Below are 143,081 nucleotides of genomic sequence, written 5' to 3' on the forward strand. Positions count from 1 at the left end.
AAGAACCAGCTCCACACTGGACTAGGCCCAGACCGAAACTCAGATAATTCAGTAAGCCAAATGGGGGGGAAGGGAAGGGGGGGCGCACTACTTCTTCCCTCCTCCCCAGCAAACAAAGGCAGGAGGTACAAAGAGATCTTAACTTACCCCATACCAGAAGAGGCACGTTGGAGGGATGCCCAGTAATAACTTGTACCCTGCATGACCCAGCTAAACCCCAAGATAGAAGGCCCATCTTCAATCTCTATATTCCATTCCACCCAGAATGATTAGGACAGTCTTCAGGTTAATGATTCCTTCATTTTTGGCTGCTTTTTCACACCCTCCATGAACAGTTTCCAAATTGGTGAGGGACTTAGGGTGCCTCTCTGTCCCTCGAGACACCCTGGGGATTGGGAGTTTCAGACATGCTGAGCCCCCTCCCGGTTAACGTTGATGGGAGATTCAGGCACTCAGCACCTTGGAAGAGACAGACACAGAGGAGCTGAAGCTGGAAATGCACCAAATGGAAGCATTCAAACCCTTGGCTGCTCTAGTGCTCAACCTTTTCTTTTAAATCCAAGATATCCCAGTTTTATTATTTGAGTAAACTGCTGTAAGAAGTTTTGTTTAGTGTTAACTTTAGAACACTGCTTCCTAAAAACAAGTTCACTTGTGAGCTTAGGCGGACTGGGTTTGTAATCTGCTAAACAGAGAAGTTTCACTCAAGGGTTTAGACTTATTCAGAAAAACATGGATACACTCTAGCTGTATTTTTATTGCATCAGAGAGAACAGGCTGCATAAAGGCCTAAACGGTTACAGTACACGATGGCAGATGGTTTTGCCTACAAGGGTGAAGATCAGACTTGGAAGCACACAGAAGTTTACAACCATAGCACAGAAATGTCAATCCTTGACCAGATGCACGAGAGAGAAAGTAGCAAAGGCTTTGGGGCAGGTAGCATCAGTAACTCCCAGGAGGACATGTACATCACCACTGCAATTAAAGTGCAATCAACTTCTCTTTACTTGAGACAGGTTAGAATCCTCCTTTATGCCTTTTTCTCCTGGGCATAGAGGTAGCTGCTTAGGATTGACCAGGATATTCTCAGATGTTCACTGAAAGAAACTACAGAAGTGACAGCTACATAGCAACAGAAAGCCCATAGGGACTAAATTAGGAAAATCCCCATGTACAGTTTAGAGCAATGGAGCCACTTAGTCTCGGAGCAAGTGGGAAGCAAACCCCCCCCCCCCCCCCCAAAAAAACCCCCCAGAGATGAGGGATCAGAGCTGGCAACAGCAACTTGTATGTATCTACCTCATGTATGTTCACATTCATGCCTCTGCTTTCAGCAACTGAACTCCATGCCACCTTACAGCACAGAAACACTTTATTGTTGGTTACAACAGATCAGCAGGCCTTAATGCAAACTATTTCCATTCAAAGTGTTCCAATTAGTTTAAGAAGTAGATTGGAGTTTTAGCTAAGTAACTCCTACTCATATCAATGGGAAGCCATGGGCTTTAAACATCACTCAAGACATTTAAATGCAAGGCTGAAAATGTACCCTGAAACTGGGTTTGGGGGACAGAACTATGTCAACACAGCTCACTCGCTGTAAAATGACACACACTGTGGAAGATATAAAGGGGAAGGGGCTCATACAAGTCAGCTTCAGCTGATCAATACTGCAAAGCCAGAATTGATCAGTATGGGTTCAAGTTGCATACAAGAGGTTCTATTTAGGGTCCACTTCCACTCTAAGGAGTGACTATGGAAGAACAGACATCAGGGGATTTCCTTAATTATCGATCAGTTGCCAAGAAACAGCTCTTGGTTTACAAGGAGAGAGTTTTTTTTTTTTTTAAATGAGCACCCCTTCACACTGGGATCTTTCCCTCCTACAAATGATCATTAATGCTGATAGTTCTAGTTAAGTATACTCTCTTGGCACAACCCCCTTGGAAGTTATGCATATCTAACAAAATTTCAAACCCAGGGCCAATTAGGTCTGTGGACGCATAAGGAAATCAAACCAGCACACTCTCGGCTCTCGAGAGAAAGCAGAAATTTAACATATCTAACAGCTCAAGTTGGTCGTCATGTATACACTACAACCAAGTTAGGCAAAAAGGGGGCCACTTCTCAGAGTAGTATCTTAGAGCAGGAAGAAGTACTTTGCTTTCCAAGGGAGAAAGAGAGAAAATTAAGCAAGCCATGTTTCCCAACAAGATTGAAGTGAAGAATGACATCCCCAGGAGGCACTTATCTGACTTACAGGCCCTAACACAGCAACACTTGTTTCTCTAACAGAAGTGAGATTCATGATTAGGAAGGCCAGAAATTGCACAGGCTTTGATATCAGGAATTCCCTAAAGCTTTTCAGTTTTATTTGTTCACAATCAAATTCAGACCCTCTGTAGCCTTTCTGCAATTGGTCACTGAAAAGTGCTCCCTCCCTGCTTTTATGGCTGTAAAAGGTGGTAGAAACATGAAAGGAGAGAACACCTGGTACTATCTGTAGCACTCTAAAGAGGGAGCAATTTTAAAATAAATTAGTGATCCAAGCTGACAGGCAAAGGGTTAATTATTTGGGATTTCAAGCAAGTTTTAAAAATCATTAGAGCAAAAGCTGTGCGCCACATTCACTCCTGGAATCCACCAATCTGGAGGAGCACAGAAACCTTCAATTATGTACAAACGTTTCATCTTAAGAGGCCTTCTGCAAATGATTGGATTAAAGCAAGTGAAGAATCTGTACTAGACAGTAGGGCTGTACATGAATGTAGTGATGCTTTACTTGATCTTTGGGGTGGAAGCTAGGGCCTTGATCCTGTTTTAGTTCAGTTACTGTTTCTAAATGAGCTATATTATGAAGCCTTCTCCCCTCCCAAGTAAGGGATGGGCACAGACTTCGCTCAGCATTCTATCATTCTAGATGCAGGAGTTCTGCCAAGATGTTTAAAGCCTGAAGGGTGTCTGTATAGGGAAGAGGGTGGGTAACAAAGTTATTTCTGAAGAAAGCAGCAGGAACCAGTGACATCCCTGTCAGAAGGCAGGTGGCTTTGGCTAGGATATGCTGATGCTTCTAGCTGGGCTGGTACACGAGATACATTACATGACAGTCAAGTGCTGTGGTTGACAGTAAACATTCTGCTTGCCCCAATGCCCAAATGCAATCTCCCGTTCATCCTCTTGCGTCAAAGTTCAAAGACCGTTGAAGGAAAGGCCATCTGCTCCACTGTGTTTACTTGCTGACTTGATGTATTGCACCAGCTAGATAATTCACATTACCAGATGTGACCCCTGCCATGGAGATCCGGCCATCTTTTGTCATGTATATGGAGAATTCCTTGGTTAGTTGCTCCACCTAAGGTGGGGGGAAAAAATATAAAGTACTTAGTTCTAGAGAGTCCATACATCATCCTAACTGACGGACAGCTTTGGCAGCTTGCCAGGGCCTCAAGTCACAGCCAGTTTGCCTAAAATAGTGTAGACTATGGACAGGGGTGATGTGCAGGGGGAGGGGTGCCATTAGGGGTCATTGCCTCTCCACAGATGCTGTGGATGGGAGGGGGAAAAGCAAGGGGCCATCCTACACTCACTTACTGGCAGGGAAAGCAGAGCAGGGCAGGTATACTGCTTTGCTCTCCTAGCCACACCACTTCAGGGGAGGGATCATCCCTGCACTACCCAGTCGGAAGCAGAGTCACAGGGCAGCTGGGGGAGCAAAAAAGCAGGGCCACCTTGCTCTGTTTCTGCTTCCAGTGAGTGCAGGTGGGGTACAGAACCCTGCTGCCAGCAGCATCCTAGCTAGTCCCTCGAGCTGCCTTGGTTGGGGAAGAGGCAGGGTGGAGGTTCCCAGCCCTTCTCTGGGCTTCAGGGGGGTGTGGGGGGGGTGAGGTCACATGGCCAGTGGCCCCCCAGATTCCCCTTGACCTCTGACCATGGGAGACTGCATCCCATCATGAAATACTCTTCCTGATGCTAGCAGTAAATAGGTAGAAATGAGGGATATTTAATTTAGGTAAATGTGTAATGCTGAAATTTTACAGCTGCGTGTAACCATGAAGATTAACCAATGGCTTCAGGCACACACACACACCCTTAGTAGAGATTCAGCACTACATGCTGGGAAGTACAGTTTATATGAAAGAAGGTAGCATTCCCAGGTCACAGCACAGATCTCTAGGTTGCACTTGGCTTGCAGACTGCTCTTTGACCAGCCCTACAACTCACACTAATGCCAAAGTGCACAAAAATGGTCAGCCAAGAGGGAGATGTAGTAATTAAAATCTAAACTAATTGAAGGTTCTCATGTGAGCACTAAAACATTAAACTGAAAATAGCCACTTCTGGGAGGAGGCAGGCAAGACAGTCCTCTTCATGAGTAACTGGCATGTTAGTAAGCTATGGTTTAGCCCATTCAAGACTTCCATATGCCAAAGAAAATGGCAAACCTTGTTAAAAATAAACAAAGATCAAGGCACAGCAAGGACTTTGGGAGACATTAGTAGGTGAACAGTGCCTGAAAGACTTCGGCGGATCAATCAGGTCAAGAGAAGCTAGTTTCTCAGAGCATATCTACACTTAAAATTCTGCACTGGTGCAGGTGTGCTGCTTTAAAGACACTATGCTGATGGGGGGGGGCGCACTGGGAGAGCTCACCAATCAACATGGTTAATCCACCTCCCTGAGATGCAGTAGCTATGTCAGAAGGTGTCAAGTATCAGCGGGGTAGCCGTGTTAGTCTGGTTCTGCAAAAACGACAAGGAATCCTGTAGCACCTTAAAGACCAACAGATATATTGGAGCATAAGCTTTCGTGGGCAAAGACCCACTTTGTCAGATGCATCTGACGAAGTGGGTCTTTGCCCATGAAAGCTTATGCTCCAATGCATCTGTTGGTCTATAAGGTGCTACAGGACTCCTTGTCGCTATGTCAGAAGGAGCTCTCCTGCCAACAAAGTCCTATCCAGATGGGACAGGAAAGGGAAAGGAAGCAGGCTTGTACCACTAGAGCTCTGAGTGGATACAAAATCTGTGTCGCATCTGATCCACAAATATGTTCCACAGATATCCAGAGTTGCAGGGCTCTACATGTAACTGTTGCTCAGCAGTGTGGGATTTTTCACACTGAGTGATACAGTTATACTGATATACGTCTGTACTGCAGACTGGGGATGCAAGCAACTAGTCAACTATCCAATAAGCATAAGCTTATCGGATAGTTGACTAATCCCTTGACTAGTCACTTCCCCCTGCTTGCTGCCTCTGACAGAGGCAGCAGGAGGGGCAGGGGGAAGCAAGAGCTGGTGCTGCGGGGAGCCAGCTTAAAAGCCAGTCCCCACCTCAGCACCATCTCTGCAGGTGGAAGGGAAGGCAAGGAGGTAGTGGGGACCAGACGCAATCCAAGAATGAGCTGATTCCTTGCTTGTGCCTAGTCCTAGGAAACGTGTGCCTTTGCTTTTTAAATGGTCCCCTGCATTGCGCACCAGACTGTTAAGAGCCAGTCTCAGGAGCTAACCCTGCCGCAGCTCCCTTGCTTATCGACTAGTCGATGGAAATTCTGTCCATTAGTTGATTCAACTAAATTTAACATCCCTATTGTAAACAAGATCTGAGTCCAAGATACTTGCTCACACCCCCTTTGCAGCAGGGTTGTAAATATTTTCCGAATTTCTAACAGGAAGCCAAACCTTTGACTTAAGGTCTGGTAGACAGCTTAATGGAAGACAGTTTGTAGACTATTTAAATTATCAATCCTCTAGTATTCTGGATCACATGTCTCTATAAAGCAGGCATAAACAGATGTATTCATCTCCTCCATGGGCACTTGTATACCAGTAGGATTGAGTTTCATTTTTAATCATCACTGCAATTGGTTTTTAGATAGTCGCAACAGACAACACAGCCCTGCTCTGAGAACATGGCAAGAGGGAGCTTCCAAGTCCCTTCCCAGCCAGACATTTCGAGGATTCTATGATTTTTCTCAGACATCTGTGAAATCTCGAGTTACTGGAAAATGTGACCTGTCATGGTACCTTTATAATAGTCTAGCCTGAAGGGATAGAAGATTGCTGCAAAAGGGACATCCATGTGCTTCCTGCTCCTCTTAGTACAGGAGAACTGTTTTTACAGGTAGATTCGGAAGAATCACACAAACCTGCTCCGGTTTCAGCCCTGTGTAACAGAACATTCCAATTTGGTCGGTGATGTGTTGCCAGTTGTGGGACGAGCCTTCTTTCTTGAGGTTGGCCACCAGTTGTTTGCGCATGCCAATGATCCTATCCGCCATCCCTTTCACCTCTTCCAGCCTGCAGGAGCAGCAACAGAAAGGAAATGCACAGACACCAGATTCAGACAAAGGTAAGTGCAGTCTACTACCCAAGAACACACCTCTAAAGCTTCCCTCTTCATAGGTCACATTGGGCATCAACCTGACAGAGAAGTGAAGTTATACACTGCTGTTTTAAACAGGTTGCACATATATTCAATTGAGAGTGCTACAGGCAAAAGGTCGCTTTGGTGGCTTCAGCAAGAGGCAAAGCAAGACTAGGGCTTTAGTTCAGCACTACTTCAGGAGCTACCTCTCTCCTGTAATCAGGAGACGGAAGTTCTTCCATTACCCTGATTATGTGCAGTGGTTGTGATGTGGACTTCAGTTCTGAGCGGACCAGGTTGAGATCCATCATACTCACAATTTCCCATTGTAGAGGGTTGATTGTTAAGCACACTCAAGCCATAGGCTTTAAATATGAAGGGGCTCATCATGAACAGAAATGTTTGACGCCATTCAGGCCAACATTCAACTCCCTAGATCTTACTGTGGGGAAAGAGGGTGGGGAAGTCTTTTCCAGTTATCGGAATTCCATTTATTCAAGAATCCTATTTATTCAAATCAACAGTGTCATGTCCATGCAGCCCTATGTCAATTAAATTGCCCATGGATTTAACAAATATTAAGAAGGCAGGAACCCTGATTTGAAAGGATTTCCAGATAAATGGAAGCATAGGTATATGGCCAGCTACTTCCCCAGGTCGAAGAAGCAGTGAATCTAGTCTCCAAGGCTGGAAGAGGGGGGGAATAAAAGGAAGGAATGCAGGTAGGGAGCGAGAGTAGATATAGCCTCAGGGGGTCTGGAATCTCCTTGGTGCGCTGTAGTGCTTCCTGGCTATGACAGACATCCAGCTATGCCCCTCACTATTTGTACTACACCTGTGGAGCCTGGGGCTGTTGCTTAGGCACTAAAAAGGCTCCAGTCTCCTGTAGCTGCTCTCATTTTCCTTCCCCCCTCCATCTCTGGGAGGAACTAAATGCAATTCTACTGTATTTGGAAGATGACAATCACTACTCCCCAAAAATCGACCCATCCCGCATATGGGCTATGTCTGTTCCAGTTATAAGCACCATGCTAAAGAAATGTCTGCCAAATGGAGACAGCTATCAAAATTCCCAGTGGGGTGAGGGCTAGAGGACACAGCCTTCCCCTTTTGTTCTGCCAAGTCAGCTGCCTCCAAGGACCATGAACTCTAGCAACAGATCAATAGGATTAGAAAAACACTGCAGTTACATCAGAAGGTTACTTTCCTCAGCTGTACTCAGAGGGGAGCAGAGCTTAAAACAAACACCATTTCATTTCCTCATAGAAGAGGTGTTAAAAAACGAGAGGAAGCTGTATTTAAAGGGGACTCCCATCCTGGAAGAACTGAACTATACATTGGGACCTTCCCTGCAGCAACGTAGCGCAAGTGGCTTTTCTGTCTCTGTGCTTGCTAGCAGCTTGGTGCTAGAGCACCCAGGCACTGTTACTGCACACAGGAGACCCATGCAAAGAAGCACCTTGATCAGCATATTTGAGCTAGGAGCCCTGAAGTGTAGTGTTCAGTCTAAGTTATATTTCTCTTTGATGACCATCACTGAGCAGGCATGGTGGGAAGACTGTGCCCTGTTTAAAAGCTTCCTTCTAAGATAAAGCCTTTTGTATTTCCCCCTTCTTTGGCTGAAGATGCCCCATTGTGGCTGACAGGACAGGTCCACCTAAGGTTCATTCCTTTGTGCTCCATCTACAATAGAGAACCTTATTTAGTCTGACTTATTCAGTAGTTTGACCGGCATCATTCTTACACAGCACCTTTGCTTCTAGCATGCTTAGGATGGGAAACAGGCTTCTGTAGGAGAGTTGCCTTACCATTCCTTCCGCAGGTCAGGAGCGGTCAGGATGGTGGCAGCTATGCGAGCTCCATTGATTGGTGGGTTTGAATACATAGGGCGGATCAGGATCTTCAGCTGGGATTCCACTCTCTTGGCTTCATCTGCATCCTTGCAGATCACGGAGAAGGCACCCACACGCTCCCCTGAAACACAATCCAGGTCAGATCACACCCATTTACCTCAACACGCAATGTATGTTGCAGACCTCCAGCATTCGGATTACACTTCCCTTGGGACACCACAGGAGTCCCCATTTGCAGAGGGAACATCATAGGTAGAGTAACATGAGCTTCCCCAGTACCCCAGACCTGTCCAGATATCCCTTCTGTGAGAGTGCCTCTAGGAGACAAAAGGACATGGATCTGATGGACAGAAACCAGAAGGAAGGGATTTTTGGTCACCAATACTTCAGCTGACTTTCACATCAGCAACCTGGAAGTGAAAGACTCATAGCTCATCATTAATCCTCTGAGCCATCTTCCTCTCCCAATACTTACCATAGAGACCCATGTTCTTGGCATAGGACTGAGACAGAACAACATTAATGCCTTGCTCAATAAAATGCCGCACAGCCCAGGAATCCCGGTTTATGTCCCCACTGGCAAAGCCCTGGTACGCCATGTCAAAGAATGCAAAGAGATTCCTTTTCTGCAAGGGAAAATAAAGATGCAATCACTCACCCTTCTAACTGTTGTACATCCAGGGTCACCCACAAGCCATAAGAATTGAGTCATCAGCATTAATAGATATTTATGCAGGGCCTCCCCCATGGGTTACTGCATCAGTGGTGGGCTCCTGGCTACTAAAAGGCAGCATGAAGTGGCACGCAGAGTCACACACTATGTAGCTGTGTTCCAGGTGTGTAAACACTAATCTTTTAACACAATATCTTGAGAACTGTGTATTGAATGTGAAATTCATTATGTTAACCCAGCCCAGAGTATGCAACAGCTTGTTAGGTTGGCTAGCATCCTACTAACATCCTCATCACTTCCTCTATCCAATGGCCAAGATCCCACAAACATTTAGCTGGATTCATTTTTTGGTCTTCCGAGTCCCTCTTACAACCCTGCCCACTTACATGACAAACATATCAACACCTTACTGCTTTAACACAACTTGACAATAAGTCAGCATCTCTGGGTTCCCTTTTCCAATTCAGGAACCAATCACTTAGTAGCAGAACAGTGACACCCTAAGCAAATCTTTATTGAAATATCCTGCAAAAAGTATTTGGCCCTGGTTTACTAGGAACAATTTCTAGTGCCACCAAGCCACAGACATGTATCAAAGGCTTTAATATAAAACATTTAGGGTGGAAAGAAGCATAGAAAGACATTCGTCCTTGGCAGATGGCATCTGACATCTGGGATCTCCAGCTCTCAGCAACAAAAGTTTTGCCACCTAATTTCAACCCCAAGGCAACACTTGAGTTTCAGCCTTCATTCTGCTAACCAATGAGTTGGATAAGATAACCTTCAGAAATAGGAAAATCTTCAACAGCTAGAGTGACTGCCATTTAAGTCATTCGACTGAGAATAACTGTCAGAGTTGAACTCTGCTGTCTGTATTCATACTAATTTCTGCATGTCGTAGTGATTGTTAGATTCTATGGCTTTATACTCCTTTTAAGTTTACAGGATGCAGTAAAACTAAGGGCTAAGCTGGATCTGATCCCTTCCTAGTCATCAGCAGAAAGCCCCGCACAGCACTGGCACACAAAAGCCTCTATGCACCCCAGCTAAACTCTGCAGGTGGAGAGTGTGGATGGCAAGTAATTCCAGCCTGTTCCTGTCCCAAACCTGCAGGCTTCACAGCAACCCTCTGGGCAGAAGCTTAGCACCCTCTTCACCCACCCCTCCAGCCATCCTGGGTCACGCCCAGAGAACACAGGGTTGGTCAGCCCCCAAGCAACATCCTCTACTGAGCTACCCCTCCTTCTGACAGCGAAAGCTCCTGTAGGTGGGTTTCCTCAGCTTTTAGTGCTTAACCACTTCCTGCTCATGCTGTAACTGGAGGCAGCTGAGTTGTTGGTGACCAGCCTGGAAGTATTAGCTGCTTTTTGACATTGTTTGGACAGGAAGGAATAAACAGCCTCCAGTCATGGCAGTGGATGGGTGGAACAAAAAGAGAGGAGTCCTGCAAACCAAGGGCCAAGTCATTCCTTCCCTCCTTCCCCTCCTGGAAGCAGCTCCTATCCCTTCCCTCCCACACAGTGCTGAAAGGATGCTGCTGGTCATGTTCTGGTGTGAACCCTGGCAGAGATTAGGTGGGGACAGGATGCAGATATTCACCACCCCAGCAATATATTTCCTAAGGTAGACAAAACACCAGTTGGGGCCAAGCCCCACTCAGAGCAGAGAGCACCAGGGAAAATCAAGTAGGCAGTAGGGCAACCCCTGCCCCTTGCTGCTTCTGTATCAGAGGCAGTGGGGGAGGAGAGGACAGGAGCCAGTACCCATGGAGAGTTGGCTTTTAAGCCAGCTCCCCACACATGCCAGTTTCCATGAGCCACCTTTCCCTGTGCCCCCACCCTTGCCTCCCACAGTGCTTGCAATCCAGTGCTTGAGAGAGACAGCTTAAAAGGTGGTTCCCCATGGAGCACCAGATTCCACAGAGCCACCTGCTCCCCGCCCCCATGCTACCTCTGTATCAGAAGCAGCAGTGTGGGAGGGAAAGGAGGGGGCCCAGGCTGGATGCCAGAGCAGCCTCTGTCTGCAGGAAGCTCAGGCCCCCATGGAAAGGGACTGCTGCCCCTGTATCGGAGGCAGCAGCACAGGGTAGCAGGTGGGAGCTGGCAGCATAGGGAGCCAATTTTTAAGCCAGCTCCCTTTGTGGACCAGCTCCACCTGCCACCCTACACTGCTGTCTCCAATACAGAGACAGCAGTGTGGGATAGCAGGGGGCCTTCCCAAGAATGGGAGTGGGACTGCACTGGTAGCTGGTGCCACACCCGGGGAGCATTTTAATAACTGTGTAACCACTATATTTTAAAAGCTTCAGAGAGAGAGAGTTAATCATGTAAGCTGCAACAATTTACACAATATTTAACATCCCTGGTAGGCAGGTCAACTTCCCTGTGAAGGAGAAGGCATACAAGAATGTGTGTCACCTTTCCTGTGTGGAGGGGAATGGGGGCATAGGGTTCACACAGGGACACACCACTAATGCCTTAAAAATATGATAAAAAGAAATACTGCATAGTTGGATTCTTCATATTAACAGGGGCTGTCAACGTGATAATTTGAATTTTGTACTGCATAGCTCTGATTACTGCTGAATTCGCTCGAATGCAAGTAATTTTACCGTATGTTCTGTATAAGGAAATATGGTCATCCTAACATATTGCAATATTGTAATTTCCTGTGGGATCAAAATTCTAAATTTTGCCAATCTTTCCTTAAAATCATGATTGGTGTGGGAAAAGTGAATAAGGAAAAGTTATTTACTTATTCCCATAATATAAAAAGTAGGGGTCACTAAATGAAATTAATAGGCAGCAGGTTTAAAAACAAACAAGTTTTTCTTCACTCAGAGCACAGCCAACCTGTGGAACTCCTTGCCAGAGGATGTGGTGAAGTCTAGAACTTTTAACAGGGTTCAAAGAAGAGCTAGATAGATTCATGGAGGTTAGGTCCATCAATGGCTATTAGCCAGGATAGTTAGGAATGGTGTCCCTAGCCCAGGGTCTTTGATTCGGCCCACGAGGCCATTTCAGACCCCGCCCCTCAGCACAGAGGTTAGCAACCTACAGCAAGCCGATTTTCAGCAGCACACACGAAGGAGCTCAGTCCTGCCCCTCTTCCTCCATGCAGCCACTGGAAAGCACTCCCTCCTCCCTGCAGCAGGCTAGGCAAGGGGGCACAAAGCCAGATAAGGTCCTCCCTCATGTCCAGACCCTTCTCCAAACCCCTCACTTCCCTCCCCCCTGCCCCAAGACCAGGCATCCCCAGCTTGCTCTGACAACTTCCCTTGTTCCTGCACCCTCTCCTGACCACATACTGCACCCTCCCTTGCTCCTGCTCCATCCACCTGGCCAGACACCCTACTCCCAGCTTGCTTCTGCACTCCACCTCCCTCCCAGATCCTGCACCCCATCCCTATCTTACTTGCTGGCATCCCTGTCTCGCGCACTGTACCCCCTCATTTTTGTCCCTCCCCCAAAGCCTAAGGAGGCCCATAAAAATCCACTAACTCCAGAAAAGTAAATCTGGTCTATGGGATGCCCTGAGCCTCAGTCCCCCTTCTGCTCTTCCCCTCACCTCACTCTGTGAGGCTTGGGCACCAGAGGAGTGAAGCATCTCAGTTGGGGCCACAAGTGAATGTTGGGGGTTCTTGCTGGAGTTTTTTTAAACTTCACTTGCATGGTCCCCAACTGATTTTTCTGTGGATCAGTGACCCCGACGCAAAAGCAGTTCCCTGTCCCTGCCATTAAGAAAGAAAAGATTGATAGTTTGTGTTGGACATATTTAAATTTAAAATGAAGTTTGATAAATTTCTCATGTTAGTTTAACACACTTAATCTGTTTCCATAATCTAAATTAAACCATTCTCACTAACTGCAGCTGGTTCAGAAAATAAGGTGTCCATAACCAGCCTGCCCTCCCCTCGGCACACAGATCCGTGAATAAGCTAAGTCTCAGTACACCAATTCTAAAAAGTTGCCGACCCCTGCGTTAAAAAGTAAGATCTGCATCTTTATTTATGAAGCTGCTGTAAGTAGGACTATCATTGACTTTAAAAAATATCACCAGCACCCAGACCCATACATAGAGGCAAATAAGTCAAATATCTTGATTAGAGCTACAGGAGGTGGCGGCCAGGTTGAGGAGCACCCGAATCCATGAGCAATTCCTGGACCGTATTCATGAGGAGACAGCCGAGGTAGCTGTCCCAGAACAGAGGAGTGTGGACACACCACTGGGGGAGGAGACAACAGCTCAGGGTGGACACTAGCAGCTGGTTACCTCTGGCACCACCACTGCTCCGAACCCTCCCGCCATGGTACTAGGAAACCGTTAGGCTCTTCTTTACACAGGAGATGAGGAATCACCCCCTACAGCAGAGGAGGAGAAGCCCAGTATCCTCAAGGCTGGTAGGTTTGCTGCCACCACTGCGAACAGGAGACTCTTCTGAGGGGGATGGAGGTGCCCATCTGTTGCCCTGACATTTCTTCTCGGCAAGCATGCTGTCTGCCGGGGGCTTGTATCAGAGATGTTACGGAGGCATTGTCGAGGATTATCCGCCCTCTGACTACTACTCCATGCTACTCATCCATGTGGGCACAAATGATGCTGCAAGGTGTAACACTGAGAGGATCAAGAGTGACTACAGGGCTCTGGGAGTACGAGTGAAGGATTTTGGAGATCAAAGAATACCACCTGCGCCTTCCTGTCAAAGGTAGGGCCCCAGGCAAAGACAGGTGCATTCTGGAGGTGAACGCCTGGTGTGAAGATTGTGTCGCCAGGAGGGCTTTGGCTTCCTCGACCATGGGATGCTATTCCAGGAAGGACTGCTGGGCAGAGATGGCGTTCACCTTTCGAGGAGGGGGAAGACCCTATTTGGATACAGACTGGCTAACCTAGTGAGGAGGGCTTTAAACTAGGTTCGATGAGGACAGGTGAGCAAAGCCCACGGGTAAGTGGAGAACATGGAGACCTGGAAGATGGGTCGGAAATGGGAGGGAGCATGGGCTATAATGGCAGAGAGAAAGGACGGTCAGGGCAAAACTGGAAGGCAAGGTCAAATCAGTATCTTAGATGCCTATATACAAATGCGAGAAGTATGGGAAACAAGCAGGAAGAACTGGAAGTGCTAATAAATAAGTACAATTATGACACTGTTGGCATCACAAACTTGGTGGGATAATACACACGATTGGAATGTTTGTATAGAAGGGTACAGCTTGCTCAGGAAGGACGGACAGGGAAAAAAGGGAGGAGATGTTGCCTTATATATTAAAAATGAACACACCTGGAGTGAGGTGTAGATGGCCATAGGAGACAGAAGTGTTGAGAGTCTCTGGGTTAGGCTAAAAGGGGGTAAAAACAAGGGTGATGTCATGCTAGGAGTCTACTACAGGCCACCTACCCAGGTGGAAGAAGTGGAAGAGGCTTTTTTTAAACAACTAACAAAATCACCACCAAAACTTGGGCTTTGGATGATGGGGGACTTCAACTATCCAGATATATGTTGGGAAAATAATGCTGTGGGCACAGACTATCCAATAAGTTCTTGGACTGCATTGGAGACAACTTTTTATTTCAGAAGGTTGAAAAAGCTACCAGGGGGAAGCTGTTCTAGATTTGATCCTAACAAATAGGGAGGAACTGGTTGAGAATTTGAAAGTGGAAGGCAGCTTGGGTGAAAGTGATCATGAAATCGTTGAGTTCACGATTCTAAGGAATGGCAGAAATAGGAACAGCAAAATAGAGACAATGGATTTCAGGAAGGCAGATTTTGGTAAGCTCAGAAAGCTGATAGGTAAGGTCCCATGGGAATCAAGACTGAGGGGAAAAACAACTGAGGAGAGTTGGCAGTTTTTCAGAGGGACATTGTTAAGGGCCCAAAAGCAAGCTATTCCGCTGTGTCGGAAAGATAGAAAATATGGCAAAAGACCACCTTGACTTAACCACGAGATCTTGCATGATCTAAAAATAAAAAAAAGGAGTCCTATAAAAATGGAAAGTAGGAAAAATTATAAAGGATGAATATAGGCAAACTGCACAGGAATGCAGGGGCAAGATTAGAGAGGCAAAGGCACAAAATGAGCTCCAACTAGCTACGGGAATAAAGGGAAACAAGATGACTTTTTATAAAATACATTAGAAGCAAGGGGAAGACCAAGAACAGAATAGGCCCACTGGTCAGTGAGGAGGGAGAAACAACAACAGGAAATTTGGAAATAGAGATGCTTAATGACTTCTTTGTTTCGGTCTTAACTGAGAAGTCAAGGAATACCTAACATAGTGAATGCTAGTGGGAAGGGGATAGGTTTAGAAGATAAAATTAAAAAAAAAAAGAACACGTTAAAAATCACCTAGAAAAGTTAAGATGCCTGCAAGTCACCAGGGCCTGATGAAATGCATCCTAGAATACTCAAGGAGCTGATAGAGGTGGTAGCTGAGCCTCTAGCTATCATCTCTGGAAAATCATGGGAGACAGAAGCGATTCCAGAAGACTGGAAAATGGCAAATACAGTGCCCATTTATAAAAAGGGAAATAAGAACAGGAAACTACAGACCAGTTAGTTTAACTTCTGTGCCAGGGAAGATAACGGCGCAAGTAATGAAGGAAATCATCTGTAAACGCTTGGAAGATGGCAAGGAGATAGGGAACAGCCAGCATGGATTTGTAAAGAACAAATCATGTCAAACCAATCTGATAGCTTTCTTTGATAGGATAACGAGTCTTGTGGATAAGGGAGACGCGGTGGATGTGGTATACCTAGACTTTAGTAAAGGCATTTGATACGGTCTCGCATGATATTCTTATCAATAAACTAGGCAAATACTACTTAGATGGAGCTACTATAAGGTGAGTGCATAACTGGCTGGATAACCACACTCACAGTAGTTATTAATGGTTCACAATCCTGCGGGAAAGGTATAACAAGTGGGGTTCCGCAGGGGTCTGTTTTGGGACCGGCTCTGTTCAATATCTTCACCAACCATTTAGATATTGGCATAGAAAGTACACTTATTAAGTTTGCAGATGATACCAAGCTGGGAGGGGTTGCGACTAATCTTGAGGATAGGGTCATAATTCAAAATCATCTGGACAAATTGGAGAAATGGTCTGAGGTAAACAGGATGAAGTTTAATAAAGACAATGCAAATGCACTTAGGAAGGAACAAATCAGTTTCACACATACAGAATGGGAAGCAACTGTCTAGGAAGGAGTATGGCAGAAAGGGATCTAGGGGTTATAGTGGACCACAAGCTGAATAAGAGTCAGCAGTTTGATGCTGTTGCAAAGAAAGCAAACATGATTCTGGGATGCATTAACAGGTGTGTTGTGAGCAAGACACGAGAAGTCATTCTTCCACTCTACTCTGCGCTAGTTAGGCCTCAGTTGGAGGATTGTGTCCAGTTCCGGGCACCACATTTCAAGAAGGATGTGGAGAAATTGGAGGGGGTCCAGAGAAGAGCAACAAGAATGATTAAAGGTCTAGAGAACATGACTTGAGGGAAGGCTGAAGGAGTTAGGTTTGTTTAGTTTAGAAAAGAGAAGATTGAGGGGGGACGTGATAGCGGTTTTCAGGTATCTAAAAGGGTATCATAAGGGGGAGGGAGAAAACGTGTTCATCTTGGCCTCTAGGGATAGAACAAGAAGCAATGGGCTTAAACTGCAGCAAGGGAGGTTTAGGTTAGACATTAGGAAAAAGTTCCTAACTGTCAGGGTAGTCAAACACTGGAATAAATTGCCCAGGGAGGTTGTGGAATCTCCATCTTTGGAGATATTTAAGAGTAGGTTAGATAAATGTCTATCAGAGATGGTCTAGACAGTATTTGGTCCTGCCAAGGGGGCAGGGGACTGGACTCGATGACCTCCCAAGGTCCCTTCCAGTCCTAGTATTCTATGATTCTATATTGGCACTCCACCTCTGAAAGGTTGCTGACCCCTGCCCTCACATGTTGCCTGGGAGCCAGAGATGCACAAGCCTTTTCAACTGCTTCTATTTGAAGGGCTTGGGCTTGCCGGGCAGCTGTGTTGCCTGGCAGCCACCCAGCAGGTGCAAGCCCTTTAAACAGAAGTGATTAAAAGGGCTCTCAACTCTCAGTCCCACTGCTCTGTTGCCTGGGAGCTGCATGGGAGGACTGAGCCCTTTCAACTCCTTCTATTCAAAGGGCTTATGCCTGCTGGGCAGCTGCCAGGCAACAGGTCAGTAGTGGGACCAGGAGCTGCCAGCCATGTTATGTGAATTCTAAGCCTCCATCCCAGACAACTCTGGGGTAAGGTTAGCCCCCAGCAACCCATCCCATCTGATCCAGGTCCCTTCCACTGGCCAGAAGTCAGAGGGCAGGGACACTAAACCAAGCAAATCTCCCGGCAGGGTAGTTTTCAACCCCGCCCCTTCTGCTTGAGGCCACTTCTGAAATTTGTGAAGTTGCCCCGCTAAAAACATTATTGCCCACCGCTGCCCTAGCCTCTGTTTGTCTGGAAATGGGCGACAAGAGTGTGATCACGTGAGGATTACCTTATGTGTTCCCTCCCTCTGGGGCATCTGGTATTGACCACTGTCGGGAGACAGAATAATGGGCTAGATGGACTCGGTCTGACCCAGTGTGGCCGTTCTTATGTTTTCTCAGATTGCAGAGTCAATTAGCTGAGTTAGTTGTAAAAGAAAGGCATTTGAATGAGCCCGTCCGCTACAGAATTCTCTAGCTGGACACTGACCCGGCCCTTAATCCCACCCAGTCTAGCAGCACTAGCAGCCCTTGTGTCCCCCACAAGAAGTTAGCAGTGTTAAATGCTCTTAAATAACCATGTCGCCACTGAACATTTCTGTCATTACACGCACAGAGAAGGGCAGGCGTCTCCTTGGGAGCCAGTGTGAGTGGAGAGCGGTTTTTAAGCCAGCTCCCCATATGTACCAGGAGCCTGTTTTTAACCATGACAGTTAACCAATGAGCCCAGGCTCATCAGTTAACTGTGTACATGGTTACACTTGCACATCCCTATGGGCAATAGAATCAAGTATCTGCAATATTCCCAGAAATGTATTTCTATCCATCACTGGGTTGAGAAGGAAGGTAGTGTTAGCATGACAATGTTTGTTGCTGCAGCTCTTACAACAGAATAATTTACCAGGGTTTTAGGTAACAGATTTCCATAGAATGCCAAGCATTTGACCTGTGAGTTTGAGATAGAAATTCTGCTTCTGAACCAGTCCAATACACTCAGGCTCCCCTCTACTTTAGACAGGTAAGGCTGCATCCAAGTTGACAAGGGACAAATGGGGTAATGGTCAGAGGCCAAAGACTATATAGCAAGACTTTGCTCTAACAAAATCTAGGAACACAGCACCACTTCATAAATTTTAACACCACACGACACATCAGCCCATCCCATAACTCACCTTTACTACAGCACCCAGCTCTTTCCATTGCTCTGGTCGGGGGTCCACGCCAGTGGGGTTGTGAGCGCAGGCATGGAAAAGAATGACACTCTGCTCAGGAATTTTCTAAAAGAGATGTTACAGAGTGACATGAGACTAGCAATGTTTAAAGTGATGTTTCTTCTTCAGCCACCTAAGTACTGCTCTAGAACATATGACGCCATAGGGCAAGCAATGAATTAAAAAGCATACAATCTCATAAATGAGTAAGAAGAGAGCAACAGTAAATCAGTTTGCTCTCAACAGTTTCAGAGTCTTTAGAGCTGTGGCTCTCAATGAGGGATACATCTATCTCTGGGGGTATAGGGCCTTCCAGGGTACATCAACTAATATAGCCATCCAGTGTTACAGCACGCTACATAAAAAGTGCTCATTAAGTCAATACACACTAAAATGTCATACAATGACATTTTTTCTGTGCTCTATACTATACACTGAAATGCAAGTACAATATTTATACTGCAATTTATCATATGATAAAGAGAAAGCAAGTAACTGTGACACCTTTTTGTATGTTTATGTCTGATTGTGAAGCAAGTAGTTTAAGTGAGGTGAAACTTGGGGTACACAAGACAAAACAGGCTTCTAAAAGGGGTACAGGTTGAGAACTGTTGGTTTAAAGCAGGGTTAGTCAACATGTGGCCCGTGGGTGGGATCCTGTGAACATGGCCTCTACTGGGAACACATTCCCCAAGGGCGAGGCATCTCCCAAGCGGGGTGAGCAATTGAAGACGCAAGCGGACGGGCTGGCTGGAACAGATGGGTGTTGGCATTTCTATCCCTCAAAGAGGAGGTGCCGGGAGCGCCGAGGCATTGTGGGAAGTGCTGGTTGCTTAACCTTGTGGTCAGAGCCTGAAAGGTGCTGACTGGCTCACACTGGCCACATTTGGGTCTGGTGCTACAGCTTAATCTTTGTATTCATGCCCATCCTTTTTGAAATAAGCTATTTGCATATATATTTACATGTACATGCAACCACACTTAAGTTGTGGCCCTTGGCATGTGCTGAGAGTGTCATTGTGGCCCACAGGGCTTCCAAAGTTGAGTAACCCTGGTTTAGAGGCCCTATAATTTAGACACAGCAACTACAGAGTGAGGGAGCTGCTCAGTGATCTGAGATTCAGGCTCAGTCAAGAAGCTAAGTACATAGGGCCGCGAGACTACAAACACCACCTTCTCACTCGACAGTCAACTCACAGAAATGTCATCCAAGGCTCCAGCGAAGTCAAAACCACAAGTTTTGGGATCATAATAGCGATAGGCATGCAGCTGCATGCCAGCATCCCTGAAAATGGGGGTGTGATTGCCCCAGGATGGTTTAGGCAGGTACACATCACGGCTGTACTTGAAGAATCGTTGCTACAACAAAAAGAGAACAAGTTCAAATGGTGTATTCCACTACACACTGAGAAAGTCAGTCACACAGCAATAAGGAGTTTAATAAATGCATGAATTTCATCCAGACATGTCCTCCCCTCCCATCATCTTGTCCAGGGACTCACCAAGAAACTGGCTCCAACTCTTAGAGATCCAGTCCCAGAAATGGTCTGCACAGTGACATACTGTAAGAAAAGGGATGCAAATATGTAAGAAGTTGCACACAAAAATTATATTAGAGACCCTAACATCTGTTTTAGTGTACATGAGCCACACAGAAAACCTCTAGTTACAACTCTGGGGATGTACTAGTGTAGTTGATTAAATGAAAAGCAAAAGCTTATCAATTAATGCTATAGACTACACACATCTCCCCCACCCTTGTCAATTTTTTTTAGCAGGCTGGCCAGCAGGCCAGCTTAGTCCTGGCTTGTGCCAAGTCCGGGACCTACCCCTGCTGTGGCTCGGCATTTACAGTGTATTAGGAGCCAGACTGGCAGGCAGCTGAGCTCAGTTCTGACTTGTGCCAGGTCCAGGAGCTCAGATATCTCCCCCCCTCCTCCCCCCACCGCCGCCGCCAGGGACTACTGCCACCCCGTACTATTATCTCTGTATCAGAGGCAGCAGTGTGGGGCGACAAGCAGCAGGTCCATGAAGGGAGCTGGTTTTTAAACTGGCTCCCCTTATGGACCAGCTCTCACCTAGCACCTCATGCTGCTGCTCTGATACAGAGACAGTAGTCTCTGTCGGGTGGTGGTGGGGGGGCAGTTATACAGAGGCAGCAGCGCTGAGTGGCAGGGGGCTCCTTGGGAGTGGAGCTAGAGTGCACTGGCTGCCAGCCTCACCCTCCAACGACTGTAGAACAGTCAAGTAACCGATAAGAATTCATGAGGTTAAATCGACTATTCAGGTAACCAATATTTAACATCCCTATATAGCTCTATTAACTCATCAATACCTAAATCCTATATAAGGCAGCAAGCTAATTCATCAGGCCTGAGAAATTCAAACAATGTCTCATGGATCTTTTACTCAATTTCAAATGGTAATTTACAACGAGATTAAAAAGGAATTAGCTGAACAGCAAGACACGGCTCTACACCAGAAGAAATATTATCTCATCACAGGACTGGGAGCCAAGAATTGCTAAGCTCCATGTCCAGTTCTAACATGGACTTCTTTGTGGCCTTGGAATAGGTTGCTTCCACTCTTAAGTGTTCACAGCAGTTTTCAAATGGCAGCACAGCCAAGCCAATGCCACACTATGCCAGAACACTTGGTTCTATTGCCTGCTGGATGAAAGCGGACAAGTCATTTAGGCTCTATCCTCTCAATTCCCCCCTTCTAACCTGAGAACAATGATATTGACCTCCTTTGTAAAGCACTACCGAGCTGGAGTTACTATCCCTGCCTCTTTAAATACTTTCCAAGAGACAGGTCTGTATGTGGCTCTGGAATCCTTCTGACGACAAATACAAAGCTTACAGAGTTCCCTGTTACAACCACCCTACTTGTTCAATATTTTATTCCAGTCTTCCACCTAGCTCTTTACCCGGCCATTCTTGATAACCTCATTGGTGTCACCCAGTGCCAGCTCAGCTGATGCCTTATTGAACTCCGCCAGTCCTGCAATGGGTAAGTACTCCTTGTCCATCTTCTTAGCAGCTATTTGGGCCTCTGCCTAAAGAAGAAAACACACATGTTCAGTTTCTGAAAACTTTCTGCAGGCTCACCAAGGCTCCAGCAGAGGTGATCTAGACATTAGTTTTTCACTTAGTACTCATTATGATGGTACGATATCATCCAGGAATAAATGGAAATAATCTGGACATCAACAAGTTTAGGCTTGAAGTCAGTGAAGGTTTCTAGCCATCAGACAAGTGAAATTCTGGAACAGTCTGCCAAGATGAGCAGTGGATCCAAAAACCTGTCTTCAAGACTGTTTAATAAGTTTATGGAGAGGGATGGTATAATGAGACTGCCTTCAATTGCAATCTGTGACTGTAACTAGCAAACATCCCCAACAGCAAGTGATGGGACATCGGATAGGGAGGGCACAGAATTACTACAAAGAGTTCTTTCCCAGGTGTTTGCCTAGTGAATCTTCCCCATATGTTCCAGGTCTCGCAGATGGCCATATTTGGGAGCAGGAAGGAATTGTCCGTTGGGTCAAATTGGCAGAAGGCCGGGGGGGGGGGGGGGGGGGGGGGGAAATGGTTCTGAAATGTGGGGCATGAGTCACTTGCAGGTTTAAAAAAAAAAAAAAAAAAAAAAGAGTAAATGGTGGATTATCCATAACTTGAAGCCTTTAAACCAGGGGTGGGCAATAATTTTTGCCCAGGGGCCACTTCAAAAATTTTGGTCTGGGGCTAGGGAAGCCCCTTCTCCCCCCCTTCCCCACTAGGCACCCATGCCCTGGAAGAGGCTTGGCGCACTCCTCCACCCCCAGGCCAATCAGCCCTTCCACCTCTGAAATGTAGCAGGTGCCCTTATTGACTATTGAATAGACAAAGCAAACTGCATCGACTATTTGATTAATCTAAATTTAACATCCTTACTTCAAATCTGGTGCTACAGCATAGACAAGGCTCTGACAAATGATGTTAACCTATCTAAAAGCAAGCTAAACTAAGCAGGTTAAAAAAAATGGTTTTGGCTCCAAGAGCTTTGATTGCACAAAGGCTCCCACTAGCTTTAAAATTCATTTAGCTAAACTGGTTTACATATATAGGTGTGGTTCCCCAGCACAGATTAGCCTCAGGACTTCAGTTAGAAAACTAAATGTTCACACACTACATAGGTCAGATAGCAGCATCAAGAACACTGTACTTAAACCACATTCTCCATAGCACAATTGGCCATCTCCACAGCTTATTAACAATAGACACGGGGAACATCGCAGCATATCCAGAACAGATGGACAGTCATTGCAAAGGCTCAGTTGCCTGCAGGAAGTTTCCATCTCAGAGAAGTAGATTTCAATAAGTTCAACAATATAGTCTGTATCCCTTCTCCGTGTCCAGAATTTCAAACTGGATAAGAGTGAAGCCAGTCAACTCATCACAATCTCTCAGACCCCCCCTTAATCAGATTAGCATCAACTCTCTCACTGAGATGGCATGGTTCAGTGAAGTGTTCTTGCATCAGTTTTGGTTTCTAAAAATAAAGTCTTAGGTATAAAAGATCCAGGCAACATGATCTCCAAGAGCTGTTCTGTTTTTTTGCTTGACAAATTTTTCCCTCCATCCTTTGCACTATCCCCCCAACTATCGTGGCTCTTTGCCTTTAACGGGTTGGCCATCCCTGATCTAGATCATCCCTGACAGAGGTCTAACCTGCTCTTAAATATCTCAAGTGATGAAGATTCCACAACCTCCCCAGGCAATTTATTCCAGTACTTAACCACCCTGACAGGAGCTTTTTCCTAATGTCCAATCTAAACCTCCCTTGCAGCAATTTAAACCCACTGCTTCTTGTCTTATCAGAAGCCAGCGAGAACAATTTTTCCTCCCTCCTCAATACCCTTTTAGATACTTGAAAACTACTATCATGTCCCCTATCAGTCTTCTCTTGTCTAAATTCAACAAGCCCAATTTTTTCAGTCTTCCCTCATAGGACACGTTTTCTAAACCTTTACTCATTTTGGTTATTCTTCTCTGGATCTTCTCCAATTTCTCCACATATTTCTTGAAATGTGATGCCCAGAACTGGACACAATACTCCAGTTGAGGCCTCATCAGTGCAGAGTAGAGTGGAAGAATGACTTCTCGTGTCTTGCTCATTCCTGTTAATGCATCTCAGAACCATATTAGGGTTTTTTGCAACCGTGTCACTCTGTTTACTCCTGTTTATTTTGTGGTCCACTATGACCCCTTTCAGCAGTACTCCTTTCTAGTATGCATGAAATGACTTCCCATTCTGTAGGCATGAAACTGATTGCTCCTTCCTAAGTGGAGTCCTTTGCTTTTGTCCTTCTTAAACTTCATCCTGTTGATGTCAGACCATTTCTCTTGTTTGTCCAGATCATTTTGAATTGTGACCCTATCCTCCAAAGCACTTGCAACCCCTCCCAGCATGGTATCATCTGCAGTCCAGGTATCATAGAAGTCAGAGGCAAGATTAGTTTTTATTTTAAACATGAGCATGATTTGGTCAGAAAAGTACTTAATTTCTCCCTTGATATGTCAAGGTGATCCAATGGAGTCATCTTCCAGACCATTTTAGTGCTGGCAGTAGGAACCCACACTAACTCCATCTGCCATCTTTTTTATTGGAAGCAAAGTCTTTCCTGCAGTTGTCACAGACTCTCTTCACCTTATAATCTTCTAGCTACAATACTTTATATTGCATGATACTTGGACTTTACTTCCACAGTATCTGGTGCTAGGCTTACTTTGCGGACACTGTTCAGGACATATGGCTTTCCGTTATCGTCCCGGTATGCCCCAACACCCAGGTTCATCTTCTTAGCATTGGTGTCTCGTTTAAAGGCTTCAGTGACCCCCAAAATAGGATCAGGGGGTCCCATCTCCACATGAGACCACCAGGAGCTGCAACAAGAAATACAAGAGGAAGGATTACATTTTTGAACAAAATAAAATGGTCCATGGTCTTATGCTGTTTGTTACGTCTTGGCCCACGAGCTCAACTGTAGCAGGATCTCTTTAGCACTGGTATTGCCTTACAATACTTCAGTGTACCTACAGAATCAATAAGCTATAGCTTCCCTCACTCTCCTAGACTGACCCTATTCTGACTGACATGTTTAAGGGAGACTAAACATGCCACCTTCTCAGTTAAGCCAATATCAAGTACAGGCAGTCCCCGACTTACGCGGATCCGACTTATGTCGGATCCGCAGATACGAACGGAGCTGCCACAGAGTACACGGACTGCGGGACCTCGCAGTCCTGCCGCCCGTGTACTCTGGGGCTTTCTCTGCGTCTCCCTGGTCTGCAGGCCAGGAAGACGCAGAGCAAAGTCGCGGAGGGGCTTGGGCAGCGGGGCAGTTCTGCTGCCCGAGTCCCCCCCCCCTCCCCCCCCGTGGCTTTGCAAAGCCGCGGGGAAGCCGGCGGCGGAGCAGTCCAGGCACGCCTGGGCTGCCTTTGCAAAGCCGCGGGGGAGCGGGGGGGGCTCGGGCAGCAAGGCAGCCCAGGCGCGCCTGGACTGCTCCGCCGCCGGCTTCCCCGCCGCTTTGCAAAGCCGCGGGGGGGGAGGGCTCGGGCAGCAAGGCAGCCCAGGCGCGCCTGGACTGCTCCGCTGCCGGCTTCCCGGCCGCTTTGCAAAGCCGCGGGGGAAGCCGGCAGTGGGACAGCCCAGACGCCCCGCGGCTGTCCCGCTGCCTGTGTCCTCAGAGGCTTTGCTCCCCATCTCCCTGGTCTGCTAGTCTCCAGCAGACGAGGGAGACTGGGAGCAAAGCCGCAGAGGACCCAGGCGGCGGGACCGCGGTGCGTCTCGGTCCGCCGCCCGTGTCTTCCTGGTCTGCTGGGGTGGGGGAGGCGCAGCTAGTATCCCCCCCCCCCCCCCCAGCAGACTAGGCTTTTCTCCGGACGCCTGTAGCAGAGCAGCTGGGGTGCTGCCCGTTGGTCCTGCAGCGCCGCTCTGGAAGCTACTGGTCCAACCCAGCAGCACCCCAGCTGCTCTAGTCCTGATTCAGCCGCTGCTGGTTAGTTTCAGCAGCGGCTGAATCAGGACGCCTGGGGCAGAGCAGATGGGGTGCTGCTGGGTTGGTCCAGTAGTGCTGAGGAGCAGCGCTACTGGAGCAACCCAGCAGCACCCCAGCTGCTCTGTCCCAGGCGTCCTGATTCAGCCGCTGCTGAAACTGACCAGCGCTGACTACAGGAAGCCCGAGGCAGAGTTGCTCTGCCCCGGGCTTCCTGCAATCAGCCGCTGATCAGTTTCAGCAGCAGCTGACTTGGGGACGCTTGGGGTTCTTAAGTTGATTCTGTATGTAAGTCGGAAGTGGCGGTCAGTTTCAGCAGCGGCTGAATCTGGACGCCAGTTCCGACTTGCATACAGATTCAACTTAAGAACAAACCTACAGTCCCTATCTTGTACGTAACCCGGGGACTGCCTGTAATAGTCCCCATAGCTCAAACCTATTATGTGCTTTACTTTAAAAGGTCTTATCCTCATTCAATGCTAGAAGGGTGAAGGATATTATCGTGACAGCAAAGTACCAGTTCCATCCACATACTGGAAAAATTAGGGTGGGATATCCAAGGGGATCTAAGGGATTGCAGCTGCAGTCAAAGTCATTGGGGAGCATCTTGGTAGCTACAGCAGCAGTATGAGGCTTTTCCCTGGCAGCTAACAATGGATTATTTCATTCCAGTACCAGGACACTACAGCAATCTTTAGAACCAATTGGATATGAGTCAGTGTGCCCTTGTAGCCAAGAAGGCTAATGGCATATTAGGTTGCATTAAGAGGAGCATTGCCAGCAGATCCAGATATGTCATTATTCCCCTTTATTCGGCTCTGGTGAGGCCACATCTGGAGTATTGTGTCCAGTTCTGGGCCTCCCACTACAAAAAGGATGTGGAGAGGGTCCAGCGGAGGGCAACCAAAATGATTAGGGGGCTGGAGCATATGACCTATGAGGAGTGGCTGAAGGAGTTGGGTCTGTTTATTCTGCAGAAGCGAAGATTGGGGGGGGGGGGGATTTGATAGCCTTCAACTTCCTGAAGGGAGGTTCCAAAGAGGATGGAGAGATGCTATTCTCAGTAGGGACTGATGGCAGAACAAGGAGCAAAGGTCTCAAGTTGTGGTGGGAGAGGTCCAGGTTGGATATTAGGAAAAACTATTTCACTAGGAAGGTGGTGAAGCACTGGGATGGGTTCCCTAGGGAAGTAGTGGAGTCTCCATCCCTAGAGGTGTTTAAGTCTCGGCTTGACAAAGCCCTGGCTGGGTTGACTTAGTTGGGATTGGTCCTGCCTAGAGCAGGGGGCTGGACTTGATGACCTTCTGAGGTCTCTTCCAGCTCTATGGTTCTATGATTTCTGTATTCTTCGAAGGCTTGGAAAATTTTGTGTGTTGTGTTGCCACATGGATTTATTTAATGCAACTTTCTCAAGTTCATCTTTTTTGTAGCACCAAATTGTATGCTGTGCTTGACACCGTCCTAGCAACACTTTCTGGAGCAGCTTTAATTCTCATGTCTTTGTGCCTATTCTCCATAGAAAGTCTCTCAGGAGTTGATGTTCAGGCATCCTAATGATGTGTCCTACCCAGTGTATTCAGACTTGGATCAGCATTGCCTCAGTGGTTGTGGCATTTGACTTTTGGAGGACCTCCAAGTTGGTGTTCTCAGCTGCTGAAGCTTAGCCCAACAGCACAAAGTTGGTTACAACTTAAAGCTTCTTTAGCTGCAGTGAATAGCCATGATTCGCTTGGGAGGGCAATCCTTAAATCACCACTAGTTTCCATACTTCTGTTTAGCCCAGCTGCCCAGGCAGTTTGCCAGGGTATGGCCAGCATTGCACACTTACTGCAAGTTGGAACCACAGGTGAGAGCTGGGTGTTACAGTGAGAACCAGAGAGGAAAAGAACCACTCAAGGAATGCAGCAGTTCAAATCACTCACAACTAATACCTCTCAGCACCAATCTCATTGTACATCTCTCAGCATGTGCACGAAAGGGGGGGGGGGGCGGTGACGTTCACGGCCAGGGGGCAGGGCCTGGAGCCGCTGTCGTGCCTCATGTCACCATCCCGCTCTCCTTCGCCTCCCGCCGTGGCACTCAGCTGACTTCTGTGCCACTCAGCTGGGCTGCCGGGGGGAGGCCAAATGGCCGCTTGCTGCGCTTGCTCCCCCACGGCGGTCCGGCTGAGTGACGCAGAAGTCAGCCGAACGCCACGGCGGGAGGCGAAGGGGGGCGGGGTGGTGACATACACATCCAGGCCCCGCCCCCTGGACCTGTACGTCACCGCCCCACCCGCCTTCCCTTCCCGCCGTGGCGCTCGGCTGACTTCTGCACCGCTCAGCAAGGCCGCTGCGAGGGAGCAAGTGGCCGTTTGGGCCCCGCACTCCCCACGCAGCTCGAGGCCGCCCAGAGGGAACAGCCAGCATTTCAGCATTACAGACTCTCAGACACCGGGCTACTATATATGATGATTCCTAACATTCTATTTGCCTTTTTGACAGCCGCAGCACACTGTGTGGACGTTTTCAGACATCTATCCACGGTAACTCCAAGATCTCTTTCCTGATTTGTCGTAGCCAAATTAGCCCCCGGCATATTATATGTATAGTTGGGGTTATTTTTTCCAACGTGCATTACTTTACACTTATCCACATTAAACTTCATTTGCCATTTTGTTACCCAATCACTCAGTTTTGTGAGATCTTTTTGAAGTTCTTCACAGTCTGCTTCTGTCTTGACTATCTTAAACACTTTAGTATCATCCGCAAACTTTACTATCTCACTGCTTGCCCCTTTCTCTAGATCATTTATGAATAAGTTGAATAGGATTGGTCCTAGGACTCACCCCTGAGGGACACCACTAGTTACCCCTCCCCATTCTGAAAATGTATAATTTATTCCTACCCTGTGTTTCCTGTTTAACCAGCTCTCAAACCATGAAAGGATCTTCCCTCTTATCCCAGGACAACCTAATTTACACAAGAGCCTTTGGTGAGGGACTTTGTCAAAGGCTTTCTGAAAATCTAAGTATACTATATCTACTGGATCCCCTTGTCCACATGTTTGATAAGCCCTTCAAAGAACTCTAAGGGTACAGCTACACTAGTCCCCAGATCGATCTAGGGAGGCTAATGAGAGCGACCGGAATTGCAAATCAAGCCCGGGATTTAAATATCCCGCACTTGATTTGCATGTTCCCAGCCGGTCGCCATTTTAGAAATTGACTAACCCGAAGTAACTGCCCATGTCTACATGCAGCAGTGAAACGGGATTCCGGAATAAAGCCCCTAAATCGAATTAGGTGGTGAACCTCATTCTACAAAGAATACCCCCTAATTCGATTTAGGGCTTTATTCCGGAATCCCGTTTCACTGCCACATGTAGATGCGGGCAGTTACTTCAGGCTAGTCAATTTCTAAATGGCGCCCGGCCGGGAACATGCAATTCAAGCCCGGGATATTTACATCCTGGGCTTGATTTGCAATTCCGGTCGCCCTCATTAGCCTCCCTAGAACGATCTAGGGGGCTAATGTAGACATACCCATATAGATTAGTAAGACATGATTTCCCTTTACAGAAACCAAGGTATAGCTAAGCAGGACTCAGGTTTCATTATATAAACTGGGGTCCAAGGAGACCAGAAAGAAGAACGGAAGTAACAGAAGCAGAAGGAAAAAACCAAAAGGCTGGAAGAAGACCAAAGGGAGATAAAGAACATCAAGAAGAAGCGGGAAGACCTGGAAGAAGTCACCTCCGAGAGACAGCCTAAGGAAAGAGCTGCCAGGACTCTCCTGCACAACTGTGATGTACAGCAGCTAAGATCCAGAGAGACTGATATTGCCTGGCCAACAGGGGAAGTCTGCCTGTACCAGGCTTGGTGAGCATGACAGCCTGTGCTTAGCATGTGTATTCTGCTTGTTTGGGAATTGTCAATAAATAGAGGATAAGGATATTACTGTGTAAGACACTTTCAGTGGCTAAAGATCCTGCCAACCTGCAGGAAGATGCACCCTGAGCCCCAAGAATTGGGTAAGGGTGGGTGTGTAAATTAACAGGGTTGCACCTTTAGCCCTAGGAACTGGGTAAAGGTGTGTCTCCCTACAGTGTGGAAGGGATAGAGAAAATGGATACTGTAACAGGAGGAGGAGACGGTGCTGGTGTAAGCAGGCTTTAACACCAGTTCCCACCAGCTCTATGAGAGGGGCAGGGGTGCAGCGGCTGCGTTCCACATTTGAAATGTACAAGAATCCCTCCTGAGTCTCTTGTACATTTCAAATTTTGGGTAAGAGCTTATATGTAACTAGTTTCTTTAGTGTATTATGATTAGCTTGCATCTGTTCAGTTGGCTCAGCTATCTACTTGTTATCTATTTGTTCTGTCTGCCACCTCTTATGACCACTTAAATCCTGTTTTTAAACTCAATAAAAACTGTTTCGTAATAAACCCAGCGTAAATAATTAATACCTGGTGGAGAAAAGAGCCTGTGCATCTCTCTGCCTTCACACTGTATAGCTCTCTGTGCAGTGTAAAACAGATTTGTGTAAGGTTCAGCTCACAGAGGGGCTGGGCTGTCTACTAGAGTGCTGAGAAAAGATCTGACTGTGTTGCTTTCAGTCTGTCTGCAGCCTTAGGAGTGAGCCTCCTGTGTCTGATGAGCTGGGCTCGCAAAACAGGGTTACAGTGTCTCCAACCTGTCAGGAGAAGGCAGCTCAATGGGGTTTCGGCACACCAGGTGACAGTCACAAAGGAGCCCAATCCATCATACTTGCAGTTACATCTGAGGTGATGACAGCAGTTAGTATTTTACAGTGTTGTTCATTTAAGCAGCTTAAACACGATTTATACAAGATCTCCCAACTTGGAAACATGTAAATAGGTCAGTTAACTCAATGGGACTACTTATGTAGCTAAGAATTGGAAGATCAGGCTCTAAGTAGCTAAAGCTTCAATTAACCTTTGCTACATCTAGACTGGCATGATTTTCCGGAAATGTTTTTAATGGAAAAGTTTCCCGTTAAAAGCATTTTTGGAACAGAGCGTCTAGATTGGCAGGATGCTTTTCCGCAAAAGCACTTTTTGCAGAAAAGCGTCCGTGGCCAATCTAGACACACTTTTGCGCAAAAAAGCCCTGATCGCCATTTTCGCAATCGGGGCTTTTTTTTGCAGAAAACAAATCTCAGCTGCCTACACTGGCCCTTTTGTGCAAAAGTTTTGTGCAAAAGGGACTTTTGCCCGAACGGGAGTAGCATACTATTTCCGCAAAAAGCACTGATTTCTTACAGTAGGAAGTCAGTGCTTTTGTGGAAATTCAAGCGGCTCATGTAGACAGCTGGCAAGTTTTCCCAGAAAAGCAGCTGATTTTCTGGAAAAACTGGCCAGTCTAGACACAGCCCTTGAGTTTTCATTCCAAGGCTGTTCTCACTGGCTCCATATTAGCTGTAGGGCAATTGATTTTCCAAGTTCATTCTCAGCCAAGTAAAGGCTGAAGAAAGTTTCTTCTACTGTTAATCATTTAATTTGGAAAAGGAAGGATATGATTCAGCTATTTAAAAGTGAACTGGGTTATTTAAATGCAAAAAAAAAAAAAAAAAAAAAAAAAAGACTTCCTAAAACAAACCCCACTACCCACTAAATGGTAGTTTCTCCTTGATACAAGTAAATTCAAACTACCAAGTAAAGAAAGTTTTCTTCAGCCACCAGTTTTCTAACATAAGCCTCTTGTCTGAGCCACAGCAGCCTCAGTTTGCTGACAGTCAGCAAAGTCTGAGTTGAGAAAGTGCATTTACATTTTGTTAATAGAGCAACACAAATCTCTAAGGTGGCCATTCCCCCTCTATGGAAAGTCCTGCAAATATACGAGAAACATGAACATATAATCTACACCCAATTGCTTAATCCCTGTCAATAAAACCCCCACACAGGGTAGACCAAACCAAGGTCACCATACTTCAGCAACCAACTGCTGTTATAATCTACACCTTGTTCAGCTGCTAGTGACCCACAGTAGCTACCAGCCTTTCAGTTACTGAACTTGAGGAATTAATTCCTTCCATCAGCTGCAACAAGTGCCTCATCTGTCAGTGATAACTTTTTCTGTCTTCCACACCAGCACTGGTGGGTCCTGCTGTTGGCCAGCCAGATCCCTCCTCACTAGCTGCCTAGCCATCAGCTATGAGTGCTGGCATCCAGCAGCCAACAACAGAGCCCATGTGCAAGGCTGCTGGTAAGTAGGGATGTTAGCATGTACTTGTTTACATAATTAAGTCAGCTCCCCTGCATGCCAGCTCTTCCAGAGCTGCCTGCCCCCATCCACACACTGCTGCCTTGGATAGAGAAGCAGCAGTTTATGGGCTGGTGGGGGAGAGGCAGGAGCCAGTACAGCAGGAAACCTGCTTTCAAGCCAGCTCCTTGCACATACCAGCTCCCACAAATCATGTGCCACTCCTCCCCCACGCATGCTGCTATCTCTATCAGAGGCCGGGAGGAGAAGGGAGAAGAGTTGTTTGCAGGGTTTTTAAGCAGGCTCAGTGGCCTAGCAAGGGTGTTATGCGCCTGAGTGGGGAGGGGGGGGGGGTGCAAAGGCAACACTGTGCCAAACTGCCCAGCGGGTGTGACAGTGGCTCCCCAAGCCAGGAGTGCTGAACTCCCAGGCAGCCTTTTAAGTACTCGGTCCTGCTGCCCAGCCCTGGCTTGGCAGCTTATCTGCAGGGAGCAAGTGGCTTGGCAGCTAAATTGGTGCCCACCTATCATGGTGCCTGGGGGCAACTGCCCTCCCCCCCCTTGCTATTCCACTGAGCAGGCTCCCCACAGGCACTGGCTCCCATCTGCCCCATTGCGAGTAAATGTGTAACTGCTAAACATTTCAGCAGTTACACAAGTGCACAATTTTTAACATCCCTAGTGGTAAGATGAAGATGCTGTGCAAGGAGCTGCTACTCCTGCTCGTCTGTCTACACAGCTTCCACTGTATGCCAGCTCTTGGCCAACAAGGATCTGCCCCCGTCCCATTTCCGACTGGCAATTGGCTGTGCACTGAACTATGGTAGGCTGGTGAGCATATGCAGACACCAGTAGATTATGTACCACCTCTGCTGCCCATCCACTGGTCCTTCACATGCTCTCCCTCTCTTTGTCCTCTGACTTTACCCCAGCCTCACTATTCTGCCCCTTCTTAATTTCTTCCCCTATACCTGAAGACAGGGCCCACCCCACTCACAAAGCCATGCAGAGAACCCACCCCTGGGTGGAATGCTGTGCTCACCAACAGCCGCAAACAGGTTTTTTACTTCCCCCACTGCCTCTGGCTGAGCCAGCACTCTGGGAAAAACCAAGACCTTCTGGCTTTTGAAGTTGTTTAGCAGAAACCAAGTCCTGCACATCCCCAGTATGAGAAGCCTTTCAGCCCCTCTGTTCAGCTCCAGAATTGGACTGCAGGGAAGTAATAAATATCCTGTTCATGCCCTGAACCTGCAGGCTCCAACAGCAGCTCTCTGCACTAGGGGCTTAGCACACTCTTCACCCACATTTCCCCCCACCGGGGTCCTACCTGCAAGGAGCACATGGCTATTCTGTGCCCTATATGGCTATAGAGCCTCCCTACCCAGGTACAGCGCCCCTAACCCCTGGTGCACAACACAGCTCTCGGGCTTAACTCTTCCAGCCCTACTGCAGCTGACTGCGCAGAACACGCGGGGATGAGATCTGCAAGGACAAGGCTCGGGCCGGGCCATCCCCGCCCCCATCAGCCCAAGGGGACCACAGGCCAGAGCTCGGCAGCGCTAGGAAGAGGCACCCCGAGGCCCAGCCTGCCCCGGGGGCCGGCTCGGGTCCCCTCCGTCCTCTAAGCCTGGCCTCAAGGGCACGCGCGCAAGCACCGGCGTCCAATCACTGCGGCGCGCTAGCGCCACGCCGGCTACCTCCGCCAATCAGAGGCCTTTCCCGACAGCCCCCCCCCCCATTCCCGCTCCAGGGCCCGGCCCGGGTCTCCCCCCCCCCCATTCCCCCTGCAGGGCCCGACCCGGGTCCCCCCCCCCCATTCCCGCTGCAGGGCCCGGCCCGGGTCCCCCCCCATTCCCGCTGCAGGGCCCGGCCCGGGTCCCCCCCCATTCCCGCTGCAGGGCCGGGCCCGGGTCCCCCCCCCATTCCCGCTGCAGGGCCCGGCCCGGGTCCCCCCCCCATTCCCGCTGCAGGGCCCGGCCCGGGTCCCCCCCCCATTCCCGCTGCAGGGCCCGGCCCGGGTCCCCCCCCATTCCCGCTGCAGGGCCCGCCCGGGTCCCCCCCCCATTCCCGCTGCAGGGCCCGGCCCGGGTCCCCCCCCATTCCCGCTGCAGGGCCGGGCCCGGCCCGGGTCCCCCCCCATTCCCGCTGCAGGGCCGGGCCCGGCCCGGGTCCCCCCCCATTCCCGCTGCAGGGCCGGGCCCGGCCCGGGTCCCCCCCCATTCCCGCTGCAGGGCCGGGCCCGGCCCGGGTCCCCCCCCATTCCCGCTGCAGGGCCCGGCCCGTTACCTGGCCCTGGCCGCGGAGGGGAGCAGGAGCCGGCCGCGCTGCAGCAGAGCCATGGCCACCGCGGGAGCGCGCGCGCTGACTGGCGGCTGCGGGCCACGTCCGGCCGAGCTGGCTCCGCGCGGCTGCCGAGGAGAGGCTGCCGCAGGGCCCCAGGAGAGGCGCAGGGCGAGCTCCCGCGCGCGGGGGCGCCCTCCGCTGGGCAGGCGGACTGTTTGCAGCGCGGCCGCGGGGCGCTGGGTACACTGTGCTGGCGCGGAGCTCTGCCCCGGCTTCTGCCCTTAGGTGCTAATGTCCAAAGAGAAATAAGATGGCTGAATACTTTCGAGGTCCCTGCCTGCTTCAGATTCCTCATATGTAAAATGAGGATAGGAATATTTACTTGCCGTTGGAAAGCATTGGAATGTCTACTGCTGAAAAGTGCTATTCAAGAGCCAGGTAGCAGTAGTACAACAGATGAGGAAAGTGAAAACAAGCAAGAAAGTGATATTTCCAAGGTTAGGCTGCTGAAGCATTCAATAGCAAAACATAATTTCCTATCAAAAAGTAAAACAGATTATTAAAACCAATAGCATTTGCACTGATCCTGTTTCTTGTGTACAATTTGTGTAAGTTGTTCATTTTTTGCTCTTCGTTGGCCTTGAACACCAAAATGAGACTACTAGATGGTTTAGTTTTGTATACCGTGAGCTCCTGATTCAATTGCCTGCTTCTTCCATACTGCAAAATGCATGCCTAGGTTGAAAATTCTGCAGGGTGATGTTTGAATCCATACACCTTTCTTCTCTTGTTCATTGGAATGTGATGTCTGTTGTCTGTAGTGCACGGAATTTTTGGCCTCTATCTGTTGTATATTTGTTTTATTTAAGTTGTAAGCTTTTACACAAAGTAATCTGACTTATCCTTGGAACTAGTCCTTCAAAACCTAACTTGTGAGAAATCTTTACTCATGCAAGTAATTAATGTAAATTATGGAACTACTTGCATGCATTAGTCCTTTCATGTAAAAAAACAGCAAGCAAATGGTCTGGTAGCACTTAAAAGACTAACAAAACATGTAGATAGTATCATGAGCTTTCATGGGCACAGGTCATCTGAAGAAGTGGGTTGTGCCCACGAAAGCTCATGACACCATCTACATGTTTTGTTAGTCTATAAAGTGCTACCAGACCATCTTCTCACTGTTTTTTTCTGTAACAGACTAACTCGGCTACCCCCTGAAGCTCCTTTCATATAAATATGGACCTTTACTGTAGATTCTGGTGTTTTACTCTTGAGCCACTAGGTGGGGCTACATTTCTATCAGTATTTCACCCAAAGCAATCAGAATTCACAGGAGATGGGAAAGTAAAAATAATCATTCTGGAGAGTCAGAGCAGGTCTAGGGTGCAGCATCATGGGAACATGTTTAAAAGTGGGGGTGCTTAGTCCCCTTACTCCTGTCCACCTCCCCCCCCCCAGCTGAGGTCTGGAGCAAAAGTCCTAGCATGTGGGGCCAACATCAGAGCCCCCTCCCCGCACTGTGTCGAGTGGCAGCAGCAGCTGGGACCCTGAGGGTATGTCTAGACTACATGGCTCTGCCGCCAGAGTCATGTAGATTAGTTTACTAGACATACCCAAATGAAGCGGCGATTTAAATAATCGCCGCTTCATTTAAATTAAAATGGCTGCTGTGCTGTGCTGAGCCAATCGGCTGTTTGTCGGCTCAGCGCACTAGTTGGTACGCTCCGTGGTCGACATCAAAGGCATTTGTCAATTGCCCCGTTATGCCGCGTGGGATGAGGTTTACCGGGGCGGTTGACAAATGCCTTTGATGTCGACCGCAGAGCGTCCAGACTAGCGGGCTGAGCTGACAAACAGCTGATCAGCTCAGCACGGCAACCATTTTAATTTAAATGAAGCAGTGATTATTTAAATCACCGCTTCATTTGGGTATGTTAGTAAACTAACCTACATGGCTCTGGCGACAGAGCCATGTAGTCTAGACATACCCTTTGTGTAGGGCTGGCAGCAGAGCCCGCAGCACACCAGTGGTGAGGGGAAGCAGCCAGGACCCTAGGCATAGGGCTAGCAGCAAAGGCCCCTAGCATGCCTGACTAGCAGCCAGGACCCCAGGCACTAGACTGGAAGGCCAGGATTGCTGCAGCTCCCCACACACCTTTAGTTCCTGACCCTATGTCTAGAGAATCATGAACAGTAAAAAAGTCCCCGTGAGTGGAAAATGTGAACAAAATTTCTCTATATAATTCACTATCCAAATTCATGAGGAAAGCAACACTGAGAAGTTATGAGCCAACCTTTTTGTTCCTGCCTGTCTTACCTGAGACAGCAAAACAGTATGACAATAGCACATTTACACCATCCCATAAATATGGTACATCATCCCTAAGCATGGATTCCTAGGATCTCTCTCACCTCAGTACAACCATCAACCAATAAATACTCCAATTACAACAGTCATGAGTTTGGAACACAATTCTCCATATTTGAACCATTGTTTAGGAAACTGGTCCTGGCCACAACTCTATCATGGTTTACCCATAGAATATACTCTGTTGATTCCACAAGATGAAACAATTATTTAAGCTGTTGCCCTGTGGCCCCATTAGGGCTGGTTCCCAGTGTAGCTAGACCCTTTAAAGAAGGGAGGATAGAGTGTCAGCAGGAGATTGAAAACCTATAAACTTCTAGCCTCTGTCCACACTGCCAATCTACCCACATAGCTATGACTCTATCTTACCTGATTTTAACAATCATGGAGAAATTGTATCTACTCAGCAGCTTGTTTGCCTCCCAGTCATGGCTGAGCTGCACTTGTGCCGTCTCAGATAACTGTCTGTATCAGTTGTCTGGATTCTCCCACAATGCATTGTCTCATAGTGCTTCAGCAGGAGATACAGCATTTAGTAAACATGAACAGAAAGCAGCACGGCAGCCCAAGGACAACAAACATGGGAGGGGCATCCTGCTCAGAAAGTTGGGAGGACAAAAGTGTGGCTTGGAGGGAGGGGTTGCATCTGAACCAGTTTCAGAAACACAACTCCAGTTTCCCAGGCAAGTCAGATGCCTCATGAAATGCAATAGAGCACAGATTTGGATAAATACGCCAATTTTAAAGAGAAACCCAGTAATTTGGTGGACACCCAAGAACATTTTCATGGACCCCCATTGGGGTTGGCAACCCTTATTTAAGAACTTTGCCTAGCCCATGAAGACACGCAACAAGACATAAGTTGGGACCCCTGGAAATGGAACAGTTAGCTTGTTCCAGCTGTTTGGAACAGCTGCTCTCAAGCCCTCTTAATTGTAGGCATTTTCTAGACTAGGATAATTGAGGGGGGTGTTGTTTTTTTGTTTGGACTGGCTAAAAATGATTATGAAAATGATGGTGCCAAGCCATGGTGTGACAGGGTGGCGGGGTTTGAGGGAAGAAACTCCACTCCCCGCACTAAACATGCACTTGGCTCCAGCACGGCAGGGAGCAAGCGGCTATCCCAGGCTTGCTCGGAAGCCACAGTGTCCTCATGCACAGGAAGCCCCAGCCCCGCCGCTCCAGGTAGGGGCGGAGAGCACAGGTGCCAGATTTCTGAAGAAAGGGCGCTGGCTTTGAAAAGGCAGGACCCTGATCCAGGAGTGGAAAAAGAGAGGGGACAGAGAGTGGGAGGGAGGAGTCAATGGGTGGAGGAGAAGAGGTGGCACACTGAGCCAGAAGAGGCAGCAGGACTAAGGACGAGTGTGGCAGCAGAGCCATGGAAGCCGACAAGAGGGAAGGAAGCAGTCCAGGACGGGGCAGGAGATAGCCCACGGGTCGGTGAGTTTTTGTACAGACCCCACTGAGCAAACAGGTAACAATTGAACCTGTTCTTAGGGTCTTGGGCTGAGACCTGGAGTGAGGGAGGGCCCAGGTCTCCCTTCCCCCTCAGCGCACCGGTCTTTCGGGACTAGCACCAAAGGCGTGAGGAGGACTCTTTCCCAAACTAGGGATCAGGGTGGCAACGAACTATAACACATGGTTAGAGCTATGCAATGTGGTAGACCAGTATTCTTGCCTTTTCTCAAGATGATATGAATCATCCTAAAAATCAGATAAGGTTTAATCCTGGATTGAATCCTATATCTAGAGGGGTTCTCAGCTTTGCTGCCTTTCTTGCTGGGAGTGGCTACAGAGAAGCGTGAGCTCAGCCTCAATTCTCAGTATCAGGAACAGTCTGGCTAATGTAACTGTCTTCCAGTTTGGCTTCAGAATAGTGGGTAAGAGTACTCACTACATGATGGGAGAGCAAATACAGGATCCAGAGACGTGATGCTTCAATTACACAGTAAATCGGGTATATTTTATATTTCCGTTTGCATCTCTCAAGTCAAGCAGACAATCCAGGTGAATTTGCTCTGACATTCATCAACATTGGTGTGATTCATCTCCAGAGAAAGATTAAGGAATGAAATCCTTCTGAATATTTTATTCATTTATTTTTATTTTATTTTTGCTCCTAAACTATACCTGAGTAAGTGTGGATGGACAGCTTCAGCATTTTAGCACCAAACTAACACTCTAATTCTCAGATCTGGACTGTTCTCTGTTTCGTTGGTGCTTAGAGGGAGAAGCCTCAAGGTATTTTAAGCCATCTGTTGTTGTTTCCTACCTCCTAAGATGCATGGTAGAGACAGAATTTATCAATCAAACTGTCACACAATGAATGAAAGCCAGGGCAACAGAGGCTTGGCTGACTGCTGTAGTACAGTGAAATAGGACAGACAAAAGGCACGTAACTGATTGTCTTCTCACAACGCAGGACATCTCTGCTGTCTGTATATTCTGGTTCCTATAATGTGCCCTTCACTGTAGTATCTGTGTATCCTCTACTGGGTCACCTGTCACCTATGCTCACCAGTATCAACAACCCCGAACATTCCAGAGTCATAAGCCAAGCCCCACAAAAAAATCAGGAGGGTTTTGTTTGTCTTTTAGAATTGGGCTTAATTTCTTTATCTTCTAGTTTCTGAGTCTTTAGGTCTTACTTGAGTCACATTGTCAAACTTTTCTCTGCAACCAAACAGAGGGTACGTCTACTCCTTGTGGAATGAGGAGTAACGGAAGTTCGAATTAGGATCTTTAATTCGAACTACCTACTCCGTGCCGCGTGTAGTCACGGGCACGGAGTTCGGACTAAGGGGGATTTAAAAATGGCGGCACCCGGGATCATGCAAATGAAGCCCGGGATATTTAAATCCCGGGCTTCATTTGCAACTCCGCTTGCCCTAATTATCCTACGTAGCTTGAACTAACGAGCTAGTGTAGACGTACCCTAAGTGATTTGTTTCTCACCATACTAAATGATTTTGATCAAACTAAGTGATTGGGAAACAAAATGGCAAATAAAATTTAATGTTGATAAATGTAAAGTAACGCACACTGGAAAACAATCACAACTACACATACAATATGATTGGGGCTAATTTAACTACAACTATTCAAGAGAGAGAAAGAGATCTTGGAGTCATTGTGGATAGTTCTTTGAAAACATCCACTCAGTGTGCAGCAGCAGGCAAAAAATCAAACAGAATGTTAGGAATCATTAAAAAAGGGAGAGAGAATAAGACAGAAAATATCTTATTGCCTCTATATAAAGCCATAGTATGCCCACATCTTGAATACTGCGTACAGACGTGGTCGTCTCATTTCAAGAAAGATATATTGGCATTGGAAAGGGTTAAGAAAAGGGCAACAAAAATGATTAGGGGTTTGGAACGGGTCCCATATAAAAAGAGCTTAAAAAAACTTGGAAATTTTAGCTTAGAAAAGAGGAGAGTAAGGGGGGTGTAGTGGGGTACCCCCCCCTTTGTTATGGGGTACTCCCCCTTCCCATCACCCATGGGGTCGTTAGTTCAAACCCCTCCTCGTGGTCGCCTATGTGCGTCCCAACTAATCAGGTCATTAACTTGCCGGGTCTCCCCGAGACGTCGGCTGAGCGGTTTCCTCCTAGTGGGGAGAGGGGGGTCCAGGCCCGCCCCCTCTCACGGACCCCAGCCCAGGGCCCTAAGGACTCAGACGGAACCTTCGTCCGGTCCGGCTGACGGAGCCGTAGCCGCAACTCGTCAGCCCGCAGGCTCCCTTCGCCCGCCTTGGGCTGCTTCCTCTCCCCACTCCGGTTCACCCTGCTGAGCAAGGCTTACCCCTTCGGCTTCGGGCCCCTCCACCTAACGGCCCCAGGGAGGGAGGCCATTCACGGCCTGCTTCCCCCTCCTTCCCTGTCGGCAGCGTTTAAATCCCCCGGATCTGCTCCGCCGCCGTGGCCCCACCCAGCGTGGTGTGGTGACATCTCCCGTCGGCGGCCGGAGTAGCGCGATGGCGTCATCCGCCTGGCCGCCTCCCTGGGATCCTCCGGCATTTCTAGCCGGAAGGTCGCCGCCACTGAACAGCTGACACAGCAGTTGGCGGGGCGTGCAGGGGCCGCACGGGCGGCTCCCGGCCTGACCCTCGAGAACCGCTGCGTATGCGGTCGGGCGGGTCATCTCAGTGCGGGGCGCCTCGGCCCCGTTACAGGGGGGTATCATAGAGGTCTATAAAATCATGACTGATGTGGAAAAAGTGAATAAGGAAAAGTTATTTATTTATTCCTACAATATAAGAAGTAGGGGGTCACCAAATGAAATTAATAGGCAGCAGGTTTAAAACAAGAAAAAGGAAGTTTTTCTTCACTCAGCGCACAGTCAACCTGTGGAACTCCTTGCCAGAGGATGCGGTGAAGGCTAGGACTTTAACAGGGTTCAAAAAAGAGCTAGATTGATTCATGGAGGTTAAGTCCATCAATGGCTATTAGCCAGGATGGGTAGGAATGGTGTCCCTAGCCTCTGTTTGTCTGGAAATGAGTGACAGGGGAGGGATTACCTGTGTGTTCCCTCCCTCTGGGGCATCTAATATTGGCCACTGTTCGCAGATAGCATACTGGGCTGGATGGACCATTGGTCTGACCCAATGGCCGTTCTTGTGTTAACCATCAAGGCTAGAAACCTACTTTTTTTAAAAATGAAAGCTGCAACTCTCATGTATAGTATGACTCCAGTAGCTGGGAATTTAAGAAAAAAAAATCAGGACTCATGAGAAAAGTCACTGGAGTGGACTAGAGTAGCAACAGAACACAGTGTGTGAACACTTCTCCTTTTAATGGTGGCAATGTATAGGGCAGTGGGCCCCAGCGCGGTGCCCGTGGGCGTCATGGCGCCCGCCGAGTGATCAGGGCTGGCCCAAGCTATTTTTGTGCCCGGGGGCCCAGCGCATGCGTGGCCCCACCCCCAGGCTCCTGGCAGCCCCAAAAGGTTGGGGACCACTGGTATAGGGGAGTGTACCTTCCTATACCAGTCTGCCAAACAGAACATTTCATTGGTTGCTGGCTTCATAATAGACTTCTTAACTTGCATAGTGTTTTTAATCCAAGGGCCCCACTGATCTGCTAAGAACTGGTAGCAAAGGTGTAACCTCTCTGTCTTATAGATTTAGACTTTCTTGTCAAGGTTGAAATATATATGAGAGTTAGCAAAGATCAGGCCAGCACCTTTCTTTCTAGCTGAAAGCTGTCAGTCTCTTGCCAGAAAACCATCACAGCAGGCACTCTTTGAATGAAGAATAGGCAGCGTATACAGATTAGAGGAAATCTAACCGGTTTCCTAGGCATACACTAAGACAGGGCTGGGCAAATCATGGCCCGGGGGCCAGATCCGGCCTGCAGACCTCCCTGCGGAGACCCTCATTCACATGGAGCTGCCGCAGTTTAAAATATAGTTCTTGCGGCTCTCTGCTCTGCATGGACGGTGAGGCTTCCAGCAATCTCCCCGCCCCCAGCTCAAGCCTCAGCTCCTATTGGCCAGCAACAACTGGTCAATAAGAACTGACCTCAGCCAATCTCTCAGCTGCTATTGGCTGGAAAACACCAGCCAATTGGAGCTGAGAGAGTGGCCTGAGAGGCTGGGTCAGTGCAAGCCTCCTCTCCCCCATGGAGTGGAGAGCCATGTGTTGTGAGCAGCCCAGGCGGCCAGGTGTCCGGGTCTGAACTGGACAGTCCAGTATTCGAGCTTTCTGTTCGGGGAACAAACGGAGAAAATACCAATGTCCGGTATTTTCTAACTCAGATCTATGTAGATTGTGATGTCATGTCAGATCCATAGCTGGGGCTGCAACAGCCTGCCGGCCAGGAGACACTTTGGTAAACTCCTCCCAGCCAACACCTGCCTCTGGCGCCCCAACCCCTCCTGCACTGCAACTCCTTCCCCCAGATCACCATCCAAGCACTCTTCACCGCCTGCCCCAGGTGACCACTCTCTCCCAGACACGCTACCCCCTCCCACACCTGTCCCCCAGGCCAGAATCCTCTCCTGAATCCACACTCCCTCCCTGACCCTACATCCCAATTCCCTGACCCAGGTCACAACCCCTTCCTCCACCCAAACACCCTCTCAGACCCCACACCATCTCCTGCACCCATGTCCCTTACCCCGTGTGCCCTTCTGCACCCAACCTCGATCCTGCATCCCCTCTACAGAAAAGTGCGGCCCTTGATCACTTTCCAAAATCTTAGAGTGGGTCCCCACCAAAAATTATTGCCCACCTCTACACTAAGAACTAGTTGTATTTGTTAGCATAAGGCAATTCAACCCATTCAAGTGTAAGGGGACTGTTAGCCCCTTACTTAAACTCTGGGGGAGTTTTTTGGTTTGCCAGCTCCCAGTGTCAACAGGGGAAGGGTTCATGAGACTGACAGACCCCGGAGACAATGGAAAGCAGCCAACACTCCAGCTCAGCCTGATTGACAGGTTGGACAGGCCAGTGAGGAAGGGGAGAGGCCAGGCCCCGTCCTCCCTGTGAGCTGGGATTGTTCTGGCTCTCTCTGAGCAAACAGAGAGCTGAGACACAGGCCAAGGGGGGGGCAAGCTGTGTGCAGAAGAAGTCCTGCAAAAGGAACAGAGAGCTGAGACACAGCCCAGGGAGTGCAAGCTGTGTGCTGAGGGGCAGTTTTTGCAGCAGCTGAGCCAGACACACAGCTCAAGGAGCGCAGACCCTGTGTTGAGCAGCAGACTGGCAGTGCTCAGAGAGCCAAAAGGAACAGAGAAGCAACGCTAGAAGCTAGAGACTGGCCAAGCAGCACAGCCTGCAGCTGGATGTGGTGAGCAGCTGGGAACTGCAAAGTGTGGGGAGAGGCTCTGGACTGGGAGAGGGGTCTGGCCACTTAGCGCTTGAGGCTGTGTGGTCACTGCCAGAGCAAGCGTGTCCAGCCTGCAGCCCCCCCCCTCACCTGCAGCACATCCAAGGCCTCTAAGGGGCCTCTAAGGAAGAGACTGTGGACTGTCCTTACACTCTGCAGGCTGCTGTGTTGATGTCCCTGTGCTACAGAGCAGGGCTGTGTGTTCTCATTTAACCATTCTCATTTTTTCTTATTCTTTTCTCTTTAATCAGTTGATGTTTAATAAATTGTATTTGCTTTGAACCTTATGAAGTGATCACTGGGCCAAGAAGGCCTGCAGTGTGAAGAGAGCACCTCGGAGTGGGGACACCCTAACTCCTGCCCCTAGTGACTGCAAGGTCGGGGATTAAGCCCCAGGAAACCTGGGCCCAACCTTGTTGGGGTTTCAAGGGCTCTGCTACTCAGGAGAGTGGAGGGGGAGCCCTCAGGAACAGGGAGGCCGTGGGGTAAAGGAAGTGGGAGCGGGGACTCAGATCCTTTCGCTGGTCCATTTCACCGGGGTGTATAGAAGCCAGGAAAGTTCCCCACAATAGCGGGACCATTCCCCCGCTTACACAAGAACTTCACGGGTAATCTATTACAAATTTCAAAGATAAATGAAGTCAATAATATTATTGCAACACAAGAGCCATCTAAATGTTAATATCCCTTTTTGATATCTGAATCAATAGAACAGAGTAATGACACACTGTAGACTAGAATAGAAGTTTTGCATCTATAAGCTAGTTAGATCAGTCTGTTAAACTTCAAACAAGACACTGTGAAACACAAACAAATACAATTAATATCTATCTATTCCTTGATTCTCTAATGATATGGGCCTGCATTTTGAGGGCTTTCATCTATTTAACATGGCTTTGCTAACTATCTAGGAGGAATGGATCTGTTTATCATTTCAGTACTATTCAGTCTATCCATAAGGGTTATATTCAGATTGGTTGCTGAACATGGCTGGCTCAGCGTCACAGTAACATTCTCTAAGTTTGCATTTTAAGAATACCTCTTACCTGTGGAATTTGTTTGGCAGAAATTGGGGAAGGAGGACATGTGACCCTGTGTAACTTTCCCCCACCACCTGTTGCCTCCGGAAGACATAGCACAAGATACCAGGAGAGGTGGGTCTGTCTTGGGTCCCAGCCAGGCATGCAGGGTGGAAAGCACTGGGCAGTGAGAGTCAGGTAGGTTGGTCATCTCTTCTATGGGAGAGAGGTGTATGAGACTGTGTGTGTCACCTGTCCCACACCCCTCCTGTGTGTGGGAGGGTAGAGGTATATATAATATAAACAGACTCCAACTCCACCGTATTTCTTTTTAATCAGGGTTCAGTCAATTTGATGTTAATTTGAATATTTGTACTGAATAACTCTGACTGATTTTTGTTGAACTCACTTGAATATGGGTAATTTTATCAGGTGTCCCATATTCAGCATAGGGAAATATGGTCACCCTACAGACAAGCCAATGTTAGGTTGTCCTTCCCCCTTGAGAGAATGACCAAGCACAGGCCTATCCAACCAGACTTCTCTCCCGACGTGGGAAACATACCATAACTGAACAATCTCTTTTCTTCTCTTCTTTTCCTTACAGGTTTGATACCGATACAGATTTACTGGGCAGGCAGGCTTTATTGTGCTTTTGCCATTTGCTAATCTTTTTCTGCCCATGTGTGGTTTGTATCTTATGCCCTGTCACAATACAGTATCCCCTCCATGAATTCAGAGATCTTATTTAATGAGGAAAATTCATTTTAACTCACTCCTTAGGAGTGTTCCAGAAATGTGCAAACTAAAATGTACCAGGAACAGTGAACAGTTTGAGATGCTCCCTGCTGCTACAGACATTCAATTTCTTTCAAACAATATAAGTCACCTCCACTGCAATCAGTCAGAAGAGCTTACAGACCTTCCGTGGCTATCAAACAGAGTATGACTTTGAAGATCCGTTTGATAACCTCTCAAGCTAGGAATTAGAAAGCAAATGACTTGTCCTGGGGGCTGCAGTTTCTTTGGAAGAATCCTTTCAGAAACCATTTTATTTCAAAAAGCTAGTGATTAATCAGTCTAGCACATTCCTTCACATGTGGATGATCCTGCTAAGAACAGGAAGTTCCCAGCTACATCCATCATCAGAGTTCCCACCATAGGGCAGTTTGGGGCAACTGCCCTCAGCCCTATACTTGCGGGGAGGAGGGCATGCTTCAAGGGGACATGGAACCACAGGGTGACGTGGAGTATTAGTAGGGGGCCTGGTGTGGAGGATTAGTAGGGGTCCAGCAGGGGTTGGGCCTACCTCTTCACTCATTGGCAGTGGTGGGAAGCTGACCCACTCAGCCCCAGCCTACTCCCAGCGTTGCTCCGAGGTGGAAGCTTGGGGTAAGAGATGGAACGGGGATGGAAAGAGGGAAGAGCAGGGGTTGAGAAAGGGTGTGGAGATTGGGAAAAGGGATAGAGTAGGGGGCAGAGCAGAGCAGGGACTGGAAGAGGCAGGATTGGGGCCTGGGTGGAGGAGAGATGGGTCTCAGGCCCCATATTGCCCCACGGACAGCCTTGTCCATTATTCCAGCCTTCAATGGCTTTATCACAGAGACATTTTGGGCAAAATTCTACCCTGGTATATCTCTACTAAAGCCAAAGAATTACATTATAAATGAATCTGCCTCATTCTACTTTTTGGGATTTTGACACATTGCTACATTTGTTCCCAGAATTCCGAAGGATTTAATTAGTCTCAGCATAGATTGCTCACATTCTACCATTAGCAGAACCTCACCAGATGTTCTCCATCGCATTACTTCCTAATCACTTGTCTCATATCTGACATCAGAGAACTCCCATGAGCAGCCATACCTCCAGCTATCTGGGGCGTATATACAAACCGATTCTGTGTCTTGTATTCAAACGTAGTGAGATGAAAAAGGATAGCTGCTCTGAAAAATTATTAGATGTTATTACTTATGTCAGAGGGAAAATAGGAAACTATTTGTCTTAAAGCAGGATCATATATATTTCTCTTGTGCTTTAAAGGGTCTAAGTAAAATGACATTTTGGGTCGAATATAGAGGTGTGTGTTTTGCTTTAAAGGATTGTAGAAACCTAGTGATTTCAGCTTTTTGTCAGTTTCTCTGTGCTCTCAGCTCTTGGCCCACCACCTAGGCTGGCCAAAAGATTCCAGCTTCCACTGGAATAATATTCTGAAATAATAAGTTTAAATCTATTCCTAGAACAGCAGGGAAGAGAGACAGGTTGAACCAGTCTTACAGCTCACATGTAGCTGTCTGATTCAAACCACCGCTGCCTCCTCCTCTTCTCCCATCCACCCACTCAGTCCACTTGAATCTGGAAGGGGGAGGCTTGTCCATCCTAGACTCTTTGCAATTACAGTGTCTCTCCTGAAAGCACTGGTGGTCATATTTTACATATTCCTATGTTTAGGGTTAACATGGTTTGTGACTCCACAACAGCCAAATGAGTTACAATACATCACATTACATTCCAACAATTGACCATCCATCAGGCCTATAGCACTGGCTGAACTAGATTTATATAACCACACCCCGGATTCCTGTTCCATTCCAGCATGAGCTGTATTTACATATCAACAGTTGATTATCTAGCAGGGCTAAACAACTGAATGAGCATAACCACACCTAGGATTGCTCTCCCCTTTCAGTTGGCTGCATTGGAAGCAGTGGTTCAGACCCTGCTTACACACATATAGCCTACGTTTACACTGCAGGCTTCTTGCTCAAGAACTGTTTTGCACAAGAGTTCTTGTGCAAAAGGTCTTCCACAAGAGCATGTCCACACGGCCATGTGCTTTTGCACAAGAGATGTGCTTTTGCACAACAGCATCCATGTCAGTGTGGACGCTCTCTTGCACAAGCCTGTTCTTGCGCAAGAAAGTTTACAGTAGATCGTCAGAAAAGGGCTTTTGCCCAAGAGTTATTCCTCTCCACATGAGGAATAAGCCTTTTTGTGCAAGAGCTCTTGCACAAGAAGGCAGTGTAGACAGGAACAGGTGTTTCTTGCACAAGAAAGACCTATGGCTAAAATGGCCATCAGAGCTTTCTTGCCCAAGAGAGCGTCCACAATGACATGGACGCTTTTGCACAAAAGCACATGGCAATGTGGACACACTCTTGTGCAAAAAGTTCTTGCGCAAGAAGACTGCAGTGTAGACATAGCCCAAGATTTTGGCACATGATCAAGGACTACACTTCTGTGGAGAGGGATCCGGGACAGAAGTTGGGTGCAGAAGAGAGGTTGGAGAAGGGGACTGGGGTGCAGGTGGAGTGGGGGATCTGAGAGGGATTTTGCGTAAAGGAGAGGGTTATGATCTGAGTCAGGGGTTTGGGAGGCAGGATTCTGGACAGAGTATAGTTGCAGGAGAATATTCTGGCCTGAGGGAGGGGTGTAGGAGTGGGGTGCAGGGTCTGGGAGGGAGTTGTGACCTGGAGGAAGTAGGGAGAGGGGGTAGAGTGTGTGAGTGGTGGCTTGGGGCAGGAAGGGGTAGTGGCCTGGGGCAGGTTGTCTCGGGGAGAGAGGAATTGGGGTACCAGAGGCAGGCTGTCTAGGAGGCACTTACCTATGCGGCTCACAGCCAGCATCCCTGAGGCAGGCTCTCTACAGATATGTCAGCTGGTGGGGTTCCAATCTCATGAAACTAGTGTTGATAGTAATAATCATCTTTTATCCAGGAGGCTTTCAATGTACTTGTGGCCACATTCTCTCCTGGTATAAATGGGTAAAACTCCATTGATGTCAATTGAGCTCTGTACTTATACACACACACACAGAGAGAACTCATTTAAAAGATATAATTATTTATCCCAACCACTGAAATGCAGCCACCTCTGGGGTGGATTAGCGCAGTATTTGACTAGAAGTATTTGACCAGCTTTAGAATATAATACATGACTACTGGGGCAGTTAAGGTAGATGACATGTCACAGATCCACTGGAATTCAGGCAGTAACTTAGGGCTAACAGCTTGGAAATATAGGGACCCAATAAGAAAGTGACATTGTCAAAATTAACATAACTAGGTACACAGAGTTACTGTATCTCACCACAGACATCCCAATCGGCAATCCTGGAATGCAAGAACCTAGCTTCACAATTTAGGTGCACCTTACCTAACAGCTCACAGGGCTTTGGCTGTGACATGCCTCTGGAGGAGAAGTTTCTACCTTCTTCCTGGAATGGCATCATTGATTAATCCCATGCAGCAACCTGATCCATGCCTGTTATTAATGTTGATCCTTTTTTAAGATTTTGTGTTTGAGGCATGTGATGGGCCTCAATATGAGACAGAGCAGGTTAAATTAGACTAATTAGCCTAAAAGGCTGCACCTGAGGGAAAGCCAGGATTTGAGAGAGGCTGATGATGGAGCCCAGACGAGAAGGAACAGGAGGAGCAGACATAAAGCCAAGAAGTTTGCAGTAAAATGCAATTGGGAGCAAGGAGGCTGTGGGGGAAATCATCAGCTATTGCTCTGTGGAAAAAGGAAGTTTGGGGCTAGTAAACGCAGGGATGGTGTCAAAGGCATGGGATCTAGGGAAAGAACAGTGGGATCTAGGAAGGGATCTAGGGAAAGAACAGTGGGGTTTGAAGAAAGGTGGCTCACAGTTGCTAGATACAGGCAGTCCCCGACTTTCGCGGATCCGACTTATGTGGGATCCGCAGTTACGAACACGGACTGCGGGACCATGTGGTCCCGCCGCCCGTGTACTCCCCGGCAAGAAAAGCTGCTCCGCGTCTCCCTGGTCTGCAGACCAGGAAGACGCGGAGCAGCTTTTCTTGCCGGGGTGTACACGGGCGGCGAGACCACGGCTGCTCCCTGCCGGCTTCCCCCGCGGCTTTGCTCCCTGTCTCCCTGGTCTGCTGGTCTCCAGCAGACGAGGGAGACTGTGAGCAAAGCCGCAGAGGACCCGGGCGGCGGGACCGCGGTGTGTCTCGGTCCGCCGCCCGCGTCTTCCTGGTCTGCTGGGGGGGTGCGCAGCTAGTACGCCCCCCCCAGCAGACTAGGCTTTTCTCCGTCGCCTGTGGCAGAGCAGCTGGGGCGCTGCCGGTTGGTCCCACAGCGCCGCTCTGGGCGCTACTGGACCATCCCAGCAGCACCTCAGCTGCTCTGCCCCAGGCGTCCTGATTCAGCCGCTGCTGGTCAGTTTCAGCAGCGGCTGAATCAGGACGCCTGTGGCAGAGCAGCTGGGGTGCTGCTGGGTTGGTCCAGTAGCGCCGGATCGGCGCTACTGGAGCAACCCAGCAGCACCCAGCTGCTCTGCCCCAGGCGTCCCCAAGTCAGCTGCTGCTGAAACTGACCAGTGCTGACTACAGGAAGCCCGAGGCAGAGTTGCTCCGCCCCGGGCTTCCTGGAATCAGCCGCTGATCAGTTTCAGCAGCAGCTGACTTGGGGACGCTTGGGGTTCTTAAGTTGATTCTGTATGTAAGTCGAAACTGGCGGTCAGTTTCAGCAGCGGCTGAATCTGGACGCCAGTTCCGACTTACATACAGATTCAACTTAAGAACAAACCTACAGACCCTATCTTGTACGTAACCCGGGGACTGCCTGTACAGGATCTGTGGACAGGGACCCAGAGGAGAGAATGGGCCAGATTCCACTGCCACAGGCCAAGCAGTGAAACAAAAGACTGCCTGGGACTATTGTCTAATAGGATTTTGCTACCTTGACAGGGAGGACATTAATGGTGTAGTCAAAGGATCAAGCCATGAAGAGAGGGTGTCCTTAGTTACAGAGAAGAAGAGGCAGCAGGGTGTGCAAACAAATAGCAAAAAGACACCAGGAGGAAGAGAGCACTTCCTGACCAGGCCATCTTTAATTCCTAACTATTTTGGCATAGACTGGAAAACAAATGCACATTGTTGGAAGAAAAATTTCCTTCCCATCAATATTTGGTCAAGTTAGATCCCCCCCCCCTTCCTGGCTATGTCTACACTGGCAGGTTAGTGCACAAGAACATCTTGCGCAAGAGTTCTTGTGCAAGAACTCGTGCACAAGAACACGTCCACACTGCCATGTGCGAGATGTGCTTTTGTGCAAGAAAGCTGATGGCCATTTTAGCCAGAGGGCTTTCTTGCACAAGAAACCCCTGCCGCGTGTCCATACTGCCCTGTGTCCACACTACCCTCTTGCACAAGAGAGCTTACACCTGTTAGAAAAGAGCATAGCTCTTGCGCACAAAGCCCTCTTTTATCACGCCATACTGTAAATCTTCTTGTGCAAGAGCGGGTGGGCAGTGTGACGCTCTGTGGAAGAACGGCCATCTTGCACAATAACCCACCAGTGTGGACATAGCCCATAGGAAAATGGCAAAGATTTGTCATTTCCCTTGAATTTCACCCCAATTTTGGAATATCACTGGAATATATACATAAAATGTGTTCTATACAACATATAAAATATGAATTTTGTTGAAATATAGTGGGCCAAAGCTGGTGCATTGTTCTGTCCCTGAGTACCTGGTACATCCTTGGTGAAATGCAATAGAAGCTATTCACACATATAACCTGCCATTCTGGAATAGACCAGAGGTCAATGTTCTATCTATACTGATAACCTATTCCTGAAACTGATCACTGATGGAAGCCTTTATAAGGTAACATGGAATGAACTTATTTTGTAACTTGATTTTTGTCATTTTAAATGGGAATTTTTGTGTTGCATTGACTTAGGTTTTTGGTTTTTGGGTTTTTTTTTTTGCATTAATCTATGGCAATATCACTGTTAGAATTGCACTGTTATTTATTTCAATAACAAGTTCTGTCCTACAGTAACAAGTTCTATAAGTCACTATATTGTATATAAAATATTTCCTCTTGTGGGTTTTCAAGGGGATCTCTCTTCTGCTCTGAAGGCAATTTTGTATTATGGCATTGTGAGATTCCATACTAACACCTTGTTTACACTAGAAAAGGTTTGATGATATAACTATATTAGCAAACCCTTCTAGCATAAATGTGGCTGCTAATAGCAAAAGAGTTCCTTTGCTAGGACAACTTATATCAGCTCCCTGAATGAAATAAGCTACATCTGTTGAAGTCTTTTTCTTTTCCTGACATAATTGCATCTACAAGAGGGCTTTTATTGGTGTAGAAAGATTATTAAAAACCCCACGCTCCTATGTAACATTACTATTCCAGTAAAGTTTCGAATGTAGACCATCCTGTAGTTTCTCAGGGACGTCATGGCAATTACACTTGAGTTACAAATTAAAGGGTATTATTTCTAGGCTATAGCTATACTAGAGTTTTCAGTGGCGGAGCTGCAGGCTGCTGTAAATTAATGTAACCGCTCTAAGCCAGTGAGAGAGAGATGTTCCGTCAGCTTCACAATTTCAGCCTCACCAGCAGTGGTAGCTATGTCGGCAGAAGCTCTCCACCAATTTAGTGCTGTCTACCCTGGTGCTTAATTTGGTGTAACTCATGTCACTCAGAGGGTGACTTTTTCATAGACTCATAGGGCTGAAAGAGACTGAAGGAGATCATTCAGTCCAACTCCCCTGCCCAAAGCAGGACCAACCCCAACTAAATCATCCCAGCCAGGGCTCTGTCAAGCCAGGACTTAATGTCTAATGATGGAGATTCCACCCCCTCCCTAGGTAACCCATTCCAGTGCATCCCCACCCTCCTATGGAAATAATTTTTCCTAAAATCCAACTTAGATCTCCCCACACTTCAACTTGAGACCATTGCTCCTTGTTGTCAGTCACTTGCACCACTGAGAACAGCCTCTCTCCATCCTCTTTGGAACCCCCCTTCAGGTAGTTAAAGGCTGCTATCAAATCCCCCCTCACTCTTCTCTTCGGGACTAAACAAGCCCAAATTCTTCAGCCTTTCCTCATAGGTCATGTGCTCTAGCCCCCTAATAATTTTTGTTGCCCTCCACTGGACTTTCTCCAGTGCATCTCATCCTTTCTATAATGGGGGCCCAGAATTGGATGCAATATTCCAGATCTGGCCTCACTACTGCTGGAAATGCTCCTTCTAATGCATCCTAATGTGTCATTAGCCGTCTCAACTACAGGGGCACATTCCTGACTCATATCCAGCTTCTCATCCACTGTAGTCCCCAGGTCCTTTTCTGATGATCTGATGCTTAGCCAGTTAGTCCCCAGCCTGTAACAGTGGTTGGGATTCTTCCATCCCCAGTGCAGGACTCGGCACTTGTCTTCGTTGAACCTCATTAGCTTTCTTTTGGCCCAATCCTCCAATTTGCCTAGGTCACTCTGGACCCTCTCCCTGCCCTCCAACATATCTACCTTTCCCCCTAGCTTAGTGTCATCAGCAAACTTGCTGAGGGTGCAATCCAGCCCCTCATCCAGGTTGTTAATAAAGATGTTGAACAGAACCAACTCTAGAGCCCACCCTTGGGGCACTCCACTCAATTTCAACCTCCAACCAGACATTGAGCCATTGATCGCTACCCATTGAGCCCAACAATCTAGCCAAGTTTCTATCCACCTTACAGTCCATTTCTTCAGTCCATACTTCCTTAACTTGCTGGCAAGAATACTGTGGGAGACCTTATAAAAGCTTTGCTAAAGATAAGGTACATCACATCCATCACCTTCCCCATGTCCACAGAGCCAGTTACCTCATCATAGAAGCTAGTCAGATTGGTCAGGCACGACTTGCCCTTGGTGAGTCCATGTTGACTATTCCTGATCACCTTCCTCTTTTCCAAGTGCTTCAAATGGATTATTTGAGGATCCCCTCCATGATTTTTCATTCCTGAGTGCTAAGTTACACAGCAGTAAGTGCTAGCATAGACATAGCCTTGCTCTCAGCTCACTAAGAGCAAAGAGAAGCAAGGTGGGAATCTTTCTTTGTCATGCATCTTTGTCAGTAAAAACATTCCTAAGGCCAAATTAAATCCCCTCATACCTGTGCAACCTTGTTGTCTTCAAATAAGCTCACTGTTAAATTTGTGCAACCCACTGTGCCTGGGTTTACTTTGCACGGGCATCAGTGATTAGCACTTAGAACAGTTCTGTTTATGGTGTGCACTGAAGAATAAGCTATGCAGCTCACTCTCTGCACTGTGCTGATATGGTAGGGCTAGCAGCAGAAACAAAAAGAGAACTTATTTGTATCTGCTAACTCAAGTAGATGTAGTGGAGAGAAAACCACTGAGCCCCCAGTTCTCCCTTGCGTTTGCTCATACAATACCTGTGCTAATTGAGTATCAGATGCTACCAAATCATAGTTGTAGGGTTAAATTCTCTCAGGGCATATTAACTGATCTCAGTGGGACTATCTGTAGAAAATTTGGCCCCTGGTGTTATGTCCCCCTCAGACAGGTATATGACGACAAACATGCAAGGCCCAGGGCGAAAATGTGATGAATAAAAAGGTATCATTCTTATATAACTTCTTTTCAGACTAGACCCAGAGTTTTACGATATTATCAGTGCGACATGCCAACCCCCTAGCTGCTGCAGGACCATAGAAATACTGACCAGTATTCAAACCTGGTCACAAATATGAAAATTTTGGATGGTTAAACAACAACAAAATATTCCCCTTTGGAATCAGATTTTTAAAAGAACTCAGGGCTGGAATTTTAAGGACTCAACACTGTGACCAATGAAATGTTTTACACTGAAACTGTCTTGAAGAAAGATTTAGGCATCTGACTTACTTTTCAGAAAAATAAATAAATGAAATCTGCATTTGCAGGATAATTCTAATTTTCAGTTTTCACCCCTCCAGTTTATAAACGGAATACCCCTTCATTTCAGAATTGAGGCCATGGTGCCTCATGGGAGTTGTAGTTTCAGGGCCTCATCTTCACATTCTGTTCCATAGGCTGGTCTCTGTAGTCAGATTACACTTCCCATCATGCACCAAGTCAATCGACTGCCATGATATACCACCGATCCTTTCCAAGAGAAGACAGTGATGCACCATGGGAGGGGTAGTAATAGCAGGGAGTACAAGCCTATAAATGAGAATCAGATCATGAGGCATCTGAATTACAACTTCCACAATGCACAACAACTTTTTTTTTGAAAACATACCCACCTCTTTCCCCCTCCCCATCCCAAATTCCCTCCATTTTCTGTGGCGCCCCTCCACCACTTTCCAAACAGTTCTACTAAGTACCCAGCACCTTCTATTGCTGTGACCCTTGTGGAGAGACTTCGAAGGGAGCACTTAGCACCCACTGGTGGTGCTAATTTTTCCAGATTGCCGAGATGGCCTTCCTTGTCCCGGGAAAAAGAGATACAAGTGCACCTGTCAGCAGTACTTACGTTTATTTGTAAACTGTTCTTTGGTAAACAGTAAGACATAACTTGAAAAGAACAAAAAACAAACAAAAAGGCAAGAAAGTTATTCACTCCAGATTCAGGAATGTACAGGAAACAAACTATGCCAACTCGAGACAAAGGCTGTACCCAGGTAGGGAACTGGACTATTACCCTATGGAACACTTAGCCTAAATCACAGAGCCACTGGGGGGATAAGATCATGCATCACTGCCCCTCTCCCTACTGTGGGCAAAGACTCCGTGACCTAGGTTACAAGCAGATCAGCACGTCTATCTGTGGGGGACTGGAGTTGACTAGTCCGGGACCCATCCAGGTGCTCTCCCTCCTCATCCACTCACACGTCTCCTCTCTAGTCATCTTTGTGGAAGGCAGCAGGGTGGGGAAGGTCTTGGAGGAAGTTGTGGTGCCTCTTTACATGGGGGGCTCATTGCAGAGTACAATTTCCAGTTCCTTGCGGTATAGCTTCCCCCCATCAGAGAGGTTCATGATGCTTTTTCTGTAGTTGGTGAGGTGCTGGATGTTCATTTCCTGGCAATGGTAACCAAAAAGAACATCATATGCAGGATTAGATTTCAAAGTGTGTCATGGGATGAATAGGGTTCAGAGACCTCCCAGGTAGGGTTGCCAACTTGATAATATTTAAACCCCATTAGAAATGTTAAACTCTTCCCAGCCCTCCCTTTCCTCTCCCAAGGCCCCACCTCTGCCTCATTTATTCCCCTGCCCTCCTCTTCCCCCCTCCTCACTGCTTTTCCTCTCCCACTCCAGCCACCCGGGTCAGGAAGGACTCACCTGCTGAACCGGGGCTGGGAGCTGCAGCTGCCCAATGTAGTTAGGAGCTGTCCCTGGTTGAGTAGGGGATGGAGCAGGTGAAGAGACAGTACCCCCCTGCCTTATTCCTCTGCAGCAACCAGACTTCGGATGTCCGATCAGTAGATCAGATTGAACACAATCTGGTGCCCTTTTTGAAGACTAGGCACCTGGCTACTCTTCCCAGAACAGAAGGATTTGGGGGATTAAAAACCACAGGGAGCATGGGAGCTGTAGGTGGGTAGCATGTTGGGAAGAGAGGGAGTTTAAAGGTTGCTTGTGGCACATCTCCCAAGTGAGGAAAAAAAAGGGAAAGAGTTGGAATTCCCCGTGGGAGGAAGCTTGGAAGTGGGGAGACCTGGAGAAGAAGGGAGCGGACTCTGGGTGGAGGGCTAATGCGACTCAGCTAGCAAGGGGAAATAGACAGTGGCTGTGCCTCAAACCAGATGTGAGCTGCTTCCTTCCTGGCCTAGAGATTCTAAAGTCAGGCTGTGTCTTGACTGCCACTATTTTTTCAGAAAAAGGTATGCAAATGTCACTCGCAATTTGCGTACCTTTTTCCGATTGTTTTTTGGGGAGAGACTTTACCAAAATTTGGCCAGTCTACACTGGGCCAAATTTCAGGAAAAATCTCTTTCGGAAGAGCCCTTCTTCCTCGTGAAAAGAGGAAGACAGGACTTCCGAAAGAGCGTGCCTGCTCTTCCGCAAAAAAATGTTGGAAGAGCAGATGCGTTCCCTGGACACGGCAGAGTTTTTCTGGGATACCACTGCATAGTCTAGACATAGCCTCAGCATGGTATGCTGCTGCAACACCTCTGAGATCAATGTAGTTTCTCCAGGTTAAGCTGGAGCAAGATGGGGAAATCAGGCCAATCTCTGACGTTGGCCTACAAACACACTGCACTTTCCACTCTTTCCCAAAGTGCCTCTTGGAGTTGCTCAACAGCGGGTGTGGCTGATTGTACTCTGGCAATAACTGCTCGGCTAGAATGGCCCTTGTCCCAGCACAGAGCCAGAAGCACGGAGCTCTTCAGAACAGAGCAAATATGGGACTTCACAGGCCTGTACATGAGGGATGGGGGTTGCAAAGAGTGCAAACGCACCCCCCATGTTCTCCCAAGTAAGCATTCTCTGGCTGGCCAGAGGAAGGCAGGAGCGGTGCGCTGCCTGGCCCTCCCTCTGACCAGCCGGGGGAAGGCTGGGGCTTATTTCCCCACTTACCTGGTGGACCATGAGTGGTGCATCCACATCTTTGTGGTCCACATTTACAACAACACCCCCTCACAGAAATTCCTGAGTACAGGCCTGCTTCAGGCCTCTGCACAGGGGCAAAGTTTGTCCACTGAATAGCCTGCAGGTAAGCACCCCGGTTCTGACTTGCCAATAGGTCAGCTGCATCACTGCCCAGTACAATGGCTCCATGGCTGGGTCACCATCAGGCACCACATCTGGGTCCTTAAAAACATGTGCCCCAGCTTTCTGAGTGGCGTAATAAACCTGCTTGCTGGCAGAAAGAAACAGCTTCCTTCAGTCTACTGTACTTTAGCAGCAGCTTGCACGGTAACAGGGATACAAGGGCCTGGCCTCCATTGTCCCTACATGCCTCAGGGCAGACATTGCAGACCACTGGGCAGCTCACAGCCCCCTTTGATCAAGTGCTCCAGCACCCTGCAGGACTTGACTCTGTGTCAGGACTAGTTGGGACTCCAGCATGGCAACTTTTGGACCAGTTTCTCCAGGGCAGCCTTTGTGTACTACATGGGCTGTAGCCAACTGGCCCCAAGAGGATTCCCCCATGCTGGCTGCTAGCAAACAAAGGATGTCCCTGGGATACCTGCATAAAACAAAGACGAGTCACAAAGGACACAAGAGCCCCTATGGCAGACTGAGGGAGCAAACCTGCTCTAGTGGATTTGCCCATTGACTTTAACAGGAGCAGCTCATAGGTTTGTTCCCCCCTGTTCCTTGTGAGCTCACCTTCTTGTTCTTCTCATATAGGTCTTTCAAAAGTGCATCCAGCTCATTCTCATCAATGAAGCCATTACCATCCTGGTTAACAGAAGCAGGAAAACAGATACACTTCAGGACATGCTTCGTACAACCCAAAGGCCCTACAGTTATCCCCTGCCTCAGGACACCCTGCCCAGCAGGGAACAGCACTCCCTTTAGTCCAGAAGCCAGCAGTAGGGAATTGGTTTCACTGCCACTCCTACTGGGGTAAGGGTCTGAGTCAGCCCACCGCAGGTACCGTAAAGGCTCTGAGTAGGTGGCCTGTCCCAATTCCATTGACATGACTCCATTGAAATCAAGGGTGCTCCACTGGTGTAAGTGAAAGGAGATTCCTGCCTTAAACACAGGCTGAAGGCCAGCAGCAAGAATGCTCCAGAAAAGTAGGATTTAATTCCTCTTTCCTATTCTGTCTCTAAATCCACATATCCCTTGGTCAGGTGGCTAGCAGATCCCTGCATTCACAGACTCTTTGAGTGTGCTGGGCTGCCCTTTACAGGACAAGGCCCCTGTTCACAATGAAACAGAGGCTCTTCACACCCCCTCCATGAGCAGAGTGGTTGGCTACATGCTGAGGGCCAGAGCCCCAGCTAGTATTAATTAGCACAATGACACTGCAACTCAATGGAGCCCAGTAGATTTAAACTAGCAGAGGCTCTGGCTAGAGGGTCTTTAATTCTGTGTTGGTGATTATAGAGGATATAGATTTGAGGGTGAATGAGAAAGAATGCCAAAGTGCCTTTGCCAATCACTGCAGGCTCAAGAGACTAGGGGAAATAAAATGCTAGCAAGACTCAGAGACGTTAAGGTCAGAAGGGACCATTCTGATCATCTAGTCTGACCCCCTGCACAATGCAGGCCACAGAATCTCACCCACCCCTCCTAGAATAATCCTCTCAAGAGTTCTTTCTGGCTCAAGCTCATGGGATTTCAAATTCCCTTGTGCTTCCCCTACTCCACCACCCTATCCACACAAGCCTCTTACCTTGTCATAAAATGCAAAAATAGCATTGAATTCATCAGTGGCTAGTTTCATTCCCTGAGCAATGACAGGAAAAAGAAAGAAATGAGCCATGCACAAAGGAAGGGATGAGGGGCATATAATCAAATGGAAAAAGAAAGCACAATCTTTTATACCTGAAATTTAAGTAGGAAGTTCTCCTGCACAGGCAAGAGTCTGCAAAGAGATTGTACAAGGGTAAATAGGGAGCTGAGAGGAGACACGAACCCACCACACATTGCCATAGGGATGTATCATCTTCAGAGCTCTGCACAGATGCTGTGCCGGGAGAGGCTGACTTTGCTTGTTCTTCTGTGGACATACTGCATTCAAGCTAATTAGTGAAACTGTAAAGATGTGTCTACAGACTGCACCCACCAACTTCTGAAATGGAAGCCACCATGTTTTGCCACTCAGTTCTTTCCCACAGGGCATAGTCTTCTATTCAGAGATAAAAGGTGTTGCAATTGAAATGTTGGTCACAGCCGAGACTCCAGTGGCTGCCTGCAACCTGATTTGGTCTGATTAGAGAGTTTGGCCAGGTATGGGACAGCAATGAGTGCTACAGGTTGGGATTGAGGTGTATTGGCAGGATTGGGAATGAAGCAGTTTGTGCTACAGTCTGCCAGCCTAGAGCAAGAATCCTCACTGCCCATGACTGGAGGGCTACGTCTAGCCTACATCCCTTTTTCGTAAAAGGGATGTAAATTAGACGTATCACAATTGCTAATGAAGCGGGGATTTAAATCTCCCCCGCTTTATTAGCATAAAAATGGCTGCCGCTTTTTTCCCGCACGGAGCTTTGTCGGAAAAAAGCGCCAGTCTAGACGGTGATCTTGCGGAAAATAAAGCCTTATTTCATAGAGGGATGAGGGATCTTTCGGAAAAGGCTTTATTTTCTGCAAGATCAGCGTCTAGACTGGCGCTTTTTTCCGACAAAGCTCCGTGCGGGAAAAAAGCAGCAGCCATGTTTATGCTAGTGAAGTGGGGGAGATTTAAATCCCCGCTTCATTAGCAATTGCGATACGTCTAATTTACGAAAAAGGGATGTAGTCTAGACGTAGCCCAGGTGTTTCTTTACAGAGGCCATAAGGGCAAAGGTACTAGGCCTCATGGAAAGCTTTTTTCTGAAGCTGGGCATAGCATTTTCTAGTGTACCTGCTTCTTCTCATGCACTGGTGCGAATGAGAGGTAATTCCATGGTGTTCCAGTGGTGCAAATGGGATGGATGACAGGCTCCTGGACTCTAAGAGCAGTAGGGCCTGCCCTGAAGCCCTTTTTTTTTAATGGCTTTGGGGCAGGACTTGGGTGTTTTGTAGAACAAGTGCAGAGGATACCTGGCTGCATGCAGATGAAACTGAAATTCATCAGGGAGGAATAGGGCTTTGATTGGAGGGAGATCCATAGTTTTCTTTGTGGGGCTAAGATGAGGAAGCCCAAGTGACAAGCGGGGGAAGAGGACCCTTACCGGGACATCTCCGACAGGCCCAGCTTCCCGTCCCCATTCAGATCAAACATCCGCAGCTGATGGGACACAAACCAGCAGACTGTTAGTGAACATCTCATCCCTCCACCAGCATCCCCAATCAGGACTGCACCTTGGTCTTGGGCAAAGCAGGGGGTCAGCTAACACAATGTCAGCTATCTGCTGGGGATTGGGAAATGCAGCCTGTTTAATTCAGTCAGAGAGGAGGAAGGGTTGCCAGGTGTCTGACTTTTTACTGGAAAGTTTGTTCAAAGAGGGAACCTGGATGTGTCCAGTAAGCAGCAGTCACAGAGCTCTGCCATCACTGGGTACGAAGTGCAGAAGCTGCTGCTGGACCCTGGAGGAGCTGCTCTCAGCTCAGCTGCTCCTGGGGAGAAGTGGCTGACTTCAGCCTCTCTGGGTGGGTGTGGGGGGGAAATCCACTCAGCCCCCACCCACCCTGTAGTGGCCTGATTTCCCCACCCTGGACCCTTGTCCAAAGACTGACACCAGCTCCTTCCAGCCCCTCCATGCTCCAGCTGGGCGGGCACGCAGGCAAGCAGGCTCCATATCAGATGTAGGAGGGGGTAGGGGTTGCTGGTTCTGGAAGGGGGCTCAGGGCAGGGGTGTGGGGTGCAGTAGAGCATATGTGGGGCTGCATCTGGGAGGCTACAGGCTGGTGGTCCAGCCTGCTATACTTGTGGCTATTTCCGGTCTTAGTGCTGCAGAGCCATTCAGAACCTGCCCATTGAGGGGGCAGCACCTATCTCAGGTGGCCCCAGCCCCACACCGCTTACAGAATGGGGCCCTTGGAGAAGCATGTGGCTCTACGCGTTGCCCCTCTCTACAGACACTCCCCCGCAGCACCCACTGGTCACAGTTCTCTGTTCCCGGCCAATGGGGGGTGCTTGCAGATAGGAGCAGTGTGTGGAGACCCCTGTCCTCCTTGAGTCCATAGCAGGCATGCTGGCTATTCCAGGAGCAGCATGGGGCTGGGGAAGCAGAGCTGCCCTGCTACGCTGCTGCGTCAGGTAGAGCAGCACTTCTGATAGGCTCTGGAAATCACAGGCCTAGAAGGGACCTTGAGAAGTCATCTGGCCTGGCCCCCTGCACTCCTGGCAAGACTAACCATCTAACCTGCTCTTAACCATCTCTAATGGTGGAGATCCTACAGCCTCCTTAAGCAACTTATTCCAGTGCCTAATACCCTGACAGAAATGGGTGGGGATGGGACAAGAGGCAGGGGAAGCCCTGTCTTACCAGTCCTCCTTGTGTCTGGGGCTGGGGAGGCTGGGCATATGGGGGTGTGTGCAGAAGACAGGGGCCGTGGGCCATGTTTGCTCCAGGGGGGTGGGCACTTGATAGCAAGTGCTCCAGGGGGCTGGACCATGGGCTGCCTGTGCTAGGAGGTGGAGGGTCTACAGATCACCCATGCTCCATGAGGCCTGGGGAAGGCTGCAGGCCACCCATGCTTGGGCTGGGAGGGCTGCCCCTCTGGGGGGGGCTTGGCTGCCATGGGTGGCAGGGGCAGGGTCACAGGCAGAAAGGGCGAGGCTGAGGGCTTGCCTCCCCCAACCCTAGATTCATCCACCACCCAGGGTCCAACCTAAAGCTCCTTGGGTGCAATTTAAGCCCACTGCTTCTTGTCTTTTCCTCAGGGGTTAAGAAAAATCATTTTCATCCCTCCTCCTTATAACAACCTTTTACGCACTTGAAAGCTGTTCTGTCCTCTCTGTCATCTTTTTTGCAGGCTAAATAAACCCAGTTCTTTTAATCTTATCTCACAGGCCATGCTTTCTAGACCTTAAATCACTTCTGTAGCTCTTTTCTGGACCATCTCCAATTTGTCCACATCTTTCCTGAAATGTGTCACTCAGAACTGGGCACAGTACTCCAGCTGAGGCCCAATCAGCACAGAATAGTGCCGAAGAATTACTTCCTACGCCTTGCTTACAACACTCCCGTTAATGCATCCCAGAATCATGTTTGCTTTTTTTGCAAGTGTCATACTGTTGACTCATGTTTAGCTTGTCATCCATTATGACCCTCATATTCCTTTCTACAGTATCCTTCCTAGACAGTCACTTCCCATTCTGCATGTGTGAAACTGATTGTTCGTCCCTATGTGGAGGACTTTGCATTTGTCCTTATTGAACTTCATCCTCTTTACCTTAGTCCATTTGTCCAATTTGTCCAGATCATTTTGAATTTATAACCCTAGCCTCCAAAGCACTTGCAACCCCTCCCACCTTGGCATCTTCTGCAAGCTTTACAAGTGTATCCAAATCCAGACTTTTGGCTGAAGATGGTAGTAGTGACTAGGGGTTGTGACATTTGGGAGTAAAGGGTAGGTGTCCTTAGAGGAACAGAATTGCCCAAGCAGACGATAGCATCCATCTCAGTGCTACAGGAGCCAGCCTTCTCTGCTATGTTCATCATAAGCTCTTTGGGCTAGGAATGGTCTTTCTGTGGCATGTGTCCCCAGCGTAGTTCAAGGAGAGCCTGAACAGGCCTCTTGGTGCTACTACAACTAGTCAAGCTAGGAGTCGCACTGTAGCACATGGACTCAGTCACTGGGGTGGGAGAGAGGAGAGTGTGAGAGAGACATTCCCCACCCTGGCTAAAGAAGCAGAGGCTACAGGAGCTCTCTCTACACCAGCTGAAGAGGGGGAGGGGTGTGTGGGGAGGAGCTGTTTACCCAAAGCAAGGGAATGAGGGAGCATTTCCTCTGATTTTAGCAGTGGAGGGGGGAGCTGTGTTCCCTCCACTCTACGCCCCGGGCTTTTCAGCCTTTCGCTGGTCCCCCTCTTCAGGCAGCTGGTCTCCTGCAGACTGTCTCCTCGTCCCCACACCCTCTGCTGCAATTGCTTCCCCAGGAAGCAGAAAGAGCCCTGGATGGATGGAGCGGGATTAGTTTCCATCCAGGAGGCAACAGCAGAACTCCCTCCCCCCCGGGACTGGTCTCACTTACGATGGTCTGTGTATATTCTTGCAGCTTGGGCTCATCATAGGGCCTGTTCGCTTTCTTTAAGAGGTCTGAAAGGAACCCCTGCAACAGAAGAGGAGCACGTAAGATTCGTCACAGTGACAAGGCCTTGCTTACGAGGACACAACTCTACCTGCACTGCTGTAGTAAAACCGAGCCCCCTGTTTTTCTTCATGGGGGGGGGGGGGGAAAAGGCACATCTGCTGCTGTGAAGTCTAGCCATAGCGTACAAGGGTTGCAAAGAGACACATCACACCTGTCCAGCCAAGAGCTATAGCCGCAATGCAAGAAAATATTACCGTGGGCTATACCAGGGGATGCAGTGGCAGGGATCCTTGGCATCCCCACCACTGGGCCAGGCTTAAAGAAGCACCATGCATAGCACAAATTCCTCTACGAGTACCTAGTCCTTAAATACGCCACCGGCATCTCCTCCTGATTGCTTATTGAGGACAAACTTAGCCCCAATGTACACTGACATCAATGGTGCTGAACCTACTTCCTCTGGGGTTGAATTTGTCTCTATAATCAACAGGGAACAGTTCTCTCACAGCATCACCCAGGAGATTAAGGCATTTCTCACTCTGAATCACCTGCAAAGGAGCCTTCTTGGAAGAGCTCTAAATGCCATTCCAGAGTGGGAATTGCTTGATCCCTGCTTTGCTCTATGCACCTTGAGAAATACCTGGCCCACAGGTAGTGTAAATTGCAACACAGCTCTGACTTCACTGCAGCCATGCTGATTTGCACCACCTGAGGTCAGGGGCTTGCTCAAAGCCTGCTGGCATAACCCGGTTCAGGCCCTTTTCCTCCTGAAAGACACAAGGTTTTTGAGATCAGGAGCACTTCATCAACCCACTAAGTAAGGCAAACCTGGGAGGAAGGGGGAGCTTCCACTGTTGTACACATATAATACCCTAAGATGCCCTGAGTGACTTTGTCATTTCTGCATCACAGCTGGGCTGCATCTAGACTAGCCAGTTTTTCCGGAAAATCAGCTGCTTTTCCGGAAAAACTTGCCAGCTGTCTACACTGGCCGCTTGAATTTCCGCAAGAACACTGACGATCTCATGTAAGAAATCAGTGCTTCATGCGGAAATACTATGCTGCTCCCATTCTGGCAAAAGTCCTTTTGCACAAAAGGGCCAGTGTAGACAGCTCAGATTTGTTTTGCGCAAAAAAGCCCCGATCACAAAAATGGCCATCGGGGCTTTTTTGCGCAAAACTGCGTCTAGATTGGCATGGATGCTTTTCCGCAAAAAAGTGCTTTTGCGGAAAAGCGTCCATGCCAATCTAGATGCTCTTTTCCACAAATGCTTTTAACGGAAAACTTTTCCGTTAAAAGCATTTGTGGAAAGTCATGCCAGTCTAGACGTAGCTCTGGTGTTGGGAGGCTCAGTTTTGTATGGTACAGAGAGCCCTCAATGCTCCTGAAGCTGCTGAGCACTTCCCATGGGTCAGAAGGGAACAAAGCTTTCTGGAAATGAAGCCGCTGGTGCTCCAGAAGTCAGTAGATTCTAGGAAGTGGAATTTTAACACATGTAGCCTGCAAACAGTCTTATAATGTACAGTAACATAGACACTTTACAGTGAAATGTGCCTTCGGCCACCACCCACAGGGCAAGACAGAAACAGTTGCCTACTCAGCAACAGTGACATTTCTGAAGACTTCACCAAACCGCCATGGAAACTTTGAGGGTCCTTTGCAGTGGTCACTTAAGACAATACAATGCCATAAAGGAGTGGTCCTTGGAGCAAATTCTACTGTTCTATTGCATTTGTGCAACCTCACTTGAATTCAGTGGAGTTGCAGAGAAGTAATTGGGCAGGATTTGACCTTGGGTGTGTCTGGTGAGTTTTATTTCTAGCTGTTTCTGAATAGCTGCAGACATCTGACCTTTATCAGCTCATTTTCCCAAGCTATTTGAATGTACCGTAGCTTCGGTAAGAGCTTCCCAAATGCTTGAATGCTACACAGCCCCCAGACCTAGCTATCCAGAGCCCAGCTCTGTGTCTGCCAGTGTCCATGACACTTTTCCATTTGGCTTCAATAGCAGGAAGAGGAGGAGCTGCATACCCTGAAACACAATGCAGGCTGAAGTGATCAAGAGCTGCAAAGGGACAGCGGAAGGGATCAAAGCTTAGCTTCTCATAGACCGAGTAATCATAAGCCATTCAAGAGATGTCGACATGCACACACAATGCTTTTCTTAGAGAATGATTCTCAAGAGAGTTATGAGATGGCAAAGAACAGCCCCCACCAACAGCATGGCCCTTTAAAGTCATATCTCCAAGACACTCCATTTATCTCCCACCTTGAGTTCATTGGCTTCTATATACCCACTGCGATCAGTGTCATATTTCCGCCAGGCCTGCAATGGAAATGCCACACATTAGTACAAATGATCCTCCACTGAAAATGCACTCGATTTTGGATAGAGAACGAGGGTTCTTTGATCTAGCAGAGCTGTCCCGTCCATAAGATGGTTTGGGATGACCATCCCAGGCCCTGTGCTTTGGGGGCCCCTGCAGCAGATGCTTCAACTATCCTATGGACAGGCTGGGGTTGGGGCAGCAGCTCACCTCCCACATTTATGCTGGTGGTGGGAGACAGAGCAGCTGCCACAACCTGCTTTCCTCCATCCCACCCTGGCCTCAGGGCACTGCTTCCCACTACCATGGAAAAGTGAGTCAGAGTAGGTGGGGAGGGCAGTGGGGGACTAGAGCAGGCTGCTAGGCTTCCAGCCAATGGGAGCTGTGAGGATTGTGCTGGAGGTGCTGTGCAGAGACCCACACACTGGCCCCAGCAGCTGGCTGCTTTGAGTGGCATGTGGGGGCACAGCAGCCAGGGAGCCTGCCCGAGGGTCCTGCTGGGCCACAGGACATTGGCAGCCCAGAGTATCATGGTGGGTGAAATCCAAAGGTTTGTTGGGCCAGATCCAGCCTGTGGGCCATATTTTGCCTGCTCCTATAAACTGCATCCTTTCCCGTGATAACTGAGCCCCCAGCTGAAGTCAAGCCCTTTAGATCAGAAGCCTGTTTACAGGCTCCCTTCTTCTCAGACATTTGTGTGGACCTAACAAGTCAAAGGCCATTTATCTCTTCAGACCTTCCCATTAATCCTGAGTTGATTGAGCAAAGTATTTTCCTGCTTCCTGGGAAGATGCTACATTTTCTCCCGCACACGGTGTTTCAGTTAAAGATGTCTCCCTCAGTGCTATTCTACTGCCTGTCATGGATTTCCATTACCATCTGGCATGGGGAGAGTTGGTCTCTTGAGTTTTCTGAAGCCTTATCTCTCAGGGGACTGGTTTTATCATCAGAGGAACTAGGTTACCAGAACTGGGTGCAATCAGGGGAAAGAATGGCTAGATTTCATGCTCATTAGTAAACTTGCTATTGGCAGAGTGGGCTGAGTTTAATATTTAATAGTGTCTGCTTACTAAACAATAACTCCACTTGTCTATGAAATGGCAGCAGGGAGGCTCCTATTTCATGGAACCGCATCACATTTGCATGTTGTCCTTGTGATGCTCTGTAGCTTGAGAGAGTGTCCTGTAACCCTCACTGATATATAGCTGTGACATTGCATGTAAAGCAGAGCATGTGAGATATTAGGGGAAAGCCTAGATCTGCTGAAACCTGTTCTATCTAAATATGTGTCTCTTTAGTGCATTTGGAGTTATGATAGTCTGTTGCAGGGTTGTCACTAAAACAGGCTGTAAAATGGAGAATCAGCCAGATATTAGCTCCCCAGAGACAATAGCATGGAGGGATGTCAAACAACCACCAACAGGCAGTGTCCAGCAAAGGAGCTGCAATGCAATGACTCGCCTTCATGAGGTCACACCAGGGGACTTGCTCAGTCTGTCGTAGGAGCTCAGCAAAACCCCCAGACGTGCCTGGATTTGTGTTCTCCAAGCACATGGGAAGAAGGGTTTAAAACAGAACACAGGGACATATGCTTTGCCTATCCTTCCCCTACCTATGCTACAAGCAACCAGGACAACGAGAAGACTGAAAACTCCAACAGAGGAAACTAGCCCATATGTCTAGCTTGATACCTGTGTAATATCCCGTGAGGTTAGAAAAACTGCTTAATCTCATTGTTACCCAATCTAATAGGGTTGAGAATTTAAACTGTGCACTGACATTTTCTTTTCCTTTGGTAACTAACTTTGACTTTTTGTCTATCACTTATAATCACTTAAAATCTATCTTTTGCAATCAATAAACTTGTTTATCTATTTCTCTTTGACAATGAGTTAGCCTGAAGCATCTGGCAATTTGCTTAGGTTTATAAAGGCTAATGTATGTCCATATTCCATTGAGGAAGAGGTGAACCAACTAATAAATTTGCACTGATCCTCCTGAGCAGTGCAAGACAGTATATTCCTGAGGGACAGTGCGAGGTGCTGGGGAGATTTGGCTGGTGCCTTTGTGTAATTCATGAGTGACTTTGGAGGCATCCATGCAATCTAGCTTGGTGTGAGGCTCCTCATGTGTCTGTGCTGAGTGACCACAGTGCCTGGAGGGGTTTGCTGCTTGTCAGTAACAAGGCATTATGAGAGACAGCCCAAGCTGAGAGTTAAGGGGGCGGCACACTCTCTCAGTCCCAGACTGCATCGGGGGATTCCCATCACAACACTTGTTTTCCAGTCATTGTTTTATTTTCTCGCATAGTGTTCAGCTGCTACGCTTCACTAGCTGCTGAAACCTTTCATGTACATATAATATTTATGAAGAACTTTGGAATCTTTCTGCATCAGAGATGCCATGTCACTTTATACTTCGAGAAGGTCTTTTATCCTATTGTCTCAAAGAGCTTTTTAAATTTTAAATTCCTAATCCTAAATATGTTCCTCTGAAGTAGATAAAGGAGATAGGGTCATTTTACCCTCCTCTAAAATGCTGTCACGTCTAGGGTTGCCAGGTGTCTGGTATTGACCTGGACACTCTGTTATTTTCGGCTTCTGTCCGGTAAAAAAAAATTCAGAAAATACTGGACACCTAAAATGTCCAGTATTTTCTGATTTTTTCCCAGCCAGGAGGCGAAAATACTGGGTGCTTACCTGGTTCTGCAGGGAAGCTGAGTGGCCCGGAACAGAAAGAAAAGATGGCTGCTGGCAGCCTGTTAGGTCCAAAGAGCCTCAAAGACATTTCTTAAAAGGGCTATGCTGGTGGTTTTTTTTTTTTTAAGCTTAATAACTCTTGGGGGGGTTTTTTTTGGTTAACAACTTTGGTCTCCCCTTTTTTTTTCTCATCAGATTTTTTCCCCTAGTATTTTTCTTTTTTTTGGGGGGGTGGGGTGTTCGGTATTTTTGGTTAAATCATCTGGCAACCCTAGTCATTTGATGGCACAAAACAGCACTGCACAGTTTAGGAAAGAAAGTACTCCTTGCCCCCAAAAAGACCATCCAAATAATACTGGGAGTGAAATGTAGAAAAACAGAATACAAGTATCTAAGCTCCAATTTAGGCAACACACTGGGGCTCACTTCTTTACTCTTCTGAGGCTACATCTTCACTCAACAGAAGACTGACGCTGCTGCAATCAATCTTCCAGTGTTCTATTTGGCAGGTCTATTTAAGACCTCCTAAATCAAACTTGAAGGGTGCACCATTGAGGGCCGATACTCCTGCTCTTGCAAAGACTAAGAGAAGCTGATGGGAGCATTTGCTCCCTTTGGCCTTTCACTGTGGGGATGTCAGGGAAACTGAAATCAAGGTATGTCAACTCCAGCTATGTAATTAATGAAGCTAGAGTTGCATATCTTGCTTTGCTCTTCCCCTTTAGAATAGACCTGAGAAATACCATAAGATCTTTAACGAGGATTAGGCTTCTTCACCTCATTTGCATACTTGGTCCAAAGGCCAGGTCTACACTAAAGAGGAAGGTTGAATCAAGATATGCCACTCCAGCTAGCGAGTCGATGTACCTCGATTCAAATTTCCTCACCGTCACCACAGTGGGAGGCTAACAGGAGCAAAGGGGAGTTTGAGAGGGAGTGCAAGAGATCCCGCTGCTCAACAGGCTGCCAGGAGCGTGTACACCTTTGGCACTTAGTGAGTTTACTTGACTGTTTGTTTGCATTTTGTTTCTGTTTCTGGTGCTTTGAAATGCTGTGTGCAGCTTGGAGACACCCCAGCTGACCCCAGGCTGCACACAGTGTTTCAAAGCGGCAGTGCTGCTTGAAGTCCAGGGTCTATCCTCAGGCTCCGGCCACAGGCTCCACATGGCACTGCTGCTTTGAAGTACCCGCTCCTCTTTCTGATAGAGGCAGCAAGGGTTGGGGGAAGCAAATAGTCAACTAGTCGTTTACATCTCTAGTCTGGGCAATCATATGCAAATAGCCTTTTGTCCTTAAGTCTTAGCAGTGGTTGGTAGGGACTGGCCAGGTGACTTCCTATGCAAATAGGGGATCTTTAAAAACAAAAGGAAAGGAGTGTTTTGTCTTTGGCTGGGACACCTGAGGGAAGAAATCAAAGACCCCGGGGTGTGGAACAGCCCTGGTTTGGAAAGCTTAACTGGAAAAGAATCAGTTTTAGGGTGAAGTTGTAATAAGACTGAATACTAAGGTTGCAGTGTTAGTTAGCTAAGCGTTTTCTGTTTTAATCTACTTTGCTCTGCCTAGTCTCACTTATCACTTCAATCCTACTGCTTGTACTTAATAAGATCACTTTTGTTTTCTATCAAACCCAGTGTAAATAATTGTTATCTGGGGGGGAGGGGCAATCAGTGTGTACATTCCTCCTTTCATTGCTAACGGGGACTTATACAAATACTTATTTGGGGGTACTGATTCCATTTGGGGAGTGGTATCCTAGGAAGCTGGGCCCTAAACTGCACTTTCCTTAAATATGAAGAGATTTGGTGTCTGTACTATTTCTTGGGGAGGGGGAACATTGCTCTCAGCTTGGTACATTGGCTAAGGAAGAACAGCGGAGATGGCTCAGCAGGACCAGGTGGTAAGAAGCCCCAGGGAGTAGGAAGGTGAGTGGCAGTAGCTTTGTCAGGACTCTGGAAACCACCCTGAAGGGTCTTCTGTGACCTCACCCCATCACAGTTGGTATCACAGGGTATGTCTACACTACCACCCTAGTTTGAACTAGGTTGGTAATGTAGGCAACCGGAGTTGCAAATGAAGCCCGGGATTTGAATTTCCCGGGCTTCATTTGCATATTGCCGGGCGTCGCCATTTTTAAATGTCCGCTAGTGCGGACTCCATGCCCTGCGGCTACACGCGGCACAGACTAGGTAGTTCGGATTAGGCTTCCTATTTCACTAGGAGTAACCGTAGTTCTGGTAAAAGGGGTAAAAAACAAGAGTGATGTCATGCTAAGGATCTACTACAGGCCACTTACCCAGGCAAAAGAGGTGGATGAGGCTTTTTTTTTTAAACTAACAAAATCATCCAAAGCACAGGATTTGGGGGTGATGGGGGACTTCAACTATCCAGATGTAAATTGGGAAACTAACACAGCAGGGCACAGATTAACCAATAAGTTCTTGGACTGCATTGGAGATCATTTTTTTAATTTCAGAAGTTTGAGAGACCTACTGGGGGAAGCTTTTCCATATTGGATTTTAACAAATAGGGAGGAACCGGCTGAGAATTTGAAAGTGGAAGGCAGCTTGGGTGAAAGTGATCATGAAATCATAGAGTTCACGATTCAAACGAACGGCAGAAATAGGAACAGCAAAATAGAGACAATGGATTTCAGGAAGGGAGATTTTAGTTAACTCAGAGCTGGTAGATAATGTCTGATGGGAAGCAAGACTAAGAGGAAAAACAACTGAAGAGAGTTGGCAAGCCCTGACTAGAACCATTAATCACCTTCCATGGCTCAAAGCCCTCTCGCTGTTCTTCCTCTTCAAATTCTTGAAAGAGGTAAATTAACTGATTTTAAGTGCCCAGGAATTTAGAACATTCTATTGCAAAGTGAATTTCAGCAGCACAATGCAAGAGGAGACCTCCTCCCCTTCCACAATGAAGCACATCCCACTCATGATAGCATTGGAGTATTGAGTCCAGATTCCTGGCTAGGACTCGGGAGTTTAAAAAAAAGGGGGGGAGGAGGGGAGAGAGAACTCCAAAAGGGCAACAAAAATGATTAGGGGTTTGAAATAGCTGCCATATGACGAAAGATTAAAAAAGACTGGGGCTTTTCATCTTAGAAAAGAGGAGTCTACGGGGGGATTGGATAGAGGTCTATAAAATCATGACTGGTGTGGAGAAAGTGAATAAGGAAAAGTTATTTACTTGTTCCCATAACATAAGAACTAGAGGTCACCAAATGAAATGAGTAGATAGCAGGTTTAAAACAAACAAAAGGAAGTACTTCATGCAACACACAATCAACCTGTGGAACTTCTTGCCAGAGGATGTTGTGAAGACCAGAACTTTCACAGGGTTCAAAAAAGAACTAGATAAATGCATGGAGCTTAGGCCCATCAGTGGCTATTAGCCGGGCTGGGCAGGAATGGTGTCCCTGGCCTCTGTTTGCCAGAAGCTGGGAATGGGCGACAGGGGAGGGATCACTTGATGGTTCCCTGTTCTTTTCATTCCCTCTGAGGGCACCTGGCATTGGCCACTGTAGGAAGACTGTACACTGGGCTCGATGGACCTTTGATCAGCTCCAGTGTGGCCATTCTTAGGTTTAAAAATGCCATCCCAGGGTTTACAGTGTGACTTGGGCCATGCCTTTGGAGATTAGACAGTGCTTGAGCTCCATGGACACCAGTGTTGTGCAGGTGTGATCAGTTAAGCTTCTAGATTGCAAGTATACCAGAGTTTCTAGGTCTTTGGGGTTAGTAACCAGCCAGCACTGATCTGAGAGAGCAGGGGTGTTCCCACAGTCCACTTTGTGCTCATCATAAATTATGTATCTAGTTCAGGTACTTGTCCCCTTAATAAAGTGCAATAGGAGACAAAGCCTATGCCGTAGGCTTTCTGTGGCAGGCCCTGTCTCTCTCTGTATTCACTCATTATAGCTCCACTTGTGAACTGCTTACCACAGGCGACAAAAAGGACAAACAAAACTACTATGTTGAGGTGTAGGGCCAATACGGCTCCTATTTAAATCTATGGCAAAACTGCCATGGACTTTAATGGCATCAAGATTTGGCATGTTGAGTCCATAGCTGTACAATGTGCTCACTGAGTGGGAGAGCAGAACTGCAGCTGACATAAAGCTCTGTCTCTTCCAGGTAAAACATTCAGAGGAAGCTAACATGGCTGCTGGACAGAGAGCCTGGACAAAGATTTCACTAGGCAGCATTCTTTAGGAACAACCACTGCCTTCTCCCTGATAACAGTTCAAGTATATTCCTTCTACCCTGCTTGACTGCCCCATTCTTCACCCACCCCAAGCTCCTAAAATGCAGGAGAAACATTCTACGTAATTGATTGGGATTTAAGAAGTTGCAGGCCAAATTCCTTATTCAGCTTAGGGTTGCCAGATACTTTCAGAAAAAATACCGAACGTGGCAGGGAAAAAAAATTGTTTGAGGAAAAAAGAAAAACAAACGGAACCAAAGTTGTTGAGCTAGTGCAACCCCCCCTCCCTCCCAAAACCCTCACCGAAAAAAAGGGGCACTGCGCCTTTAAATCCTATCGCTTGCCGCTGCCTCCACCCCTACCAGATGCTGCAGGGGAGGAATGTCCCAAGCAGCCTTCCGTACAAGAAAAACAGAAAATACCAGACATTTCACATGTTCAGTATTTTCTATTTTTATTTACTTTTATTTATTTTTAATATTTTATTTTAATATTTATTTTTATTTCTCTTTACCGGACAGAGGCTGCCAATACTGGACACCTGGCAACTCGAATTCAGCTCTTGAATTCAGTGGAAATTTAACCTAAGGAGGGCTTCAGGAACTGTTTCTGATAGAATAATAATTTAAAAAATCTGCTTTTTACTTACCTCCATGAATTCGGAGCTGGATCCAACATGCTGTCTGAAACACAAGAGGAAGTTCTCCTCTGTAGGCAGGATTTGAGCCAGCTGGGCGTAGGGGAGACAGCAAAGCCATCAGTGAGTAGAGTAGAAGGCAAGTCACACAACATACAGAGAATGCTTAGCCCCGTGGTCCCCAACACGGTGCCCGCGGGCGCCATTTGCATGCGCCCGCCAGGTGCTCGGGGCTGGCCTGGCCCCGGGCACATGGCGCGGCACTTGCGGGAAGCGTCGGCCCCGGGCTCGCGGCGCTTGCAGGGAGGAGGGGGGGAAGCGCCGGCCCCGGGCGCGCGGCGCTTGCGCGTGGCTATGGGGGGGCCCTGGCCCCGGGCGCGTTCCTATGGGGGGGCCCCGGGCACCTGGCTATGGGGGGGCCCCCGGCCCTGGGCATGCGGCTATGGGGGGGAGCTGCCCCCGGGCACCTGGCTATAGGGGGGCCCCCGGCCCTGGGCATGCGGCTATGGGGGGGAGCTGCCCCCGGGCGCGCAGCTATGGGGGGGCGCCCCCGGGCGCGCAAGTGTCCCCACCCCCTGGCACCCGGCGGGCGAACGGCCACGCCCCCTGGCGCCCGACAACCTCAAAAGGTTGGGGACCACTGGCTTAGCCCATCCCACTGGTGTGTAGGAGGTGCAGAATGGGATTGGGTTTCATTCTTACAGCATCTTCGTAATTCTTGCTGCTTTCATGTTATACATATATTGTTCATTCTCTCTCTTTCTCTCTCACTCTTAATTTGTTGTTTCGCTTACCCTAAAATAAATCATCCAGACTGAAAGAGTATGGTTGCTCTTTGAGCATGGAAAGAACATAGCAAATCACATCTCCATTGTTTGCAATAATTCCTAGAGAAAGGAATTACGTTTCAAATCTTCTATATCTTTTGTCCTCTGCCTAAGGAATATCATTAACAGAGTACCTGTTACATTTCTCTCTAGTGACTAGTTCACTAGGGAATAAGAGCCTACTGCTGGTACCAGGTAATAGAGTTAACTGAAGCCATTAGCTCCAGTGACTGAGGTCTATGCTTTTGTGTTCAGGTCCTGGCCTTATATTTTGCTGACAACCTAGAATGAGGTTTGTTGCACTGTAATGCAACACACTTTTTACATTAATAAGGAAGTCTGAAAGTATTGTGGCTCCTTTTTACTTTGTTGCATTAATATCCTTGATGTTGCTGAACCCAGCTCTTGGAATCAAGTTAGCTGATTAAATGCTGACACAGAACTAACTGGGGAAGGCTAGTCACACTAAATACTTTGTTCTACCTAAAGTTTTTGTAAAAGTGTCTGTTTTACACTTTAATTTTTGGTTATCCAGAAAAAGTGGGGCAAAAACAAAGTCACCTGGGAAGGCAAAAGAGTCCTAAAAATCCACTTTCATCATTGACAGACACTGTTTACAACTTGAGTTTCTTTCCATTTGGACAGGGGAAAACAAGCTAGACAGGTTCATGTGTGCTCCTTGTCAATTTCGCTTCTTGAGTCCTAAGGCAGAAAAACCTGGTGCTGCAAGGTTGGGGTTTCAAGCACAGGAGGGAACTGTTTATATCCAGATAAAACACTATTTTAGTGACATTTTTAAAGGAAACCCAATTAACAATATCAACAATGGAATTAGGAACTTTTTCACCAAACCTTACATTTCAAGCCTTAAAGTACCTAACATTACCCCTTTAAAAATCAAGGCAGTTAGCTCCGAAGCCAATTGTTTCAAAGAAGATTAACAATTTGTAGATAAAACTGAGACCAAAAATTTGTGAGGAATCTCTGTTTTTCCAATCATTCAGTTCTCCTGGTCCACCTGCCTTTTGCTGCCCTTTTCACAGCTGTCTACTAAACTTTGAGTCATTTCTCCCAAGATATGTCAGTACTGTAATGAAAGGGCTGGGCAACTTTTAATAAGGCCCGTGCAGGCAAACAGCTGGAAAGATTTCTTCAAAAGCTCAGGTCGGCATAAGCCTCCTTTTTATTAGGAAACTATTAAAGTGGAGCTTCCAGATAAAGCTGGAGAGTGGGCAGCAGACCTGCAGGAGATAGAGTGACTGACTTTCTTGATTTTTTCACTTAGAGGTAACAGCTGAAAGGAACATGTCCTAGCCACTGAAAACATCCTGGCTATACAGATGGCTTTGTCATGACAGCAGCTCACCAGAGCAATTCATTCTTTCTATAGGTCACACCAAATTCAGACCTGATGTCACTCTACTGATTTCAATGGAGAAGAGTTTGGCTTAACAAGTTCTCAGATACTATAAAGCTGCAAGGATGTAGACTGGGGAGCAAAAGATCTTATACGCCACACTGTCCCTTGTATATACAGTAGCTATACTCGCCAGTCACAGTCTTCCACTCAGAAAGCCAAATGGAGTCTGGCACATTCCATTCATTATGGAAGTGACTAGCTTTAACTGAATTGCAGTCAACCTAAGTCCTGGCAGTGCAAACTAGCAGAGTTGTTGACTTGAGTCCCACGACCTGAACTCGAGTCCGACTTAAGTCGCTTAGGTGACTCGACTTGAGACTCGACTTGGGTTCATTGTTTATGACTTGAGACTTGCTAATTTTGCTAAATCGACTTGGTGAAAAAATTGTCCGAAAATGCCGATATTGCTGGCTTGTACAAAAGTGACTTGACATTTTTTAAATTAAGACTTGAGACTCGACTTGGGAATTGACTCGAAAGTGACTTTAGAGACTCGAGACGCAACTTGAGACTTGAACTGTAGCGACTTGAGACTCAACTTGGACTTGACAATGACAACTTGAAGACAACACTGCAAACTAGCTGCACTGATTGGGAGGAAGAGCTGAGCTATAGCATGGAGCTACAAGGCCAGGCCAGGACTTTGGGCATCTGCCATGCCATGACTAACATCAGAGCAGAGAGCAGTAAGCGACTGGGGAGCTGTGGGCAGAGAGCCCAATGAAGATGTCGCCAGGCCCAGAGCCAGCTGTGAGTGCCATCCCTAGGCTCCAGGAAGGTTACCCTTGTACCATTTCCCCTTATTTTTCTCACAGTTGCTGTTTAGTAAATTGTGCAGGGTGTAAGCTATTGCACTGATCCCTGGGTCAGAGGTGTGGCCAATGCAGAGACTTGGACTAAGTGACCATGACAAGACTACAGAACATAACATAAGCATGGCCAGATGTAGCCCAGTGTCCTTTCTTCTGACAGTGGTCAGTGCCAGGTGCCCCAGCCAGAAGGAGTGAACAGAACAGGGAATCATCAAGTGATCTTGATGCATTAATGACTAGGGTTTAATCTCCCAGGAACCCTGGGCCCACCCTCATTATGGGTAACAAACATTCTGTTGCACGGAGCATTGACGAAGAGTCCTTAAGGGCAGACAGACTTCTGGGTAAAGGGAGTGGGGAAAAAGGACTTAGGTCTTTTTACTATCTGATTCCACTGCGGTAGTACAGAAGCCAGAAAAGTTCCCCATGCCAGGGGTACCATACCCCCACATACACTGAGCTGCCACCACCTGTACTAAAGAAGGAAGCATTAGCAGATTTGAACATCTTTTATGGGAGGCAGTGTTACCCAGCAGGCAGAGCACTGAACTGGAAATTAGGACACCTTGGTTATATTCCCAGTTCTGTCACTGGTCTGATGAGTGACACCACACAAGTCACTCTGCTGCTCTGTGTGAGCCTCAATTTCCCCTGTCAAATAGCAATTACGAATTTCAGTACAAGAGCCTGCTATTATATCGACCAGCCATGACAGAGCAAAATATTGAGATTCCCCACTATCTAGAATGCAGCTCACACTCATCTGAGCAGTCAAATATTAGTGCTAAATATATTTCAGTCTTATATTAATGTAATATATATAGCAGGTGGAAACACAGAAAAGCCAACTCCAAGTGACCAGCCAGTTTACAAAAGTGCTCAGCAGACCACCATCTGGGGCCTTATTAAAACAATATGGCAGTAGTAATGCAAAATGGATTCAACTTTGATACCTCATCTCAGGGATGATTTTATACTACTGTCCTTGAAAAATCAGCTTAATCTTTGACCAAAGAGTTGATATAACCCTTTATAACCCTTCTCAAATCTTATTCCAGTGGTGTCATTTTTATTATGAGTAGTCCTGTGGCACCTTAGAGAGTAGCATTTTTATTGTTCCTGTCTAATGCTTATCTGCATCTCTTTAAGCTCTTGGATTTAATAATTTCCTGCAGCAGTGAGAACTGGGTCTCCTGGGTTCAGTTCTGGTCACTCCAATATAGCAGAGATAAAATTAGTCCAGGAAAAGGCAGCAGAAATTATTAGAAGCCTAGAGAGACTATATGAAGATAAATTTAAAAAATTAAGATGTTTTTCTTTAGAAAGGAGAGAAGGTGAATGAGGGTGAATATAAAATAATGACTGGAAGAGAGGAAGGTTCCTATTTATCCATTTCCATACCAAGAAAGCAAAGAGGCAGACAATGAAATTAAAAGGGAATAACTTCCACAGCTGGACACAAGCTAAACACACTAGCTGCTAAGGGTTCAGGAAATATTTTTGTCATGGCTATTTGATTGTACTATTGTCCATGTAGTAGGGACAATGGTATTTTCAAAGGTGCTTAACAGAATCAGGTGGTCAGATCCCATAGAAATCCAATGGACACCCAAGTCCTGGAGGCTGCTTTGACAAGACAGAGCTGAATGCAACATATGGCAGGAGTCACACTCCTCACCTCCAGAGTGCAAGAGGATCCAAGTGCCCACGCTAGGATCTAATCCCCCAGCACAGGTGGGACATCCTGTTTCCTGTGAAACCAGTGACAGGTCTCCCACGGACTTCAATAGAGCCATGATTTAACCCTGAGCACAGTCATATCATTGGGTATGTCTACACTTGCTCCCTATCTTGAGATAGGGTTGCAAATGTAGTGTACTGAAATTGCTAATGAAGCGCGGGATTTAAATATCCCGTGCTTAATTAGCATAATCGCATCCAGTCGCCATTTTGAAATCACATTATTTCAAAATAAAATGCCTCGTGTAGCAGCGTTATTTCGAGAGAAAACCCTTCTCTCGAAATAACTGTTAAACCTCATTGTATAAGGAATAACAGTTATTTCGAGAGAGGGGTTTTCTCTCGAAATAACACTGCTACACAGGGCGTTTTATTTCGCAATAATGCAATTTCAAAATGGTGGCTGGATGCGATTATGCTAATTAAGTGCGGGATATTTAAATCCCGTGCTTCATTAGCAATTTCGGCACACTACATTTGCCTCCCTATCTTGAGATAGGGAGCAAGTGTAGACATACTGTCACTTTATTGGATTGTGAGGGGAGCAGCCGGGTCACTGCTGCATCCATGGGGAGATGTTTGCCCCAAAAGTGGTACCAAGGGGGCCATGTGAGGGGTCAAACAAAAGCTACTTTCTTCTGATTCTGTATCTGCTCTTCATATATCTGTATAATGTCTGTGTGTGTAGTTAGGAATCTGTACCCTGTATGGAGACTGGAAGTCTCTCTGAATGTGGTTGAGCATTGGGCAAAGCCCGGCCTATGGACATGCTAATTAGCAAGGCCCTGTGGGACAATAGCACTCAAGGGGCCAAGGACACACCTCGGGAATGGTGATCGACACCTATGGGCTACCAGCAGGGAACACAGTGATAGGCCGCTGGCCAGGAGACCTGCTGCAGCCAAGAAGAGACCAGGAAGGAGGTATAAAGATGCCATGTGGCTGACTCCATCTTGGTACTCAGCTCAGCACTTCATCCCAGAGGCAGCAATGCAGGGATCGAAGAGCCCGGAAGACCTGTGAACCCATCCTGATCCTAGGATGTGCAACAAGGACTTTTAAGCCAGCAGCTGTAACATCTCTGCTAGAGCCTGCATCGAGGACTGGGAGATCCGATGCATGTAATGTACGATACTTTAACAACCTTACTCTCATGCTTTTCTTTCTTGTGGTAATAAACCTTTAGATGGTAGATTCTAAAGAACTGGCTCAGCGTGATTTGTGGGTAAGGTCCAGAGGGTAAATTGACCAGGGATCTGTGGCTGGTTTCTTGGAACCGGACAGAACTCATTCGGGGTACATGGGATTGGGTGCTAAGACCCCCCACCTGTGTATGAGGCCTGGGACCATCTGGGGCACGGATATTACTGGGGTGTCGGAGGAGTTTTGCTCGTGAGGCTTCAGGCAGGCTGCTGAAGCACTCTGTGGGACTGGTGTGTGGCCTATTTGGAGAGGTCACCAGTCTGGGGGCTGTAAGGAGCCCCAAAGTTGAGCAATTCGCCCTGAGCAGACGCCCTCAGCTGTGCCCAGACATGGCCCGGTCCATCACACATACCCATTGAGATCAGCTTGTGGGGGTGATGTTGGTGCTAGCACCACTTACCTCTGCCATTTCAATTTTGCCATCAGCATTCTTGTCATACTTCTGCATGAACTCCTTCATCTTCTCTGCGAAACTGCCATTCTTAGAGTCCTGTGAACAAAGTGAGAAGGGTTCTCCCTCTTGCACTCCAGCAGGGCCTCTGTCCCCCCCGTCCCTTCCCCCTCTGTGCAGCATGTCTGGTCAGTGCAGTGGCTTTGAAAGCCAAGCTAATCTAAATAAGTTTGAGGTGAGTAATAACCCAACCTCACATCAAGCTAGGAAAGGGAGCTGCCCATGTGTGGGGGTGTCCCGAGCCAACTAACACCAACTTTACAGGCTACTGGACTACAAACTAGGGATGTTAATTAACAATTAATTTACTAGTTGAGTAGTCGGTGTAATTTCCATCAATTGCTCAACTAGTCAATAGGTACTTCTGCATTCCTCCTCTGAAATGTACAAGAGCCCCTGCTGGGCATTTCAAAGGAGGAATGCAGAACTCCTTGTGCAGTCCAGACTAACTCTGGGCTGCATGTGGGTGGCAGCTTTGAAATGTACAAGAGTCCCCAGCAGGGACTCCGTGTGACATTTCAAAGCGGAGGTGCCAGCATGGAGCCTGGGATCAACTCAGAACCCAGGCTGACCCTGGACTCCATGTGGCACTCCTGCTTTGAAATGCTATGGCGGCGTTTCAAAGGGGCAGCGCCACATTGAGCTGACCCTGGACTCCATGTGGCACTCCTGCTTTGAAATGCTATGGCGGCGTTTCAAAGGGGCAGCGCCACATTGAGCTGACCCTGGGCTCCATGTGGCGTTGCCCCTTTGAAATGTCCCCTCGACGTTAAGGGCAGTGCCACATGGAGCCCAGGGTCTGCTTCTTGCAGTGCTGCTTTGAAATGCCGGGGCTGAGTTTCAAAGAGGCAGTGCCACACAGTTGATCCCAGGATCAGCTGTGCGGTGATGCCCCTTTGAAATGCTGCCACAAGTATGGCTCCATGCAGTGCTGCTGCTTTGAAGTATCTCCTTTTCCCCCCATCTTTACTGCCTCTGGTAGTCATTTGCTTATCGGATAGTCAACTAGTCCTTAACATCCTTACTGCAAACCCCTATTAATGAGTGTAACACTCACTGCCTGTAGCAGCCCTGATTATGCCAGTGGGGCTCTTCTGGGTGGGAAGAGGCTGTAGGACCAAGCTCTATTACTGTGGTCTCCAAACTTTTTAAGCATGAGATCACTTTTTGAATTTAAGTGCAATCCAGGATCTACCTCAAACCCAAACAGCCTTCCCCCACCTCCTTCCCATCCCTTCTCTGATGCCCCACCCCTGCTCTCTCCATCCTCCCTCCCTTCCCAATCCTCACTCACTTTTAGCAGGCTGGGGCAGGGGGCTGGGATGCAGACTCTGATCTTGGGCTAAAGGATTTGGTGTGTGGGAGGGGTTCTGAGCTGAGCCTGGGGCAGGGAGTTGAGGTGCAGGAGGAGGTTCAGGGGGCAGGCTCTGGGAGGCAGTTTGGGTGCTGGGGGACTCAGGGTTAGGGCAGGGAGTTGAGGTGCAGGAGGAGGTTCTGGGAGGGAGTTTGGGTGCTGGGGGATTCAAGGTTAGGGCAGGGAGTTGAGGTTCAGGAGGAGGCTCTGGGAGGGAGTTTGGGTGCTGGGGGACTCAGGGCTAGGGCAGGGATTTGAGGAGCAGGAGAGGTTCAGGACTGGAGCCACAGCTTAGAATGCGGGCTTCAGCTGGATACTGCTTACCACAAGTGGGTTCTGGGTGGTTGTGCAGGGGCCTAAGGCAGGCTTACCCCTACCCTAGCCCTGCACCACTCCCAAAAGCAACCAGTAAACTCTCTCCATCCCTGCACTCTGCTCTGTGGAGATGGGGTACAGGGTGGTGGGAGGGGCACCCTGACATCAGCACTCCCTCTCCTCTTCTTCCTGTGCCCCGCACAGCAAGCAAGAGGCGGGGGGCATCTCCAAGGCAGAGGGCAGAAACAGCACTGCAGTGCTGAGAGGGGCAGATGAAGTGCTGGCTTCCTGGCCAAACATTTCAGGATCACCTGTCAAAGGATCCAAGATCTACCAGTGGACCCAGAGCTATTACAACTTTTGGTAAAGCTCCCATTAACTTGTGACATCCCATGGCTCCCATGCAGCATCACCAGAGCTCGACAAATACACTCGCCCGCTCGCCGTGGCGAGTAGATTTTGCCAGCTGGCGAGTGCAGGGGCGGAGTGGCCCGGTGGGCCATTGTGACGGGCTGGCCGAAGGCCACACTATGGGCGGCGTGGCACCCATTCACCATGCCGCCCCTGCACCCTGGATCCCCTGCTCTCCCTCTGGCTCTGCGTCACCCTTGCACCCTGCTCCCCCCCGATCCCTGCTCCCCCCCAACTCTGTGTTGTCCGTTCCCTGCACTGCCCCTAGACCCCAATCCCTCTGCCTCTCCTGTTCCCTGTGTCCCATTCCCTGTGCCTCCACCGCACCCCACACCCTGCTCCCCTGATCCCTGCGTCCTTCTGCCTCTGTGCCTCCTGTTCCCCACACCACCCCGTCCCGTCCCCCACCGTTCCCTGCACCCCTCTGGCTCTGTGCTGTCCCTGCACCCTGTTTCCCCTGTGGGTTGGGAGTGAGGGGTGCTTGTCCATAGGGAGGGGCTGGACAGGGCAGGCAAAAGACTGTTGTGATCCAGCAGCAAATGAAAGGAGGCGTTCACTTGAAGCGCCTTTGCCTTTATGGAAAAAAATGAATGAAAATGCTATTTGCTATTTATTTATATTTATTTATTTATAGGGCTAAAATGCTGGGACAAAAAAGAAAAACAAAAATAACCCATTGCAAAATACAAATGTGTAAAAGACAACAAAAAAAGGGGGGGGACTGTTTTGTTGGCCCTGGGGGAGGGGAAGCAGCTGGGCTGGACTGTGGGGAGGGGAGGAGGTCAGGAGAAGAAGAAGGAGAAAGGGGAAGGCACCTAGGGACAGGGGTGCAGGAGAGACAAATCCCAGGGGGCCAAGTGGAGACAATGAGGAAAAGGGCAGGAGGGGAGGTGTCAGTGGGAAGGGGGGGGACAGGGTGATGCTGGGAGAGGAGAGGGTAAGGGCACTGGGGTCTAGAGGGAGGAGGGGGTGGTGCTGGGAGAAGGCTTGAAAGAAGGGGTGGGCATGAGGAAGGTGGGGATGGAGCAAGGCATGTGTGAGGGCACAGGGGCATGAGGGGAATGGGGGCAGAGGGTGGTGAGGGGGTGGGTATCAGGGAAAAAGAGAGCAAAAGGGGCAGGGGCAGTGAGGGAAGGGGGAGGCACCAGGCGGGTGCAGGTGCCAGGGGATCCTGGGGGTGAAGCAGAAGGGCAGACACCTGCAGGGGAGGGACCAGCACCAGAGGAGAGAGGCAGGGCAGGTGTAGAGGGAGGTGTTAGGAGAGGGGATGAGGAGGGGTAGCTCACTTGATCAGAGTGGGGCTACTGGAGGAGTGGGCCCAGGGGGAGAGAAGGGCTGGTGGAGGGGGGCAGATCTCGGGAGGGCTGAGGGCAGTGAGAAGGGCAGGAGTCAGGACAGCAGAGGAGGGTGAAGAGTTGGGGGGCAGCAGGCACCAGGGGAGCTGATGGAGCAAGGGGAGGAGACAGGGCAGCAGAGGGAAAAGGTCGAGGTTTATAAGATATTTATTAATAACTTGGGTGATATTTATTAAGAATGTATTAGTAATTACTGTTCTTATTCTTATTAGGAATTTATGCCATTAAAAAAAAACACTTTTTTTTGGGGGGGGGGGAGGGTGGCAAGTTTTTTTTTTGTCTGGCGAATTGAGATTTTCCATAATTTGTCGAGCCCTGAGCATCACTGTGGAGTAAAGCTGGAAAATGTGACCACCTAAAGGCTCCAAAGACAAATATAAAGTCCCTAGACCTATTATTTTTGTGATGTGAAGGGGTGGGAGGACCTGGCCTGTGATTTCTGTTGGGGGTGGGTTAGCAACATTGTTAACAACTCAGAAATGGCAAAGTAGATATTGTAATAAACTTTCCTAAACAAACATGACCTTGGGGTTGAGGCTAAGCCTGAAAAGCCAGATACTGGAGACACTTATGAGACAAGATGTCATGTTAGGAGGTTTTGTTGCTCAAGTGTCTCAGTCATTAGAAGAGACTAAACTAGATGCTCCACAGCACTTAGTTAGTTGACCTACAGAGGAAGCACTGTCCAGTGGTTAGTGGGAGAGGAACTGCATGCTAGTGCTCCTGAATACGTTCCTGATTCAGCTATTGACTTGCTTTGGGGCCTTAAGCAAGTGTCTGCACCTTCCTTCTGCCTCAGTTTCCCTATTGTTAAAATGGGGCTAATAATATTTCTCTCCTAAGATTGCTGCATAGATTAACTAACTTCCATATGTTCAGGGACTAGATCTCCTCAAATGCCAAGTGCTATAAGCTTTGTACAGACTTTTGTTTGGGGCTAGTTCTTTACCTTGTGAGAAATCTGATGGGTGGGTCCCTCTTTAAAGCAGCAAGGGCTTGCCAGGTTATCTTACATTTGCACAGTGAAAGCAGTAGAAAGGGCCATCTGGGCCAAACTCAAGAAAGCCTTGGTTAGGCCAGGGGGTTTGTCTGGCCAGCAGATAGAATGTGATAACTGGAGTCAGCAGGGGATGGGCAATGGATCTGCCAAAGAACAGGCACATTCACTCAATATGTGTCTGGGCTCATGCCATGTCAAATGGCTTGGCTTGAGTGCGCAAACTTTGGCTGGTGGGGACCCCAAACTGTGAGTGTGAGGGGGGCAGCAGCAGAGTTTGCTGATCTCTCTGTGCTCATGTCCAATCCCCTGTATAGGGAGCACAATGTCAGCAGGACAGAACACTCAACGCAGCAGCCTGGTTATGCCACAGCCCCTCCAAGGCCGTGATACCCTGCTCACCAAGGCCATTGGGAAGAGGAGGAGATTGTGTTTCCATAAATTCCATGATTTATGCTGCCAATTCCATCTGCAGCCTTGCATAGACTTGAATGAATATTGAACAGATATCCTCTGCCAGGCTCTGTGCCACCTCTGCCAGCCTGATGATCATGTGGCAGTGGCTGAGCCTAGTTCAGTCTCACATTGGTATGGGAAAGGGTGTTGCACAGCCAGACCATGCACCCTCCTGCATGATGCAAGCTGCTGTATCAGTGCCAGAACTTCTGGGAAAGCTTGTCTCTGGCTTGCTTTGACTAGAGAGGTGGTACCATGTCCCAAAATATGAGGGTAGTATTGGGGAGGATGAGAGTAGCAAATAAGAGGAATAAATGAGGCTCTTTGGGGCTCACTCATCTCCCCTCCAAACCTCCACCCCTCGATGTTAGGGCTAGAATAAAAGTTTCATAGGGAAGGAGATCAGAGCTGGTTCAGGGGCAAGGCTCTGTGTTATTATATAGGACAAGTGGCCTCAGGGTCCAGTCTGCACTAGCGGGGATTGGGTCCTGGCTGCATATTGGTAGCTAGGGCTTGAAGGCAGCAAATACCCTGAATTGCTCAGCACTGGGGCTCTCTCAGGTGACTGAGGCCTTAGAATCACAGAACTGGAAAGGATCTTGCGAGGTCATCAAGTCCAGTCCCCTGCACTCATGGCAGGACCAAGCACTGTCTAGACCATACCTGACAGATGCTGGGGTCTGCAGCCTATGGCTCTCAAACCAAATAGGGCTCTTTTGTCATTCCCAAAATACACGCAACTTTTTTAATTAAAATGAGAAACTAATTCAAAATTTTAAAAACACATAATTACTCATGTAACTTGAATGGGTGCATGAACCTGAATTTGACTAGTTATGAAGTTCAAAGAAATGTGCAAAAAGATGCAGCAGCTAAAGTCCCATTAAATAAAGTCTGAGATTAAGTTTAATTTATGCTATTATTTATTATCATATCAATTATCAATAATATTAAGTTGTATATTTTCAGTCATGCAAATGGGCATTCTTATACTGGCTCTTTGTTGACCACTTTTTTCTGAATGTTGATGTAGTTTGGCTTTTTGGTTTGAAAAGGTTACCAACCTATGATCTAACCTGTTCTTAAATATCTCTAATGATGGAGATTCCACAATCTCCCTAGGCAATTTATTCCAGTGTTTAACCAGCCCAACAGCTAGGAAATTTTCCCTAACATTCAACCTAAACCTCCCTTGCTGCAATTTAAGCTCATTGCATCTTGTTCTATCAACAGAGGCCAAGGAAAACAACTTTTTTCCTCCTGCCTTGTAACACCCTTTTAAGAACTTGCAAAGCTGGGCCAAGACAGAACAGCACTGAATTCTCTTACCCAAGTCCTGTCTCTACTCTTGGTGCACCACAACCCAGAGGAGCTTAGAAAGTTGTCTGAGTTCAGGCCAGTTTGCTCTGGACTCTTTTACAATTGGTTCCACTGGGCTTTGAATGCATAACCCCCAGTTTACAAGTCCAATGTTTTCATTCCCGAGCTATGCATTGCAAGCCTCTAATGGATTTCAGCCTGGTTTTAAGCCAGCAAAGACTGGTCACTGAGTCAAGCTAGTTGTTTACAGCCCCCTCCCAAATCAGGAGAAATCTTAGAAGAGTCTTAGAAATCACTGGGGATCTTTTTATTGGCCTTCCACTATTGGGATCTCCAGGTGGTCCTTAGATCACATTTTTGAGCTGCTCTTCATAAAGCCTCAGCACTTAAATCTATTTTTATTGTCCATTCTAAAGCTGTCTTTACCAAGCACAGTGAATATGACCCAAATTTCCACTGCCAGCTGCTGGGCTCTTAACATCAGTCCTGATATAGGAGAATGAGCAACCACCCTGCTTCTTGCAGCACAACATCTTTAACTCTATGATGTGCACACAGGGTCAAAGGCGGTGCAGAGGGGAACACACCACCGACTGCTGCTGGCACAGGCACACACCCTTCCTGGAGCTGGGGAATTGGGGCAGCAAGACATTCTGATGTAATCACTTGACTCCAGTCGCTGTAGCTTTAAGAAAACATCAAATATCGCAAGACACAAAGTCATGGAAGTGGCAACACTGGCATGTGGTAGAGAGACAGCAGCCTACAAATGCATATTTGCAACAGATGTTTCCAGTCTTTAGGGTTAGGCAGCTAATAGTTTTTTAAAGCAAACTGTAAGCTATGTAATAATATGAATATATGGAGAAAGCACCCTAACTTCTCAGTACATGGAAACACTTGTTCTAGTATAACCTGATAAGGCACATAAATCCTGCCTACTTTGAAGAGTCTGAACCAATTATCATTGAGAGGTTTAGCTTGGCACTCACACTAGGGTTTTAAGTACCCTAGAGATGGGCCCATGACACCAAATTCAGAACCAGACTTTCTCTATGTCCTGATCTGTTTGGATACCACACTAATCTCAAGTCAGACCCAAGCCCCCAATTCCTTAGCAGTTTGCTCTCGTGACTGGGCATGGCTCCTAAAGCTTGGAGGTGACAGGCACAGATTCCAGATCCCTGAGAGAGGCTCTTCTTTGCAACCTTCACAGGGAATGAGGCAACACTAAGCTGTGCAGGAGACGCAGGTCAGTAGAAGAATGGGGAAGGCAGGAACAAAGAAGAGGAGGAGGAAGAACAGCAGGAAGAGGAAAGGAAATGTATTTTTCTTACCACTCCAGCACCCCTCCTAGCACTTTCCAGCTCTTGGAAGAAGTTTTCTAGCTCCTTGCCTTCAATGTAGCCATTTCCTGCAAGGAAAACAAACATGATTGAAAGTGGTTGAGCCAGTGAGGGGGCTAAGGCAGTACAGAAGATGCTCAGCTCCTGGAGTAATGTGATTACACCAGAATTTAAGCTTTCATCAAAAATAAAAATAAAATTAATTTCTAGCCTTTGTAGTTGGGCAGAAAAGCTTGAAAACATGCCCCAGCTATGCAATTGTGTATAGCCCAATGCAGTAATGTCTGCCCCAGTTTGCAGAGAGTCTCCAACAATTTCTTGGAGAGGGGAAACTGTCTCATTTCTCAATATAGAGCTAACACTGAGGCCTTCTGCTCCAGGATGACCTGCTAAGCCCAACTGGGAAGAGGGTTGGGTGAAACATCAGGGCTGTCTACACTGGCATGATTTTCCAGAAATGCTTTTAATGGAAAAGTTTTCCGTTAAAAGCATTTTCGGAAAAGCGCATCTAGATTGGCAGGACGCTTTTCCGGAAAAGCACTTTTTGCGGAAAGGCGTCCGTGGCCAATCTAGACGCGCTTTTCCGCAAAAAAGCCCCCATCATCATTTTCGCGATCGGGGCTTTTTTGCAGAAAACACTACTGTGCTGTCTACACTGGCCCTTTTCCGGAACAGTTTTCCGGAAAAAGACTTTTGCCCGAACGGGAGCAGCATAGTTTTTCCGGAAAAGCACCGATGATTTTACATTAGATCGTCAGTGCTTTTTCCGGAAATTCAAGCAGCCAGTGTAGACAGCTGGCAAGTTTTTCCAGAAAAGCGGCTGATTTTCCGGAATAACTTGCCAGTGTAGACACAGCCGAGGAGAAGAGTGCAGCTGGCCTGAGCCATGTATCTAAGTGGTTTCACCTGGCTGCTGAAGTATCGCCTGAATACACTCTCAGCCTACCCTGCTGTTTTTGGTAGGGACAATGAAGTTCCATACTGCTTCTCTTGCCTCTCTGGGCTAGGGAAGGGCAGAGCATGGGGCACAGGGTTGTACGGATAGATCCATGAATGGCCTGGTGCCATAGTGTACTTATGGCCCCAGACTGTCTCATCCATCACTGGTCCATCTAGCAGGAAGAGCTCTATGTGTCTATGGAGATCCCTTGCCACTCCTCCATGAACATAGGCAGGAAGTAGACTCTCCAGCTACTCTCCCATAAACTCAGCCCAGGAGTCAGTAATTCAGCAGGAGCAGGCTCAGGAGAGGGCATGCAGATTCAGACATTGTTTCTTCTCTGCATTTCCCTCTGCCACTATTCACTCCTGTGAATGCAGAGACTGGTGTTACTGGCTCTCATACCTTGCAAACTAAGCTCAGAACTCAGGCTAAAGGGCTTGGGCTAGCTTACGATATCAGCAGAGAACTGGATATGGACCCATGATGAGTTGGCTCCTCATCCTGGATGCCATATGATATGCTGGGGTCCTATAGAACACCTCCCCTCCCCCAATTTTACCAACCTGGTCTTCCTCCCCCTGTCCTTGCTGTGCCAAGCCCTCAAGCCTTCTTTAGCACACACTCAAATAAGGCCAGACACAGTTGCAGACACAGACTGAAATCGGCTCTGAGTGGGAAGGTGAATAGAATCATAGACTACTAGGACTGGAAGGGTCCACAAGAGATCATCGAGTCCAGTCCCTGTCCTCATGGCAGGACCAAGTACTGTCTAGATCATCCCTGATAGACATTTATCTAACCTGTTCTTAAATATCTCCAGTGATGGAGATTCCACAACCTCCCTAGGCAATTTATCCCAGTGTTTGACCACCCTGACAGTTAGGAACTTTTTCCTAATGTCCAACCTAAACCTCCCTTGCTGCAGTGTAAGCCCATTGCTTCTTGTTCTATCCTCAGAGGCCAAGATGAACAAGTTTTCTCCCCCCTCAATCTTCTCTTTTCCAAACTAAACAAACCCAATTCTTTCAGCCTTCCTTCATAGCTCATATTCTCTAGACCTTTAATCATTCTTGTTGCTCTTCTCTGGACCCTCTCCAATTTCTCCACATCTTTCTTGAAATGCGGTGCCCAGAACTGGACACAGTACTCCAGCTGAGGCCTAACCAGCGCAGTGTAGAGCGGAAGAATGACTTCTCATGTCTTGCTCACAGCACTCCTGTTAATGCATTCCAGAATCATGCTTGCTTTTTTTGCAACAGCATCACACTGACGACTCATATTTAGCTTGTGGTCCACTATAACCCCTAGATCCCTTTCTGCCGTACTCCTTCCTAGACAGTCGCTTTCCATTCTGTATGTGTGAAACTGATTGTTCCTTCTTAAGTGGAGCACTTTGCATCTGTCTCTATTAAACTTCATCCTGTTGATGTCAGACCATTTCTCTTGTTTATCCAGATCATTTTGAATTATGACCTTATCCTCCAAAGCAGGTGCAGCCCTCCCAGCTTGGTATCATCTGCAAACTTAATAAGCGTACTTTCAATGCCAATATCTAAATGGTTGATAAAGATATTGAACAGAGCCGGCCCCGAAACAGACCCCTGCAGAACCCCACTGAGTGGGAGGACTGCACACCTCCTTTGGGGTGTAAACCCAAAATAATGTTGTCTTGTGCCATATAGAGAGATCTGTAACACACGCTCATAAAAATCGTCCCCTCACACACTGTGGAGAGAGATATGCACAGTTTTTTTGCCCCTGCCCCTCTCATATGAATTGGATTTGGAACAAAGAACAAGTTTATTAACTACAAAAGGTGAATTCTAAATGATTATGAGGGATAGCAAACAGAACAAAGCAGATTACTGAGCAAATAAAACAAAACATGCAAACTAAGTGTAATACTATTTGTAACCTGTTTCTTTAATGCAATGTTTTAGGTAGGTTGCAGAGGTTCTGCAGCTCAGAGTTTCAGTTATGTCCCTTGACAGACTAAACCCCGTGTCTGAGCACTTGCCTTTCCCGTTCTGTTTCGTTAGGTATTTTTGCAGTGGATAGACAGTGGAGAAGAGTCCTGACTGACTCACTTCCCAGCCTGAAATAGGATTTACATAGAGCAGGAACACTTTGTTTTCAGTGGAAAATACCCATAGTGTCCAAGGTGGAATGCCATACCAGGAAAAATCATCACCTGACCTCGCAGTGTCAAAGCAGCATCCCAGGAAGCTCTTCAGGAAGGTGGGAGATCAGTATCTTCAAAGTCCTATTATCCTTCCTAATGGCTCATCCAGACTAAGTGCCTACTGTCCGGTGGGTATCTCCCAAGTACTCACAACTGTAGTTGTTACATAGCTATTGTCCCTAACTTCAGGGAAATCTGTGGCGCAGCATCTCCTATGTACTACACTACAGCTCTAACCGCTGAACCATCTTTCCCCTTGTATTGACCATACCAGGTGACTGTCCCGCTTAGAGAGGCAAATGTGCAGGCTGGTATGTGATGTGATTAGTGTCAACATATGATGGAATCCAGTGAAATCTTTTTACCATGTTTGAAAAAATCCCCTCTCTCCTGGTCTCCAAGGGCATGAAACAAAAGCCAGGTCTGGGTCGATCTGAGGCCTGTATAGCTTTGTTCCAGTCTTGGCTCTGTAATTAATAGTCTTGCAGCATTTGCATTATAAACTCCCAGTTTAGGGATTTACAGCTCAGCCCCAACTGCTTGGTCTGTGATGTGACTTCCTACACAAGAAGCAACCTACCAAACTTCTTCTCTCCTTACCAAATTCGTTAACCACAGCCAATTGCAGGAGAGCATGTAAAAACAAAAATTAGTCTAATTCAGATCCTTCCTAGAAGTCAGGATACAAAAATAGCTTTCATTTTGTTGTTGTTGTTAAAGAGAGGAAATGTGGTTGTCACAGAGCAGGTCCTTTTGACCACGGCCTCGCGTGCGCATTGCCCATTCTGCCACACTAAGGCCCCTCACAGAAAAGGTAGGGTGCTGAGACACGCTGAGAAGCATAACTTGTAAGCGCACAATGCAACTTTCAGTGAAAGGAATTTAACTTTGCAGGCATCAAAAACCAGGGAGGTGAGCATGAGGAGATAAAGCACAGCTGCAGTTGATAGATGAGACTTGCTTGGCTGGTCCTTGAAGTAGAGAGATAAGCATAAGGAGACAAAGCACAACTATTATGCACACTGACCGTGCCCGCATCAGGCACTGTCCACGAGGCCGTCAGGCGGACATCATGAAAAATCCTATAGAGCAATATTACCACACTACCTCATTACCAGCCTATTAGGCTCTGCCAAAAAACAGACCCTAATATGGTACCGGACATCAGGCTATGGTATAAAAGGCCCTTGACCCCTTTGTTCGGGGGGGGGAGGTTCCATGTATTGAGGGCACGTGTCTTTTTTGCCCAGCTGAAGGATTGATCATCCTGAGGCTGCCTTCCTACCCTCCGAGTCAAAGATAAGGGTATGCGAGTCCTGAGCATGCTCCGAGTTCTTGTGTGTCTTTATGCTGTTATTGTTGCTGAATTGGTAAGTAGCGCTTAAATATATTAATTATTGGTTTAGTTAATAGTTGAATTGTGTTAATCTCACTGTGTAATTCTGTAGAGTGTAATTGAGTCCTATTAATCACACTGTGTAAATTGTATAATCTTGTGTTGTATGAAAGTGTTGTATTTAGGCCAAGTATAAGTGTTAGGAATAAAAACCCAGGAGTTGTTAAGTTGTAGAAGTAAATTAATGACTAACTCCCCCAGCTGCCCAAAAATAACCATAGAGGGACTGGCTGTGGGCCGAGTTTTTATTATTATTATATTGGCTTTCTTTTTTTGTATTTTTTGCTTGCATGCTGCGCTGCTTTAAGCGAATTAGAGACAGTGATTTGATATAATCGGACTGTAATCACAGAGTTTGTAATCAGTTAAGTGCAGTTTAGTTCGGGTTTTCCCCTCTGTAAAAGCATTAGGCAACTGCTTGTTTAAAACTCATTTGAAAGTCATTTGGTTTTGATAAAAGAATCGTTCTGTTTAATAAAAAATCATTTGTTTCACCATCATCCAGTAGTTTTCACTGGGTAGTTGGTTTAAACCCTTGGGGCTCCCACCACATCACCAAACCAAGTTGTTACAGTGGTAAACAAGTCTCCCACAACTTGGTCAGAGCATTGCTTATGTTTTGAGATTAGACATTAGTCAATGCATTAAGATTAAATTAAAACCAGCCCCTGAATCTTAGCAATTTGCAATCTGCAGCAACCTGTCTTAAAACTTCCTTCACATGCCTTCGGGTTGTGCATAATGACAACTTACAGTGGTATTGCTCCTCTCTAGTGCCTTGACAGACTGCAGACTCAGAGGAATTATTTTGATCACCACCTCAGGCAAGGCCGGATTAACTCTTCTGAGAGTCCCGGGCTAGTAGATTTTGTAGGACCCGTAGGAGCCAAAAATTATGGGTTCAGCACATAAGAGGGGCATGCCAGGGAGCGGGAGAGGGTGTGGGCAGGAACAGGCTGTGTGTAGACGTGTAGGGGCGAGGTGGGAAATAGGATGCGGGAGCGGGCTAAAGTTGGGGTGCAAAGTCTGGGAAGGAGAAAGGATGCAGGAGGGGGCAGGGGATTTGGGTGCTTACCTGGCATAGTTCCTGGCAGTGGGGGAGAAACAGGTGGCTCCACATGCTCCTGTGTTTACAGGCACTGCCCCCCACCATTCCCATTGGCTATGATTCCTGGCCAATGTGGGCAGTGGGAGTGGAACCTGCAGGTGAGTGCCACTAGAGGTGAAATGCACTGCTCCAGCCCATGGGTAAGGGGAACAGCTGCATGCAGTCGCATCACAGGCAGAGCCTTAGCATGCATAATCTGGTCCTGACCTCAGGTGTGGATTGTGGCAGACATGCACATTTTACAGTCCATTAAATACAAACCTGTAATCAACTGCTGGGGCCACATGTGTCTCTGCACTAGGGATGTTAAGTAGCGGTTAATTAGCTTATTGAGTAGTTAGTGGAATTTCCATCCAGTACTTAATTAGTTGATAAGGGGGGGTGCTCACTACCCCCACTGTGGCTCTGCAGTTTAAATGTAGTAAGAGTCAGGTGCACAGGCAGACCAGTTCTTACTACATTTAAACTGCAGAGCAGCAGCGGGATTAGCTTCTGGGGCAGCACGAGCCAGGACTGAGTAGTCCTGGCTTGTGCTGGCTCCAGGACTGCTGCAGCTCTGCCTCCTCCCCACACTGTGGAACTGGTCCCCCAACACCAGCTTCTATTTCCTCCCCTTGCTGCCTCTGATACGGGAGGGGGGGGGGGAACAAGCAGTCAAATAGTGACTCGACTATTCAAGTACCTGAGTAGTCACTTACATCCCTACTCTGCACCACACCTTCTCCTGGGGGCGGGGGAAGGGAGGGATTGTGTGCTTCACATGTCTGCAAGCATGGTCCCAACCAATCCCTGTAATAAACCTCATTGCCATCACCGTAGTGACACCATCATAAGATCTAACCACATCAGCCATACCATCAAAGGCTCATTCACCCACACAGACACTAATGTGATATATGCCATCCTGTGCCAGCAAATACCCTCTGCGATGTACATTGGACAAACTGGTTTATCTCTACACAACCAAATAAGCGGACACAAATCAGACAACAAGAATGGTAACATACAAAAACCAGGGGGAGAACATTTTGATCTCCCTGGTTACACAGTTACCAACTTGAAGATTGCCATCCACAAGCAAAGAAACTTCAACAACAAATTGTAACATGATACTGCTGGGCTGGAAGTCATATGCAAATTTGACACCATCAGAATGGGTCTGAATAGGGACTGTGAATGGCTCTTTCATTACCATAAGTAATTTTCCACTTTAGGTACTCTCATCTTCTTATCCACCCTGGTTGAATTAGTTCTGATTAACACTCTCTTCTCTGTATCCCTACCATCTGTTTCCTTTGTCTTTCACTTAATGCATCTGATGAAGTGAGGTGCAGCTCACGAAATCTTATGCCATAATAAAATTGATAGCCTTTAAGATGCTACCGGACTCTTGTTGCATTTTTTATAACCATTTTTTGTTGCGAATGAGAGGGTGGGGAGGAGAGAGAGGGTAGGGTGTCAGGGTTGAAGCCTAGAGTTGCAGGAAGCCTTACTATGGTTTCAAACTTGAAATTCAGCTCAGGTTTTCCAAAAGAATCTTAAAACTGAGTTAGGATTTCAACAGCCATGGGCTGGTTTTAAGTTTTTCTGCAGCAACCATGCCCAGTCCTCTGGATTCACTCATTTTTAACCCCAACCCAGACAAAACCTAACTTTTTATTCCCTCCTCAGGACATTTCAGTGAGAACCAATGCCTGGAAGCTGAAGCTAGACTAATCTAGACTGGCACAGAGCTGTACAATTGAACAGTGAATAACTAATCATTGGAACAATATCCTGAGGGCCATCTTGTCGGACCTTAGGGAAGTCGCTTAGCAGGATAATAATGGCTCCCTGCCTGCCACAGATATTGTGAAGATAAATACATTAAAGAAGGTGAAGGGCCCTGAGCTCTGCAATGCAAAGTGTTATGCAGGAGAAACACATTTGTTACATATTATAATTATGGTGGCTTCTCCATCAGTGGCAATTTTAAAAATCAAGACCACACATTTTTCTGCACTAAAAGTTCTAGTTAGAAAAGGCGCTAGTTCAGGGATGGAGTAAGTGTTCTGCAGGGAGAGCAGCCTAGAAGATCACAGTGATCCCTTCTGTCTTTAGCATTGATCATTCATGCTGGTTACTGGAAGCATATACAGTGAGAAACACTGGGTCACAGCTACACAGACAAGAGCTGGGGGAAACTGAGGTCTGCAGAGGAGAAAGGTTTTGCCCAAGGTGACATAGCAGGTTAGGAATCGTGCCAAGAAACCACCTCAGCTATCCTTGCTCCCAATGTGATGGGCTAACTGCTATATCTCATGGCCTAGCTGCCCAAGCTGGGGCTCTCTTAAAACATGGCCACATTATGCCCCTGTCCACACTAGAGAAATCTCCACTGGTGTAACAAACCTGTCTGGTTTAGTTTTCTAAGTTACATTGGTAAACCCAAATTAGCTGTGCAGTGTGTCTATATTATGGTTTGTGTTAACATTTCTGCAATGCAGACAGGGCCTATCAAGAAGTTTGAGACCCTGCGATGGCATGCATAAAGCTTATTGAGTGTAGACCCCTTACTAAAGGAGCCTTTGACTTTTACTGGGAGGATCCTTTGTACTGCAATCTAGCCTTAGAAACTATAACTCCCATGAGCCCTTGGGAAAAAAGGGGGGAATGGTGGCTCTCCCAGGCATGGAGAGAGAGAGTTGGTGAGCTCCTTTTCGGAGAAAGGAGCCAGGCTGCTAGTGGGGAGCCTTTTTGCAGGCCAGGAGCTGTTGATTGCAGCTAGAGCCTGTTGCAGCTAGAGCCTGGTACTGAGTGCCTCTGGGGCTTGGATCTAGCAGGCTGCCTCAAGGGCTGTTGATTGTCCCTGCAGGGGAGAGACACTGGCTGTGCCTGTGGCTGGGAAGGGCTGTGGGGGTCCCGTTGTTCCCCCTTCTCTTTCTGCAGTCCTCCCGAGCTGCGTGACTGTCACTAGTACCAGTTGCTCGATTCCGTTACCCCTCGGGTGTGCAGGGTGGGGGGTCTGGGCCCACCCTCACTCCCAGACCCCAGCCCAGGGCCCTAAGGACAGAGTCTCCTAGACCTGTCCCACCGGAGGGGGTTATACCCTTAACCACCCGGTGCGCCGGCTCCGTGCCCTGCCCTGGGCTGCTTCCGCCCTACCGACTTCAATTCCCCTACCCCTCCTCCAGCGTGCCTCGCTCCTCCCCCCCTCTGCCCGCAAGGGGGGGGGGAATTTATACCGCCCCACATCTCCTTCTCTGGGCGTCTGATGTCACCCCTCCCGCCCGCCCTAGTGTCACTTCCGGCCTCCATGCCTCCCCAGCCACGTGGGACGCGTTGCCTAGCAACGCCAGCTGTCCCGCTGATCAGCCGGTGCGCGGCGGTGCTACACCGCCTGCAAGCCGCTAGCCCCCATCGAGAGAGCCGTCCCCAGGAGAGAAAGCGCGATCATGGGATCAGTGCGGGGTGGGCCTGCCTCTGGCGAGATGGCGGGTCCCACCCCGTCACAAGGGCCTACATAAGCCTGCACAGGAGGTAACAGAGTAACTGGGCTGTTTGGAGCACAGAAGACAAACTGACTCTGGGTCCAATGCGAGCCAGAATGATCTGCCCAGGGAATAAGAGCTGCTAGCATTTGGTGGGGCCTGATCCAGTGGCAGAGGGATTTTGCAGCTGGCTGCCTGCCTGGACAGACACACGCGCAACCTGCACAGTGCTGTCTCCACTTCAGCTTCAGACCTTGAAGCATGCCCATGCAAGTGCCTGGGGCTCTGAAGCCAGAAGAGTGCACACTCTGGGGTGGGATAAATGGTAACAATGCAAATGCCAGGTGGATAAGTTTCCTTTTTTTCTGTGTACTTTGTTAATTGATTTTATGTAGTTTTAATCGGTTAAACCCTGTTTCTCTAAATTGTGTGTGAATTCTAATTTAATCAATTCGAGGTATATTATTTATAATTGTTGTCTTAAAGTTAGTTCCAGGTTACTACTGGAATCCTGGAGACTCCCAAGGCACACCATTAAGTGTGTACAGGGCCAGCCAGGTGGAGACACTGCCATTGTATATTCTTTAGGAGCAAGGGACTGCTGCAAGGGGGTGGATAGGGAATCCCCAACTAAACAGCATCACCACCAGGATACGTTTTTAGGTTAAAAACATCAGGCACACAGACACATGTGAGTGTGACCTGCTCCTGAGTAACTCAGGGAAGAAAAAAGGGGGTTACAAGAGGATAAGCTTTGGAGGATAGAATCATCATTCAAAATGATCCGGACAAACTAGAAAAATGATCTGAGGTAAATGTTTAATATGGACAAATGCAAAGTACTCCGTTTAGGAATACTTAAACATAGGGTATGACTATACAGCAACATTATTTTTAAATACTGTCAAGCTGGAGAAATTCTTACTCCAACTCCTGTAAGTGCTGTGTAAACGCTCCCAATTTTAAAATAAGCTATTTCGAAATAAGCTACGCAGTTGACTTAGCTCAATTTGCATAGCTTATTTTGAGTTAAGCTTTGCTGTGTAGGCACATCCTTACAGAATGGCAAGTGACTGTAGGAAGGAGTACAGCAGAAAGGAATTTAGGGGTCATAGTGGACCACAAGTTAAATGAGAGTCAGCAATGTGACACTATTGCAAAAAAAGCAAACATGATTCTGGGATGCATTAACAGGAGTGTTGTGAGCAAGACATGAGAAGTCATTCTTCCACTCTACTCTCCACTAATTAGGCCTCAATTGGAGTACTGTGTCCAGTTCTGGGCACGACATTTCAAGGAAAATGTGGTGAAATTGGAGAAGGTCCAGAGGAGAGCAACAAAAATGATTAAATGTCTAGAAAACTTGATCTATGAGACTTAAAGAATTGGGCTTGTTTAGTTTAGAAATGAGAAGACAGAGGGGACATGATAGCAGCTTTCAGAGGATAGAACAAATTATTCTCCTTGGCCTCTGATGACAGGACAAGAAGCAATGGGTTTAAATACAGCAAGGGAGGCTTAGGTTGGATGTTAAGAAAAACTTCCTAACTGTCAGGGTGGTTAAACACTGGAATAAATTGACTAGGGAGGTCGTGGAATCTTCAACACTGGCAGTGTTGCCATTCTGCTTGGTTGGAGTCGTCATTCTCAGAGCTTGCTATTTGCAGCGCTGCCTTCTGGGCTCCTCCTGCACCTAGACCTGCCTCTTCACTAGCTCTTCCTCTTTCACAGCTTGTGGCACAACGTAGGGTATGACTCCAGAGACAAAAGATGCCCTCCACCTTGGAAGGCAGTGCAGAGGGAGATCAGACAATGGCCAGCTGCAGCCTGCAGGAACAGAGCTACTAAATGCAAGCTCTCATTGTTTTAATGGGAACACCACATTCCCTGCATGATGTTCTCTAGCTGGGTATGAGCAAGTGTAGCTTCCCTAAATGAGTCGGCACAGCTACCTGCCATCCCACTCTCGCAGTGCTTGCTCCCTAGTCCTGAGGCCTCCAGGGGGGCACTTGTATGCTGGCACTCACGGTCCCCTGCAAAATTATATCTGAGGCTCAGAGTGAGTGGTGGAAGGAACCAACTGTCACGACTCATCCTATCCATTTCCATTCCCACGGACAGAGATGGGCCACTTTAATCTAGCAGTGGGGCACAAAAATCCACTAAAACCATACGGCAGGCTAGGGTGACTTGGTCGTACCTCCAAACAGTATGATGGGGGGGTGAGCTGGTCTTGCCTGGGAAATAGGAAGTTGGTGACCAAGCTTGCCTTGTGCTAACCCTGCAGCAGCAGCAGCTTCCCACTCTGCCCCATTGGCTCTTGCCACAGTGTGTGACAAATGTGTCTATGGGGGGGGGGGGGGAAAGGCATGCCTCACCCTGTTCCCTTCCTGGCTCTACCGCTACCAGATCACCTGTCTGATCTAGACTGTGGCAAGCTAAATAAAATAATCTGGCAGGCTGGATGCAGCCCTTATGCTGCCAATCTAGTGTTTGCATTTATAGTGTGATTGCACCTACCAGCCACAACCAACTTGGGCCTGATTGTGCTAAGACCTGTATCATCAATTATAGTCCATGTCCTAGAAGTTTCCATTCCCTGGTTGCTATCATCTTCCTTACAAGGCAGCTCTTTGGCATTGCTGGATTTGGGTGAAGCGATTTGTGGGACTTACCTACTGCACAGACTAGGGCCGAAGAGTGAGATGGGATGCAGATGACTGAAGGACTCAGTTACAAACTGCACACTGAAAGAGATCAGTTCCTTTTTTCTCCCATAGTAAGATTGGTCAGCAACTGGAGATGCTTCTTTGTGTAGTGTGGAATTCACGGCTGCAGAAGGCCATTGTGGCAGACGCTGTGGTTGGAAGTTACCAGTTAAAGAGCACTTGCATCTTGCACTTGCAAGCCGAAGATAAATCAGCATCATGCTTCAGGGGCTGGACACATGCTGATTGCTGTTGTGACCAGGCGGAATGATGTACTTATCCCCCAATCTCCCACAGACTGCACAGGCATTCTTGTACATCATTAAGAGTTCTTATCTTCTGCTGAGTTCTCTAGCATTAGCTGCTTTTGGAAGAAGTTTATTGATGAATCAGTGGGCTAGTGCCCCGGTGCTTTGTGACATGCTGCAGCAACAGAGACTTGCTAAAATTCCCAAGGAGATCAAGAGCTCCTCGTAATAACTGCTCAATTTCCTTAGTTATAGAAAAACAGCCTCTATGTTTGTAGCTAATAGCGCAACTTGGTGTTTAGCACCAAGTTTCTGTGAACATAGATATTCAACATCTAACACTAGAGCTCTCGGCTTATGTACTTTTGACCAACCTCCCTCCCCCCGACTATTTTTACACAACGTATAACTAGACTATGGAACTCATTGCTACAAGGTATCATGGCAGCCAAGAGCTTAGCAGGAATCAAAGATGACCCTGACATTTATATGGCTAGCGAGAACATTTGCAGTTAGAGTAACTAAGAATACACATGCATCAACTCCAGAATAGGGAAGGGCTAGAGGCCTGCATTGCTTCAGGGCCTAACCCAACATCTCATGGAGGAATTAATCATAACCTGCCCTTGAGGGGTGGTCATTAACAAGTGTCCTCTGGTAGGTCCTACTATGGTCCCTAGTATCTGAGCATCTCACAGTGTTAACCAGAGATGTTCTTGCAGCATCCCTGAGAGGTAGGGAAGTGCTATTACCCTCATCTGACAGGGAGGCACAGAGGGAGACTAAGGCCCTTCTTGAGGGTCACACAGGGACCCATGGCAGAGCAAGAAATCCAACTTGGGTGTTTTTCTGTCACAAGGATCTTGCTGATGTGCCCGGGCAAGACTTGCACTGCCATGGCCCTCGCAGGAACTAGCTTGTGGGGCTAGAGGGCTTCAATATCCATGGCTGTCATGCTGGCGCCTTTCATCGATGCATGTGTCCATGTGGAGTTCCACTGGGTGGCACCCCACTAACTCCCTCAATGTCCTCGTGAAACAATGGATGCCTCCCAGGATTCCCTGCTTGCTGCTGTCCCCTTGTAGATCCCTTGTTTAGGTCCCAGGGCCTGCAGCCTCCTTCCTCTTCTGTTTTTCGCTGGCTTCTGTGTTCTTTTGTTTCCATGGGCAGAGCCCCACCACACACCGATCAAAAAGGCTGGTGCCCTGCACCCACACATACATCCAAGCAACGTTCCATTAGCTCCCTTCTTCTTAGAACAGTGGGCGCTGTCCAGGGGTCCCTGCTTGGTGCCTCGCACTGATCTTCTGTTGTACCTTTGACCCATCACTGCGCTGTTCATTTGTCCCATTAGTTGACCTCAAGGTTTTTCTGGCTCTTCCCCACTTCAAAGAGGGTGGTCCTGGAGATCAAAGAGCCTTTCACTAGCACTGAAAAGTATTTGGAAAATTCTAGTCCCTCCTTTTGGAAAGTTGGCTCTGGGCCCTCAATACGCAGTGCTGCAAAAGTGATTTCCTGGCCACCTTCTGCTGCCCATCCAGAAATAGTCCTGCCAGGAAGGGTGCAGGCAAGCCATAGCTAGTTGAGCCTCACACGGATCATGCAACAGCCTTTCCCCAAGTGCTGGGCAGCCAGGCTGGAAGGGGCAGTGCACCAAGTCTGGCTTGCCAAGCATTTAATGGCCTTCTGTACGGATGTACACTTGATGCCGGGGTTTCTATGGTAACAGTGCCTTCTCTCTCCCTTAATGAATGCATCCCCAATTAGTTTCCATTCGGTCTCCCTTCCTTTCTCTCTCTAACTCCAATTCATCTCTCTGCCATCGCTTTATAATTGCCATCTGAAAGGCTCCTGTGCTTGGGAGCTCTCATGGCGAGCAGATCAAGCGAGATGAGGCTTCATCAGACTTAACAAGGCAACCCTGCAGCGGCAGCAGGCAGCCAGGAATCCAGGACGAGGAGCAGCAATTGCTATTGCCCGCCTGCAGCGCCTGCCCCCATCTAATTCAAGTCGGCTACACAAATAGATGTGCTGTTGACGCCCCCTCTGCACTCCTCCCCCAGCCAGCACTACGTCCCTGGAAACAAGGAGCAATCAGATTGTGCCTGTGCTTTCCAAACATGGTGAATAAGAGGCTTGTCCTGCAGCTGTGCCTGAAATGACACACGCGTATAAGGCCTCCTTTGCATTGCACAGGGCTATGCTGGAGCTGGAAGAAAAAGAACTCGGACAGATCAGAGCTTTTCTAGCCGCCCCCTGCCTAAAATACATAAGAGGAAGCTGTGACGATATTTTTGTCTCAGCTGCACCAAAGGGAAGTTCTGGGGAGCAAAACACCCAGAGGCAAAAGCTAGGGATATACTTGCTTCTCTCTCCCTCTCCTCCACCTTCTTACTGAATTGTTTGGGAATGATTAACTTCTCTTAGAGCAGTGATGGACAATCCTCTCCATGGCTAGCTTTAGTAAAAGGTAAAGATTGATGTGTTTCTCTTCAGACCTAAGCATAGACAGTGATCCCTGGAAGATGCATCAGCTCCAGGGTGATCAGAGCTTTATTCCCCATGGACTAAGAGGAGGTTGCTACAGGTTAATTAGAGCACCTGTTAATTAGTCAATTAAGACACCACTTAAGTCCTAATGGCTTCAGGCAGACAGGAGTAAAGGAGAGCTGACGATAGTTTGGAGATGTATTTGGTTTTGTCTACATTTTGGCTACGTCTAGACTGGCATGATTTTCCGCAAATGCTTTTAACGGAAAAGTTTTTCCATTAAAAGCATTTGCAGAAAAGAGCGTCTAGATTGGCACGGACGCTTTTCCACAAAAGCACTTTTTGCGGAAAAGCGTCCGTGCCAATCTAGACGCGGTTTTGCGCAAGAAAGCCCCGATTGCCATTTTTGCCACTGGGGCTTTTTTGCACAAAACAATACCTCGTTGTCTACACTGGCCCTCTTGTGCAAAAGCATTTGCACAAGACGGCTTTTGCCTGAACGGGAGCAGCACAGTATTTCCGCAAGAACACTGACGATCTTACATGAGATCGTCAGTGTTCTAGCAGAAATTCAAGCGGCCAGTGTAGACAGCTGGCAAGTCTTTACACAAAAGCAGCTGCTTTTGAGGAAAAACTTGCCAGTCTAGATGCAGCCTATGACTTTTTACAGAGATGGCAGGTCTGGCTTTTACTGCTAGATGTTGTGAGGCATCTACATCTTAAACAGAATTTTTCTCTCTCAACAAACCATCATTGGCTTGACTGTCTTACAAGAGAGGGGGACAGTAAAACCAAGCTGGGCAGTGCCTCCTTAGCCAGGATGCCAGACCTTTCAAGTTACTGGGCATGATGCAAGACTCACTGGGTGAGGTTCTCTCACATGCTTTGCTGAAAGTCAGACTAGATCATTGTCATAGAATCCTAGAACTGGAAGGGACCTCGAGAGGTCATCGAGTCCCGTCCCCTGCCCTCATGGCAGGACCCAATACTGTCTAGACCATCCCTGATAGACATTTATCTAACCTACTTTTAAATATCTCTAGTGATGGGGATTCCACAACCTCCCTGGGCAATTTATTCCAGTGTTTGACCACCCTGACAGTTAGGAACTTTTTCCTAATGTCCAACCTAAACCTCCCTTGCTGCAGTTTAAGCCCATTGCTTCTTGTTCTATCCCCAGAGGTCAAGATGAACACGTTTTCTCCCTCCTTATGACACCCTTTTAGATACCTGAAAACTGCTATCACGTCCCCCCTGAGTCTTCTCTTTTCTAGACTAAACAAACCCAATTCCTTCCGCCTTCCCTCATAGGTCACATTCTCTAGGCCTTAAAGTCTACGAAGGGCCCCAAGCACCACTGACTCTTAGCAACCCTCTGAAGTGGGAAAGAAAAGCAGTGTGGGGAGGCTTTAACTGATGGAGAAAGCCAGCAAGGAACCAGCTCTCAACACTTGCAAGGTCTTTCTTATCTCAAGGCTTAGTGCTTCTAACGTAAACCCCACACTGGGGAACTGTAAGCCAGCCCAGTGAACCCTGAGTATGGCACCCAACCGGCCCTAAGGCCATAGTCCTGGCACTGCTCAGATTTTTCCTTGATCATCTGCCTATGCTGAGCTCAGCTTAACCCCTTGTTTGCTAAGGACCAAGAAATGTGTTGACAATATCTCTACTATCTATCACTGCAAGAGGAAGCAGGGATGCTGCATGATATGTCCTTTGTCATGAGAATCTGACAGCGAGGTCAGGATCCAGCAGGAGAGCTAGGGCATGCATGCTGGGCATAGGTTGTCACCAAGCCCCACACCATAGCATATGGGACAACCAGCAGGGGAGAATGGTCCCTAGCTGGCAGGCCATACCTCCTTAGTGAATTGCCTGGCACTGTATCTCTGAGCACTTTGAGGACAGGGTGAGACTCCTGCCCTGCAGTTGGGCCAAGACCCTTCCTTCTGCCCTCTCTCTGTGTTAGGACGTATAGGTAGCCCCAGGAAAGATGGGGGGTTCCACTTTGAGCTAACTTGCAAGGTTGAGAAAATGGGAAGGTCTCTCAAGAGGGAGGAATCTGCCAGTTGCCCAGAGGTACCCTGGCCTTTCCATGAGTGTGCTGCCTAAGGAGGCCAGTATTTCAGGGGAGTGAGAACCCAGGGCACTAACTTTGTACCCAGAATGCTGTCGGGTTGCTTCTAACAGCAGGCTATCAAGCTTCCTTCTCAGACAGTGACACCAGAGATGTGTCTCCCAGAAGATCCTTTGCTCTGGTATCCGAGTTGGCAGCAACTTGGAAAACAACAAAAAGTCTAGCAGCATCATAAAGACTAACCAAACATGTAAATCAGTGGTTTCCAAACTTTTCGGCATCACACCCCCTTTTTGATTTTTGAGAAACCCTCACGCCCCCTCTCTCCAAAAAAATATCAGCAAAACTTGAGGAAAAAAAAAAAGAAAGAAAGAAAAGAAACTGACCGGGGCCGAAAAACATTCACGGCCCCTTTAATTCCCAGGATCATTGTTTAAAGAAAAATAAAAAATGCCGGTACTCAAGGGGAAAAGTTGTTCTCTCACACACAAAAAAAAGTTGCCTTTTTAAGAACATAAGATTGGCCATATTGGGTCAGACCAAAGGTCCATCCAGCCCAGTACCCTGTCTGCCAACAGTGGTCAATACCAGGTGTCCTAGAGGGAGTGAACCGAACAGGCAATGATCAAGCGATCTCTCTCCTGCCATCCATCTCCACCCTCTGACACACAGTAGCTAGGGACACCATTCCTTACCCATACTGGCTAAGGGCCATTAATGGACTTAACCTCCATGAATTTATCTTCTTTAGTTCTCTTTTAAACCTGGTCTAGTCCTAGCCTTCACAATCTCCGCAGGCAAGGAGGAGAGCAGGCAGTGCCCTTTTAAGGTGACTATTTTGAAGTCTGCCCGGGATGCTCCATTCTCCCCCCTGCCCAGCCAGCTCAATCTGCGCATGTTCGGGCGGACACCCAAACCAGGGCTCTTTCTTAGTGGTGGTGGGGGATTGACGATGGGGAGGCTAGGTTGCCTCGCACCCCCGTGGAATTTATTCACATCCCCCAAAGGAGTGCACCCCCCGATTTGGGATCCTATGATGTAGATCCGTGGTCACCAACAGGTTGATTGCGATCGAGTGGTCGACCGAGAGGCCTCGACCAGTCGATTGTGAGGCGTCCTGTCTGCCCCGCCCCCATTTCCCTCCCACCCCTGAGAAACCCCATTACCTACTTCAAGTGAAAATGGAGGTAGTGCCGGCTTCCTGGGGATGGACAGGGCTTTCCTGCACTGGGGGGGTTCGGTCCCCTGGGCCGGCGCACACGTGTGGGGCTTCCCTGCGTGGGGGGGGGGTCGGCCCCGCGGCAGGCGGGGGGGGTTTAGCACTGGGGCAGGCACGTGCACGCGCAGGTCTTCCCTGTGCAGGTGTGGGGGGTCGGCCCTGGGGCAGGCGCGCGCGGGGCGCATCCAGCCCCGGGGGAGGCACGCACTGGTTTCCCTCGGCCGGGGGGAATCCTGGGAGGAGGCAGATACAGGGGAGACTCTGCCTCCACTGACACCCTGCTCCCCAGCCCCCACTCACCAGGCACAGAATGCTGTCCCCACTCCCCGAACGCTGTCCTTATTCTCCCGTCCCCAGCCACAGAACTCTGTCCCCGCTCCCCTGTCCCCAGCCACAGAACTCTGTCCCCGCTCCCCTGTCCCCAGCCACAGAACTCTGTCCCCGCTCCCCTGTCCCCAGCCACAGAACTCTGTCCCCGCTCCCCTGTCCTCAGCCACAGAACTCTGTCCCCGCTCCCCTGTCCCCAGCCACAGAACTCTGTCCCCGCTCCCCTGTCCCCAGCCACAGAACTCTGTCCCCGCTCCCCTGTCCCCAGCCACAGAACTCTGTCCCCGCTCCCCTGTCCCCAGCCACAGAACTCTGTCCCCGCTCCCCTGTCCTCAGCCACAGAACTCTGTCCCCGCTCCCCTGTCCTCAGCCACAGAACTCTGTCCCCGCTCCCCTGTCCCCAGCCACAGAACTCTGTCCCCGCTCCCCTGTCCTCAGCCACAGAACTCTGTCCCCGCTCCCCTGTCCTCAGCCACAGAACTCTGTCCCCGCTCCCCTGTCCCCAGCCACAGAACTCTGTCCCCGCTCCCCTGTCCCCAGCCACAGAACTCTGTCCCCGCTCCCCTGTCCCCAGCCACAGAACTCTGTCCCCGCTCCCCTGTCCCCAGCCACAGAACTCTGTCCCCGCTCCCCTGTCCCCAGCCACAGAACTCTGTCCCCGCTCCCCTGTCCTCAGCCACAGAACTCTGTCCCCGCTCCCCTGTCCTCAGCCACAGAACTCTGTCCCCGCTCCCCTGTCCCCAGCCACAGAACTCTGTCCCCGCTCCCCTGTCCTCAGCCACAGAACTCTGTCCCCGCTCCCCTGTCCTCAGCCACAGAACTCTGTCCCCGCTCCCCTGTCCTCAGCCACAGAACTCTGTCCCCGCTCCCCTGTCCTCAGCCACAGAACTCTGTCCCCGCTCCCCTGTCCCCAGCCACAGAACTCTGTCCCCGCTCCCCTGTCCCCAGCCACAGAACTCTGTCCCCGCTCCCCTGTCCCCAGCCACAGAACTCTGTCCCCGCTCCCCTGTCCCCAGCCACAGAACTCTGTCCCCGCTCCCCTGTCCCCAGCCACAGAACTCTGTCCCCGCTCTCCTGTCCCCAGCCACAGAACTCTGTCCCCGCTCCCCTGTCCCCAGCCACAGAACTCTGTCCCCGCTCCCCTGTCCTCAGCCACAGAACTCTGTCCCCGCTCTCCTGTCCCCAGCCACAGAACTCTGTCCCCGCTCCTCTGTCCCCAGCCACAGAACTCTGTCCCCGCTCCCCTGTCCCCAGCCACAGAACTCTGTCCCCGCTCCCCTGTCCCCAGCCACAGAACTCTGTCCCCGCTCCCCTGTCCCCAGCCACAGAACTCTGTCCCCGCTCCCCTGTCCCCAGCCACAGAACTCTGTCCCCGCTCCCCTGTCCTCAGCCACAGAACTCTGTCCCCGCTCTCCTGTCCCCAGCCACAGAACTCTGTCCCCGCTCCCCTGTCCCCAGCCACAGAACTCTGTCCCCGCTCCCCTGTCCTCAGCCACAGAACTCTGTCCCCGCTCTCCTGTCCCCAGCCACAGAACTCTGTCCCCGCTCCCCTGTCCCCAGCCACAGAACTCTGTCCCCGCTCCCCTGTCCCCAGCCACAGAACTCTGTCCCCGCTCCTCTGTCCCCAGCCACAGAACTCTGTCCCCGCTCCGCTGTCCCCAGCCACAGAACTCTGTCCCCGCTCCCCTGTCCTCAGCCACAGAACTCTGTCCCCGCTCCCCTGTCCTCAGCCACAGAACTCTGTCCCCGCTCCCCTGTCCCCAGCCACAGAACTCTGTCCCCGCTCCCCTGTCCCCAGCCACAGAACTCTGTCCCCGCTCCCCTGTCCCCAGCCACAGAACTCTGTCCCCGCTCCCCTGTCCCCAGCCACAGAACTCTGTCCCCGCTCCCCTGTCCCCAGCCACAGAACTCTGTCCCCGCTCTCCTGTCCCCAGCCACAGAACTCTGTCCCCGCTCCCCTGTCCCCAGCCACAGAACTCTGTCCCCGCTCCCCTGTTCCCAGCCACAGAACTCTGTCCCCGCTCCCCTGTCCCCAGCCACAGAACTCTGTCCCCGCTCCCCTGTCCTCAGCCACAGAACTCTGTCCCCGCTCCTCTGTCCCCAGCCACAGAACTCTGTCCCCGCTCCTCTGTCCCCAGCCACAGAACTCTGTCCCCGCTCCTCTGTCCCCAGCCACAGAACTCTGTCCCCGCTCCCCTGTCCCCAGCCACAGAACTCTGTCCCCGCTCCCCTGTCCCCAGCCACAGAACTCTGTCCCCACTCTCCTGTTCGCAGCCACAGAACTCTGTCCCCACTCTCCTGTTCGCAGCTACAGAACTCTGTCCCCGCTCCCGTCCCCACTCCCGTCCCCAGCCACAGAACTCTGTCCCCATTCCTGTCCCCACTCCCGTCCCCACTCCCGTCCCCCGGCCACAGAACTCTGTCCCCATTCCTGTCCCCACTCCCATCCCCAGCCACAGAACTCTGTCCCCACTCTCCTGTTCGCAGCTACAGAACTCTGTCCCCACTCTCCTGTTCGCAGCCACAGAACTCTGTCCCCGCTCCCCTGTCCCCAGCCACAGAACTCTGTCCCCGCTCCCCTGTCCCCAGCCACAGAACTCTGTCCCCACTCCCCTGGCCCCTCTCCCCGAACTCTGTCCCCACTCCCCCGTCCCCAGCTACAGAACTCAGTCCCCCCTCCTCTGTCCCCAGCTACAGAACTCAGTCCCCATTCCTGTCCCCTCTCCCCGAACTCTGTCCCCACTCCCCTGTCCCCAGCCACAGAACTCTGTCCCCGCTCCCCTGTCCCCAGCTACAGAACTCGGTCCCCGCTCCCGTCCCCAGCTACAGAACTCAGTCCCCATTCCTGTCCCCTCTCCCCGAACTCTGTCCCCGCTCCCCTGTCCCCAGCCACAGAACTCGGTCCCCACTCCCCTGGCCCCTCTCCCCGAACTCTGTCCCCACTCCCCTGTCCCATGCCACAGAACTCTGTCCCCGCTCCCCCGTCCCCAGCTACAGAACTCGGTCCCCACTCCCATCCCCAGCTACAGAACTCAGTCCCCCCTCCTCTGTCCCCAGCTACAGAACTCAGTCCCCATTCCTGTCCCCTCTCCCCGAACTCTGTCCCCACTCCCCTGTCCCCAGCCACAGAACTCTGTCCCCGCTCCCCTGTCCCCAGCCACAGAACTCTGTCCCCGCTCCCCTGTCCCCAGCCACAGAACTCTGTCCCCACTCTCCTGTTCGCAGCTACAGAACTCTGTCCCCGCTCCCGTCCCCAGCTACAGAACTCTGTCCCCACTCCCATCCCCAGCCACAGAACTCTGTCCCCACTCCCATCCCCAGCCACAGAACTCTGTCCCCGCTCCCCTGTCCCCGGCTACAGAACTCTGTCCCCACTCTCCTGTTCGCAGCTACAGAACTCTGTCCCCACTCTCCTGTTCGCAGCCACAGAACTCTGTCCCCGCTCCCCTGTCCCCAGCTACAGAACTCTGTCCCCGCTCCCCTGTCCCCAGCTACAGAACTCTGTCCCCACTCCCGTCCCCAGCCACAGAACTCTGTCCCCGCTCTCCTGTCCCCAGCCACAGAACTCTGTCCCCGCTCCCCTGTCCTCAGCCACAGAACTCTGTCCCCGCTCCCCTGTCCTCAGCCACAGAACTCTGTCCCCGCTCCCCTGTCCCCAGCCACAGAACTCTGTCCCCGCTCCCCTGTCCCCAGCCACAGAACTCTGTCCCCGCTCCCCTGTCCCCAGCCACAGAACTCTGTCCCCACTCCCCTGTCCCCAGCCACAGAACTCTGTCCCCACTCCCGTCCCCAGCCACAGAACTCTGTCCCCGCTCCTCTGTCCCCAGCCACAGAACTCTGTCCCCGCTCCCCTGTCCCCAGCCACAGAACTCTGTCCCCACTCCCCTGTCCCCAGCCACAGAACTCTGTCCCCACTCCCGTCCCCAGCCACAGAACTCTGTCCCCGCTCCTCTGTCCCCAGCCACAGAACTCTGTCCCCGCTCCCCTGTCCCCAGCCACAGAACTCTGTCCCCACTCCCGTCCCCAGCCACAGAACTCTGTCCCCGCTCCCCTGTCCCCAGCCACAGAACTCTGTCCCCGCTCCCCTGTCCCCAGCCACAGAACTCTGTCCCCGCTCCCCTGTCCCCAGCCACAGAACTCTGTCCCCGCTCTCCTGTCCCCAGCCACAGAACTCTGTCCCCGCTCCCCTGTCCCCAGCCACAGAACTCTGTCCCCGCTCCCCTGTCCCCAGCCACAGAACTCTGTCCCCGCTCCTCTGTCCCCAGCCACAGAACTCTGTCCCCGCTCCCCTGTCCCCAGCCACAGAACTCTGTCCCCGCTCCCCTGTCCCCAGCCACAGAACTCTGTCCCCGCTCCCCTGTCCCCAGCCACAGAACTCTGTCCCCACTCCCCTGTCCCCAGCCACAGAACTCTGTCCCCGCTCCCCTGTCCCCAGCCACAGAACTCTGTCCCCGCTCCCCTGTTCCCAGCCACAGAACTCTGTCCCCGCTCCCCTGTCCCCAGCCACAGAACTCTGTCCCCGCTCCCCTGTCCTCAACCACAGAACTCTGTCCCCGCTCTCCTGTCCCCAGCCACAGAACTCTGTCCCCGCTCTCCTGTCCCCAGCCACAGAACTCTGTCCCCGCTCCCCTGTCCCCAGCCACAGAACTCTGTCCCCGCTCCTCTGTCCCCAGCCACAGAACTCTGTCCCCGCTCCTCTGTCCCCAGCCACAGAACTCTGTCCCCGCTCCCCTGTCCCCAGCCACAGAACTCTGTCCCCGCTCCCCTGTCCCCAGCCACAGAACTCTGTCCCCGCTCCCCTGTCCCCAGCCACAGAACTCTGTCCCCACTCTCCTGTTCGCAGCCACAGAACTCTGTCCCCACTCTCCTGTTCGCAGCTACAGAACTCTGTCCCCGCTCCCGTCCCCACTCCCGTCCCCAGCCACAGAACTCTGTCCCCATTCCTGTCCCCACTCCCGTCCCCACTCCCGTCCCCCGGCCACAGAACTCTGTCCCCATTCCTGTCCCCACTCCCATCCCCAGCCACAGAACTCTGTCCCCACTCTCCTGTTCGCAGCTACAGAACTCTGTCCCCACTCTCCTGTTCGCAGCCACAGAACTCTGTCCCCGCTCCCCTGTCCCCAGCCACAGAACTCTGTCCCCGCTCCCCTGTCCCCAGCCACAGAACTCTGTCCCCACTCCCCTGACCCCTCTCCCCGAACTCTGTCCCCACTCCCCCGTCCCCAGCCACAGAACTCTGTCCCCGCTCCCCTGTCCCCAGCCACAGAACTCTGTCCCCGCTCCCCTGTCCCCAGCCACAGAACTCTGTCCCCGCTCCCCTGTCCGCAGCCACAGAACTCTGTCCCCGCTCCCCTGTCCCCAGCCACAGAACTCTGTCCCCGCTCCCCTGTTCGCAGCTACAGAACTCTGTCCCCGCTCCCCTGTTCGCAGCTACAGAACTCTGTCCCCGCTCCCCTGTCCCCAGCCACAGAACTCTGTCCCCGCTCCCCTGTCCCCAGCCACAGAACTCTGTCCCCGCTCCCCTGTCCCCAGCCACAGAACTCTGTCCCCGCTCCCCTGTCCCCAGCCACAGAACTCTGTCCCCACTCTCCTGTTCGCAGCTACAGAACTCTGTCCCCGCTCCCGTCCCCACTCCCGTCCCCAGCCACAGAACTCTGTCCCCATTCCTGTCCCCACTCCCGTCCCCACTCCCGTCCCCCGGCCACAGAACTCTGTCCCCATTCCTGTCCCCACTCCCATCCCCAGCCACAGAACTCTGTCCCCACTCTCCTGTTCGCAGCAACTAAACTCTGTCCCCGCTCCCGTCCCCAGCTACAGAACTCTGTCCCCACTCCCATCCCCAGCCACAGAACTCTGTCCCCACTCTCCTGTTCACAGCCACAGAACTCTGTCCCCACTCTCCTGTTCACAGCCACAGAACTCTGTCCCCACTCTCCTGTTCGCAGCTACAGAACTCTGTCCCCGCTCCCGTCCCCACTCCCGTCCCCAGCCACAGAACTCTGTCCCCATTCCTGTCCCCACTCCCGTCCCCACTCCCGTCCCCCGGCCACAGAACTCTGTCCCCATTCCTGTCCCCACTCCCATCCCCAGCCACAGAACTCTGTCCCCGCTCCCCTGTCCCCAGCCACAGAACTCTGTCCCCGCTCCCCTGTCCCCAGCCACAGAACTCTGTCCCCGCTCCCCTGTCCCCAGCCACAGAACTCTGTCCCCACTCTCCTGTTCGCAGCCACAGAACTCTGTCCCCACTCCTCTGTCCCCAGCCACAGAACTCTGTCCCCACTCCTCTGTCCCCAGCCACAGAACTCTGTCCCCACTTTCCTGTTCACAGCCACAGAACTCTGTCCCCGCTCCCCTGTCCCCAGCCACAGAACTCTGTCCCCACTCTCCTGTTCGCAGCTACAGACCTCTGTCCCCGCTCCCCTGTCCCCAGCCACAGAACTCTGTCCCCGCTCCCCTGTCCCCAGCCACAGAACTCTGTCCCCACTCTCCTGTTCGCAGCTACAGAACTCTGTCCCCACTCCCCTGTCCCCAGCCACAGAACTCTGTCCCCGCTCCCGTCCCCACTCCCGTCCCCAGCCACAGAACTCTGTCCCCATTCCTGTCCCCACTCCCGTCCCCACTCCCGTCCCCCGGCCACAGAACTCTGTCCCCACTCTCCTGTTCGCAGCCACAGAACTCTGTCCCCACTCTCCTGTTCGCAGCTACAGAACTCTGTCCCCACTCCCATCCCCAGCTACAGAACTCTGTCCCCGCTCCCATCCCCAGCCACAGAACTCTGTCCCCGCTCCCCTGTCCCCGGCTACAGAACTCTGTCCCCGCTCTCCTGTTCGCAGCCACAGAACTCTGTCCCCGCTCCCCTGTCCCCAGCTACAGAACTCTGTCCCCGCTCCCCTGTCCCCAGCCACAGAACTCTGTCCCCGCTCTCCTGTCCCCAGCCACAGAACTCTGTCCCCGCTCCCCTGTCCCCAGCCACAGAACTCTGTCCCCGCTCCCCTGTCCCCAGCCACAGAACTCTGTCCCCGCTCTCCTGTTCGCAGCCACAGAACTCTGTCCCCGCTCCCCTGTCCCCAGCCACAGAACTCTGTCCCCGCTCTCCTGTTCGCAGCCACAGAACTCTGTCCCCGCTCCCCTGTCCCCAGCCACAGAACTCTGTCCCCGCTCTCCTGTCCCCAGCCACAGAACTCTGTCCCCGCTCCTCTGTCCCCAGCTACAGAACTCTGTCCCCGCTCCCCTGTTCGCAGCCACAGAACTCTGTCCCCGCTCCCCTGTCCCCAGCCACAGAACTCTGTCCCCGCTCTCCTGTCCCCAGCCACAGAACTCTGTCCCCGCTCCCCTGTCCCCAGCCACAGAACTCTGTCCCCGCTCCCCTGTCCCCAGCCACAGAACTCTGTCCCCGCTCTCCTGTTCGCAGCCACAGAACTCTGTCCCCGCTCTCCTGTCCCCAGCCACAGAACTCTGTCCCCGCTCTCCTGTCCCCAGCCACAGAACTCTGTCCCCGCTCCTCTGTCCCCAGCCACAGAACTCTGTCCCCGCTCTCCTGTTCGCAGCCACAGAACTCTGTCCCCGCTCCCTGTCCCCAGCCACAGAACTCTGTCCCCGCTCCTCTGTCCCCAGCCACAGAACTCTGTCCCCGCTCCTCTGTCCCCAGCTACAGAACTCTGTCCCCGCTCTCCTGTTCGCAGCCACAGAACTCTGTCCCCATTCCCCTGTCCGCAGCCACAGAACTCTGTCCCCATTCCCCTGTCCCCAGCCACAGAACTCTGTCCCCGCTCTCCTGTTCGCAGCCACAGAACTCTGTCCCCGCTCCCCTGTCCCCAGCCACAGAACTCTGTCCCCGCTCCCCTGTCCCCAGCCACAGAACTCTGTCCCCGCTCCCCTGTCCCCAGCCACAGAACTCTGTCCCCGCTCCCCTGTCCCCAGCCACAGAACTCTGTCCCCGCTCCCCTGTCCCCAGCCACAGAACTCTGTCCCCGCTCTCCTGTCCCCAGCCACAGAACTCTGTCCCCGCTCTCCTGTCCCCAGCCACAGAACTCTGTCCCCACTCCCGTCCCCAGCCACAGAACTCTGTCCCCATTCCTGTCCCCACTCCCGTCCCCACTCCCGTCCCCCGGCCACAGAACTCTGTCCCCACTCTCCTGTTCGCAGCCACAGAACTCTGTCCCCACTCTCCTGTTCGCAGCTACAGAACTCTGTCCCCACTCCCATCCCCAGCTACAGAACTCTGTCCCCACTCCCATCCTCAGCCACAGAACTCTGTCCCCACTCCCATCCCCAGCCACAGAACTCTGTCCCCACTCCCCTGTCCCCAGCCACAGAACTCTGTCCCCGCTCCCCTGTCCCCAGCCACAGAACTCTGTCCCCACTCTCCTGTTCGCAGCCACAGAACTCTGTCCCCGCTCCTCTGTCCCCAGCCACAGAACTCTGTCCCCACTCTCCTGTTCGCAGCCACAGAACTCTGTCCCCACTCCCGTCCCCAGCCACAGAACTCTGTCCCCATTCCTGTCCCCACTCCCGTCCCCACTCCCGTCCCCCGGCCACAGAACTCTGTCCCCACTCTCCTGTTCGCAGCCACAGAACTCTGTCCCCACTCTCCTGTTCGCAGCTACAGAACTCTGTCCCCACTCCCATCCCCAGCTACAGAACTCTGTCCCCACTCCCATCCTCAGCCACAGAACTCTGTCCCCACTCCCATCCCCAGCCACAGAACTCTGTCCCCACTCCCCTGTCCCCAGCCACAGAACTCTGTCCCCGCTCCCCTGTCCCCAGCCACAGAACTCTGTCCCCACTCTCCTGTTCGCAGCCACAGAACTCTGTCCCCGCTCCTCTGTCCCCAGCCACAGAACTCTGTCCCCACTCTCCTGTTCGCAGCCACAGAACTCTGTCCCCGCTCCCCTGTCCCCAGCCACAGAACTCTGTCCCCGCTCCTCTGTCCCCAGCCACAGAACTCTGTCCCCGCTCCCCTGTCCCCAGCCACAGAACTCTGTCCCCGCTCCCCTGTCCCCAGCCACAGAACTCTGTCCCCGCTCCCCTGTCCCCAGCCACAGAACTCTGTCCCCGCTCCCCTGTCCCCAGCCACAGAACTCTGTCCCCGCTCTCCTGTCCCCAGCCACAGAACTCTGTCCCCGCTCCCCTGTCCCCAGCCACAGAACTCTGTCCCCGCTCTCCTGTCCCCAGCCACAGAACTCTGTCCCCGCTCCCCTGTCCCCAGCCACAGAACTCTGTCCTTATTCCCGCCCCACTCTGTCTCCACTGGCACTCTGTCCCCAGCTGCAGAACCCTGTCTTCTGCCCTCCCAGCACCCTGTTCCCTCTCCCCTGCCCCCAGCCGCAGAACACTGTCCCCACAAAATGTATAATTATAAATGCTTCATTTTAGATTTAAATAGCATGAATAAAAACCAGACCATTTATTTCATAACTATAAATATGCGATTTTAATTTTATATATTGCATAATTTAAAAATAAACTGTTTATCAGAGGCTACGTCTACACTGGCATGATTTTCCGGAAATGCTTTCAACAGAAAAGTTTTCCGTTAAAACCATTTTCGGAAAAACGCATCTAGATTGGCAGGAAGGCTTTTCCTCAAAAGCACTTTTTGCGGAAAAGCGTCCGTGCCAATCTATACGCGGTTTTGCGCAAAAAAGCCCCGATCGCCATTTTCGCCATCGGGGCTTTTTTGCGCAAAACAGTACTGTGCTGTCTACACTGGCCCTCTTGCGCAAATGATTTGTGCAAGAAGGTTTTTGCCCAAACGGGAGCAGCACAGTATTTCCGCAAGAACACTGACGATCTTACATGAGAGCGTCAGTGTTCTTGCGGAAATTCAAGCGGCCAGTGTAGACAGCTGGCAAGTTTTTCCGCAAAAGCAGATGATTTTGCGGAAAAACTTGCCAGTCTAGACACTGCCAAAGTGTGTAAGTAAGGGCTTGGGATAGCAAGTGATGGATAGGAGGAGAATAGAGAGGGTGGGGCTTCAAGGAAGGGGCGGGGCTGTAGATCTGCGCCTGTTCTGAGTGATCTTGGGTGTAAAAAGGTTGGAGACCACTGATGTAGATGGTATCATGAGCTTTAGCGGGCACAACCCACGTCTTCAGATGAATGTGAGCAAGTTACATCACACACAGCGCCACCTAGTGACTAATAAAACACTTTGTTGTTTGCTAATTAATGGTTCTTATCTGCCCCCTTTAGGTGCTTATAGACTATTTGTATTCCCTATTGCTTTCCAGCTCCGCTTTCCCTTGATATATTTTTTACCCGCTGTATTTTCTTGCTCTTCCCTCCCGAATTTTCCCTTCTTCCACTCCTGCTCCTGTCTCCCCCATTTATTTTGGTCCTAGATATCCAACACTCAGGTCATCTGAAGAAGTGGGCTGTGCCCCCGAAAGCTCATGATCCCATCTACATGTTTTGTTAGTCTATAAAGTGCTACCAGACCATTTGTTTTTTCAGTTAATAAAACACAGTTTAGGATGGCATAGCTCAAACACACTGCACAAGACAAGAGTGCCATGAATAAAAAGCTGCCTAATAGGAACCATTGGTAGTACTCAAGCTTTATTGGTCAATGCCAAAGACTGGCATATTATCTCATGAACTCCCACCGTGTGGCTAGCTCTTCTGCAGAGCAGTCTTTCAGCCTCGTGAAAGGTGAATGGAAGCCCAGCTCTGCCTCTGAAGCCCATTGAAAAGGAGCCTTTTGGTTTCATTTGGGATTTGGCTCAGCCCATGTATGAGTAACCAATTGAAGTCAATGGGGGTTGGGGACTTGCATTTTCTAGGAGCTGAGGAGTTTGTAGCTCATGTTGAGATCTGGGAAATCAGAAAGAGAGAAAGACATGGATTGGTTGGAAGGGGCAAAAGACAGACAGGAAGAACTGGCATCAGAAAGAAAACCCAGCTAGAAATTGACACATCTGTAAGATTTAAGAAGTGAATGAGAGGCAGAGGATAAAATGACAAAGGGAAAGAAAACTCCAGGAAGAAAAGTAAGCTGAGTTTTGGTTGTTGCTAATGAATTTCCCTGGACATTCGATTCGAGCCCTTGGCTGCCTCGAGCCTGAAAATCTTCAACTCCACTAGGACTGAAAAATTATTTTAAGTGGGTGCAAAAGTAAACAAGGCGCATTCACCAGCTAGTCACCTGTGGGCTTTGGCAAAGTTTACTGGATAGGTCAGCACATTCTCATTTGCAAATATGGCTCCCACCTGCCTTTCTGTGACACTCCAAGGGTCCAGCAGATGGATTAATATTTTCATGTGCAGCCCTTATCAAGGACAGATATGACCCAAATATAGCAGCTCTCTACTTCCATAGTACATTGAGCATGTTTCCCTTGGGGTTTACTGTATGGTAGACATTACATTCCCCCAAACCCCTCAGTAGAACCTCCCAGACCCTGACATATAGGTCTCCCTAAAAATCACAGGGTGAAACCCCTGGCCTGCATGCTACAGGAGGACAGGCTGTACTATCAAAATAGCCCCTTCTGGCCTTTGAGTCTGAGAGACTTCGTGCGGAATATTCTTACTAAAGCAAATTAACTCTACTCCTTGCTTCCAATGTTGAGGAAGAAAACAGGCAAGGGCTTGTTACTGCAGTGGGAAGTGGCAGTGTAAAAGCATAGCCTTTTACAGCATTGGCTGGACTAGTGATTGAGCAGAAATGACGTTGTGACATTCTGTACTGAATCGCTCAGCGAATGCTGATCAGATCTGTTCAGTTATAAATTTAAAAAAAAGGCAGAGGAGGGCAAATCCTGATCTTAGTGACAGTGATGTAAAGCCAAATCAAACTACTAATTTTAGTGACATTACTCCCAATTTACACCAATGTAACTAAGAGCAGAACTTGCCACAATTTCTTTCATGCTGGCAGCACAGAAACTGCCATCTATTCTTTCATCATTGCTGCTAATCAAGTTTTTGCACCAGGACTCAGCTTACAACTCAAGGAACAGAATAGAGTTGGTACTTTGTACTCTTAGATGTTAAGCCCCAGCTAGCAGTCATTTTGCCAGTGCAAAGAGCGCTGTAATTATTTTAGCTCAACCAGCAATGAGTCTTTGGAGTGCTTTGTGCTCAACACCCAGCATATTTCCTGCCGGATTGAAACTATTAGATAAGGGACGCAATTATGATTATTTTTAAAACAGATTTTGAAAGCATATGAACCCAAGCCAATCCCTTCTGCAAGTGCTTCTCCAGATCAGTTTTGTTGTTTGTTTACAGAGGCTTGTTGGGTTGTGGAGTGAGAGGCAAGTGTTTCTTTAGCAGGTGGCTTTGTTTAATTAGTCTCTGCAATACCCTGAAGGGAGAAATGATAATCCGGAGAGGTTTCCTTCCCCAGGCTTGGTGGGAGGAAGGGTTGGGCGGGGGAGAGAGAGGGAGAGAAGCTCTCCAAAGACAAGGCTGAAAACTAAAAATGATGATTGGATGAACAAACCCTAAACCACAGAAAGAAAGAGATGGAGGAGACATTCCCATTGAATCTTTGTTCTGTCCTTTGATCTTAATTCCTACTTCATTGCTGCCACTGTCTCTTCTTCCTTGTTCCTGAGGCTTTGCTGTTCACTTTCCTTCCTGCTACTGGATTTTAAATCTTGTGTTTTCCCTTCACCATTATAAATTCCCAAGTAGCTGAAGGCTCCCTGGACTCATAAGCAAAGGCCACTCCATGACAGTTGTACCCTAGAATCCCTCTTGCAGTGCCCCTGTAGATTCAGCTTCATCTTCTCAGCCCAGCGTTACCATACTGAGGAGTTTCTGCATGAGAGGGGCTAAGCTGGCATCATCTGGAGTCCCTGCAGATTCAGAGGTGTTTCGATTTGGGGCTTTGCTTTAGGCGCACATCTGCTTTTTGCCTTCTGCTCTAATTGTTGTCAGTGGTGATGCAATGGCAAGGACGTAGCTAATGATAAGCTAGCATGACAATAATAACCAGTTGGCACATCAGTCATGCCAAGTAAGTGCCCCTGTCTCCTGGGAAGCCCTCTGCTCTCCCTGTCCCCTTCCTATGTACTGATTCACTCAGAAATTGCCCAGCTTACATGTCAACACACTGTCTAAGATGTTCCAGCTGTGTCAGGACTTATGTTTTAACTCCCCACCAAGTGTTTTCCAGTTAGCCAATATTGCCAGAGACTAAACCTTCAGCTCTGTGTCCCATGAAAGCCTGCCAGTATCTTTAGCTGGGGTGGGGGTGTGGAGGGGCTTGAAACTAATAAGAAGTTATTTGTTTATTGTAAACACTCAGGGAGCCAGTATAGCAGCACTCCTTACTCCCCTCTGAATGAGGATCCTGGAGTCCCACCTGCCCTGCAATTAATTAAAAGAACAGAATTCACACAAAGGACATTCCTTTTGCGCAGGATGGGTTGATGTCACAGTTTCAGGACCAGGTACATGGACAGCTTAGAAGCTTCTGCGAGTGGCTATGATTCAGGATTGGCTTACTTGGCAAACTGGCCATTGAGAGCAGCTCACCAGGACAGAGAAGTTGGGCACTTTGAAATAAAAGCTGTATAGAGACTCTTCTATACAGCTGAGCTCTTGCCCTGCTTCAAGAGGGGCAAAGAAAGGAAATAAAGGAATAGGATATGCACCAGGGAGCTCTTTCTGCTCCACGAGGACAGATTTAAACCCAGTTTTTGTTTTCAGGCATCTCTGAGCTCAAATGGATCAAAGCTGTCAAAATTTCACTTGCCATCTAGTTTTGAAGCCAACAGCTGACTGAAAAGACATGACACCTCTAAACCTTCATCTATGGAATGGTGCTAGCTGTCTTGCTCACAGAGAGCTCATGCCATCCTAGCATACTCCTTCCTCCTCAGGCATCTGCTTAACTTCGTTTGCTGCCAACGTAACTACCGTATCTACATTCCATTTCTCAAGCTACCTCACAGAGGATAAAAGCTAGATTAGTGACTAAAGGGCTGGACTCTTCAGAGATTTCAGACCAGGATCAAAATTCAACCTAGTTGCAACCCAGTACCATGCTACTGACTTCAGCTATGTTATTCTGTGCTTCTCCTGGGTTTAATTTCACAATTGTCACTTTTATTCTGCATCAGAACTGGACTGAGCTGATTGTCAAACACTACCAGCAGAAGGAGGATTACTGGACTACCCGACCTACGACACAGAACAGTATCACAAGGGAATGGAGATAACACTGGGTGAGTCCAGAGAGAAAACTATTAGGGTAACAAAACAAAACACTGGCCAGCTCTGCATTTACAAAGACAGATATTAGTTAACCATGTCTCCCACAAGTGCACAGCCTTGTAGCTTAGGTGTTGGAAACAATGTCACACCAGAGCAGATGGGCCATGAGACTCGTGTACAATATTGAGTACCAAGGTCTCCTAGCTGGGGCGGTGTCCACTGAAAAGTTTTCTAACAATTAATAATGATAAAAAGCCCCTTAAAACGTGCAGTTAGGAAAAGTTTTTTTACAATAGTCCCAATAGTAAAATACACATTTCCAAAGCCCAAATGCACACCAAGCTGGGTCTAACAATAGCACTCAGGAATGGGTTATCATCAGCTATTGAAGGGTTGATTTAAAAAAAAAAAAAAAAACCCTCCTAAAAGTATCTGAGAATTAAAAAAAAAGTTCTGCGGATGGGGTTCTTACTGACCATCAGAATCGTAATGTTTCCAGATGTCCAGGAACTGGGATGCTGTGAGCTCAGCCAAGTGCAGGTAAGGGGCTTGCTGCTTCACCGCCATGGTCAGCTGCCAAGGCAACCCTCTGTGCTGCTCTGTCTCCTCTCTTCAGTGCTGCGATCTCGCCAATATCTCTAGCCTGTCTCTCTGCTCTGCCTTTATATAAACCTTCCTGAGCTGGCACAGGGTCCTGGCAGCCACTAGAGGGTGCACAGACTCTGAGAAGCCAATATACTATAGACAAAGGAAGGGAATGCAAGAGAGAAATTGGGAGGTGTGGGGCATAGAAGGGTGATAAGTTGAAGGGAAGATCAGTGTTTCCAGGGTTTCACAAACATCCGGGAATTTCTGCATAGCAGGAGCTAACAGATCTAGCTAAAAAGGTTATTGTCTGTATCACAGCCTGCTAGCCCTAACATGGTGAATCCCTATTGCAAGGGGTGCTTTGGGCTCCAAAGAGAACTGGTGGGCTTGCAGTACATAGCTCAGGAGTGAGAGCACTGGTCTTGTAAACAGGCCAGTTGAACCTACTGCAAAGGAGTCCAGAGCAAACTGGGCTAAACGCGAAGAATGTCAAGACTGTTCTAGGTTGTGGCTCCCATGTCCAGAGACGGGACTTGGTTAAGAGAATTCAGGGCTGTTGTGTCTTAGCCCAGCTTTGTAGTAATAGTTATCCTGAGGGCTGATCAGTGGTCACCAGATGGGGAGGTCTCTGGCAGAGCTCCACTACCCCTCGCTGGTGCTTGTCGGCCCCTTTATTGTTAACCTCAGCAGAGAAACAAAGGCCTGGGAAGGTGAGGCAGACTTAAGTCCCCCCTCATCCTCCTGAGGAGCTCTGGCTTGCTGCCTCCTAGCCCATCCTTCCTCAGTGAATGTCGCTGCGTACCTTATAGCAAGCAGCTCAGAGAGGATAAAAGCTCTAGCCTGCTGCACCCAACAGAGAATCCCTTTTGACTGACGTGGTAGGGATGTATCTTCGCGGAGCCAGAGCCAAACAGGAATTGCTTAGCTAGCTGTTTCAGAACGTATTAGTCGGCTTCATTACAAACCAGTCCTTCTAGAGCACAGGTCAGGGGAAGATACCTCCAGGATCTTGATGTGCCTGCTCACTGGAGAGGGACGCAGGTCCCTAAGGCTGTCAGTCCAGCACCTGGCACAGGCATTGGTAATTAAAAGAGACTCAAACTGCCCTAGCTTCTGTGCTGGGCAACAAAAGACATTCTAAGGGCTCCTGCAGGGGACCAGAGACAGATGATGGTTAATACCATGAGGCTATATTTACACTGCAATGATCTATCGGGAAAAGGAATGCAAATCGCACTCCACAATTTGCGTACCTTTTTCTGATAGCTTTTTTTGGAAGAGGCTTTTCTGAAATTTGACCTGTCTACACTGGGCCAAGTTTCGGAAAAGCCTCCTCTTTCGGAAGAGTCCTTCTTCCTCGTGGAAGGAGGAAGACAGGGCTTCCGAAAGAGCATGTCTACTCTTCCGCAAAATAAAAGTGGATACCTCTGGTATCCCGGAAAACCTCCGTTGTATAGACATAGCCTGAGACAGAGCTGATCCACACTGTGCAGGCCAGGCCATGCTAGACCAGGCCGGCACCGGGGATTTATCTTCATTCCAGGCCCTGCCCATACAAGGATCTTGCTGTAACAAACCAAATGTGCATGCTTTGGGAAATAGCACTGTGTTGATGTGGTACCCGGGCTCTTTGTTCTCTTGCTCTCTGATCCAGTAGGAGGTGGAAGCATGTGGCCACATTACTATGGTGGTCTGCTAGAGAAGACCATGCCACGTTAACTGAGCTCTAAATAATATCACCTAGCTCTTCAGCCAGCCATAGATCTCAAAGCTAGTAAGGAGAGGTACATCATTATCCTCATTTGACAGAGGGAGGAAAATGAGGCACACATCAAGCAAGTGACTTGGCTCAGATCAACCAGCAGGCCGGTGGTAGAATCAAGAATAATCTTAGACCACACACACTTTCCAATCAGATTGCAGGCTCTTTGGTACAGGTACTGTATCCACTGCTGGGGGGCAGGGGAGAAGGGGCAGCGAGGCACATGGCTCAGTGGGGCCTGATCCTGATCATGGCCTCTGAAGGTTGCTAACCATAACAATTAAGAAACAATAGTCCTTTCAGCCTGCCAGTGCCTGCATTCACACCGTGAAGCATTGTGAGGCCCTGCAGTGAGCAGAGATGGCCACTCACTGACCCCAAGGAGGGAGAACCCCTCTGAGCCCGGATGGGCTAAGCTGGAGCCTGCCCCTTTAAGTCCACAACAGCCTGGGGGAGGGGCAGGAAGTATAAAAGCCAGGTCCAGAAGTTCAGAAGGGACCTGGCTTTTGGAGGGAGCAGAGGCCAACCCTGAGGAGCCGCCGGGGGTGGACGACTGGCCTGGAGGAGGAGGAGACCCTTTTCGCCCTACATCTAGACTGGGACCATACAGACCCTGGGAACCCACCCCGACCAGGGGAACAGATACAACCAGAGAGAGAGTCTACAAGTGGCCCAGGGGAAGCAACGGATGATCAGGTGGATCTGATCACCCTTTAAGCTGGGTCAGCAGGCTTCAGTGTGGATCCCTTGCTGACCCCAGTGGCTGTGAGGCTGCCACTGCTAGGGCCCTGGTCCGGGACGTGGTGGAGCAGGGAGGGCCCATGTCTTCCCCCTTTCCACTTGTGCTGCAGAAACTGTTTGTCTGCCCCACCCTGAACCAGGGCCCCGGGCCGCCACTGGACTGCAGAAACCATTTGCTTGCCTGCCTGACCCTGAACTGGGGCCAGGGTTGCAGGGGAAAAAAAAAAAAAAAAAAGGTTACTTAGCTTGTAACTGTTGTTCTTTGAGATGTGCTGCTCGTGTCCATTCCGGTTAGGTTAGGTTCACACGCTGCGTGCACGGACTCCGGAGCACTTTCCCTTAGCAGTACCAATTGGGCCAGCTGGCGAGCCCCCCGAGAGTGGCACTGGTATGTTCATGCATATATACCCCTGCTGGCCCTCCGCCCCCTCAGTTCCTTCTTGCCAGATACCACCGATGCGGGGAGACAAGTGGGATGTGGAATGGACATGAGCAACACATCTCAGAATCATAGACTCATAGGACTGGAAGGGACCTCGAGGTCATCGAGTCCAGCCCCCCGCCCTCAAGGCAGGACCAAGCTCCGTCTACACCATCCCTGACAGATGTCTATCTAACCTGTTCTTAAATATCTCCAGAGAGGGAGATTCCACCACCTCCCTTGGCAATTTATTCCAATATTTGACCACCCTGACAGTTAGGAATTTTTTCCTAATGTCCAATCTAAACCTCCCCTGCTGCACTTTAAGCCCATTACTCCTTGTCCTGTCCTCAGAAACCAAGAGGAACAAATTTTCTCCTTCCTCCTTGTGACACCCTTTTAGATATTTGAAAACCGCTATCATGTCCCCCCTTAATCTTCTTTTTTCCAAACTAAACAAGCCCAGTTCACGAAGCCTGGCTTCATAGGTCATGTTCTCTAGACCTTTAATCATTCTTGTCGCTCTTCTCTGTACCCTTTCCAATTTCTCCACATCTTTCTTGAAATGTGGCGCCCAGAACTGGACACAGTACTCCAGCTGAGGCCTAACTAGTGCAGAGTAGAGCGGCAGAATGACTTCACGAGTTTTGCTTACAACACACCTGTTGATGCAAAAAAAGCAAATATGATTCTAGGTTGTAACAGCATCACACTGTTGACTCATTCAACTTGTGGTCCACTATGACCCCTAGATCCCTTTCCGCCATGCTCCTTCCTAGACAGTCGCTTCCCATCTTGTATGTATGGAACTGATTGTTCCTTCCTAAGTGGAGCACTTTGCATTTCTCTTTATTAAACCTCATCCTGTTTACCTCTGACCATTTCTCTAACTTGCTAAGGTCATTTTGAATAATGTCCCTATCCTCCAAAGAAGTCGCAACCCCACCCAGTTTGGTATCATCTGCAAACTTAATAAGCGTACTCTCTATCCCAATATCTACATCATTGATGAAGATATTGAACAGTACGGGTCCCAAAACAGACCCTTGAGGAACTCCACTTGTTATCCCTTTCCAGCAGGATTTAGAACCGTTAACAACAACTCTCTGACTACGGTTATCCAACCAATTATGCACCCACCTTATCGTGGCCCTATCTCAGTTATATTTGCCTAGTTTATCAATAAGAATATCATGTTCCCCCTGTAAGAACAGCAGTTACAAAGTAAGTAACCTTTTCTTCTTAGAGTGCTTGCTCACGTCCATTCCAGTTAGGTGACTCCCAAGCAAATCAGGAGTGGGGTCGGACCTAAACTGTGATAGACTGCAACACGGCTCTACCTACTGCCGCATCATCCCTAGCCTGCTGGGCAATAGTATAGTGAGCTGTAAGAGTATGAATGGAGGACCACGGAGCTGCTCTGCAAATGTCTATAATAGGGACATGTGCCACAATGGCGGTTGATGAGGTCTGGGCCCTTGTGGAATGGGCTGTACGTGGCGGCAGCTCTCGCCGCGTGCTTTCGTAACAGGCTCTAATGCAGGAGGTAATCCATTTGGACAGGCACTGTGCTGACACAGACAGGCCCTTCATTCTTTCTGCTATAGAAATAAAGAGCTGTGGAGACTTCCTGAACTGTCTTGTCCTGTCAATATAAAATGCTAGTGCCCTCCTCACATCTAAGGAGATTAGAGACTGCTCCCTTGGGGTTGTATGTGGTTTGGGATAGAAGACTGGGAGATGGATGTCCTGTGACATGTGAAAATATGCGACCACCGTGGGAAGTGTAAAAAAAAGTGTAAGAGGGCCCAGAGGTGAGGGCCCTAAGTTGAGATACCCTCCTGGCTGATGCGATGGCCACTAAATACCACCTTCCATGATAAGTGCTTCAAGGAGCAGGTAGCTATGGGTTCGAAAGGCAGGCTCATGAGCCTTGTGAGGACCAAGTTAAGGTCCCACGTGGGTATTGGTTGTCTCACATGCGGATACAGTCTGCCTATCCCCCTGAGTAAGTGTTTAACCATAGGGTGTACGAAGACTGAGGTACCCCTTCCCCAAGGTGGAAGGCTGCTATAGCAGCTCGGTGAATGCTGACAAGCCTTGTAAGTGGAGGTGCAGGAGAAACGTTTCCATTTAGCCTCATAAGTCGCTCTAGTCGAGGGCTTCCAGCTCTATCAGAACTTTCCTCACTCTCTCCGAGCACATTCACTCCTGCCCCTCTATCCCCGAAGGTCTCAGGCTGCCAGGTGTAGGGAGAGAAGGTTTGGGTGGCACAACCTCCCCTTTTCTAGGTCCTGAAAGCAGGTCTGGAAGCAGCACAAGGGGCGCTCCAAGTCCAGGAGCATGGGGTACCAGAGTTGGCATGGCCATGCTGGGGCGATCAGAATGACCGACGCCGCCCACCTCTTGACCAGCAGGAGAACTCGGTGTACCAGAGGTGTAGGGTAAACTGAGGCAGTCCATGGTATTTCACTAAGAACCCCTATTCAATCCTAAAGTTTGAGACAGGCCTGTAACTTAACAGCACGGACAGTAAGCCTGAGTAGAGGGACCTTGGGAAGGCACAGTCGCCCTGGCAACCACGTTCCAAGGGGCCGCACCAGCTGATGTCAAAAGAACCTTGCTAACATGTTTTGCTTGAATCTTAGTTAATGGGCCCATAAACTCATGGATCACATCAGCACGAGGCGCCAGTAACCCCTTCACAGACGCAGCATCATTTAACTAGACAAAAATTGCCATTGAATTGTCTGTTTGTTGATGTTGGCTTATTTAGCTTGTTAAGGAAACTACTTGTATTAGAGATAAGGAGTTTGACGGTGGGTGGAGATGCTATGTAATCTTTAAGTTTTTGGCTTATGTGTTCATTTTGTCTTGCTGCTAGAACCTAATTGCTTCCTCTCCGTCCATCAGCTCCCTATATCATCTATTGTAATGTTTTATTTAAGCAGCGTTAACCAGCTTAACCCCTGGTAGTGCTCCACTAGTGCTGTGTGTAATAAATCTCTTGCCTGCTTTCACTGCATCCAGTGTCCAGACTTATTTACAGCAAGTGGAAATGGGGGGGGGGACACATACAGGAGATCCTTGGGCCACTGTAGCACCATAGTGTCGCCCTTGACCCCTTCCCCAGGCCTAGGAATGAGCAATAGCTAGGGCACTTGGAGTTTTTCAGGGAGGCAAACAGATCGAGGCAGGGATGTCCCCACTCTGGAAAATGGTCCGTATGAGATTGTCCCTGATAGACCATTTGTAAGTTCTGAACGATCTGCTGAGGTTGTCTACTAGCATGTTTCGATTCCCCGGAAGATACGAGGCCTCCAGGTGAATACGATGTGCTATGCACGAGTCTCACAGCTGGAGGGCTTCTTGGCACAGTGGAGAGGAACAAGCCCCACCCTGTTGGTTGATATAGTGCATAGCTGTGGTGGTGTTTGTTAATACCGACACCACTTTGCCCTCCAGATGGGGCAGGAAAGCCAGACAGGCAAGCCTGACTGTCCCGAGTTCCTTGACATTTATGTGTAACCGGCACTCGCTTGGTGACCACATACCTTGTATCCCGAGGTCTGCTAGGTGGGCTCCCCATCCAGCATCTGATGCGTATGTTACCAGTCGCGCCGATGGGATCCAGCTGGTGAATGGGACTCATGACGGACTACATCTTCCTGGAGCCACCAGGTCAGCGACTGGAGGACAGCCTCCAGGACCATAAGGTGTTCATCCAGAGGTGTGTGGGTCAAGTGTGCCGAGGCTAGCCACACTTGGAGGTGGCGTAAGTGTAGGTACATGGTGCCATATGGCCCAGAAGTCTCATGCAGGTATGGGCCGCCATGAGTGGTGACACTCAGAGGCTCCCTATCAAAGCTTTGATAGACGTGAACCTGGCTCTTGGGAGGGACGCCCATGCAATTGTGACATCCAAGTGCACCCCAACAAAGTCCAACTGGCGTGGGGATGAGCATGGATTTCTTCTTGTTATGAAGAGGCCAAGCTTGCCAAATAGGTTTCTTATGAATTCTATGTGATCCCTGACCTGACCCCTGGATGATCCTGTGATCTAAACAGGGGAATACCTGGAATTCTGTGATGCTGGAGGAAAGCAGCCACAGCCACCATACATTTGGTGAATACCCTCAGAGCGGTCAAGGGGCCGAAGGGTAGGACCATGAACTGAAAATGACTGTTGCCGACCAGGAACCGGAGAAATTTCCTGAGAGTCGATATAATGGAAACATGGAAATATGCGTCCTTCAAATGGAGGGTGGGGACCAGTCTTGTTTCCAGGGATGGGATAATGGAAGCCAGGGTCACCATTCTGAACCTTGCCTTCCTCACAAAGGAGTTCAGATTCCTTAGGTCTAGAATGGGACGAAGTCCCCCCTTGGATGTGGGAATTAGGAAATACCTTGAATAAAACCCCTTCCCTTGAAACCCTGCTGGAACAGGCTCTACAGCCCCTAGTGCCAGTAAGGCTGACACCTCTCGCTCCAGCAGAATCTTGAGAGAGGGGTCCCTGAAGAGGGATTAGGATGGGGTGTGTGTGGATGGATGGGACAGGCAAGGGATGGCGTATCCCTTTTCTACCAAGTATAGTACCCAGCGAGCCGAAGTAATCTTGCACTAGGCCTGGGAGAAATGGGAGAACCGGGACCCAAAGGGTGGAGTTAAAGTGGAGGCTGGGATGCAGTTCTCCAGCGTGCCTTCAGAAGGATGCCTTAGGTTGCTGGTTAGGGGGCTGTGCGGATCCTCTTTCTGGATCTGATCTAGATCTCCTACGCCTCTTTCTGTTCATATTGCTAAAATTACACCTAACCCTAACACCTCCCTCCTCCTACTGAGACCAGGTCTAAAGGTCTGTTGGAATGGTCTCTGGGAAGACCTAGTTGGCAGGGGCCTAGGTTGAGGAGCTGGGGTGTGAATCCCCAGGGATTTGAGGGTAGGCCTATAGTCATTGAGGCTGTGTAAGCATGAGTCAGTTTGTTCCAAGAACAACCCTGTACCTTTGAAGGGTAGGTTCTGCAGGGTATTCTGGACCTCCTGAGATATCCTTGACACCTGGAGCCAGGCACTGCACCTCATGACCATGGCATGAGCCACTGAGTCAGTGGTAATAAGTACACTGGTGGTACCATCTGCTGTGCCTGTTCGAGCGCGGCACTGGTGCTGAAGCTAGCAGAAGGGTTGGTGCTGCCACAGAATTTGACGGCCCCGTGGGGGTCGGCGCCAGTACCATAGGTGCCGTTACTGTAACTGTTGCCTGCATTGGTGCTGGTGGAAGATGCTGCACCATAAGAGGGGGCAGAATTGGTATTAGCTGTGGCTGTGCAGACAGCACAGTTGATTCCAGTGCCTGTAACGGGGCCTAATGGCTGACTTCCCCTTGAGCACTCCTTGGTGCCGAGGTGAGCTCCATTAGCTTCTGTGCAGCATCGAAGGCCTCCAGCGTTGATGGTTGGGGGATCTCCCCAATATCAGTTTCAGACATGGGGCCTCCTTTAGGCTTTGCGCTCAACCGATTATGTTGGCATGGCCTGGAAATGTTGTGCCGGGAGGTCTCGGCCTGGTGCCCATCCCTGTGGCACACTTTCAGGCTGTGTCATACTAGTGACCTTCCCTTGTGCTCCTTCATATGCACTGGTGATTGGAATTGGTGCCTTGATGCTGCTGGTCTTGCTGGCGCCGCCTGACTCAGTGTCCCTGACGCTTCCCTAATGGACACCGGTGTGGCGGGAATACCCGGTGCTGCCTTTGGCACTGGTGGTTGTAAAGCCGACTCCATTAGGAGGAGCTTCAAGTGGGAATCCCATTCCCATTTCATTCTAGGTTTGAAGCTCCTACGGATAGTACAGCTATCAGTGCAGTGACTTTCCCCCAGACACTTTAGACAAGCGCCATGAGAGTCACTGCAGGGCATCGGCTTCAAACACTTCACTCACGGTTTGAAGCCATGCGGTCCCAGCATTACTTCCAACAGGGGAGATAAGCAGAGTGAGAAAAAAACCCCCTTTCTAACAGATGATCTTAACTACAGCCAGTCCCCGACTTACATAGGATCCGCAGTTACGAACGGGGCTTTTCTCGCCCCGGAGGACACGGACTGCGGGATTTCGCAGTCCTGCCGCCCGTGTACTCCGGGGCGAGAAAAGCTGCTCCGCCTCCCCCTGGTCTGCAGACCAGGAAGACGCGGAGCAAAGCCACGGAGGGGCTCGGGCAGCCGGGCAGCCCAGGCGCGCCTAGGCTGTCCCGCTGCCGGCTTCCCCCGAAGGCCCAGCAAAGCCTCAGGGGACCGAGGGGAAGCCGGAAGCGGGACAGACCAGGCGTGCCTGGGCTGGCCTGCTGCGGGCGTGCTCCAAGGCTTTGCTCCCCGTCTCCCTGGTCTGACCAGCAGACCGGAAGATGGGGAGCAAAGCCTTGGAGCACGCCAGCAGTGGGACAGCTGCGGCGTGCCTGGACTGTCCCGCTGCCCGCGTGCTCTGCAGCTTTGCTCCGCGTCTCCCAGGTCAGCAGACCAGGGAAATGGAGCAAAGCCGTGGAGGACTTGGGCGGTCCCGCCACCCCCCATTTCCCTGGTCTGCTGGGGTGGAGGGTGCAGCTAGTGTCCCCCCCCCAGCAGACCAGGCTTTTCTTGCCTACCCCTGGGGTAGAGCAGCTGGGGGCTGCCAGATTGGTCCCGCAGCTCCGCTCCGGACCAACCTGGCAGCATCCCAGCTGCTCGGCCCCAGGCTTCCTGGAATCAGCTGCTGATCAGTTTCAGCAGCAGCTGACTTGGGGACGCCTGGGGTTCTTAAGTTGAATCTGTATGTAAGTCAGAACTGGCGTCCAGATTCAGCCGCGGTTGAAACTGATCAGTTTCAGCAGCGGCTGACGCCAGTTCCGACTTACATACAGATTCAACTTAAGAACAAACCTACAGTCCCTATCTTGTACGTAACCCGGGGATTGCCTGTAGTCACAACTAATTAGAAACCATCGCTAACTACACTAAGGGAAGAACACAATGATATGAGCACTCCAGCTGCCATCATGGGTGGTAGGAAGGAACTGAGGGGGTGGAAGGCCAGCAGGGGTATACATGCCCCAGTATACCGGCACTGTTCTAGGGGGCTCCCTGGCTGGCCCAACAGGTACTGCACGCCCCTAACCTATCTGGAATGGACATGAGCAAGCACTTGAACTGTTTGCCTCGCCCTGAACTGGGGCCTGGGCCGCCATTTTGACTGTGGGGAATTGTTTATTTGTTGGCCCGCCTTCCGGCACTGGTCTTAAAGGGGTCGCTGGGCTAGGATGTACAGCCCCGAGCACTGGGCAGGGACTCGGGAGTGAACAAGAACTCTTACAGGCCCCAAATGAGAGAGGGCTCTGCTGGGCCAACAGTGCAAAGTCTAAGGAACCTAACTGACACACAGAGTTGAAGCTAGAAAGGCCCAGTGGATCACTGCACTGACCCCACTGTATAACAGGCAACTAACCCCTGGCCAGCCACTTGCATCAGACCACAGTGGTACAACCCTCAGGAGCATGCCGCAGGCAGAGAACAGCAACGACTGTCCCGAATCACAGCCCAGACCTCAGGACTGGAGCCAATCTTTATGTAGGATTAGCTCCACCACAATACTTCAACATCTACCCTTCCCCACCTCTAATATCATTAACTCACAGGCATTCACCCCCCCCCCCGCATTCCCCTCCTGTTCTGAAATGTGATTTGTCCTTTTCATGTGTGTTCATTTTTTTTAATTGTATCCTTTGGTATATATGGTTGTGACTATTTGCTTCCACTACTTGATCTGAGGAAGTGGGTCTGGCCCACAAAAGCTCATCATCTAATAAACCATCTTGTTAGTCTTTAAAGTGCTACATTGTCCTGCATTTTGTTTCACAATACTTTAAGGCATTTTTCATCAGGAGCAATAAGAACATAAGAGCAGCCGTACTGGGTCAGACCCAAGGTCCATCTAGCCCAGTATCCTGCTTTCCAACAGTGGCCAATGCCAGGTGCCCCAGAGGGAATGAACAGAACAGATAACCATCAATGGATCCTTCCCGTCACCCATTCCAGCTGCTAGCAAACAAGAGGCTAAGGACACCATCTTTGTCCAGTCTGGCTAAAAATCATTGATGAATCTATCCTCCATGAATGTATGTAACTTTTTAAAACCCTGTTAAAGTCCTGGCCTTTACCACATTCTCTGGCAAGACGTTCCACAGATTGACTGTATGTTGTATGAAGAAATACTTCCTTTTGTTTATTTTAAACCTGCTGCCTATTAATTGCATTGGGTGACCCTTAGTTCTTTTATTATGAGAAAGTAAATAATTTTCCTTATTCACTTTGTCCACCCCAGTCACAATTTTATAGACCTCTGTCATATCCCATGTCATGGGGTGGCCCCCCTCTTTTTGGCTTCTTTGGGGAATTAGTCCTTCATCAACAGGTCACCTCCTGCATCCTGGTGTCTCACCCGTCCATGCTCCAAGCTCTTGCTCTGGACCTGCATTTCTCCCAGACCATGGTGTCCTCTTTGGGACCCTGCCCTTCTGCAGTGCACAATTCAGTAGTCTTTCATCCCCCTTTTGGGGGTTACCAGCAGTCCTTCATTTACTGCCTGCTACCATAGTTAAATGCAGCCTCAGTCTAGCCCCTGATTTCAGGGGCAAGCCAAAGTCCTTGCAGGCCACACACCAATGGTGGCTAGACATGGCGCAAGGAGAAGGGGGGGGCTGAACCGAGGCTTGCCTGCTATTCTGGGTTCCTGAGGCACCAGCCATGCCCTACCCTCCTCTACTCCCCTTCGCTGCCTCTAGTTCCCTGGGCAATTTTCCCTACAACCCTCTGCACCCTCCTGGCCCTTGTAGCAAGGCCTGCAGCCTGGCAAGGATCAGGCTTGAGCCCCCCTCTCTAGTCTCCCTGAGCTTGCCCAGCCCTGCTCTCCCAAGGTACTTCCATGGGAACTGGTCCTGTACCTTCCCTGGTCAGTGCCTCACTGACTGTCTCTGGTAGGTAGCTCCTTTTATATAGGGCTGCCCCAGCAAGCTACCCTCTAGTTGCACTTTAAAAATCTTCTCCCTGATTGGCCAGGACTCTGCACAGGCTCCCTCCTGCCTGCATTAGCCCCTTCCCAGTGTGGAGCAGTCAACCCACCACTTCCTCCTTTAGTCTCCTCTTTTCTAAGCTGAAAAGCCCCACTTGTATTACTCTCTCTTCATATGGCTATGCAGGGTTCTACGTAGCTGGCACATAGGACCCAGGAGTCCCCTCTTGTGCTGTGACCGTACTCTGATATCAGGGCAGAGTTCAGAAGAATGGAGTATTTCACATCTTCTGGAGTGCTCTGCAGACTCTGGCAAGCATCAGTAACACCCGATTCACATTTGGAAGCTTTTCCTTTGATACATGAGGGTTTAATTTCTTTAAAATGGGAGCTAGGAGTCTTTTTTGTCTTGCGACAGCTTGAACTATCACCATGAGCAGATGCCTCAAATACAACCTTGCCTGTCACTTTGGCATCAGATCTAATAAGCATTCGGTCACTGTCTAGGAACCTTTGGGAAGATGGAGCAATGCACTCTGGGGGTTCTCTGGCCTGGGCAAGTACCTGACAAATGAAGAGATGTATATATCATGATGACACTCCACACTGCTTATCTTTTCTAGCGGTCAGGGTCACAGCTTACTGAGCCATCCTCATCACTGGCAAAGTCAAAGGTCAAACCCCTCCATAATCCTGGCCTCCTTTTCCAGGAGCAGGAAGATTTCCTCTACCCCAATACAGCAACCTTTTTTGTTGGCCACTTCCCCCAAACACTCCCTTAGTACCTACTTCCTGGTACCCAAGCAAATCTTTCCTGATTCAGCACAAACACACATTCCTTTTTGCACTCACCAAGGATACACAACCTTCCCTAGTCTCTGCTTGCTTGCTTTTCTTTCCCCTCCCTTGCCTGAGGGGGAAGGCTTTTAAGGTAGCTCAGCAGGCCTTAATTGGCTGCAGGTGCCTGATTAGACTGCTGACTCAGGCAAGCTCTTAATTAGTCTCAGGTGCCTACCTGCCTTGATTACCTGGCAGTAGTCTCTGACAGTTTATTCAGGAAATAGAAAACCATTCACCCAGCTCCATATACTGCATATCCATTTAACGTGTTATAGGGCATGGGGGCCTAGTATGAATGGACTAGTGTGTTTGACAAGAGTGTGAATATTGTATATTGGCAACTGAAGCAAGAACTAACGGTATCGGGGGTCAAGGACTATTTGTACAAAAACAATTTTGTTATGTTCCTGAAAAATATGAAGAAGCCAAAGATAAAGAAATTACACCAGCTGGACTGCTATAAAAATGTATAAGAATTGGAGGAAATGGCATGCCTTGGATCATGGCAGCTCACCTAGGACTGTCTCTTTGGAAAAAGACTCAGATCACCCAAAAAGATATGCTGCAGCTTCTTAAAGACCCACATCTGGGCCAGGCATTCTTTCTCTATGGATGGGCAGCTGCTCAGCTTGCAAAAGAGGAGACGGGGGGGAAAGAGGGGGGGATATGATAGAGGTATATAAAATCATGAGTAGTGTGGAGAAAGTGAATAAGGAAAGTTATTTATTTGTCCCCATAATACGAGAACAAAGGGCCACCACATGAAACTAATGGGCAGCAGGTTTAAAACAAATAAAAGGAAGTTTTTCTTCACACAGCACATAGTCAATCTGTGGAACTCCTTGCCTGAGGAGGTTGTGAAGGCTAGGGCTATAACAGGGTTTAAAAGAGAACTAGATAAATTCATGGAGGTTAGGTCCATAAAAGGCTATTAGCCAGGGGGTAGGAATGGTGTCCCTAGCCTCTGTGTGTCAGAGGGTGGAGATGGATGCAGGAGAGAGATCGCTTGATCACTACCTGTTCAGTTCACTCTCTCTGGGATACCTGGCATTAGCCACTGTTGGCAGACAGAGTACTGGGCTGGATGGACCTTTAGTCTGACCCACTATGGCAGTTCTTATGCTCCCGGATTAGGGTTAGAGTGAAGTATCTCTCCCGCTTAGTACTAGTTTGCATCAGCACCACACCTAGCCTAGTGTCTGAGGCATGGGTGAATATCAGGAAGGATTTGTCTGAGTCTGGGTTTTCCAGCACCAGCCCTTGGATGAGTGCCTCCTTCAGCGCACAGGGAACCCTCTGGCACTACTCGGTCCAGACCACCTTGTCTGGTTTGCACTTCCTACACAGCTCTGTGAGAGGAGCAGCCATAGAGCTAAATTGGGGCACAAATCTCCAGTAGTACCCACCAGTCCAAAAAAAGTCTGGACTTGCTTCTTGGTCTGGTGAATTGACTAATCCTTAAAAAGCGACGAGGAGTCCTGTGGCACCTTATAGACTAACTGAAGTGTAGGAGCATAAGCTTTCGTGGGCAAAGACCCACTTCGTCAGATGCATGTAGTGGGAATTTCCAGAGGCAGGAAATTTCCTTGATTACTTCCACTTTAACCGCTTCTGGCTTTAGGTGGTCCTCCCCCACCTGGTGGCCCAGGTACAATACCTGAGCCATTCCCATGTTGCACTTTCCAGCATCTATAGTCAGCCCAGCCTCTGGGAGGTGATCCAATACCTCTTCGCTTGGGACACATGGATGACAGGTTTGGTCTCAAAGATCTCCTTGTGACTGTCTCTTCATGTTCTGAAATATTACTGAACCAACTAGGGATGTAAGTGACTAGTCAAGAAGTCATCGACCCGATAAGCCTAGGCTTATCAGGTAGTCGAGTCACTACTCACTTCTCCCCCCCCCCCCCCATTTGCTGCTCTCTATTAGGCTTAATAACTGATTGCCTCCAGTACCATCTTTGCAGTGCAGGGGAGGCAGGGGCAAAGTGGTTCAGGACCCAGCGCGAGCCAGGACTGCTGAGTCCCAGCTCGTACCAGGTCCCCTGCTGCAAGTCTGCCTTTTAAATGTAGCAAGAGCCAGCTGGCCCTTACTGTATTTAAAAAGCAAAGGCACAGTCTTGTGGGACCCAGCATGAACCAGGACTGCTGAGTTCTGGGCTGTGTATCCTCCTGTAGCTCCACCTGGAATGCAGATGCTCAGTTTGGGGGCACAGGCCTGGTTGCTATGCCTTGGTTTCTCCACCTTGGGACCGAGGCTCAGGTCCAGCCCACACTAGAAGGCCCACATCCTTCGCTGGCTCTGGTTCCGGGTAATGACCAGGGCACTCTAAGGGTATGTCTACACTAGCCCCCTAGTTCGAACTAGGGAGGCTAATGTAGGCATTTGAAGTTGCAAATGAAGCCCGAGATTTAAATACCCCGGGCTTTATTTGCATCCTCCCATCCGGGCGCCATTTTTAAATCCCCTTAGTCCGAACTAACTGCCCGCGGCTACACGCGGCAGGCAAACGTTAACTCGAACTAAGTCCTTAGTTCGAGTTAACTGTTACACCTCGTGGAATAAGGTATAACAGTTCACTCGAACTAAGGACTAGAGTTAACTTTTGACTGCCGTGTGAAGCAGCGGGCAGTTAGTTCGGACTAAGGGGATTTAAAAATGGCGCCTGGACGGGAGGATGCAAATAAAGCCCGGGATATTTAAATCCCGGGCTTCATTTGCAACTTCGAATGCCTACATTAGCCTCCCTAGTTCGAACTAGGAGGCTAGTGTAGACATACCCTGAGTGCTATCCGGCCAGTCCTCATTACTCAGCACTTCTGTGGGTAGCTGATCATGCACCCCAAATTCTTTGGGCTTCTCCTTAGACCCCAATTTCAGGTGCATTCTCACTACAGGAGCTTTGATGGGGTGCCCAAACACTCCCCGCAGGGTTAGATATGCATTGGGCACTAGCTGCTCTGGGCCTACCACCTTGGCATGTGCCAGTATCACCTCCCCGGCCATGTCCCAGAACCCCAGGACATGTCTTTGCTCCACTTCAAAGGGAAGTTCTTTGAGGAGGTCAACAAACATGTGGACAAGGGGATCCAGTGGATATAGTATAATTAGATTTCCAGAGAGCCTTTGACAAGGTCCCTCAGCAAAGGCTCTTAAGTAAAGTAAGTTAAGTAAAGTAAGTTGTCATGGGATAAGTGGGAAGGTCCTCTCCAGGAATGATAACTGGTTGAAAAAAAAAACCAAACAAGTAACAAAGGGTAGGACTAAATGGCAAGTTTTCAGAATGGGGAGAGGTAACTAGTGTCCTCTAAGGGTCTGTCCTGAGACCAATCCTATTCAACTTATTTATAAATGATCTGGAGAAAGGGGTAAACAGTTAGATGGCAAAATTTGCAGATGATACTAACCTGCTCAAGATAGTTAAGATCAAAGCAGACTGTGAAGAATTTCAAGAAGATCTCACCAAACAAAGTGATTGGGCAACAAAATGGCAAATGAAATGTAATGTTGATAAATGAAAAGTAATGCACAGTGTTGGAACAATAATCCCAACTACACATACAACATGACAGGGACTAATTTAGGTACAACTACTCAAGAGAGACATCTTGGATTCATTCTGGATAGTTCTCTGACAATATCCAATAGTGTGCAGCGGCAGTCAAAAAAGCAAACAATGTTAGGCATCATTAAAAAAGGGACAGAAAATAAGACAGAGAATATCTTATTGTCTCTATATACAACCATGGTACGTCCACATCTTGAATACTGTGTACAGATGCATACACCTTATCTCAAAAAAGATATATTGGCATTGGAAAAAGTTCAGAGAAGGGCAACAAAAATGATTAGGGGTTTGGAACGGGTCCCATATGAAGAGAGATTAAAAGACTTGGTCTTTTCATCTTAGAAAAGAGGAGACTAAGGGGGATATGATAGAGGTCTATAAAATCATGAGTGGTGTGGAAAGTGAATAAAGCGAAGTTACTCACCTTGGTGCAGTAACTGACGTTCTTTGAGATGGTGTTCCCGCAGGTGCTCCACCTTGGGTGCTGGGCTTGCCCCGGCGCCGCAGAATGGAGACTTGTTGGAAGCAGTATTCAGCCAGGCCGCACATGTGTCACTGTACTCGCGGCGTTCGCGCTCTTTTCCTGCGCATGGTCTGGCCACCCGCCAGTTCCTCGAGATCGCCACAGAGTCTGTAAGACACAAAGAAAAAAGTGGACTCTGAAGCGGGAAGGAGGGTGGGTAGTGGAGCACCCGCGGGGACACCATCTCAGAGCACGACAGTTACTGCACCAAAGTGAGTAACATCGCTTTCTTCTTTGAGGATGTCCCCACGGGTGCTCCACTGGGAGTGACTGCATAGCAGTAGCCACCAGAATGGAAGGAGGGACGCACAGAGTCCCAATTTATCCTCTGTGGAGAGCACCGCAGTCACCACCGCCCCATCCGAGCGAGTGCCCAGTGATAAAGAATAGTGTCTAGCAAAAGTGTCATGGGAGGGCCAAGTGGCCGTCCTGCAAATGTCTTTAAGGGAAACCCCTTTAAGGAAGGCCGTCGATGCAGCCATGGCTCTTGTGGAATGGGCACGTGGATGGGACGGGAGGGGTACACAATTTGCTGCATAGGCTTCTGTTATGCAGGAGATTATTAGGTTGGAGATCCTTTGGGAGGATATCGGTTGTCCTTTTGACCTAGCTGCCAGAAAGACTAACAAACAGTCAGTGCGTCTGAAGGGTCTGGTCCGGTCAATATAGAAAGCTAGGGCCCTCTGAGCATCTAGGGAATGGAGGGCTACTTCTCGTGGTGAGGAGTGGAGTTTTGGGAAGAACACTGGAAGAATTATTGGCTCGTTGATGTGAAAATGGGATGTAATCTTTGGAATGAGCTTCGGGTGTAGTCTTAATATTACCCCATCCTTTCGGAATATCATGTATGGTGGTGTGGCAATCAAGGCCGAAAGCTCTCCTACTCTGCGTGCAGGAAAAGCGTCTTTATGGTTAAAAGGTGTAAGGATACGGTGGTCAATGGCTCAAACAGTGGCCCCATTAGGGCCTCCAAAACCACATCAAGGTTCCATGATGGTGGGACTGGGTCTCGTGGTGGACTTATATTAGTGAGGCCCGTGAGGAATCTCTTTGTGGTGGGATGAGCGAAGATGGAAGCTCTGTCCACTGGTGATGTAAAGGCCAAAATCGCTGCCAGGTGTACTCGGAGAGATGCTAACACAAGGCCGGTCTCTTTTAGGTGCATAAGATAGTCCAATACCAGAGAAAGAGGAGCCCCTTAAGGGAGATGATGTTTAGCAGCACACCGGGAGGCGAACCTGCGCCACTTGTGAAGGTAAGTATTCCTTGTTGTTTAACGTCTACTATGTATAAGAATGTGTCTAACTGGTGCCGAATATTGAGATTCAGATTGGTTCAGCCAGATAGGAACCATGATGTGAGGTTCAGAGTGTGAATCTGGGGATGTCTCAACCATCCCCGGTTCTGAGTGAGGAGGTTTGGGAGGAGAGGAAGATGGATGGGTGGGAGTGATAATAGGTGATGAAGAAAGGGGAGCCAATGTTGGCGCGGCCAATCTGGCGGTATGAGGATGAGTCGTGCCCCGCCCATCCTCACTTTCTCCAGGAGTCTCGGAATCAGTGGAATGGGGGGAAAGGCATAAAGGAGGGGTCTGCACCAACTGATGAGAAAGACATCTCCCAGGGAGGCTGGGCCGAGACCCGATCTGGAGCAGTACTTGTGACACTTTGCGTTGTTGAAGGTCGTGAAGAGATCTATCCGAGGGGTACCCCAGCATCGGAAAATTGTGTGCAGGACTCCATTGTGCAGCTCCCACTCATGCTTCACGTCAAATTGCCTGCTGAGGAAGTCTGTGGTCATGTTCATGGTGCCAGGTAAGTAACATGTTTCTTCCACTATTTGATCTGAGGAAGTGGGTCTGGCCCACGAAAGCTCATCATCTAATAAACCATCTTGTTAGTCTTTAAAGTGCTACATTGTCCTGCATTTTGCTTCATGCCGTAGGTGTTATTCTGTGGCGAATGCACCAATTCTAGAAGCAGATGGCTTCCGTGCACAGGGAACAGGAGTGAGCTTCGCCCTTGCGGCTGATGTAATACATGGCCATGTTGTTGTCCATAAGCATTCTCATCATGGTGTTCTGAATATGTGCGCGGAAACACTTGCAGGCATTGAAAATCGCATGTAGTTCTAAGAGGTTTATGTGCAGACATGTCTCCAATGGTGATCATTGGCCCTGTGCTGAAAAGGGACCCATGTGGGTTCCCCATCCTAGTGAGGAAGTGTCTGTTGTAATGTGGTGGTGAGGCTGCTGTTGATGAAAAGGTACCCCGGGATAATAGATTTTCACGGTTGGTCCACCATAGGAGCAACCGTGTAACAGAAAGAGGAGGTGTTACTGGTCTGTGGAGGTCATGTCTGGTGTGGTTGTAAACCAGTGTCAGCCAGTATTGAAGGGTGCCGAAGTGCAGTCTGGTGTATCGGACCACGTATGTTGTGGCGGCCATATGGCCCATCAGTCTTAGACAGGCTATGAGTTGAACGGTCGGACTGCCGGTGATGGTTTGAATGAGGTCCTGAATGGTCTGAAACCTGTGCAAAGGTAGGAAGGCCCTGCCTGCAACTGAATCCAAGTGAGCCCCTATAAACTCCAAATCCTGAGTTGAGCGCGAAACGGACTTTTATTCATTGAGGAGGAGCCCGAGGGTGTGGAAGGTTCGTCTGGTGAGATGGATCATGTGAAGAACTTTGGAGGCAGAAGGACCCTTGAGAAGGCAGTCGTCCAAGTATGGAAAGATGATTACTCCTTGCCGTCGGAGGAAGGCCGTGACTACCACCAGGATCTTTGAGAACACCCTGGGGGCGGAGGACACCCCAAAGGGCAGGACTTTGTATTGGTAGTGGTCCTTGCCAACGACAAAGCGTAGGAATCTCCTGTGAGAGGGGTGGATAGCAACGTGGAAGTAGGCATCCTGGAGGTTGAGGGCAGCAAACCAGTTGTGATGGTCCAGTGCAGGAATGATGGCAGACAACATGATCATTTCGAATCTTTGTTTGCGCAGGAATTTGTTCAAATGGCGGAGGTCTAGTATGGGTCGCCAACCTCCGGATCTCTTCTGGGTGAAGAAATAATGGGAGTAGAAGCCCCTGTTTTTGAATTCGTTCGGGACCGTCTCTATAGCCCCCAGAGAGAGTAGGGGGTTGATTTCTGTTCGCAGGAGGACCTCGTGAGAGGGGTTCTTGAAAAGGAACGGGGTGGGGAGTGGGGGTGGGGGAAAGGAAGTGGATGGGATGGTGTAACCCGTTTGAACGATTTCCAGCACCCATCTGTCTATGGTGATTGTTGCCATTGGTGGAAAAAGGGCCTCAACTGGTGGTGGAAGACGTGGGTAGACTGATGTGACTGTCTGTGCACCTCCAACCAAGGCATCAAACTTGCTGCTTGTTATTGGGGCCCATCATCAATAGATGATCGGCGGTAACGATGTCTTTGCTAATGAGGCTCAGCTGCCAGGAATGGCGATGGCAGTCTGGCAGGAGACCGTGGAGACCTGGGGCCGATGACTCAGGCAGCATAATTGCCAATGCCGAGGTGGTGTGCTGCGCTCGCACCGGTGCCGCTTGTTCCGGCACCATATGTTGGTCCAGGAATGGCGCAGGTACTGGCGCCGTTGGGGGCGGTTCTGAGGAGGCTCTTGGTGGTGGCTCACTGGTCGGTGCCAGCAGTTGGGGTGCAGGCTGCGCTGATGCTACCCTCCGTGCCGCGGTATGTGCCGGCTGTCCCGCTGCCTCAGCTTTAGCGCAGCTGCAGGTTTGGGCTGCGGCTTAGAAATGCCGGCGGTCCCGGGTCTATCTCCCTAGCTCACCCTGCCTTGAATGGCAGCAGGCAGAGATCCTGTGGGAGAGAGCCTTTGTCTTTTTGATGTGGCCACAGTGAGCGATGAAACCCGACGGTTAGGGGCTGTTCCTCCGTGGCAGATGTCGGGCATTGAGGCCGAAGGGCTTTGTCGAAGAGGAGCATTCGCAGGAACCTCTCCCTATCTTTCCGAGCCCTAGTCGTCAGCTTGGTGCTGTAGGAGCACTTTTGGGGAACATGGGACTCCCCAAGACACTTAATGCAGTCCCAATGGCCGTTGGAGGCTGGCACTGCCTCCTGGCAAGTGCCGCATTTTTTAAAGCCCGTGGATAACGGTATGCGGGCAGTTTTGCTGGTGTGACAAACAGGGAGTGTGTTTCTTTGAATTCTTTTCATCTTTGTCTTGTCTTTCCCAGAGGCTGTGTCCAGACTCCATGCCTCCGTCGACGGAGGCATGTAGATTAGCCAGATCGGAAGAGGGAAATGAAGCCGCGATTAAAATAATCGCGGCTTCATTTAAATTTAAATGGCTGCCCCGATCTGCCGATCAGCTGTTTGTCGGCAGATCGGGAGAGTCTGGACGCGATGCCCCGACAAAGAAGCCTTTCTTCATCGACACAGGTAAACCTGGTTTCACGAGGCTTACCTGTGTCGATGAAGAAAGGCTTCTTTGTCGGGGCATCGCGTCCAGACTCTCCCGATCTGCCGACAAACAGCTGATCGGCAGATCGGGGCAGCCATTTAAATTTAAATGAAGCCGCGATTATTTTAATCGCGGCTTCATTTCCCTCTTCCGATCTGGCTAATCTACATGCCTCCGTCGACGGAGGCATGGAGTCTGGACACAGCCTTAGTTTGTCTTTCTGTTTCTCTTTCTGGGTACGTCTACACTACAGCGCTAATTCGAGCTAACTTAGTTTGAATTCGTTAATTTGAACTAAGCTAATTCGAACTAATGGATCAAGACTAAAAAATTAGTTCGAATTAGCATTTTGCTAATTCGAACTAGCATGTCCACATTAAGTGGACCCTGAACCGGGGTTAAGGATGGCCGGAAGCAGTGCCGGCAGGGCATCAGAGGAGGACTTAGAGCATGGAGCTGCTGCCTCAGGCTAGCCGAGGGCTGTGCTTAAAGGGACCCGACCCCCACCCCGGACAGACAGTTCTCAGGGGTGCCCCGCTTGCAAAGCAGTCCTGGCTTGGAGTGCCCTGAGTGCCCACACTGGGCACATCACAGCACTCGGCCATCAGACCGGCTGCACTTGCCGCAGGCTGCCATCTGGGGAGAGGGAGCAATTGGGGGGCTGCAGGAGAGCTTCCACCCCCAGAAGCCCGCAGAACCAGCCCGGTCCTCCCCATCGGGGGCTCGTACCCCATTCCTCCCTCACCTCCTTCCACTTACCCTTCCCTAGCCCCCCTTCCTGATGTACAAAATAAAGAAAACATGTGGTCAAAAATAGAATCTCTCTTTATTGAACAAAACTCGGGGAGACTGGGAAAAGGAGGTGGGAGAGGGGAAGAGAGAGGGTGGGAGAGGGAAGGGCAACTAAAATGATCAGAGGTTTGGAAGAGGTCCCATATGAAGAGAGGCTAAAGAGACTGGGACTTTTCAGTTTAGAAAAGAGGAGACTGAGGGGGGATATGATAGAGGTCTATAAAACCATGAGTGGGGTGGAGAGGGTGCATCAAGAAAAGTTCTTCATTAGGTCCCATAATAGAAGGGCTAGAGGACACCAAAGGAAAGGAATGGGTAGCAGGCTTCTAACTAGTAACAGAAAGTTCTTCTTCACAAAGCAAAGAGTCAACCTGTGGAACTCCTTGCTGCAGGAGGCTGTGAAGGCTAGAACTAGAACAGAGTTTAAAGAGAAGTGAGATAAAGTGATGGAGGCTGGGTCCATGGAGTGGTATTAGCCAGGGGGTAGGAGTGGTGTCCCTGCCCAAAGTTTGTGGAAGGCTGGAGAGGGATGGCACGAGACAAATGGCTTGGTCACTGTCTTCGGTCCATCCCCTCCAGGGTCCCTAGGGTTGGCTGCTGTCGGCAGACAGGCTACTGGGCTAGATGGACCTTTGGTCTGACACAGTACGGCCATGGTAAGCTCAGGGCTCAGGGTCGGGGGTTTCAGTGGACCACCTTGATTTTCATGCACACCTGCTCCTGGGTGGCCAGGCTGGCAGCTCTCCTGCCCTAGACGGCCGCTTTCCTGTGCCTAGTGCGGAGGTCGTGGATGAGGTCCACAATGTCTGCACTAGACCAGGCGGGTGCCCGCCTCTTGCGGTCCCGGGCAATCTCCCGGGAGCCGCCAGCCTGGTCCCGGGAAGAGGGGGAGGGCTGGGGGGCATCAGGTGGCTGGCTCGAGCCGTGCCAGGTGCAGGGTCTGCTAAGTGGGTCCTGGCAGGCTTGCACCTGGCACGGGCACCGTAGCCAGCCCGTGCCCCTTTAAGGGGTCCGGGGCCTGGAGGGGGGCAGTAGAGTTTCCCTGGTGTTGGCCAGAGTGGCCACCAGGGAAAGCTGGGATGGGCTAGCCTCCCACTAGTTCGAATTAAGGGGCTACACACCCCTTAATTTGAACTAGTAAGTTCGAACTAGGCTTAGTCCTCGTAAAATGAGGTTTACCTAGTTTGAACTAAGCGCCCCGCTAGTTCGAATTAAGTTCGAACTAACGGAGCGCTAGTGTAGCACCTATCAAAGTTAATTCGAACTAACGTCTGTTAGTTCGAATTAACTTTGTAGTGTAGACATACCCTCTCTTACTTTGTTCTTCTTATTATTAATTATTATTATTATTTTGGTTCAACAAACAACTATGTACAGGGGAGAATGGGAGAGTCACTGATGGAAATGTAGGGAGATAACAACTGGTAAAACTGTTCTCAATAACGTAACTGTTTTTTTTTTTTTTTTTTTA

At 49.3% G+C, this 143,081-nt stretch overlaps 2 protein-coding genes across 2 annotated transcripts; both read right to left on the bottom strand.

Annotated features, from left to right (window-relative positions):
* Positions 1–737: 737 nt before the first annotated feature.
* Positions 738–33,998, bottom strand: GOT2 (glutamic-oxaloacetic transaminase 2). The gene is made up of 10 exons (XM_075940657.2): positions 33,847–33,998; positions 24,091–24,247; positions 21,250–21,378; positions 19,823–19,882; positions 19,518–19,679; positions 18,282–18,386; positions 8,697–8,847; positions 8,177–8,342; positions 6,151–6,301; positions 738–3,355 (listed from the first exon to the last, which is right to left on the bottom strand). Exons 1-10 carry the CDS (start codon positions 33,897–33,899, stop codon positions 3,233–3,235), a joined length of 1,257 nt encoding a protein of 418 aa, XP_075796772.1. The 5' UTR covers positions 33,900–33,998; the 3' UTR covers positions 738–3,232.
* Positions 33,999–54,340: 20,342 nt separating this feature from the next.
* Positions 54,341–119,542, bottom strand: CALB2 (calbindin 2). The gene is made up of 11 exons (XM_075940654.2): positions 119,377–119,542; positions 86,555–86,631; positions 78,959–79,048; positions 72,569–72,649; positions 64,954–65,010; positions 62,624–62,701; positions 59,656–59,711; positions 58,325–58,364; positions 58,173–58,226; positions 57,158–57,229; positions 54,341–54,898 (listed from the first exon to the last, which is right to left on the bottom strand). Exons 1-11 carry the CDS (start codon positions 119,465–119,467, stop codon positions 54,782–54,784), a joined length of 813 nt encoding a protein of 270 aa, XP_075796769.1. The 5' UTR covers positions 119,468–119,542; the 3' UTR covers positions 54,341–54,781.
* Between the last annotated feature and the right edge of the window lie 23,539 nt (positions 119,543–143,081).

This window comes from Pelodiscus sinensis, chromosome 12 (assembly GCF_052426305.1).
Source record: "Pelodiscus sinensis isolate ZL-2025 chromosome 12, ASM5242630v1, whole genome shotgun sequence".
Lineage (NCBI taxonomy): Eukaryota > Metazoa > Chordata > Testudines > Trionychidae > Pelodiscus > Pelodiscus sinensis.

Bases quoted from the DNA above. Each gene is read 5' to 3' on its own strand.
- GOT2 (XM_075940657.2), bottom strand. From the start codon at position 33,899: ATGGCTCTGCTGCAGCGCGGCCGGCTCCTGCTCCCCTCCGCGGCCAGG. The intron at 21,379-24,090 runs GTAAGCCTAGCA...TTTCTTCTTTAG, and splicing joins TCCTGAACAGTGTCCGCAAA to GCAGAGGCCCAAATAGCTGC. The intron at 19,680-19,822 runs GTGAGTCCCTGG...TTTTTGTTGTAG, and splicing joins GAGTTGGAGCCAGTTTCTTG to CAACGATTCTTCAAGTACAG.
- CALB2 (XM_075940654.2), bottom strand. From the start codon at position 119,467: ATGGCGGTGAAGCAGCAAGCCCCTTACCTGCACTTGGCTGAGCTCACA. The intron at 62,702-64,953 runs GTGGGAGATAAA...CTTCTGTTGCAG, and splicing joins TAGAAGCCAATGAACTCAAG to GGGTTCCTTTCAGACCTCTT. The intron at 58,365-59,655 runs GTAAGGGTCCTC...ATCTCTTTGCAG, and splicing joins GGCCTGTCGGAGATGTCCCG to ACTCTTGCCTGTGCAGGAGA.